A 141,187-nucleotide genomic window follows, 5' to 3' on the forward strand; every position below is an offset into this window, starting at 1 on the left:
GGGAAACCATAGGTCTGTTAATTCGATCTCAATTGTATGCAAGGTCTTGGAACAAATTTTGAAAGAGAAAGTAGTTAAGGACAGAGATAAATGGCAATTGGGATAAAATATAACATGGTTTTACAAAAGGTAGATTGCACCAGACCAACATGATCTCTTTCTTTGAGAAGATAACTGTTTCTTTTAGAGAAAGGAAATGCGGTAGATCTAATCTACTTTCATTTCAGTAAGGCATTTGATACAGTTCCACATGGGAAATTATTTGTTAAATTGGTGAAGATGGGGGATTAATATGAGAACTGAAAGGTGGATAAGAAACTGGTTAAAGGGGAGACTACAATGGGTCATACTAATAGGTGAACTCTCAGGCTAGAGGGAAGAGCACTTATCAGCTGGAAGCAATCTAGGAGAAGAAAGACCTGGGTGTATTGGTGGATCGCAGGATGACTATGAGCCACCAATGTTATGTGGCCATGGAAAAGGCTAACGTGATCCTACGATGCATCAGGCAAGGTATTTCCAGGAAAGAGAAGGAAGCATTAGTACTAAGGCACTGATGAGACCTTATCTGGAACGCTGTGTGCAGTTCTGGTCTCCCATGTTTAAGAAAGATGAATTTGAACTGGAGCAGGTGCAGAGAAGGTCTACTAGGATGATCCGAGGAATGGAAAACCTACCTTATAAGACAAGACTTAAAGAACTTGGCTTGGTTAGCCTAACCAAAAGAAGGCTGAGGGGAGATATGAATGCTCTCTATAAATACATCAGAGGAATAAATACCAGGGAGGCAGAAGACAAAGGTTACTAACCATTAGAGGAGTGAAGTTCTGGAATGGGAGACAGCTAAGGCCATGCCAGCTGAAGCAATGTCATGGACAAAGGCAGACTCTCGCATAGCTGTGAAGAGACAGGATTTCTGTTTGCCAGAAGCTGGGAATGGGTGACAGGGGATGGATCACTAGACGATTGTCTGTTCTGTTCATTCCCTCTGGGGCACCTGACATTAGGCACTGTCAGAAGACAGGATACTGGGCTAGATGGACCTTTGTTCTGACCCAGTATGGCTGTTCTTATGTTCTAATGATAAGAGTAATTAATCATTGGAACAATTTACCAAGGGTCGTAGTGGATTCTCCATCACTGACAATTTTTAAATCCAGATTGGATGTTTTTCTAAAAGCTCTGCTCTAGAAAGTATTTTGGGGCAGTTCTCTGGCCTGTGTTATACAGGAGGTCAGACTAGTCCAGTGGTTCTCAAAGCCGGTCCGCCGCTTGTTCAGGGAAAGCCCCTGGCAGGCCAGACCAGTTTGTTTACCTTCTGCGTCCACAGGTTCAGCCGATCGCAGCTCCCACTGGCCGCGGTTTGCTGCTCCAGGCCAATGGGGGCTGCGGGAAGTGGCACGGGCCAAGGGACGTGCTGGCCGCCCTTCCCGCAGCCCCCATTGGCCTGGAGTGGTGAACTGCAGCCAGTGGGAGCCGCGATCGGCCGAACCTGCAGACGCGGCAAGTAAACAAACCGGTCCGGCGCACCAGAGGCTTTCCCTGAACAAGCAGCGGACCGGCTTTGAGAACCACTGGACTAGATGATCACAATGGTCCCTCTGGCCTTGGAGTCTACGAATCTAAGAAAGTGTCCCATTCATCTCAATGGAATGTGCTCAGCTGAATGAGAACATCCCAAGATGATGAACACAGCCTGAAACAACAGCCCTGAGAAGTGTGAATTCAGCTCACTTCTCCTGATCCTAGTGCTGTGTGCCTGTCATGCCCCCAGCTTGCTTGTTTCCAGCCCCTGGCCCTGGTCTCAGCATATCGGCAATGCCGATTCTCAGTTCCTGGCACAGCCCCAGTCCATTGTGCCCAGAGCCTCTCATGGCCCAGAACCATGTCATCGTGGCTGAGACTTTTGCACTTGCCCCTCTGGTATCGTTTTCAACGTGGCAGCTAGTCCCTCCCATTTGAGCCCTGCCTCATACAACCCTTCAGACTTCATAGCCCGCTCACAGAACTGCCACCAAACTGTCCCAGGATGGGACATGGACAGAGAGGAACAAGGCATTTGGGATACACTTGTGGAGTGATGAACTTCCCCAAAATTGCTTTTCCGTAGCCAGTACTACCACACCTTGATTGTGTTTCACAACCACTTTCTGTTTAGCTTCAAGAAGGGAGTCCAGTGAGTCCTGGGCACCAGGTCAGTATGTGGGCTGTGGGACATACAGGCCATCAGGACTACCTGCACTTTCTTAACAAGCTTCCTCTAGCATTCTCCTGCTTCTTGGGCCAGGTTTTCCTGTGGCTCAGTCTCCATGATTTGAGCCTGGACATCCATCTTTTGTTCTCTGGCTTCTTCCAAACCTCTGGGCAGAGGGACGGCTTTGCTTCAACATGGCCCCACTCCTCTGCATGCTGGGAAGAGCTGTTCTCCTCTGCCAGGAGCTGCACAAACTGTTGCCTTTCCCAGACAGAGATCCCAGCTACTGATGATCTATACTCACTACCCAGTCAACCAACTCTGGCTGGGATGAGGCCCCAGTTGCCATCTCCCGTAGGTCTTGAGCCTCCCAAACATTGGTAAAGTTGATACACAGACCAATGGGCTGGGGATTGGGCCCATCTGTCGTTAACCCTTGTTCGTTCCCAGGCATGGTTTTAGTTCAAGAGGCACCAGAACAGCCCCTAGGTTTTGTGAGGCTCTATAGGAAGTAAGACATGTTTGGGCCCCAGGCAGACTGATGCGGGAAGGGCTTGTAACTGAACAGGGATCAGTCCCTGTGGGGAGGTAGGGGAGATTTCGGTGGATAGTTGGGGGCTTGAAGCCAGGGTGGGTCCATGGAGGGTTGGGTCCCCATGTCACGCTTCAGACTGGGCAGCAAGTCTAGGTGTGAGCAGGCAGGGGACAGACACATTTCACCCAGGTCTATCTCCTGCTTTCAAAGGCGCTTTCACCGGGACACCAGAGTCCCAGTGGCAGGGAAACTGGGGAGGAGGCACCCAGCAGGAACAGGCAGGTCAGATCTGCTGCACCTGTAGCTCTTTCATGTGCCTTTGAGCAAGAGAATGAGACAAACAGCACGCCCCTCCAATGCAAGCGGCCGCTAATGACCCCTGCTGCCCTCAGGGGCATGGCTGGGGATTGGTGAAGGGTTGGCCATTAGACGTACATTTCCCAGTCGCCAGCATAGCACAGAGGGGTGCGGAGCTAATCATCACTTCTATCAAGCTGCCTCACTGAAGTGTCCAGCCTAGGGCAACTGGAGCTGCATGAAAGATTAAACAAGACAGTGGGGGGCCTGCATGAATGTGCTGGAGCAGATCCAGGGCAGGCGGCCTATGGCCCAAACAAGCCATTTCTGCTGCAGCGGCCCCCCCTTAGATCTCTCAGCCGAACAAACCAGCGGGGCTCTCCTGAGACACAAAGCGCCTCCAGCTAAAATTCCATGATCTGACCTCAAAAATGATCCGGCTGCTTCCGCCAGCAGGAGAGCCGCAGGAGAGAGGCTGTTAAGAGGCAGGTACTCAGAAGTGTAAACCTCAGAGGATGAAGCCCCCCTCCCTCCCTCCCTCCTTCCTAAGTCATCCCATTCAGCAGGGCTTTGGAGCCCGCATGGCCAGCGAGCTGACCAAGAGGAACTCCAGGCTTCACATCTGCTCAGCTCTTCTCTCTGCTCTGGTTCCAAAGGTGTCACTGTGTCCCTGATTAGGAAGGAGGGGCTCAATTTTCCTCAGTGCTCCTCCGTCCCCCCCTTCCACCATTATGCTAAAAGCCTCTTGTAGCAAAGCCTGGCCTCACTGAAGTCAATAGCAAAATGTCCATTGATTTCCATGGGCCTCAGGCTTGGCCCATTATGAGACACCTTCCATCCAGGGAGCTTGAGGATTTGATTAATGAACAACTCTTTGCGGCCCCTCTGGGAGGTAGGATCCATTGAGCAGCTAAGAAAAGGGAATCACAGAGAGATGAAGAGACTTGCTTAAGGTCACACGCATAGCCAGTGGCCCAGCCAGAAGATGAACCCAGGAGTTCTGGCTTTCAGTTTTCTTTGGCAGCCATTATACACAATACATTTCAGAGCAAGGAACAGAACCTCAGAGTCTGAACTCCCAGTCTCACCTGGTCTGACCACTAGACCTCATGGTTTCCTTGTTGGCATTTTCAATAGCACCTAAGTGACTCGTGAGCCTAAATCCCATTTGCAGATGTAATTTAGTTACTTTTGAAAATGGGACTTACATTCCTGAGTCACTTAGGGGCTACTGAAAATTTTACCCTAGATCAACTTTATTCAAGTCTACCATTCCCATAGAAGAGATTTGTTACAGAAGCTGCCACTGCTGCTTTATGAACTATGCATTATGTAGTTTGCATCAGTGCATGGAAAATGTTATTCATTGACCAGGATTATCCCTTTATCAGGTCAGTTTCCTACTGCATTTCACCCTTCGCTGCACTGGTTCTTTATTCTTTTAACGAGGCTGGATCCATTTTTGAGTGTTAATTTAAGAGGGTCTCATAATTTTACGCTGAAATACATACACAGTTTCCTTTCTTTTTAAAAATACACTCTGGTTTCATTAGCAAGGAGCCTGAACCAGAACTCCAGATCCAAACAGCCTGGCAGTTACAGATCTTGGATCAACATCTGCTTCTGAATGTTGCTTTTGGACTCCTCTCTAATGTTCAGTTAGTCCTACTTTCACCAGGCACAGTGCAGGCTGGTGTAAGTTTTCTTTTATGCAGATCCTCTAATGCACTTTGTTCTTGATCCGCACCACTCCTTCTTTCCCAGGCCTGTTTCTTTTGAGCAGAGGCTGCCACCTTGATGGCTTTTGTGATGTGGTCAACTGTCCGCTCAAGACAAAGCTGATTCGAGCATTGCATAACGCAGAGCTATGGGATGCACAGCAAATGCATGCAAAGATTTCCTGGGTTCTCATCGCAGTAAGAGAATCAGGGGGTTGGTAATGGGATTCAGAACCAGCCCGGGTCTCCACCCAATTCCAAAAGCTGCCACCACAGCTGGTCCCAATGGACACTTTCATTGGGTGTCTCTAGAGAGGAAAAACACTGGCTGAGCCATGGCGTCTGAAGTACCCTTGGAGATGGTGCCTCCTGATCTGGGATGAGGCATGTTGGCAGGGGGTGGTCGTGTTGTAGGATGCTTGCACAGCTGCTGTCTGTGGTATCGGCAGAGGACTTCAGTTGCAAGGGAACTTCCATCAGAACTAAATTCATGGAAAACAAAAGCAATTGTGGCTTCTCTTATTATTATTATTATTATTATTATTTAACATTTATATTGCGCTAGCATCAGAATCTCAGCCAGTTCAGGGGCCCACATGATATACAAACATAGTAAGTGACAGGTTCTCTGTGTTCAGCATAAATGCTGAAAATCTGTAAATTACATGCAAAATAATAACAGACTATCCAATAAGCTAAAACAAAATAAAGTTACCATGGGGTTTATGACTGTGAACAGGAGCTGGTGAAAATATTTTCTTAAAAACAATTTTTTGGACAAAATGTCACCACTTTTCAGCAATGATTGATGTCCTAAAAATGTTCCACAAACCCAGTTTTTGGTTTTTGGGTCGTTTTTTTTATCCTGTATTTGTTTTTAATCTTCTTTCCTGAGTCCAGTTTCACTCTTCTCCTTAGTCCTAATTTGGAATGGTCAGTTTAGTCACATAGTCGGATCCTTTTACAACATAAACATTTCAAAAATTAAATAGATTTTGAAATTTTAAATGAGGGGATGAAACCAGAATGATGAACATGCTGACAAATGGAAAGTCAACCTATTTTGAAACACAGCAGAATGAAACTGTTTGACATTTTTGAAATTTGAACAAAATTATTTGCTCTTTAAAGTTGCTTTAATATGTGCTTTTAACATCTGACATATCCGTTATTAGAGAACTAAATACTGCCCTGGCCTTTTCCACAGGCCTTATCAATCACAAATTACTCACTTCCTGTAAACAGGATGGACCTGTGTTTAAAGGAGTGGTTGGAGACTCAGGAGTCTCTGGGTAGAACTACACCACCCCTGGTAGGATTCATACCCAGATTAGGTAGATGTAGACGTGCTAACTCTGCTCAAGATAGCTGCGTGGCTGCAGCAGCCTGGGCAGTAGCTGGGATGAACCATCTGAGGACGTACCTAGGATCTCAGATGAGGTTGCACTTGGGAAACTAGTCCAAGCTTCTGTCTGTGCCACTGTGGCTACCCTGTTACTTTTAGCATCCTGGCTGAAGCAGAGCTCCCACATGTACTGAGCTGTGAATCACATCTCCTAGCTGCAGCATGGACGTAGCCATTGGTTTGATTCCTCGCTCAGCCAAAGACTCCCTGGTGACCTTTGGCAAATCGCTTTTCAAAATTGCTTAGCACATGGGATGTTGAAAATCTGGCTCTTCTCTAGATGTTTAAATGGGTGCAAGTTCTCTTGAAATATCTCACCCTCATTGTGGGTGCCAAGCACATGAATAATCTGGTCCAAAGCTCTATATGGCTCCACAACCCCCGGTGCCTCAGCTCCCCAGGTGCATCCTTTGACTGCGGTGTCTCTCTCTTACTGTATACATAGAGAGCCCCTAGCCCAGTGGGGACATGATTTCACTGGGCCAGGGGTGCTCCTGTGATACAAAGAATGATAAGAGAAGTTCTAACTGATGGTTTTGCGGAAGCTATGAAGGTGCCTGGGTGCCTGTGAAGGTTAGCAAGACAAGAGCTGGGGTGCATCCTACTAGAAACAACTGACCACTTCTCTCCCTAATCCCTGGAGTTCATGGCATCTTTGTCTCCAAAGAAGAGGAATTCAGACCTTAGGAGAACAGCACATCACCTGCTTCAAGTACAAGGGCCAGATAGTGTCTCAGGTAGTGAATTTACAAACACCTCTGGGACATGATTCCTGGCCAAGCCTTAAATGCCAGGGACCTGTGAAGCAGGGTGATAAGTGCAGTGTAAATGGATAGATAGATAGATAGATTAGATAGATCGTGCTGGTGGGGGAGTGTTACTCTACGTGAAAGAAAGCTTAGAGTCAAATGAAGTAAAAAACTTAAATGAACCAAACTGTACCACAGAATCTTTCTGGATAGAAATTCCATGCTTGAATAATAAGCATATAGCAGTAGGGATATATTACCAACCACCTGACCAGGATGGTGATAGTGACTGTGAAAGGCTCAGGGAGATTAGAGAGGCTATAAAAATAATAAACTCAATAATAATGGGGGATTTCAACTATCCCTATATTGACTGCATATGTGTCACCTCAGGACGGGATGCAGAGATAAAGTTTCTGGACACCTTAAATGACCGCTTCTTGAAGCAGCTAGTCCTGGAATGCACCAAGAAGAGGCAATTCTTGATTTAGTCCTAAAAGGAGCTTAGGATCTGGTCCAGAGGTGAATATAGCTGGACTGCTTGGTAATAGTGACCATAACATAATAAAATTAAACATCCCTGTGGGGCGGGGGGGGAGGAATACCGCAGCAGAAAGGGGAACTACACAAAAAGGAGAAGGTTAGTTAAACAGAAATTAAGAGGTACAGTGTCAAAAGTGAAATCCCTGCAAGCTGCATGGAAACTTTTTAAAGACACTATAATAGAGGCTCAATTTAAATGTATACCCCAGACTAACAAACATAGTAATAGGACCAACAAAGTAAAAGAAGCAGTGAGAGGCAAAAAGGCATCCTTTAAAAAGTGGAAGTTAAATCCTATTGAGGAAAATGGAAAGGAGCATTAAACTCTGGCAAGCAAAGTGTAAAAATATAATTAGGAAGGCCAAAAAAGAATCTGAAGAACAGCTAGCCAGACTCAAAAAGTAACAGAATTTTTTTTCAATTACATCAGAAGCAGAAAGTCTGCTAAACAACCAGTGGGGCCACTGGACCATCGAGATGCTAAAGGAGCACTCAGGGAAGTTAAGTTCATTGCAGAGAAACCAAATTAATTCTTTGCATCAGTCTTCACAGCTGAGGTAGGCTATGAGGGAGATCCCCAGACCTGAGCCATTCCTTTTAGGTGACAAATCTGAGGAACTGGCTCAGATTGAGGTGTCAATAGGAGGAGGTTTTGGAACAAATTGATAAACAGTAATAAGTCGCCAGGACCAGATGGGATTCACACAAGAGTTCTGAAGGAACTCAAATGTGAAAACGCAGAACTACGAACTGTCGCCTGTAACCTGTCATTTAAATCAGCTTCTTTACCCAGTGACGGGAGGGTCACTAATGTGACACCTATTTTTTTAAAAGGGTCCAGATGTGATCCCGGCAGTTACAGGCCAGTAAGCCTGACTTCAGTACCAGGCAAATTGGTTGAAACTATAGAAAAGAACAGACTTATCAGACATATAGATGAACATGATTTGTTGGGGAAGAGTCAATATGGTTTTTGTAAAGGGAAATCATGCCTCACCAATCTACTAGAATTCTTTGAGGGAGTCAACAAGCATGTGGACAAGAGGGATCCAGTGGATATAGTGTCCTTGGATTTTCAGAAAGCCTTCAACAAGCTCCCTCACCAAAGGCATTAAGCAATGTAAGCTGTCATGAGATAAGAGGGAAGGTCCTCCCATAGATCAGTAACTGGTTAAAAAGATAGACAACAAAGGGTAGGAATAAAGGTCAGTTTTCAGAATGGAGAGAGGTAAATAGTGGTGTCCCCCAAGGGTCTGTACTGGGACCAGACCTATTCAACATATCCATAAATGATCTGGTAAAAGGGGTAAACAATGAGATGGCAAAATTTGCAAATGATACAAAACTATTCCAGTCCCAGGCAGACTGCGAAGAGCTACAAAGGGATCGCTCAAAACTGGGTGACTGGGCAACAAAATGGCAGATGAAATTCAATGTTGATAAATGCAAAGTAATGCACATTGGAAAACATAATCCCAACTATACATATAAAATGATGGGGTCTAAATTAGCCTTTACCACGCTAGAAAGAGATCTTGGCGTTATTGTGAATAGTTCTCTGAAAACATCCACTCAATGTGCAGCAGCAATCAAAAAAGTGAACAGAATGTTAGGGCATCATTAGGAAAGGGATAGATATTATAATAAGAAAGAAAATATCGTATTGCCTGTATATAAATCCATGGTACGCCCACAGCTTGAATACTGTGTGCAGATCTGGTTGCCCTATCTCAAAAAAGATATACTGGAACTGGAAAAGGTACAGAAAATGGCAACAAAAATTATTAGAGGTATGGAAAGGCTGCCATATGAGGAGAGATTAATAAGACTGGGACTTTTCAGCTAGGAAAAGAGATGACTAAGTTGGGATATGACAGAGGTCTATAAAATCATGACTGGTGTGGAGAGAGTAAATAGGGAAGTATTATTTAGTCCTTCTCATAACACAAGAACTAGGGGTCACCAAATGAAATCAATAGGCAGCAGGTTTTAAACAAACAAAAGGAAGTTTTTCTTCACACAACAGACAGTCAACCTGTGGAACTCTTTGTCAGAGGATGTTGTGAAGGCCAAGACTATAATAAGGTTAAAAAAAGAACTAGATAAGTTCATGAAGGATAGGTCCATCAATGGCTATTAGTCAGGATGCAGGAATGCAAAACTGTGCTCTGAAGTGTCCCTAGCCACTGTTTCCCAGAAGCTGGAAGTGAGTGACAGGGGATGGATCACTTGATGATTCCCTGTTCTGTTCATTCGCTCTGGAGCACCTGACATTGGTCATTGTCAGAAGACAGGGTTAGACGGAGAATTGGTCTGACCCAGTATGGCCATTCTTACGTCCTTATGTTTTATCCTACCATCATATGTATCACCGAGGGGCCCACAGATACTGCAATGAGCTGAGATATCATTAAACTGTTGAATGTTGTGGTGACACTACTGAAGACAATTTCAGTCCCCCACCCTCCCTTGAAAAGCTGGACATAACAGGGTTGCCTCTAGTGTGGCCCATAGGATCCTAAAACGTATCCTAGACTAACTGCAGGGTTGCAACAAATCTCACTAATGGCAGGTGATTATTGATGGTGAATTGTCAACAATTGGCCATTTCTATTAATTGATCAAGGAAGATGCTAGGGTAGGAACACGTTGCATGGTTTTGTCCAGCCTTTGCCGTTCTGGCGAGGTGCCAGCGTAGAATCAGTGACTCAGGGTCTGCTCTGACGCACTATGGTGTGAGTAGGATTTGCGGGGACTCGGTTAGGATAGGCATAAGGATGGCCCATCCCTGCTTCCCCATGTAACGTGCATGCATGGAGGGGCACATGTTCGATCTTCTCTGCAGATTCCACAGATGTCTGGACTCTGGCTGGAGGTCTCCTCTGTGCTCTAAAGCACAGACCTTCCATCAAGCCCCTGTGCAGCTCCCAGAACAGCAGCCGCTAGGACTCCCAAAATGCAAATCCTTCTAATTTACCCTTGCCCAGAGTCACAGGCAGAGCCACGGACCACATTCTGCTTCTGAGGTACCCATTCATTTCAGTGGGGATACCCGGATGGTATGAAGGTCAGAATTTTACTCCATCCTTGCTTTTGTCTTAAAACTAAGGGAGGTGGGCTGTTCCCATTACTACTAGTTTTCCATACATCTGCTCTACGCATCACTTCCTTTTTTAAAACCAGTTTTTACATGAATTTTGTGCTGGTTGCCAGGTTGACAGCCCTGGAGACTGAGGTCTATCAATCCTCACAGCAGAGCCAGCATAAGCCCCGCCACTCTGCCATCTAGGAGGGTGATGAAGCACTGGAATGGGTTACCTAGAGAGGTGGTGGAATCTCCATCCTTAGAGGTTTTTAAGGTCAGGCTTGACAAAGCCCTGGCTGGGATGATTTTGTTGGGGATTGGTCCTGCTTTGAGGAGGGGGTAGGACTAGATGACCTCCTGAGGTCCCTTCCAACCCTAATCTTCTATGATTCTATGATCTTGGGATGGGAATGGATCTATCTTTGTGCAATCTGGTGTGTATAGCAGATCACCATGCTATTTTAGGTGACTAAAATGACCATGGATTACCAGTCTGAAAAAAACTGCAATAAGAAGACCCTGCGGTTAGTTATACAGTTAGAATTTTCAAAATTCTTTCTCTTTATGTATCTGGATAAGGTTCAGCTATTGACCAAGACTGGGGCTGGAGCTCAATGCCTTTGAGAGTTCAGAAGAAGCCTTTTCCCCCTGCCTCCCCTTGCCATTCAGGGACATTTTAAATGCACATCTTTCCTTCCCAGCATGGTTCTCCAATTCATTTTGTCTGCTGCGTAGAACAAATCAGCCATAAATGCCATGCACCATTGCTTTAACCCCCTTCAAATCTGCTGAGTAACTGACTGGGAAGGTTGAAGAGCTCACTGATGCTCTACGCAGAAGGGCTTTTTTTAGCAGGCAGCCCTTGCAAAATACCCTTAAAACCATTGACCGGGCCCCTGCCCAAGCCGCTGAGCCTTAGCACTGCCCTGAGCACTGAAGTGAGCAGCTGAGCCTAATGTGTGGTCACTGATTACTGAGCCCTTGGCTGGTCAACAGCAGCATTAACGCAGGTCAAAGGTCTCTGCAAACATTTAACATTCATTAAAAGCTAACCCTTTGTGGGTGTATGTCTGGGCTTTGAGTTCTTGAATAGCTTCAGGCTGCACATAAGGCTCAAAGAATTTCTGAGTCTATTACACTGTCAGACATAAGGGCCTCTAGTCTGGCCTTTCTGGGCTCAGGAGCAGCATCCCTGAGCAGCGCTCTCCTCCCCTGGCCCTCTCACCTCCATGACTGAATGGCAGATGGACAAGGTCTGCCACCCCTGCCCCCATTTATATGTATCACACCAAGGTGGGAAATAGTTTTTCCCAGCCTGAGAGAATCGCCAAGATTTCAAAAAAAAAAAAAAATCCTGTCATGAACTGAGATAAAAAGTTAAAATCTCAAAAATGTTCATAAGCTGACCAAAAAAAAAAAAATTCAGACTGGGTCCATTAATTTTTTATTTTTGCTTTAACTGAAGTTTTTAAACAAGAAGTTGTTTTGAAATGAAAAATGAAATTTTTGTTTTTAAAATGTTAAATTTCAACCATTTCCAGATTCTTTTTTCAAAAAATTTCAAACTCAGGAAAGTCGTAGAAATTGACCCTTTCCCACAAACAGGCTTGGTTTCGATGAATCAGCATTTCCCAACAGAAAACCATTTTGTTGGAAAATTCCAAACCAGCTCCATGAGACCTGCTGGGCCCTGCTCTCCCGGCAGTGCCACTCCTGTGGTGCGTGTTGTTCTGCACCTGAGTGCATTGCCTGCCTCATTGTGCCTTACAGTCACGTTGGACGATTGCATGGTCCCCGTTTCTATCAATCATTTTAGTCTCCTCTCTATTTCGTTCAGCTTGGATCAAGTCTTTAAATCCTGGGCCCAAAAGCTCAAGGCCAGGTCCTGTGGCACCCCCAGTCTCCAGCAGTGTTCCCCATGTCCCTCTCCCACCCCTATTCTGACATTCTCATTTAATTATGTCTCACCCACTGTAGATTTCTTAAGTGGCTTCTGAAATCAGTGGGAGTTAGACACCTAAATGCCTTTGAGGATCTAAGCCTAAGTGTTTGGGCACATTTCTTAGGCCCTAACTCATTCTTTACTCAGGCCAAAATGTTCAAACCTGTGGGGCTAAAATTAAGCACCAAAATCTATACTTAGGCACCTAAATAAGTAACCTGATTTTCAAAGATGCTGAGCAACTGCAGTTCCCACTAACTTCACTGGGAGTTTTGCCTTTTTAAGGACTGAGTAAAATCTAAGCCAGAACCTCAGGAGTTGGCCATTAGAGAGCTCTGGTGTACACTCAAAGTCAGACCAGCAGAAATCAGCAGTCAGATTCCAGGGCCAACCCAGGCAGCCACGGCGTTAAACCAACCTCACAGACAAAGCAGAACCTCACTCAGTCTTTAATATACACTATCTCATGCTGTCCCAGGCAAAGCCTGATTATCTGCTTCCCAGACACTTGAGAATTTCCTTTGTCTATTTAATTTCATGCTTGTCATCAAACTAGTCATTAAATGGCTGAGTATTAAGGGAAAAATTCAAAGCTTTCTGCTCTGTCTTGTTTAATCTCTCAATTCTCCACCCCTGCTTTTCCATTCTAAAAACAGGCTGCAGAAAAAGAGACTGGGGCACCACTGAGGACACCTCAGTGAACCCTCTACTCAATGTGCTGCGGCAGTCAAAGCAGCTCACAAGATACAGGATGCTTAAGCAATGGGATGGAGACTAGCACAGAGACTATTCTAATGCCTTTATATAACGCAAAGGTGCAGTCTCATCTGGATGCTGTGTGCAGCACGGGTTACCCCATCTAAAAAAGGATATTGTCGGGTTTGAGGGGTTCAGAGAAGGCTGATGAGAAAGATCAAGGGCCTGGAAAAGTTCTCATATGAAGAGAGAGAGAATAGATTGGGATTGTTACCTAAGAGAGGAGACAAGTAAAAGGAGGCATGATAAAAATACATAAAGTAGTGAATGATCTTGAGCTTCTGGTTTCCCTGTCTCATAACTAAGGCTAAGATTTTGTCATGGATATTTTTAGTAAAAGTCACAGACAGATCATGGGCAATTACTAAAAATATCCATGACAAAATGGGGAGCTTAGCTGCAGGGTCCCCACACTGCCTGCAGTGGCTGGGCAGCTGCAGGGCCCTGTTCAGAGCTCTGGGGGCACCCAACACCTGTGGGGGCTGGGAGCTCAAGGGTCCCCCACCGCCTGCAGATTGGAGCTGTGGGGTTCCCTTGCCGCCACTCGGAGTTCCTGGGGCACCACAGCTCCCAGTCACCGCCCCCGGTGGGGGGACCCTGCAGCTCCCAGCCACCATGGGCTGAAGTCACGGAGGTTTCTGGAAATCACAGATTCTGCGACTTCTGCGACCTCTGTGATAAAATCGTAGCCTTACTCATAACACATGATAAAGGGGGTAATCAATTAATTTGAGAGGTGATAAATTCAAAACCAATAAAACACTTTTATACACTGTGTGAAATGAGACAGTGGAACTCACTACCACAGGATATTGTTGAGGCCAAGAATTTAGCAAGATTCAAAGAGAAATTGCACTTGGATATTGAGAACAATGAGAGTTAGAATAGTTAATTCTATCAAACATTTTGGAAGGGATATAAATCTTCGTGCTACAATCCCTAACCATTAAGGATTAGGGTGAGTCCTTCATAGCTACAGATTATCCCACATCTCCCTAGTATGGGGTTTCTTGCATCTTCCGCTAGGGCATCTTGTGCTGGCCAGAGTTGCAGACAAGATTCCTAGATTCCAAGGCCAGAAGGGACCATTATGATCACCTAGTCTGATCTCCTGTACAACACATGCCAGAGAACTGCCCCCAAAATAATTTAGAAAAACATCCAGTCTTGATATAAAAATTGCCAGTGGCAGAGACTCCACCACAACCCTTGGTAAATTGTACCCATGATTAACTACCCTCTCTGTTAAAAACTGATGTCTTATTTCCAGTGTGAATTTGCCTGTCTTCAACTTCCAGCCACTGGATCATGTTGTACCTTTCTCTACTAGACTGAACAGCCCATCACTTACAATTTGTTCCCCATGTAAGTATTTATACACTATACTCAGGTCACCCTTCAACCTTTTATTTGTTAAGCTAAATAGTTTGACCTCCTTGAGTCTACCACTGTAAGGCAGGTTTTCTAATCCTTTAATCATTCTTGTGGCTCTTTTCTGAACCGTCTCCAATTTATCAACATCCTTCTTGAATTGTGGACACCAGAACTGGACACAGGATTCCAGCAATGGTCACACTAGGGCCAAATACAGAGTGAAGATAATCTCTCTACTCCTACTCAAGATTCCCCTATTTATCGATCCCAGGATTGCATTAGTTCTTTTGGCCACAGAGTCACACTGGGAGCTCATGGTCAGCTGACTATCCACCATGACCCCCAAAACTTTTTCAAAGTCACTCCTTCCTAGGATATAGTCCCCCAATCTGTGTTTATTCCTAGACATATACATTTACATTTAGCCATATTAAAACACCTACTGTTTGCTTGTATCTAGTGTACCAAGTGATCCAGATCACTTGGAATCAGTGACATGTTCTCTTCATTATTTACCACTTCCCGGATTTTTGTGTCATCTTCAAATTTTACCAATAATGATTTTATGTTTTCTTTCAAGTCATTAATAAAATGTTAAATAGCACAGGGGCAAGAATCAATCTCCCCAGGAACCCACTAGTAACACACCAGTTCAATGACAATTCCCTATTTATAATTACATTTTGAGACCACCAGATCATTAATAAAAATGTAAACATCCCAGGACCAAGAAACCTACTATTTGATGATGATTCCCAGTTTATACTTATATGCTGAGATCTATCAGCTTGCCAGTTTATAATCTATTTAATGTGGGCCATGTTTATTTTATATCTTTCAAGTTTTGTGATCAAAATGTCATGTGCCCCCAAGTCAAATCTAAGTGTATTACATCGATATCATTATTACCCTTATCAAAATGTCAAACCAGTAACCTCATCAAAAAAGATCTAATATTAGTCTAACCGGATCTATTTTCTATAAACCCATGTTGATGGCCATTAATTATATTACCCTCCTTTAGTTCTTTCTTAATCAAGTCCCATATCAGCATTAATAGTCCAGTGAGCCCCTCAGTCAGCTGTTTTAAAACTACTGGATGCAAATTATCCATACCCGTTAATTTTAAAATGTCTAACTTTAGTAGTTGCTGTTTAACATCCTCCTGAGATACCAGTGGAATGGCAAGAGTGTTATCACCTGATCCAGCTACTTAATCTGTTTTCCCCAAACACATAACAGAAATATGTATTGAACGCTTCTGCATTATTCTTACTAATTCCACCATTGCCGTTGTTGGGATGCTTTTTGTTCCTAATATACTTTCAAAAACGCTTATTTGTAATGTCCTTAACTTTACTGGCCATAGATTGCTTCTTTGCTTCCTTTATCAATTTTATACAGTTCATAACCTCTGATTATATTCATTACTGTCAACTTCCCCTTTCTTCCATTTGTTATATTTTATATTTTTATTATTTTTATAGCTGCTTCAGTCTCTAAGCCAAGTTTGTTTTTAACCAATATGTCCTGCTTCCTTGATTGTTAGATTGTGGCTTTTGGGGGGATCTAGTGAAGTGTTCTTAAACAATTCCCATTTATCATTCACATTTTTATTATTAAAGTCTTCTTCCTAGCTGATTTGGCTCATTGTTGGTTTCAGCTTTGTGAAACTGGCTCATTTAAAGCATCAAGTATATTTATCACTGGTCTGGACTTCATTCTGTTGGCACATTATAAATGTGATCAAGTCATGATCACTTGTACTAAACTGCCATTAATTTTTAGATCTGTCATCATTTCCTCTTTATCTGTCAAGACGAGGTCTAATATAGAATTCTCTTGAGTTGAATGCAATGTTTTTTCAGTTAGGAAATGTTCATCTATAATATTTAGAAATTGCAAGGATGTTTTAGTACTGGCAGTATGACACCTCCAGCACATGTTACTCAAAGTGAAGTCACCCATGATCATGCCTTTGTTCCTACACATTATAGATAGGTATGTAAGGAGATGGTCATCCTGTTCCCTAGTATCATTTGGTGGTCTGAAGCAGACATTGACTAAGACGCCATCTTGTTCTTTGATCCATAAGCATTCAAGATTTTTTTCCAAGCTATCAGTGACTTGAAAACAGGTAATGCCATTTTTGAAATAGAGTGCCACTTCCCCTCCCCTTTTGACCATTTGATTCTTCCTAAATAGGTTATAACCATTGATTTTAACTAGGGCTATCAATTAATTGCAGTTAATTCATGTGATTAACTCGAAAAAATTAATCGTGATTTAAAAAATTAATCACAATTGATCAGTTTTAATCGCACTGTTAAATAATAGAATACCAACTGAAATGTATTAAATATTTTGGATGCTTTTTCTACATTTTCAAATATATTGATTTAAATTACAACACAGAATACAAAGTGTACAGTGCTCACTTTATATTATTATTTTGATTACAAATATTTGCACTGTAAAAGTGATAAACAAAATAGTATTTTTCAATTAATCTCATACAAGTACTGTAGTGCAATCTCTTTATCGTGAAAGTGCAATTTACAAACACAGTTTTTTTTGTTACATAAATGCACTCAAAGCCAAAAAAATATAAAACTTTAGAGCCTACAAGTCCACTCAGTCTTACCTCTTGTTCAGCCAATCACTGAGACAAACAAGTTTGTTTACATTTAAGGGAGATAATGCTGCCCACTTCTTATTTACAATGTCACCTGAAAGTGAGAACAGATGTTTGCATGCCACTTTTGTAACTGGCGTTGCAAGGTATTTACGTGCCAGATATGCTAAACATCTGTATGCCTCTTCATGCTTTGGCAACCATTACAGAGGACATGCTTCCATGCTGATGATGCTTGTTAAAAAATTAATGCATTAATTAAATTTGTGACTGAACTCCTTGGGATAGAATTATATGTCTCCTGTTCGGTGTTCTACCCACATTCTGCCATATATTTCATGTTATAGCAGACTTTGATGATGGCCCAGCACATGTTTGTTTTAAGAACACTTTCACCTCAGATTTGACAAAACGCAAAGAAGGTACCAGTGTGAGATTTCTAAAGATAACTAGAGCACTCAACCTAAGGTTTAAGAATCTGAAGTGCCTTCCAAAATCTGAGGTGTGGAACATGCTTTCAGAAGTCTTAAAAGAGCAACATTCCAATGTGGAAACTACAGAACCTGAACCACCAAAAAAGAAAATCAACCTTCTGCTGGCTGATTCAGATGATGAAAATGAACATGTGTCGGTCCACACTGCGTTGGATTGTTATCAAGCAAAAGCCGTCATCAGCAGAGACACATGTCCTTCAGAATGGTGTCGAAGCATGAAGGGACATATTAATCTTTACAACATCTGGCACATAAATATCTTGCAACGCTGGCTACAATGGTGCCATGCGAATGCCTGTTCTCACTTTCAGGTGACACTGTAAACAAGAAGCGGACAGCATTATCTCCTGTAAATGTAAAGAAACTTGTTTGTCTGAGCGATTGGCTGAACAAGAAGTAGGACTGAATGGATTTGTAGGCTCTAAAGTTTTACATTGTTTTATTTTTGAATGCAGTTATTTTTTGTACATAATTCTACATTTGTAAGTTCAACTTTCATGATAAAAAAGTACTACAGTACTTGTATTGGGTGAATTGAAAAATACTATTTAATTTGTTTCTTTTTTACAGTGCAAATATTTGTCATCAAAAATAAAGTGAGGACTGTACACTTTGTATTCTGTGTTGTAACTGAAATCAATATACTTGATAATGTGGAAAACATCCAAAAATATTTCAATAAATGGTATTCTATTACTGTTTAACAGTACGATTAATCACAATTTTTTAAATCGCTTGACGGCCCTAGTTTTAACATTCCAAGCATGTTAATCATCCCCCAGCATTCTGTAATGCCAACTAGATCGAATGTATGCTCAGAAATGAACAATTCCAACTCCCTTAGTTTCTTACCCAGCTCCTAGCATTGGTGTACCGGCAATTCAAGAATGTCTTCTCTTCATGTCCTTTGCTTCCTTGATGAATTTTGTTCTCAACCTCTCAATTTTGTACTGAGTGCTCAGATCTTACCACTTTTTGCCCTCCCCATTCGTTATTAGAGGACAACAGGGTTGGGATGCACTGGCAGAGCTGGGGGGGTACAGGGGGTTGAGGTGCAGGGTGATCGGGGTACATTGGCAGGGCTGAGACTGCAGGGCGGTTGAGCTGCAGGAAGCTTGGGACCCAGAGTGGTTGGGGTGCATTGGCAGAGCTGGGTGTGCAAGGCTTGTGGTGCTATGCAGTTCAGGCAGGCTGGGGCGCACTGGCATTGCTGGGGGATGCAGGAAAGTTGGGGTGCATGGGCAGAGCTGGGGGTGTAGGGCATTGGAGGGAAGGCTTCGGGTGCACAATCCCCTCTCCCCTCGCTGCAGCCCCACACCACTCTCCGCTCTATTTCTCTACTCCTCTGACTCCATACGGCTCTCTGCCCAGGAAACGTTCACATGCCTAATTCTGCCCCTCCCGCCACAAAGACTTAGTCATCAAAATCCTATTGCCACCCATGACTCACAAATTATAGCACCCTCCGGACACTTATTCCAAAACTCCTTTTGTCTAATGTGGGGGATTGTGATTGACGTATCCTTAGTTATGTTAACTGATGGGTGAGTTCACAATCACCTGCCTCAATGAGGTCTGTGATTCACCGAGACATTAGTACCTCTCGGTTTAACAGTACAGAAGGAAACAAGTTTTTGGGGGCAGCCTGTAACTCGGGGACCCCTAGGTCAAATGATCCCAAATTTAAAATTTGGATCACTAATGCTACTCTGCGCCCTCAGGAGGCCCACCAGATTTCCAAGCCATCAGACTAACCATTCCTATTTTAAAGCACTTACAAAAGTTGAGTTTTAAAAGTCATAAAATGGTGGGAGTGGAAACCCTCTAGCTGTTTTTCTGTAATGGTGCATACACAGTGTAAAAATGTATATTTTCTTAAATCGTGGACTCAGAGAATTGTAGGATTGGAATGGACCTAGAGTGGTCATCTAGTCCAGTCCCCTGCACTCATGGCAGGACTAAGTGTAATCTAAACCAACCCTGAGAGCTGTTTGCCTCTTAAAAATTTCCAATGATGGAGATTCCACAACCTCCATCTTACTGTTCTTAATTTGGACTCCCCAAAGATTTAGTGGGCCCCATGCACTATCTTGGGTAAAACTGGACAGATTCTATGATTCTAAGATTGCGACCATTCTGACCCATAGCTCATCAACAGCTTGATCTCTAACTCAGAGCAAAAAACCCCACCTAGAAACTTTTATTAAAATGGCTATATCTGGGGGCTTCCATCTCCAGAACCCCTGGCTCAAATCACTGCAAATGTGGGTCACTCTACTACCCTGCACTCTCCTGAGGCACACCAAATTTCAGAGAACCCTAAGTCAATTTTAAAAGACTTAGGGAAGATTGACATTTAAAGAGGTGTCATAACCTAACTATGATTTAGTTGGGGTTGGTCCTGCTTTGAGCAGGGGGTTGGACTAGATGACCTCCTGAGGTCTCTTCCAACCCTGATCTTCTCTGATTCTATGACACAGTGGTGCTTCCTTGCCACTGTCATCTAGAGGACCATAGATCAAACCTGTAACACTGAACAACTCTGAAAATCCTGTCCCAGTGAGAGTGCTGAGCACAATAGTGTTTGTACCTTCCTGGCCAGCCCCTGCACCTCAGGGAGCACTGCTGACCAGGACTCCTCTGAGATGGGAGTTAACAACGTGGATTCGACTGCAAATTCCCTGGACTTAGAAGGCCAAATAGTGAGGTCCACAGTGAATGTTTACTCAGTCCTTAGGCTTATCCTGGGCATTTGGCAGAGTAAACCATGAGCAAGGACGGGAGGATTTTGGTCCAGGGTGTCACCTGCCTTCGTGGGTCACGACTGAGAATACCAAATTCAGGTCAAACTGCTGAGAAATAGGGCAAACACACTCCAGAACTGGTGGTTATTCTCTATAAGATATACCGAACCAGCAACAAAAGTCAACTTCTGTTTCACCACACTGGCTAACAAGAAGTCAGAAAAGCAATTTCCTCAGGCATTCCAGATGTGGATTCAACACCCAGACACTAGACTTAAAGATGAGTGGTTCTGTAAAACCAGTTTAATCAAACAAAGGGTTCTTCTGATCCCAAAGAACCAGCCACAAACCCCAATCAATATACAACTCAGATGTTACCCCAAAATCACACTGTTGCCAATCCTTTAGTATCTAAAATCTAGAAGTTTATTGAAAGAAAAGAAAGAAAGAAAATTAAAATTGGTTAAAGAAATCAAATACATACAATAATTGCAAAGGTCTTGGATCAGTCTTGTAGCAGTGATGGAATAAACTGCTGGCTGAAGTCTCTGGTTGCTTCCAAATCACTGGAAGTGTCACAAAATGCTCCCATTAGTACAAGTCCATAGTCCAGAGGCTTGAGCAGGAAAGAGGCTGGAGCTTGAAAGAGACAAAATGGAGATGTTTTCAGCACCTTTTATAGCTTCTGCCATGTGGAGGGAAGGAAATCCATTGTCTCAAACAAAGCCCTCAGCATGGCTAGTGGAAAATTAGAGGTAAAAGATGGAGTTTGGAGTCACATGGGCAAGTCACATATCCCTGAGTGATTTCACTTAGTCACAGGAAAAGCCACTACCAATACCTGACAGAACATTCACAGATCCGTCCATTCAGTGTAGATGGGCGTCTTCCATTGTGAGTTAGGTGTCCTTTTTATGAGCCACTTAACTTGAATAGTTTCTTCACAATGTGCTGGCTAAACACCTTGTTGCTGTTTCCCAGAAGCAAACACATTAGAAATGCAGATATAGCGCCAATACTCATAACTTCAGATTCAAAAATGATATATGCGTGCAAATAGCATAACCATATTCAGCAAATCATTACCCTTCCATAGACACCTTACTTGACACAATTTATACAAGATTTGTTGCAATTATATAACAGTGGTAGCGAGAATCATCTACAACAGGGGTCTCAAACTCAAATGACCACGAGGGCCACATGAGGACTAGTACACTGGCCTGAGGGCCACATCACTGAAACCTTTTCATACAACGATACAAAAGTATAGTCAAAAATGAAAAAAATGAACAACTACAGCTAAATGAAACCTGTGGGGTCCTGCTGAACATATCATGGCTCGCCTGCCCCGTCAGCTACTCTGGAGGCACCAAGAGGGTTTTGATCTGAAAGGGAAAATGGAGAGCCTGGGCAAGACACTTGGTTCTCACCTCCTGAGTCCAGGATTTAAAGCCAAACTGATGTTACATGATATGAGTTTGCTGGTCTCAGCTTAGGCTCTGGTGGTCAAGTCTCTTGGGACTCCTGTCTGTTGATTTAAAGGTAGTCTAGGGCTCTGGGGCCAGAGGTATGGCAACATGTGCAGGATGCAGTCCTTGAGACTCCCCCAGCTCTGAGCACCTGGGCTGGGGTTAAAAGCGAAGAGGACACTAGCTTCCACAAGGTGATGTTCTGTTGTAACCATTCGTGTGGGGGAAGAGCCTCCTAGTTCATGTACACAAAAGAATGAAAATGCTGAAGGGGCAGGCAGCAGCCAGCTGCAGTTTGTAGGCAGGGAACATGTGCAGCGTGTGAGCATGTCTTATAACAGGAGGCAGGAGGTGCTGTCCTGATAGAGGATAGAGGCACATTGATCTGATTCAAGGAAACAAAACCATCCAAACCCCACCCTGAAGAGAACTTCCCACCCAAATCGCTCATCCCACAGCACTGCAAACCTTCCACCTTCGGCAGACAGCAGCCAAAGCAGAATGTCAAACCACCTCACTCAAATGACAAAACACGTCCCGTCCCTGCCCCTATTCCAACCCCTTCCCCAAATCCCCGCCCTGGCCCTGCCTCCTCCCCGAGCACGCCACGTTCCCGCAGCTCAAGGGGAGCTTGGCTGCTGGTGGATGCAGACCAACCACTAAATTTTCCCCGTGGGTGCTCCAGCCGCGGAGCACCGAGTTGGCGCCTATGGCGAACAGCAGGAAATAACTCCACGGGCTGCGTGTTTGAGACCCCTGATCTACAGGGTTATATTTTATTAGATAACATCACACAAGATTTTAGCAAAAGCTCCTCTATAACATTCTTCAGAAAACTCTCTCCGTCCCTGCCAAACAAACAATCCAGAGAAGGGATTTGCTCCCCTGAGGCCTGTTTGCAAAGGGGATCCAGGCAGGATGCTGCTCGCAGCAAGGCTTCTCTCTCTACCACCAAGTTCCAGACTGGGTTGACAGAAAAGCAGTCCCCGGGCCTCTCTGTGTCAGGAAGTTCTCACAAAAAACATGCCCCAGCCCCTGGAGTGCCCAGGCTAGCATGCAAAATGACAAGCTAAGGGAGCAGAGCAGGAGCTGTCTGGAATGGCGGAGACCGCCGAAGCAAGGAGAGGAAAATGAATGGTGACTTTAGTTTAAGTTGGTCCAATTAAAGATATTACCTCACAACCTTGTATTTAGTTTAATTTGACATTTTAGGTTGCAGTCAGGGATACTGTACCAAGAGTCCATTACTGGAGAGCAGTCTAGAGATAGGATGAGAACCTATCTCACTGACTCTCTGTGCGACTTTGGACAAGTCATTTCACTCTCTTTGTGCCTCAGTTTTCAAATTTGTAAAAAGATTACAAGACTTAATCTGTAATGTTTGCAGAATATTTCAAGATTCTAGGATTCAAGATGCCATGCAAGTGCAAAGGATAATGTGATCACTGATATACACAATATATTTACTATGTATATCTCAGATAGGGAGTTTCTCCCGATGCAGTCCTAGCAGTAGCCTCAACATTCAAATCACTCACTTGCATTCTCTTCCTTCAGGGTGCCTAAGATTTTCCAGAATGGTTTCTTCTGGTGCAACCACATTAGTGAAAGTTAAGACTGTGATGGGGAGCAGAAGTGAAAGTCATGAGTCCTGCAGCTGTACTGATTCACAACATAGGATCATAGAAGATTAGGGTTGGAAGAGACCTCAGGAGGTCATCTAGTCTAACCCCCTGCTCAAAGCAGGACCAAACCCAACTAAATCATCCCAGCCAGGGCTTTGTCAAGACGGACCTGAAAAGCCTCTAAGGATGGAGATTCCACCACCTCCCTAGGTAACCCATTCCAGAGCTTCACCACCCTCCTAGTGAAACAGTTTTCCTAATATCCAACCTAGACCTCCCCCAGTGCAACTTGAGACCATTGTTCCTTGTTCTGTCATCTGCCACCACTGAGAACAGCCGAGCTCCATCCTCTTTGGAACCCCCCTTCAGGTAGTTGAAGGCTGCAAACAGAGTAGCAAAAAGTTGGTGTAGTGGTTCTCAACCTGCGGACTGTGAACCGCTTGTGGCCCAGTCAGCAAATAGCTGCAGCCCATGTGACATCCTCAGGGCTATAAAGGTAGTGTATATATTGTGTGGATGTGGCCCATATAACACATAGAGAGCTGCATATGCAGCAAACAGTGCTAAACAGGTTGAGAACCACTGGGTTAGTGTGATGCGGGTAGATGTCTTTTCAACTCTCCTGTGGTTTTACCTTATATCTGAATCCTCCAATGAATAGGGATTATACCCTGTGTAGCCTGATCTATAGATTATGAATACAAATTCCCAGTAATCACTTTGAGGGTTCACAGGTTCTTGTCCCAAGATCAGGCCCAGTATTATTAAAATTATTATATAGTTGGGAACCCCGATGTGCACAGGTGCAACATTCACACTACAGGAACTCTTTTAGATTTACAAATAAATAATTTATTAATACATTTAGCGAAGTCTCACACACTCTAACTCAGTAAGGTAGATAGAGGTAATACAGAAAGTACATCTGAACATCCATACTCCCACCATCCCTTGCAAAACAACCTGAAACGTTAGCCATTATCTTCCTCATCACTGTTACCATCATTCTGGCCCCTCCCAAGGGCCACATCGCTTTCCCAACTGCCCTGGGATGCCACTTTTATAGTATGTTACGTTGACGTTACCATGTCTAATGCATATTCAAGAGGGGTTTCTCCCCTCTTCCTTATTTGTATTTCCCCCCCTTACCAATGTTAAGATGTCCTTTTTCTATAGGTTGGTGTATTTATGATTTCACCCCTGTATCATATATGTCAATTCATTGCCATGGCACTCTTGCAGTCAGATGTTCCATCTAAAACCTTCCAGAAGCTGGTGTCAGTTCATGTTCAGTGGATGGCTGATGTCATTATGGACAAAATTCCCTGCCCTACACTCTACTTCCAGTTCCCCAAAACTTATGAGTTACCTAAGTTTAATTATGCCAAAGTTCGCAGGCCTTAAGCCTCATGCTAACTGCTGAAGCCAGCGTCTTACAGGATACAAGCCTGTAGGTTTCCTTGCATTACTGCTGAATATAATAAAGTAGAATATAATGCAAAGCAGTGAATGTAATAGAGGTAAGCTGGCCCACTAGGCTACACTTGTTGGCATGATTTTCAAATCTGGTTCCTGTGTCAAGCAATAAAGCAGCTCTGTGTGATCTGGATTAGTTTGACAACACTTGTCCTAAAAAGCACTGTTTAGTGAGCTGAATGGGAGACCAGAAGAGCCGGGCCTATGACTTCCAAACGTAACTCCTTATTCAGTGTTTGGATTCCTAATTTTAGAAACTGCGGGGGGGGGGGGGGGGCTTTCAGAAAGTGCGGAGCACCCTCCCTCTGACAATCAGCTTCTTCAAGGTATCTCCAACTGAGTCCTCCAAAACACTCCTCAGTTCTGACCATGGAGGCCCTGGTTTCTAGTCCTCACTCTGTTATTGCTTTACTGTGTGACTGTGGGCAGCTCAGCCTCTCTCAGATCAGTTTCCTCCTCTGTGTCATGGGGATAATAGTATACACTTTTGCAGAGCAGCCTGAGGTCCCCAGATGAAAGGCACCAGGTTAGTGTGACATTGTTATTGGGACAAAAATTCCGCCTGAGGAACACATCAGCAAATCTGCTGGCAGAGCAGGGGTGGGCTGCTCATGAGAGGAACTAGTCAGGCTAATGGAAATGTGGGGCACATTTTCAAGTAGTGAGCGCTACAACTGAGAACAGATTTTCAGGAACCTTGGTCCCAGCAATTCCCATTGTGACACTTTTATTCAGACTGTTCTTTGGGGAATCTGACCACTTGTTCTACTGCCTACAAAGGTGCTGTGATGGGGTGTACCCTCCCCACAACAGGTGCTGAGCTGTTTTCAAAATCTAGCTCCAATTGTGGGTGCTGAGCATTTTGAAAATTCTGGCCTTTGGTGCAAACCAAGCCCAGACTAACCAGGTCTGATGCCAGCTTCACTGCAAAGAATCTCCAAAGCTCCTGAAATGCCTTTTGTCTGTTTGATCCACTCCTAGCTCTGCTGAGTAACACCACCATCATGGGGAGGGTTTGATGTGGAATTCCATCTCACAGCAGTAGGTCACAAAAGCTCATAACAAGAGCTGGATCCTGCCCAAATGGGAGCAAAGCGCTGCACTCACAGGCAGGGTTCAAGTCGCTTGCCCTGCTATCTCCATCTCTGGAGAGCAGCAGAACTGCCTAACAGCTCCCCTCCTCTGACTGGGGTGATGACTGTTGAGGCTACTTTAACCACTGCTTCTAAGGGCCAGGTGAGAAGTGATTAGTGGGACAGCCTGGACACAAGGTACCTCGATCCTGCATTACTGAGCACGGCTGCATGGCTGCCATATTACTCCGTGCTAGTGGCAGGAGGGAGGCTGAAGAGGGGAGCATGTAGCTAAACATCTTGTTGGCCTAAGAAGGATGGTGCATTAGCCCATGTCTCCTTAGACATACCAGTCCCCACCCATGCCCTGCCCCTTTGCTGTCTCTTGCACAATGGCAAACTGCCTACAAACTGGTGGGCATGACAGCCCTAGCTGGCAGCCAATCTTACTGCCACCTCCCAGACACATTACTGGGGGAAATGTGCTTCATTCAGAGAAGGGAGGTGGTGCCATGCACCTTTACAAAGGTCAGTGCTCAGGCAGGTTTGAGATCAGCATGCTGCCCAACATTTGAAGGATCTTGATGGATAAGCCTCTGACTTTCTTCTCATGTTTTCTTTTTCTGACTCCCTCCCTCCCCCAATGCTCCCAAAGTGCTGTGAGGCACTCTGTGAGGTCTGGCTTATGTAAAAGAGAGCCTGTCAAAGTTCGGACATGCAGGTCCCATAGCCTGGAGCTGGATTGAGTGATGAGTCTCTATCAAGCACTCATCTACATTTCTCGTTCCTTCAGCATGCCCTGAGGTTTGGCATTCCTTGCTTTCAAAGCTCCACAGTTATTAGTATTAAGGAGGCACGCTCATCTCCTAGAAACCTTGGGAACAGTGAGAGTGCAAGAGAGTGCCTGTGTGGGTGTGTGCATATACGTGTCTCGCTATCAGCATGCTGGGGACTGGGGTTAGAAAAACAGCCCTATTATTGGGGTCTGATCATAACAGAGTGACAAGGTCTTCTCTTCAGAAAGATTCCTATGGGGCGAGGCCGGGCAGGGCAAGAACAAGCCTCTTCTGCCCCTGCCATGCTCTGCTGACTGTGGACTTGGGTCACATCCTGAAATAGTAGCGAGACAAAGGTGACTTTGCCAAGAGTTGGATTTCCTTATGGGTGCCATTGTGACTTTAGCCACGGCTCTGAGTAGGGGGCAGTGCAGAGCTAAAGGAGAGTTTGAGCGGCTCTTCTCAAGGCACATTACGGCTGTTGGTTGCTCAACAATCAAAAAATCCCAACCTTTGGCCTTGGAGTTAACAAGACCTGTTAACACGAAATCCTTTTCCTCCACTAGGAGATAGCACAGGAATGACCTGGGGATGTATTAGACAGTGATAAGTGGTTCTTTCCATCCCCTTTTATCCTGTTTACAATACAGGGGCTTTCCTTGAACAAAACTCCTCTTTACCCTCCATGCACCTGGCTGTTGTCGCTAAATGAGCCAATTTGCTGACAGGCTCTCCCTGGAAGGACTCAACGTCTAGCCTCCAGAGACCTGAAAAAAAGCTTTGTGGAGCTCGAACGCTTGTCTCTTTGACCAACAGAAGTTGGGCCAATAAAGATATTAGCTCGCCTACCTTGTCTCTCAAAGTCTAACAAGCATACCAGCTTGCCTTCAGAAAAAACACTTTCTCCACAAAAGAAAGGCAGAAAAACATTACAGTGCTGCCAACATATCTGGCCATTTTCTTAAAGCCATAGCTTCTAGAGGCATGTGACTATGGGAGAATCTCAGGGTTGTTTTTAAGTGTTTTGGTTTGGGGGTGGGGTTTTGTTTTGTTTTTTGGTTGGTATGGGTTTTTTTTGTTTCTTTGGTTTTTTTAAGTGAGTTTCTAGCCCTTGTGGTTTTCAGAGAAAAGTTTTAAAATGTGACTTGAGTGTGACCGAAAGGCTCTGACACTGGAAGGCAAGTAAAAAGAACCCAACATATTTGTTCATTTTTTGTTTTGTTTGTCTCATGCATCTTGATTCTGGGAGGCTTGATTCCTGATTTTGGAACACTTGGGATTGGTTCTTTTCCAAAGAACTGCACCTGGCCTGTTGTGTTACTGTTCAGAATTTGATGGATCAGCTAGGAACAGAAAAGATGGATCCATGAGGAGACTGGATTTGATTTCAGCAGGTTTAACTTCACTTATTAGTGAAGCAGTTCAGGATAATGACCCTTTGTAAAATTGATCCACTTATTCCCTCCTTTGCAACTTCCAGGCCAAATTCTCTGTTTTAAAGCAAATCTGAGCTTTCTAACTCCTGCTACACTTACCTGAAATTCCAAAGTGAATCCTGCTTGCTTCTTACATCAATGTTTGCTATAAAAATCCCGGATTTAGCACTTAACTGACAGTTCTGTTGATGATACATGTCAGAGAATGAAACAGTTGGAACATTAGTAACTAAATGGATTCCGCACACTAGAACCAGCCCTTTATTTAGAGAAATGTCATTGCATTGAGTGTAGGGCCTCACTTCACTCAGCAGAAACATGGACTGTAAATCAGGACAGGCATAGGCGCCGACTCTGTGGGTGCTCTGGGGCTGGAGCACCCATGGAAAAAAAATAGTGGGGGCTCAGCACCCACCAGCGGGCCCCTCCTACTCCTTCCCCCCAGCACCACCCGCCCACCGAGGATCAGCTGTTCAGCGATATGCAGGAGGTGCTGGGGGGGAGAAGGGGGAGCGGGAGCAGGGAGAGGCGGAATGAGGACGGGGCTGGGCAATGCGTCGGGGGGGACGACTCCCCAGAGGCTGAGGAGTGGAAGGGATGGGGGGGCCAGAAGAGGAAGGGGTGGGACCAGCCCCTTCCAGCTGCTGGAACACTGCTGTGCAGTGTGGCGGCTGCCTGAGACAGCCTAGCTGTGGAGGAGGTGGATTCCTCTCCCTGCCCGAGCTTGGCTACCAGGGACCGCAGCTGAGCGAGCCAGAGCTCCCCCCTCCTCCCTGACACATTTCTGGTTCGCTCAACCACGATCCCTGGCAAGCTACTCTGGGTGGGGAGTGGGAGTCACCTCCTCCCCATCCAGGCACGCTCAGGCAACTGCTGGGCTGCAGAGCAGTGACGGGGGAGGGGCCAGCATTAGAAGTGACTTCCCCCCACCAGGGAGAGCGGTGGAGCATTTTGCGGGGGGGGGGCAGGCACAGCGGGAGGACAGAGTGCCTTCCCCTGCAGGTAATGTGGGGCGGGGAGAGCATGGTGGCCCTGGGCTGGGTGTGGGTACATGTGACCAGTCATGTGACCTCCCCTTTAGATTGTGGCCCCCCCCCAGTACGGGGAGGCATCAGTCCCCTATGGCAAGGCGTGCTCAAAGGAGGGGGCAGAACAGGACAGGAAGAGGTAACTAACAAGGAGCAGGGGTGGGAAGAGGTGGGGCAGAGGTGGGGCCTTAGGGGAAGGGATGGAGTGGTGGCAGGGCCTGGGATAGACCGATGGGTGGAGCACCCCTGGGAAATCAGAAAGTTGGCATCTGTGAGGACAGGTGATATCTCATTTATTTACTCTCATTATGTTTTGGCATCATTAACTTCAGCTGAGGCTTGGTGCTGTTTCTGAAAGCTTTGGGAACATCTGAGGAGGATGCAGACCAGACGGGGATGGATCTTCAGCTGGCATATGATGAGCTTAGCTCCCTTGTGGTCAGTCTAGCTGTGACAACATACACCGGCTGAGGAGCCAGCCTGCTAGCATTACAAAAGATCATTTAAGAAAATACGCAGCAATTTAACTTCAGTTGATTTTTAATGTAAAAAAGCCCATAAACTAATCAAACCACTAACTCTTTAAACCTTAACTTCACTGTGTGACACAGAGGCTCCTTGGCAAAGGGTTCCCTGTTCTTTGCAAATAACTCTCACCTCAGACTGACCAGCTCACCATTCCAAACACATCTTACCACAAAGAATAATAATGAAAGGCATCTACAGAAAGCTCGTAAATTTTCCCAATTCAAACCATTGCAAGATGTATGTATGGGTAATATTTAAGAAATAATGTAATTATATTAGGAATATGCTCTTAGTCACCAGGGGATAATATGTCTCAGTGAGGGCCGCCGGTTCAGGCAGGAGGGAGTTGTCACCCTGCCCAGTTTTGCCTTGCTCAGTATCAAGACATTCAGTAGAAAACCATCAGAGGCCAATGTAAACAGTCAAACCCATCTGAAGGTAAAGAAGGAACTTTACAACAGACAGGTTCTCCCTGTCTATGAATAGAAACAAAAGGCTTTTTTCAGTATAATGCAGAGGAGGAAGAAGCGCTGTGCATCCATTTCATTAGAATTTGGTATAAAAAGTCATTTGCTAAGCAAATTTAAGAGCTGCTAAAGGGAGTTTCAGAGGGATTAGCTGCCGACTGTGCGTGGAGGTAGCAGGACATGGTGAGCAGTGCAGTTTGGTTGACCGTTTGTACTCTGTGTATGGCCTCAGTAAGCAGGGTGCTTTGCTAAAGGCCAGGAGGCTCTAACTCTTGGAGTTCAGATCAGCCCAGCCATTTGAGTTTCTGAGTGGTTAATCGCTCCCTGCTGGTGAGTGGCAGAACTGAGCTGAGTGACACAGGGAAGAACTGGTATAAAAAGTCACTTGCTAGGCAAATTCCAAAGCTGCGAACAGAGGCAGCCAACAGCGGAGTTTTGGAGGGAGTTGAGAGAGGGAATGCAAGAGGCTTTCCTTCCAGATTCAGCACTGTGTGTGATATCAGGATGGCCAGTGATGGAACAGTGGTAATGAGCTGCAGTGGATGAACCATGTTCTTTTTCCTGCTTGAAGACATTTCATATGCATGAAGGATTTCATGTGCATGAAGTGCAAATTAATGGCTGTGCCAAAAGAGAAGATTCTTGGATTCAAGGGACAAGTAAAGACACTGCTGAGAAACAAAGAAGCTTTAGGAGTTCCTAGACAGACAGGTTCAGGAAACATCAGTACTCCAGGTTTGAGTAAGAATGGAACTGGCCACCAAGGAATCAGAGAGAGTGGAAATCAGAGAGGAGGCCTGATACTTCGTAATCACCAGAGGCAAGAGGTCACGACAGCATTCTGCATGACCGGAGACAGATGAGGATGGGCAGGCTGTGGGCAGCAGAGAGAAGAGGACTGGGAGGAATTCCACGCAGCTAGAAGTTTCCAGTCAATACCAGGTCCTCAATGTGGAAACTTTAGAAAATACCTGTCAATATCCAGCCAGTCCAAGGGAACAGAGAGATGTGTGGGAAACACACATGGATGGCAGTTCATCCCAACTTGTACGAAAATCAAGCTTCTCTGCAAAGAGTTCTCCAACTATCCTAGGAAAACAGACAATCCTTGTTGGGAGACTCAATACTCAAAAGAATTGAAAGAATATTCTACAAGGGCCAGACAAACAACAGTATGATGCGCTGGAGCTAAAACATGAGACATCACTCTATGACTGCATAAGCTTCTGAAGTCGACGGGCAAGGATCCATTGATGATGGTTCTTATCAGCCCTAAGGACACTGCAATGTGGGATACCCCACTGAAATTAGATGACTTCATGGAACTTGGAAACATACTGAAAAAAAATAGAATGTCCACGCAATCTTCTCTGAGATCCTTCCTGGACCATGAGCAAAGGAAAACAGAAGACAGACGATTCTGGAAGTGAACAGCTGGCTACATAAGTAATGTAGAGAGGAGGGTTTTGATTTTGTGGTTTTGTCTACCTTCTCTGGGGAGATGGTGCTGTATAGTTTGAATGGGGTCCACCATGGGAGAAGGGTGGCGACAATGGACAGGAGAGGATTAAACTAATTGCAAAATGGGAGGGTAAAAAGAGGGAAGATATGAGCACTCAGCACAAGATCAAGATGTTGAGAACAAAATTAAGCAAGGACCCAAAGGAGTTGATGAGAAGAAATTATTTAATTGACTGTACACCAATGCTAGGAGACTGGGTAACATACAAGAGGATTTGGAATTGCTCATGTATGAGCATAAATTTGATCTAGTTGATATTACTTGGTGGGATGATTTGCACGTCTGAAATTCTAAAAATGGATTATATTTAGAAATGACAGAATGGGCTAAAGGGGAGGGCAAGTAGCACTCTATGTCAAAAATGGCATTACCTGTTTCCAACTCACTGATAACTTGGAAGAATATGATCTTAAATGCTTATAGATCTAGGTTCTAACATATAAAGCACAGTATGGGGTATTAGTTGGTGTCTGCTACAGGCAACCACATCACACTAGGAATCAGGATGACTGGCTACTTATGCACCTACCTACGTGTAGGAAGAAATGCTGCATGAGCATGGGGGATTTCAATTTAAGTGACATATATTGGAGGTGTCATGCTGCCAATATTAAAACATCCTGAGAACTATCAGATATTATAGATGATAATTTCCTAACTCAAAATGCACTGAAGTCAACATGTGGGAATTCTTTATTAGAATAACAGGTAAAGAGAAAATGATCACAGAACTAAAACTTAATGGTAGCTTAGGTACAAGTGACCATGACTTGATCAAATTTATAATGTGCAAGAAAAACAAAGTCCAGACCTGTAATATATATACTTGGTGCTTTAATAGAGGCAATTTCATAAAGCTGAAACCAATTATGAACCAAATCAGCTGGGAGGAAGAATTTAGCCAGAAAAAAAGTGTGAATGGTAAGTGGGAATAATTTAAGAACACCTTACTAGATGCCTCAAAAGCCACAACACCACAGCTGAGGAAGAAGGTTGTGCTGGTTAAAAAAACTGACCTGGTTTAGAGGTGAAATGAAGGCAGCTATAAAAAATAAAAAGATATATACAATAAATGGAAGAAAGTGGAAGTTCATAGCAATGAATATAAATCAGAAGTTAGGAAATGTGGAAATTTGATAAAGGGAGACAAGGGACAAGTGAGCTGTAGCTCACGAAAGCTTATGCTCAAATAAATTTGTTAGTCTCTAAGGTGCCACAAGTCCTCCTTTTGTTTTTTTTTTAAAGAGAAATCTATGGCCAGCAGAGGTAAAGACAATTAAGAAGAATTTTTTAAATATATAAGGGACACAAAAAATCCGGACATGGTATTTGTACATTGCTAAATGGAAATGGTAGAATTATCAATAATAATGCAGAAAAGGCAGAAGCATTTAACAATATTGTTCTATACTTGGGGGGGGGGGGAAATGATGATATAGTCTCATTATATGGTAATGTTAATGGTTTCCATTCCACTAGTATCTCTGGAGGATGTTTGTGACAGGGGGTATCCCTGAATGCACTGAGATTTGTGACTTAAATTTTAATTCCCCACCTGCAGAGACTTAAGGAGGCCCACAAACGGAAGAGCCTCCCTTGCAAACAGTAAGGAAGTGGAGCCTATGTTGGAACCACCCAGTCTAGATAACCGGGTGTGATCAAGTTCTCCCACCGAGGACTCTGCTACAATGTTAAACAGAAGCTAGGAAAGTTAGACATTTTTAAATCAGCAGATCCAGATAACTTGCATCCAAGGATTTTAAAAGAGCAGGCTCAGGAGCTTGCTGGACCATGAATCATAGAAATGTAGGACTGGAAGGGACCTTGATAGGTCATCTGTTCCAGTCCCCCATACAAAGGCAGGACTAAGTATTATCTAGACCATCACTGTTAGGTGTTTGTCTAATCTGGGTGCTTAATTACCCTTGTGACAGAGCGCACTTGCCCCGCACTGGTACCATGAGGGTTAACTCTACTCTCTGGACCGAGGAGGCCATGCCCCTGCGGCCCTGCTGGGCATACTCTGGCTGGAGACTAGATATAAAAGGTAGCAGCTCGGTTCATTCAGGGCTGACCACTGAAGAGGGAGGACGCATGCAGAGAGCTCCAGGCCGGGAACCACGGAAGCCCCAGATGGCAGACTGACACTCTGGAGGACACCCAAGGAGTTTCAGAGCTGCTGGGAGCCGTACTGGCCGAGGAGCCCAGAGACCCCGGGGATGCCGCATCAGGAACATGGTAGGAAGTAGCTCATAGGGACCAGTTATTGAGCCACGTGGGGTCAGTGTGCTTCGGGCGGATTCCCTGACAGGGCCCTGAACTGGGACCCCATTGAGAAGAGAGGGCCTGGGTCCCCCTACCCAGCAGCCAACCCCCAGCCCCAGGCGGCGGCCCAATCCCCCAACCGGCTGCCAGGCCAAACAGCCCTACTGAAGAGGGCCATTATACTGACTCTGGCCGCTGGGCCACGCAGCCCTGAGAAAGGGCTGTTAGATTGACTCTGGCCAATAGGCCACACAGCCCTGCTGAACAGGACAGCCCTACTGGCTCTGACTGGTAGGCGAAACAGCCCTGAGAGAGGGCAGCCATATCAACTTTTACCCATAGGTAAGTCCCAAGACAAGTGATGGTTGTACAGACTCAATCAGGGGGCTCATCCGCGGTGGAGGAAGACATCCCCTGACCAGCTCCGTTCCAGACTACAGGCACTATAAAGGAGCCTCTACAGGGGCTGAAGGTGGAATGTAGGGACCTGGCTGTGAATGCAAACTAGGCCCTGCCCTCACTCTTTAAGAGGGAGGCTCAGGACACTTCCAGAGACCCAGTGTTTCCCCAGCCAAAAGAAACTCCAGGACCCTCCTCTGGAGGTTGGCCAGGGTACCTGGGGGCAGGCTAAGGTTGTTGAACCAATGCCAAAGCATAGACAGGACCAACTAGTTGATGACCAATGCCCTCCTCCAAACGGAAAGGCCCCACCCATGCCTGCAACTGGTCAATTACCATGGCCTCCAAGTTGGCCTAATTATACAGTGGGAGGGATTGATGGCAAACAGGTAGATACCCAGATAGAGCAGCAAACCCATAGCCAGTGGATACTGTGGAGAGCAGGTGGGAGGGAACCCACCTGCCACCCATCCCCGACCATCAGAGCTCTCGACCCAGCTGGGCAGAAGAGGCTGCTGAGTGGATTGTTTGGAAAGACTATGTGCAGCAGGTCTTCCGGGTCCTGGGCCATAAGGAGCACGTCATCAGCATACGTCAACAGGCCTATCCTCAAGGCCAAGTCACCAAGCATCTATCTCTTCAACTGATTGCAAAGATGACAAAGGAAGGACTTGATGGCAATGGCATATAACTGGTCAGACAGAAGGCAGCCCTGATACACTCCCTGACCAAAGCTGACCAGTCTAAACAGGTCCAGTTGAGCTTGACCATACACTCTGCAAAGGCTTCCAGTACCTGGAAGAACCCCACAAAATGGGGACTGAAGCCAAATGCCCACAGTGTAAGGCTTGTTTTTAGCTTTCACCATTTTGTTTTGTATAAGTGGCTGTTTGCCCTCCGTCTTTGACCCCCTTCTTGTTCATCAATTACCACCCTTTTTCTGTAAGAGCAGGAAAATTGTCATGTGACTTGGGAATAGCCTGCCTAGTAACAGGAGAGCATAAAAGCCCAGCACACCCTGTGAAGTGTGCTGTCCCTCCCAAAGGAAGCCCAGTGTCTGCAGAATAACATCAAGAAAGATCAACTCACCTGTTCCCAAGTGTGGTCCTGATCCTGTTCCTAATCCTCATCGTCCAGTCTGTTGTGTTCCTGGTTGTTGTCCTCTTCTGTTCTGGTTCCAGCTGTGGTCCTGATCCTGTTGTAGCATCCCTGTTCCCTTTCTGGTATCCCTGTGAAGTGGTGATATACAGTTTTACCTGTTTATCTTGTTAACCCACTTATAGTTCTGGGGTCCTGGCTTTATGCCAATTTGTGTGTTAACCAAGTTATTTGTAATAAATCTTATTGTTGTTTGCACCCCAGTAATTGCCTAGTACTCTTCCTCTGGCAGGAAGGTCTGGGGGTGAGGAAAGGGATTGCTACTGGTGATCAGAGTCAGACCAAGGGGTACCTGTAGTAAGGAGGAAGGGGGAACTATTTCCAGGCTTCTCTTCCAACCCATTGGGGGTTTAACAGCAGGATTCCCATGAGAGAACAGTGATCTACCTTGTCATATGCTTTTTCCTAATCAAGAGACAGGAAGGCAAGAGACAGACCAACTCTACATTCTATCCAGAGAAGGTTCCAGATCAGATAAAGGTTGTCAGAAAAAGTCCAGCCCAGAAGAGTGTATGCCTGGTCGGGGTGGATCATATCTGCCCAAATAGACTTCAGCTGCAGCAAGATGGCTTTAGCTACAACCTTATAACCTGTGCTGGAGAGTGATACTGGGTGCCAATTCCTCAAGTTGCAGAGGTCCCCCCTTTTTGGTAGCTGGTTGAACACAGCCTGCCTACATGACAGTAGAGACCAACTTCCAGGGACTCAGCCTAAACGGTAGCAAGGTCCAGGCCAGGGACCTCCCAGAACGTGCAGTAGAACTCCACAGTCAGCCTGTCGATGCCCAAGGTTTGTTAGTGGGCATCAGATGGAGGGCTTCTGAGAACTCAGCCAGAGTGAGAGGACACTCCAGCCAGTCCTAGTCACCCATGCTCACCATTGGGAGTTTACCTGGCAGGACCCCACAAGCACTGCCTTCGAATCCAGAGAGAAAAGGTCAGCATAGAAAGCCCTAGCCCTTTCTTGCATCTTCTCCAGATCTGTAAGAGAGGTACTGTCGTCTGTCAGAAGACAGGTATTATTTAGCACCCATCCTCTTCTCCAGGGCACAGAAGTGGGAGCTGTGATCCACCTCCTGAAGGAGTTGGACACACAACCAGACAAAAGTACCATGGGCCAAATGGCCGTCAATGGCCTGGAGCTTGTCCATGCTGAGGGAAAGGCATACCTCTTCCCTTGCCAAGTCAGCTAAAATTCCTACAAGGACTCCACAGAGCCCACATCCTCCAACAGGCTGTTATTAAAATGCCAATAAGCCAGCCCCAACCACTCAGGTATAAGAGCAACATTCACAAAAACTAAATGATAGTCTGAGTAGGGGGTCAGCCGAATGTCAGAGGAACAGGCCCATGTTAAAGCATGAAATGTAAATTCTGTCTAACTGTATTGGCGCAATTCCACCCAGACAAAGCTGAAGGAGGTGGCGTTGTCTGGGTGCCGGTTGTGCCAAACACCCACCAAGGCATGATGGTCAAGAATCCCTCTGAGGATGTTAGTGGTGGCCACTAGTCAGTCGACCCTCAGCCTGGGCTTGGCTGTAGTCTCTTCCAGCCCCCTGCCCCTTGGTCCTCTATATAACTCCTAGGCAAGCTCACTCTTCCTCACAGGCGTTGACTTCACTCCCAGGGTCCATCTGGGTCTAATTACCTCCAGTCCCCGGCACCGCTCCCCAGGTCCAGCTACTGGTCATTGATGGAGGGCATACGTCTAGAACCCTCCTCAGGGCTGCAGTGTCTGCAACACCACCATGCTAGGCTCAACAGAACTAACAGACCCTTCATTCTTGCCCCAAGTGCTGAGTTAAAGGGGCTCAGGGCTGGGAGCTGGTGCCACCTCAACAGGCTCAGAGCCCATGAATCCAGCGTCACCAATCCCCTTGGAAGGCCCTGGACCCTAGATCTTGAATGGGCTTGAGACTGAGCTGCTCCGCCTTAGAGGAGGACATCTCAGAATGCCTGGCACCTCACTGCTCGGTGCCAGCCAATGCTGCTACAACAACGGGCTCAACAGTTGAAAGGCCTGCACCATCATTTACTGGGCAGAGACCAGGGTTTGGGGGGGCGCCTCCAGGGCAGGGCAGGGTCAAGGGCAGGAGGAGGAAGAGAGGTGTCACCATAATAGCTTCAGCGCCCAGACTAGGGAGATGGTCATCCCCACATAGGTCAGCTAGACCCAGAGCCCTGATCGCTCCCAAACAGTCTGAGAGATCCCCACTCACAGAGTTTGCCCCACTGGTGAGGCAGAAATCTCAATCTTGGCCCCAACTGCGGGGACAGATGTTAAGGACACAGGCAGACTCCTCCACAATGGGCTCCTCTAGGGGAGGGACAGCACCAATAAACCCTGCCCCCACAAAAAAAACAAAAAAAAAAAACCCAAAACCCTGCTCCTCAGCCAGCTCCTCCCACTACTTTCCCCCGTGGGGGGAGGGGGGGGACAGTAAACAGGGCAGAGCAGCAGCACTGCCCCCCCCCCTCAAGAGGAAACCTGATCCAGAACTGAAGGGAAGCAGCTATGCTGCAGCCCGGTGCTTAGCTTTAGCTCTATGCCTGCCCCCGAGGCTATCTCCCAAGCAGCACCACCAGAGTCAGCCGCCGAGAGGGAATCTGCCAGCAGGGGCCACATCTCCCCCCACAAGCGGTCACTCTCCCTCTTCCGCTGTCATCTCCCCTGCCAAGGGCCCCACAGGCTGATGATCAGCAGGGTCATCCGACTATAACCGTTAAAAAAAGAACTAGACAAGTTCATGGAGGCCAGGTCCATCGATGGCTATTAGCCAGGGCGGGCAGGGAGGGTGCCCCGAGCCTCTGCTTGCCAGAGCTGGGAATGCGCGACGGGAGACGGGCCACTCGAGGACTCCCTGCCCCATTCATGCCCGCGGGGGCACCTGGCCCTGGCCGGACAGGACACTGGGCTGGATGGACCCTGGCTCTGACCCAGTCTGGCCCTTGTGACGGCCTGACGTTCACCCCGCGCCTAGGGGCAAGGGGGCGGGGAGGCCAGCCCAGGGGCTCTCGCTACAGGGCCCTTCGCGCCCTCCCTCCCGCCGCTGGGCGGGGGCAGCACCGTCCCACGGGCCGGGGCCGGGGCCGGCTGAACGCACTCGGCCTCACGCGGGCCTGCACCGCCACTGCCGCCTGGGGAGAGGCGGCGGCCGGGGGCAGCGGACGCCGCCAGCGCAGGCTGGGAAGGGGGGCCCCAGCTCGGCGGCCTTCACGCCGCTCGCTTAGCACGGGGCTGCCAGCACCCCACTGTCGCGGTGCCTCAGAGCAGGCCGCGGGGTGCCTCGGCCGGGCGCGCTGAGGGACCGGCTCCCGGCCGCCCACGCGCAGCCCCGCGGCGCCCCCCAGTGGCCCAGGACGCTCCTCGCGCGGCCGGGCCCCCGAAGGCCCCCGCCGGGCTGCCCTGCACCGCGCGCGCGCGCCACGCCCCGCCGTCAGGCAGCAGCCCGGGCAGCCTCTCCCGCCGGAAGGGAGCCGGGCCTCGCGCGAGCGGAAGCCGGAAGTGGCGGGCGCTGACGTGTCGCGCGGCGCCGGGAGGGAGTCGGGCCGGGCTGTGCGGCCGCGATGGAGGCTCTTTACCACCAGACCAACAAGTGAGAGAGGGGCCGGGCCGGGCCGGGCTGGGCTGGGCCGGGCCGTATCCCGCGGGGGAGCCTGGCGAGCCCGAGGCGGGATGGGGCCGGGGCCGGGGCCGGGCTCTCTCCTGCGTGCGGGAAGCCCCTCCCGCACCGCCCCGGGCAGCCCCCTCTGGCGCGGAGCGTGTCGCGGCTCAGCCGTGTCCCGCTGCGAGGAAAGAGGCTTTGTCCGATGTGAGCTGCTGAGGGGGTGGGCGTGGGAGCGGGCGAGGTACAATGGTCCAGACTGGAAGTTGGGGGGTGCCGAGCCATAGGAAGAACATGGAAAGTGCCCTGGGCTCTCTAGCGTCCGGAACCTCATTTTTCACTTTTTCTCCAAATTTCTATCTCCTGATTTGCAGCAAGGGACAGAATGAAATCGTGCAGGAAGCTTTAAAGGGATGTTAGGCTAGTTATTGTAGAGTGAACACATCGCCCACCACCACACTTCCAGGATGCAGCATTTCAGCTGACAAGTGCTGTGCTGATTCTTTGTAAGGGTTGGTGTTTATGGCATAAGTCAGTCGTTCTCATGCTTTCGTCCTGGTGACCCCTTTCACACAGCAAGCTTCTGAGTGTGACCTCCTTTATAAATTAACATTTCTTTTATATTGAATATTATTATAAATGCTAGAGGCGAAGCAAGGTTTGGAATGTAGGTTGAAGTCTTGTGGACCCCCCCATGTAATAATCTTGCAACCCCCTGAGGGGTCACAACCCCCAGTTTGAGAACCCCTGGCATAAGTGGTATCAGCACAATGACTCTGAAACACTAAAAAATGGTGTCCTATGAATAAGTGCCAACAAACAAATAGCTTGTCTTGGAATTGACATAACTAAGAAAGTTTAGAAGAAAGAGGACAACACAGGAATTACCTGAAGTCTGTGTAGTCTGGTATTCTGTCTCCAACAGAGACCAGCACCAGATGCTTCAGAGGAAGGTGCAAGAAACCTTGCAGTGGGCAGATGTGAGCTAATTTGCTGGCCATGGTACTGCGTTAGTGTTTTTAGTATCAATACTTTTGTTGCGATAATAATTTAACCAAAGTGTCACAATTTAAATAGTAGTTTTACAGTAGTGTTGTCTTTCTCTTTGTAAAATCCATGGCTTTCTTCTTCCGTTATTACATCCCTTTTGGAAATGGGAGCAAGGGTAGATAAGAAAGATTGGTTTTAATGTTGTGTACCCTCTTTCTGTATCAACAAGCATCAATGTCCTTGGAATACACAGGACTTGCTACGATATTTGCTGCTATTTATGTAGCACCACACTGTAAGCTCTTTTAAGGAAGGAACAGTGACTATGCATTTGTACAGCAAACACAAAGGAACCCCCTTCCCAACTGGGGCTTCTGGATGATACCATAATGTATAGAGTATAAGTATCTGTCTCAAGATTTTACTGTTGAAAAGCACTAGTGGATACAACACAGAACAGAGTGGAGTTATTACTAAAGCACTTTACAAAAACCAGGTGTCTGTTCGGAAGTATTTTGGAGGAGAGATAAGCTTGGTGAATGTAAATTGGAAGGAATGTGGATAAAAATTGGTTATTTTTATTAATCAAAACTTGGGTTTTTATTTAAATACAAAAAGAAAAGGAGTACTTGTGGCACCTTAGAGACTTAACCAATTTATTTGAGCATGAGCTTTCGTGAGCTACAGCTCACTTCATCCGATGTAGCTACAGCTCACTTCATAACCGGCTGTAGCTCACGAAAGCTCATGCTCAAATAAATTGGTTAGTCTCTAAGGTGCCACAAGTACTCCTTTTCTTTTTGCGAATACAGACTAACACAGCTGTTACTCTGAAACCTATTTAAATACAGGGTTTTTTTTAAAAAAAAAAAAAAATAGTTCAAGCCTGGCCATGCTGGCTTAGACCAGTTGTCCATCTAGACCAGTATCCTGTCTTCTGACAGTGACTGGTGCTAGGTACTTCAGAGGGAATGAACAGAACAGGGTGATTATCAAGAGATCCATCCCATCATCCAGTTCCAACTTTTGGCAGTCAGAGGTTTAGGGACATACAGAACATGTGTTTGCGTCCCTGGCCATCTTGGCTAATAGCCATTGATGGACTTATCCTCCATAAACGAATCTAATTCTTTTTGACCCAATTATACTTTTAGCCTTCACAACGTCCCCTGGCAATGAGTTCTACAGGTTGACTGCGCATTGTGTGAAGAAATACTTACTTATATTTGTTTTAAACCTGCTGGCTGTTAATTTCATTGGATGACCACTTGTTCTTGTGTTATGTGAAAGGGTAAATAACTTCCTTGTTCACTTTGTCCACACCACTCATGATTTTATAGACCTCTGTCATATCCCCTCTTAGTTGTCTCTTTTCTAAACTGAACAGTCCTAGTCTTTTTAATCTGTCCTCATATGGAATCTGTTCTATATCCCTAATCAATTCTGTTGCCCTTCTTTGTACTTTTTCCCATTCTAATATATCTGTTTTTAAATGGGGTGACCAGAACTGCATGTAGTATTCCAGGTGTGGGCATATCTTGGATTTATAAAAAGAAAAGGAGTACTTGTGGCACTTAGAGACTAACAAATTTATTTGAGCATAAGATTTATAGTGTCATTATGATATTTTCTGTCTTCTTATTGATCCCCCTCCTAATGGCTCAAAATACGCACTTGGCTTTTTTGACTGCTGCTGCACATTGAGCGGATGCTGTCAGGAAACTATCCACAGTGATGCCAAGATCTCTTTCTTGAGTGTAATCAGCTAATTTAGACACATCATTTTGTATGTATAGTTGGGATTATGTTTTCCAATGTGCGTTAATAGTAACGCACATTTATCAACGCTGAATTTCATCTCCCCTTTTGTTGCCCAGTCACCCGGTTTTGTAAGATCCCTTTGTAACTCTTTGCAGTCAGCTTTGGACTTAACTATCTTTCGTAATTTTGCATTGTCTGCAAATTTTGCAAAATTTCAAATTTAATTTTGAATAAATTTATGACAACCTATGTTAAGGCCTAAATTTACTATAACCTATTCAAATAAAATAAATAAAAAATGAAGTAATATGTTTGCTGATGAAGTTTTAAAGAAAGTAAAACCACTGAACTGCATGCAGAGTTTGTGCTAAAGAGGCTTTTGACATCCATTTGCCTCTTCTGCAGGTGCAAAGAGAGGATTCTTCATTTCACTTTTTTCAGTTCATTTCAATGACTAGTTTGTTCAAAATGGAGAAACCATTTGGGAGATGAAAAAAGCAGGAAAGCTAGTTTTTCTTTTCCAATCTATTAATAAAAATGAGGTATGAGAGGATGAGATCTGCTTCTAAAATCTGGAAGCACATGGCAGTCAAAAGCAATCAGTTCAGGTCACTAACTACTGATAATACTTTCTTTGTTTAATAAACCATTGGTTTTAAATGCAAAACATGTTATGATAAACTTACTTTTTTATGCATTTAGCACATTTAAGGTAGTTTTTATTTAACTAATAAAAACAATTATTCGGCCCTTTAGAACAAGATGTTTTAAAGAGGGACTTGAAGAAGCTCTGAGGTTGTGTAGAGTCTTAACTATCTTAGACCAGTTACTATGTCCAGTATCCCTTAGACATAAATGTTCCTATACTCTGAGGCCAGAAGGTGACAGCGTGATCATTTAGTCTGACCTGCATAGCACAGGCTGTAGAGCTTCCCCAGAATCATTCCTGATTGAGCTACAGCATATGTTTTAGGAAAACGTCCAATCTGTATTTAAAATAGCCAGTGATGGAGAATCCATCACAACTCTAGGTAAATTATTCCAATGATTGATTACCCTCGTTGTTAAATATGCCTTATTTCCAGTCTTAATTTGGCTAGCTTCAACTTCAATCCATTGGATTGTGTTATATCTTTCTTTGCTAGATTGAAGAGCCCGTGACAAAAGGTTTTGTTCCACATGTGGGTACTTGTACATTGTGATCAAGCCATCCCTTAACCTTCTGGTTTTTAAGCTCAATAGATAGGAGGGGCTGAATCACTATAAGGCATGCTTTCTAATCCTTTAATCATTCTCGTGGTTCTTCTCTGAACCCTCTCCAGTTGGATTGTGGACACCAGAACTGTACACAGTATTCCAGTCGCAGTTGCACCTATGGAATACAGAGGTAGTGTAATCTCCCTGCTCCATTTTACTGCTAATAAATGTCTAATCTGTCTATCTATGGAGGCTAGCTACTAAGACACACTGACCTTTGGCATCATATTAAATGTTCTTCCATATCCCTGAAATAGCTGAACCGTGATGCTCCTCACTGATTCCATAAGCAAGCTAGGACTTTGGACACTGTTACTGTGAGCAACGTTGGAATTTAGGGATGTAAAATAATGATCTATTAACTGGTAAGCATTAATCTTACTGGTTAACCCAGCCTAACCGTTAACCTGCAGTCCGCCGCAGCAGCCCCAACCCCGGGCCAGCTGGAGCAGCTCCAGCCCCAACCCCAGCCAACCCAAGACTACACGGGCTGTGCCAGCCAGCCGGCCGAAGCAGCAGCAGGCTCCACTGGCCCCCTGCTGGCCAGAGCAGCCCCAGCCCCTCTCTGTTTAATTGGTTAACTGATATTATTTTAATTGTTTAACCGGTTAACTTTTTAAACAATATGGCAGCCTTTGTTTGTCCAATGAGCTCGGATTTTAAAGTTCAAAATTTGAGACAATTCCCTATGAAAAAAGATTCATTAAAAAAAGAAAATGAAGTCTCTGTTTTATTAGATAATTGCAAACTCATAATCAGCTGATTTATTAAGAGTATTCTTAATGCACATCATAGTGGTACATTATAATGGCCTATGGACAGCCTTTTGATGTCCCATAAGAGACTTCCCTGAGAGTAATAGCATATCACCATCTGAATTCTTTAGCACGAGTCTTTTACATACATGGTGCTTGCAGCTTGTTGAGGCAGTGGTACAGGATGCTGAATTGGGTGTCTGGGACCTTCAGTGCTAAACGGGAAAAGAGCAAAGTTCTTCTCAAAACATCTGTTGGACCTAAATCAGGCTGAAAGACAATACAAAGAGTATGCAGTGTAGTTGTAGCCATGTCGGTCCCAGGATATTGGAGAGACAAGATAGATGAGGTAATATCTTTTATTGGACCAACTTCTGTGTGGCTCAGAAACTTTTCTTTCTCCCCAACAGAAGATATTACAAGATATTACCTCGCCTACCTTGTGTCTCTAATACAAATAGTAACTCAATAAGGAAGATTTCAGAGTAGCAGCCGTGTTAGTCTGTATCCGCAAAAAGAAAAGGAGGACTTGTGGCACCTTCGAGTCTAACAAATTTATTTGAGCATAAGCTTTCGTGAACTACAGCTCATTTCATTGGATGCATGCAGTGGAAAATACAGTGGGGAGCTTTTATATACACAGAACATGAAACAGTGGGTGTTACCATACACACTATAATAAGAGTGATAAAGTAAGGTGAGCTATTATCAGCAGGAGAGAAAAAATAAATATTTTGTAGTGATAATCAAGGTGGACCATTTCCAACATTTACCCTTAACCCACCCAGCAATATTGTTAATGTATCCAGCTATACTCTTAGCCCAGCAGAAGAATCTGTCATATCTCATGGCCTCTCCTTCTGCCCCTCCACCCCCATGAACATGGTACACTTCTGTGGTGACCTAGAATCCTATTTTCGACGTCTCCGGCTCAAGGAATATTTCCAACACACCTCTGAACAGCATACTAACCCACAGAGACCTTCCTACCAAGACTACAAAAAGGAGGATTCTGGGTGGACTCCTCCGGAAGGTCGAAACAGCAGACTGGACTTCTACATAGAATGCTTCCGCCGACGTGCACAGGCTGAAATTGTGGAAAAGCAGCATCACTTGCCCCATAACCTCAGCCGTGCAGAACTCAATGCCATCCACAGCCTCAGAAACAACTCTGACATCATAATCAAAAAGGCTGACAAAGGAGGTGCTATCATCCACATAAATAGGTCAGAATATGAACAAGAGGCTGCTAGGCAGCTTTCCAGCACCACATTCTACAAGCCATTACCCTCTGATCCCGCTGAGGGTTACCAAAAGAAAGTCCCTGAAAAAGCACAAGAACAAATCCTCACAGACACACCCCTAGAACCCCGACCTGGGGTATTCTGTTTGCTACCCAAGATCCATAAACCTGGAAATCCTGGATGCCCCATCATCTCAGGCATTGGCACCCTGACAGCAGGATTGTCTCGCTATGTAGACTCCCTCCTCAGGCCTATGCTACCAGCACTCCTAGCTATCTTTGAGACACCACTGTATTCCTGAGGAAACTACAATCCATCAGTGATCTTCCTGTAACACCATCCTAGCCACTATGGATGTAGAAGTTCTCTACACCAACATTCCACACTGACTACAAGCCGTCAGGAACAGTATCCCCAATAATGTCATGGCAAACCTGGTGGCTGAACTTTGTCCTCACCCATAACTATTTCACATTTGGGGACAATATATACCTTCAAATCAGTGACACTGCTAAGGGTACCCGCATGGCCCCACAGTATGCCAACATTTTTATGGCTGGCTGAGAACAACACTTCCTCAGCTCTTGTCCCCTAATGCCCCTACTCTACTTGCGCTACACTGATGACATCTTCATTATCTGGACCCATAGAAAAGAAACCCTTGAGGAACTCCACCATGATTTCAACAATTTCCATTCCACCATCAACCTCAGCCTGGACCGGTCCACACAAGAGATCCACTTCCTGGACACTATGGTGCTAATAAGCGATGGTCACATAAACACCACCCTATACCGGAAACCTACTGACCGCTATACTTACCTACATGCCTCCAGCTTTCATTCAGACCACACCACACGATCCATTGTCTACAGCCAAGCTCTATGATACAACCGCAATTGCTCCAACCCCTCAGACAGAGACAAACACCTACAAGATCTCTATCAAGCGTTCTTACAACTACAGTACCCACCTGCTGAAGTGAAGAAACAGATTGACAGAGCCAGAAAAGTACCCAGAAGTTACCTACTACAGGACAGGCCCAACAAAGAAAATAACAGAACGCCACTAACCATCACCTTCAGCCCCCAACTAAAACCTTTCCAACGCATCATCAAGGATCTACAACGTATCCTGAAGGACGACCCATCACTCTCACAGATCTTGGGAGACAGGCTAGTCCTTGCTTACAGACAGCCCCCCAATCTGAAGCAAATACTCACCAGCAACCACACACCACACAACAGAACCACTAACCCAGGAACCCATTCTTGCAACAAAGTCCGTTGCCAACTGTGTCCACATATCTATTCAGGGGACACCATCATAGAGCCTAATCACAGCCACACTATCAGAGTCTCAAATAAATTGGTTAGTCTCTAAGGTGCCACAAGTACTCCTTTTCTTTTTATCAGAGGCTCATTCACCTGCACATCTACCAACGTGATATATGCCATCATGTGCCAGCAATGCCCCTCTGCCATGTACCTTGGCCAAACTGGACAGTCTCTATGCAAAAGAATAAATGGACACAAATCAGACATCAAGAATTATAACATTCAAAAACCAGTGGGAGAACGCTTCAGTCTCTCTGGTCACTCGATTACAGACCTAAAAGTGGCAATTCTTCAACAAAAAAACTTCAAACACAACGAGAGACTGCTGAATTGGAATTAATTTGCAAACTGGACACCATTAAATTAGGCTTGAATAAAGACTGAGAGTGGCTCAATGAGGTTCAATAAGGATAAGTGCAGGGTCCTGCACTTAGGACGGAAGAACCCAATGCACAGCTACAGACTAGGGACCGAATGGCTAGGCAGCAGTTCTGCGGAAAAGGACCTAGGGGTGACAGTGGACGAGAAGCTGGATATGAGTCAGCAGTGTGCCCTTGTTGCCAAGAAGGCCAATGGCATTTTGGGATGTATAAGTAGGGGCATAGCGAGCAGATCGAGGGACGTGATCGTTCCCCTCTATTCGACATTGGTGAGGCCTCATCTGGAGTACTGTGTCCAGTTTTGGGCCCCACACTTCAAGAAGGATGTGGATAAATTGGAGAGAGTCCAGCGAAGGGCAACAAAAATGATTAGGGGACTGGAACACATGAGTTATGAGGAGAGGCTGAGGGAGCTGGGATTGTTTAGCCTGCAGAAGAGAAGAATGAGGGGGGATTTGATAGCTGCTTTCAACTACCTGAAAGGGGGTTCCAAAGAGGATGGCTCTAGACTGTTCTCAATGGTAGCAGATGACAGAACGAGGAGTAATGGTCTCAAGTTGCAGTGGGGGAGGTTTAGATTGGATATTAGGAAAAACTTTTTCACTAAGAGGGTGGTGAAACACTGGAATGCGTTACCTAGGGAGGTGGTAGAATCTCCTTCCTTAGAGGTTTTTAAGGTCAGGCTTGACAAAGCCCTGGCTGGGATGATTTAACTGGGAATTGGTCCTGCTTCGAGCAGGAGGTTGGACTAGATGACCTTCTGGGGTCCCTTCCAACCCTGATATTCTATGATTCTATGGTTGTGTCATTACAAGAAGAAAAAAAAGGAGTACTAGTGGCACTTGAGACTAACCAATTTATTTGAGCATAAGCTTTCATGAGCTACAGCTCACTTCATCGGATGCATTCAGTGGAAAAACATTACACAAAGTAAAACTATTTCCCCATGTTTATTTTCCCCCCTACTGTTCCTCACACATTCTTGTCAACTGCTGGAAATGGCCCACCTTGATTATCACTACAAAAGGTTTTGGTTTTTTTTCTCTCTCCTGCTGATAATAGCTCACCTTACCTGATCACTCTCATTACAGTGTGTATGGTAACACCCATTGTTTCATGTTCTCTGTGTATATAAAATCTCCCCTCTGTATTTTCCACTGCATGCATCCAATGAAATGAGCTGCAGCTCACGAAAGCTTATGCTCAAATAAATTTGTTTGTCTCTAAGGTGCCACAAGTACTCCTTTTCTTTTTTCAATAGGGAAGGGCTGGCTAGTCTATTATTCTACTAGTGCTTTAGAAAAATCAGTAATAATATTATTGATCGTAAGTAATGAAGGGGCTAGGCTTGTGTTGCTCCCATTCCCATGTCCACTTGCTGTATGGTCATGTCACCTGAGCTGGCTTTTGGCTGTAGATTTTTGTCAATTAGTTTGATTTCACAGGAACTCAGTATTCAAGATAATCTCTTGTTCCCCCAGATCCAGAGCATTCCCATGAAACCAATAACTGAACAAGGACTAGATCTACCAGTTCAATTCTCTGATTGTTTTAGAACACTTTTCAATGTCCATAAATCCATAATCAAGGAAGAAGGTCTTATTGGTTAAAAAAAGACCTGGTTGAGAGAGGAAGTGAAGGAAGCAATGAAAAGAATACATAACAAATGGAAGATAGGGAATGTTGTTAGTAACAAATATAAATCAAGATTGGATGTTTTTCTAAAACATCTCCTCTAGGAACTATTTTGAGGCAGTTCTCTGGCCTGTGTTATACAGGAGGTCAGATGGTCACAATGGGATACTTCCTTAGATTCATAGACTGACTTCCTGTATCACACAGGCCAGAAAACATCCAATCTTGATTTGAAAATTGTTTTCCTCTTGATGGGTACAATCTGGGCTCCATTATGTATGTTTTTCCCAGTGGTGCTGAAGGGCAGAGCAGCAGTTCTCTCCTTTGACAGCTAGAACTTCCCTGTTTTTGCCCTTTTTGACCCTCTGGCCTAATATTCTTAGTCTTTCCAAAACAGGTGGTCTTGTTGGCAGAGCTAGTGGTTCCCACCATACCACTCACATTGTTTGTTTTGTATGTGGTTCTTGACACATACAAGGTAACTGTGTTGGCTCACTTTATGGAATATATAAAATGAGTGGGGTCTCTTGTTACTCTATTAACTTTGAGGAAACGTTCGGAATAACCTTTGTCAATTCAATTGGATTTTTACTCTGGTCTTTACCCCTTAAATACTGCAGTGACAGATACATATTGAGAGGGAACTTTGATTTCTGGACACTTAAGGTCTTCTTTGTGCCCTCACACTCTTAGGAAAAGCTGTATGGTGTTTGCATTAGAATAATGGAAACCTAGTTCCCTTTCTGAATGGTTACTAGTTCTGAATGTTACGTTACACTATATATTTCTTAGTATTTCAAGTCTGCCACTTGTTTGTACTAAAAAAAATATCTTTCCAGATTTAATAGCTGTTGATTGACTCTAATTCCCATTTCTTCCTTCTCTTCCTTTGATAGGCAAGTCCATGAGGTTCAGTCTTACATGGGTCATCTGGAGATCTCCGACAAGCAGTCAGTGCACTGTAAGTTAACAACTAAATAAGGCAACTCAACTGTTGGTGTGATCTAATGCAGTGGTTCTCAAAGCTGGTCTGCCACTTGTTCAGGGAAAGCCCCTGGCACGCTGGACCGGTTTGTTTACCTGCCGCGTCTGCAGGTTTGGCCGATCGTGGCTCCAGGCCAATGGGGGCTGCGGGAAGGGCGGCCAGCACCTCCCTTGGCCCGCGCCGCTTCCCGCACCCCCCATTGGCCTGGAGCGGCGAACCACGGCCAGTGGGAGCCGCGATCGGCCGAACTGTGGATGCAGCAGGTAAACAAACCGGTCCGGCGTGCCAGTGGCTTTCCTGAACGAGCGGCAGACCGGATTTGAGAACCACTGATCTAATGCTCATGGGTTGGGTTTCCTATTAGCATTTAAACTCAGATACTTTAAGATTCCATTAGCTGTTCTTTGTGAAAGGAGTTCAGTCTTTGCCTCCTGGGAATGAAGCAATGGTCCACATCACAAAACTAAAATCTAATTACTCAGTTCAGTTTTATGTTGGATTTAAATAAGACCAAGGCTTTCTGAAGGATGTGTCAGAAAAAGACACGAATCCTAGTATTTTTTCAGTTAAGTTATCCTCCAAACAGCAGCTTTCCTATTATGAAAATCCTCATAATGGAGAGTTGATGTTTGGTATGGTTGTGCAGATCTGACGCTGCAAAAATCTGGAACTGAGGATGCCAGATATTTATGTGAATGTGATTGCGTCAAGTTTCAAATTGTTTACATTTTATATTGGATTGTTAATCCTTTGTAATATCTTTTTGAAGTAGTAAGATCTGACACAGGCTGACCCATTGTTCATCTAGTCCAGGAGTGCGGAACCTTTTTTTCTATTGGGGCCATTGACCCACAGAATAAATCAGTCACAGGCCACACACAGCCCCACAGGGCCATGGAAAGAACAGGAATCTTTGCACGGCCCTGAGTATCCTCAGAAGACTTGTAGCTCTCCCAGGTTTTATAGTATCCTATTGATTTTTATAGTTCCACCAGGCTTCCAAAAGGTCGAAGTCCTTATCTGCTGTGAGGCATTGCCTGCTTTCAGTTTTAAGTGGCTCTTGTTTCTGTAAAGAACATTTATAGTTCTTTTTGCTGCCCAGGTGCCTCTTTTTATTAATCTGTGATGTCAGTAGGGTTTCAGAAGTTTGTGTTCTTTTGCTGCCCCTGCTCTAGGTCAGTTGTGTTTTTTGTGTCCGACCCTTTATTAGATTCACAATTAACACTGTCTTTGATGGATGTCTGTCTGACATACGTGCTCCTTGGCCCCTGTCAGCTTTCCTCTGGCTGTTAGTTTAAACCTAAGTCAACACCTTTTTTATTTTATGTGCCACCGTCTGCTTCCATTTTGATTAAAGGAGGGGCCCCGTTCCAAAATGTATAATCTCCTCCTTTCCCCAAAAGCACCCTCTGCCTAAGAAATTGAAACCCCTTTTCTCTACACCATCGTCTCAATCATGCATTGAGATCTGAAGTTCCCTTTGCCTAGCTGAACCTGCATATGAAATTGGAAGCATTTCAGAGAGATCTACCACAGACCCCCTAGACCTAAGCCTTCTCCCTAGTAGTCTCAATTTAAGGAATTAATTCAGAGAAATCCTGTGGCCTGTGTTATACAAGAGGTCAGGTTAGATGATCACATATGTCCCTTCTGGCCTTACAAGCTATAAATTTAGCTGCCAAAACCTCTTCTCTTTTATATCTTCCTAAATCATTGGTACTCTGATGTTGGAGGTGAATTTTCTGACCATTACACTGGTGTTACAGATTTCAAAAATAAAGGTATAGAGTCAATTTCTGCCTCTGCAGGTGAGTGTGTGCAAACATACAAACTTGTACTTGAGAACTTGTTCTCGGGAGAAGTTAGGCAAATTCAGGTGTCTGCTTTTCAGAATTTAATCTGTGTCAGTTTAAAGTTTGTGAAAGAGGGGAAAAATCCAGGGTTTGTTGCTACTTTTTTAAATGATAGTATCATCATTATGCCAGTAATTACATAATTAAATTAGATTGATGTGGGGCCAGGATTTTTGTATTTGTAAAACAGTAAATACACTGCTCCATAAATCCAGTGAGGCATACAGCACACGTTCTTGTGAACTTGAGGAATTCATGAGGATAGTGCTGGTCTTTTGGCTGAAGAGCAGGTCTGGAAACTGAGAGATCTGGGTCTTATTCTCAGCTCTCTCTCTATACTCTTAGGCGAGCCTCCATTTCTGCTTTTGTAAAATGAGATGATAGGTTAATTAACCTATCTTGCAGGAATGATCTGAGTCTTTGAGATCTTTGGCTGGGAAGTGCCACAGAAGTACACATTTTATTGAATAATTGACCCAGGGTTCATTGAACCAAACATGCAGGTTCATTTTCTTTGTCTTAGTGTGCTCAGTCTGTGTTTAATTTCAGATGTTTTGAGGCTGTGGTATACAATAGAACAGATTTTTAGAAGTGTCTAGGTGTCTAACGCTCCTTGTTTTCGGTGGGAGTTAGGCACCTAAATATCTTTCCAAATCTGGACTAACGTGTCTCCAGTTCCTTAAGACAGTGCATTGTATATTTAGTCTCTTCCAACAACTTGTTTCCTTTTTTTTTCCTTACAGTGGTAGAAAATGAGATTCAGGCAAGAATAGACAGAATATTCAGCAACCTGGAACGCCTAGAGATCCTATCTAGCAAAGAACCTGCCAACAAACGACAGAATGCTAAACTGTAAGTGCGTGCTTTCCTTTCCAGAGGATCTCAACTTTGTAATATTGAGCCTTCTTATCTCTATCTTTTAGTTAGTTAGTAACCATTATGCCTCTAGCATTTAGGGCAGCAGTGAAGCTACTCCACTCCTGTCTGTTTCTGGCAAGCCTTTCAATGGTTCCCCAGCTGTGCCCCAGGTTTTTCAGCTCAGCTTCCACAGTTCTTCACCATTTTGTTTTCAAGCAGCCTCATTTTCGCTTGCCTTCAGGTGTCTCTCTTATTGCTGTTCTGGTGATGGAATCAGTTTCCATCCAACGTACATGGCCAATTTGTCTCCAATGCCTTCTGGTAATGATGGTGCTCATATCTACTTGGCTGCACTGTGTGAATAGGTATTGGTTTGAGATTGTTCTGACCCAAAAGATACGGAGGATTTTTCTGAGGCAGGTTGTATGGAATGAAGACAGTTTGGACATGTCATATTTTGTCATTCCCCATCATTCTGCACTATACAGTAGTGTTGAAAGTACGCAGCACTGATAAATCTTGAGTTCGGTTTTGGCGTTTTATTTTAATTATTTCCAGATTGCATTTAAGCTTCTAAAGATGTTCCTGGCTTTATTGATTCTGTTTCGGATGTCCTGGCTTGTTCCACCACCCTGGCTGCTGCTGCCCGAGTATGTGAATGTTTCTACATTGGGGAGAATGTGATCCTCTATTCGTACTAGCGATGGTGAGGCACGATTGATTTTTCAGTCTGATTTGCTGGCTGAATGTGTTGTCTAATAGTTTTTTTTCTTGTATGTGATGTTGGGTATGTGACAGGCTTTTGACAGCATTCACAGGACCAGCCAATAGTGCATTCTGCGGGCATATGGAAACCCTCTCCGTATAATCAATATTGTCAAAAGCTTCTATGCCAACTTTACACGCAGTGTTGATCACAGTGAGCTCAGTTTTGAAGTCAAAACAGGAGTACGTCAGGGGTGTGTCATGTCTGCAATCCTCTTCAACATTGCCATCAACTGGGTAATGTGGCGTACAACAGAAGATGTGTCAAGAGGCATCAGATGGACACCCTTCTCATCCCTTGAAGACCTGGATTTTGCAGATGATCTCTATCTTATAGGTGGTGGAAATTAGGTACAGAGGTGAAGCAACTTGCCCAAGGTCATACACCAAGTTTATATCAAAGATAGTGATAGAACCTAGGACTCCTGTCTCTGTTCTGTTCTGTACTCCACACTCCTGTCATGCTTAAAAAGAGCAGTGTTCTTCCATGAGAGATTTAGATGACCTTTGTGGGGTTGGGGAAGAGAATGACTTAATGCTTCGAATTCATATTACTTTATTGCCCAGTTTTCAAACTTAGGCACCAAAGTTTTTGGTCATATTGACATTTAGGTCCCAAACACCTGTTTTAGATACCGTAATACTGACTTATATGCTAGTTTGGCTGGCTGCCCCGTCTTAGGCAACCAAATTTGAAAAGTGTGCTATCCATATGTCTTAAAGTCTAGATGAGTTTATAAATGGTCAGGAACACTTGTGGGTTCTGCCTTTAGGTCTGTGATCTTATGAAAGAGAAACTTTTTTCCCCACTTAAATCTTTCTCCTCACTCCTTAAGAGTCATGCAACAAATGGTCTTAAGGGAGTCACCATCTTCAGAATGCTGCCCAAATGATATGTTTCAAAACAGGCTGGTTGTTACCTCCCTCTTACTGCTTTGGAATGTTACCCTGAGATCGGTATTTTTCTGAGAGACAACCTGAATGTGGAAGACTTCTGTGAGAGATTCTCCTCCAATTCAGAGGCCTCCTTTCTTACCCGGTTGATTAGGTGGCTTTGCTGTGATTTGTGGTCTCTCAGGTTTTTATTTGAAAGAGTAACTCTTGTTCTTAATTTTCTGCTCATATAATGGTAATGAGAAGCATATCTCCTGTCTGATTGTAGTCAGAACTTTACACCTTTCTTTCTGTTCTATGAACTTTGCCACACACTTCACTCCAGTGCTGCTCTTCAACCTGTAGGGAACTTTGAAAACCCTAGCCTTAGGGAAAGGGCTTTAATAAAAGTTAGGCATTTTCAGAACCCTGTTCCATTTCACTAATGGTGAAATGATGCATTTGGATTCATGGGCCAAGAAGTAAACAAGAAAAACTGTTCAATTCCTACCTTCAAAAATCTATCTGAAATTGGGTTTTAAATGCTCGTCTGGAAGCAGTGCGGTCTAGTCAGGGAGCATGCCTGAGACAGCTCAGGGGTGCGGGTCTGATTTGCCACTGACCATGTCTACATCACTTCTCTGTTTTGCTGCACAACTGAGGCCCAGCAGGTATTATAATTCTTGGGTGTTGAGACTTCATTAATTGTTCTGTAATGTGCTAGATAAGTACAAAATACTATTTTTAAACCTGATCATAATGAATTTTTAATACCTATTCACACATTGAAGACCAAGAAAGGTTTCCTGGTTGCCTCCTGTTGCATTATAGTCTCTAAGGTGCCACGAGTACTCCTTTTCTTTTTGTTCTGCTATAGTTAAGGTTGAGAACTCCTTTCTGTTTAAAGGTTGACTCCTAAGTGTTCTAAAATCCACATACTTACTCATAATGCTCTGAAATTTGGTGTGCCTCACTGAGGAGCAGAGTAGGATTAGTGATCCAAATTTGAGGTGGTTTGAGCAAGAGGTTCCCAAGATACAGCCCCAGGACAAAATAGCATGTCTTAAGGCTGACAGCAACTTCTACCTTTTTGTGTGTGTGTCTATGTGTGTGCAGCCATAGGGATCACACGACGGTTCTGATCGGGGCTGAAATGGTCTCGGTTGCTTGACATTTACACCTTACACCAGCTGGTATATGGCACCCACTCCAACTTTGAGCGGACAAAATTGAAAACCGCATTAAAAAGTTAAGCAGACAGAATACCCAAGAGATTTGCTAGCCAGCCAGGACTTATAGGACCTGGGTGTTGAAGGGGGCACGTTACAGCTGTTGAATCTTAGCAACATCCAGGCATGGTAATTTGAACCCACCCCTTGGCAGAAAGCAGAAAATGAAATGTAGCTACACATATGCTGACCTGTGGGAGCCACGGCAGATGTATGTGAAGCTGTGGTTGTCCATGATTTCCCCCAGGGTGAAGTGGCGGGGGTAGGCATGCTGGCCCTGAGGCCATGTAGGATGCTGAGGGTGTGTGTAGGGAGGCGCAGTGCTGCAATGCGACACGACTGCAATGGCATTCGAGCCCAAGGTTGTTGAACCTGGAGATCCATAAGAATGTGCAGCATCTGAGTTTGCTGATGGAGAAGCTCTGTTATGTTATGGTGTATCTCCCTCTCCTTTTCCTGAGCCTGTCTTCTGCCTGGTCTTTCCTTCTCTGTATGGCCTGCCATATTCACCCTCCAAGCCCTCTGTCAAGGTCTGATGCAGCACCGGCTGGAAGAGTCTTGCAGAACATGTCCTCCCACCATCCTCCTTTTTTCTCCTCCTTATCTGAGTCAGTCGTTCCACTTGTGTGAAGAGTCCCCTTCAAAGCTGAAGTGACCACAGCTAGATAAAACACACACAAGGTATAGTCAGGATAGTAGGAATGGAAGATGCAGAAATCCCCCCTTTTCTTGCTCCCCAAAAGTGTAAAACAAGATTAGAATATTGACACTTCTGCTTTGGATCCACTCTCAACTCAAGTTATGGTGAGTATGATCTGCCAGGGGTGTGGGAGCAGATGAGGAAATTGCTCGGTTGCATGAAACTATGAATGTAGGGCAATGGTACTGAATACTGGCACCGTGTTCCACAGGCGCTGGTGATTTTAGCTGATATCTCACTCCTGAGAGTATCCAAGGTAGAGACAGCACAGCTGCTGGTGGCATCCTGAAGCTGCCTAGGCTTGTATGCCGCTAGTTAATTTATAGCAATGGTGCCTGCTGAAGTTCTCGCCACCTGGCGTGAGAAATTGTCCTATCGCGGAAGAAGAAATAAGGTAGCCCTCCCTTGAAACCTTTTGGGAGAGGATTGTAGAGTACCTCCAGAGAAGTTTCATTGAGATCTCTCAGGAGGATTCAAGGGACATCCCCGTGTCCATAAACAAACTGTTCTGCATGGCCCCTGCTGCCAAACTCTGCAGGGGAATGAAAAGCAGTTAGCAACACTCCCTTCCTTTATTGTACCGCTACCTCTGCTGATGTGAGTAAATTAATGAAAAGTTGAAATCTCTGTCCTGTTAATTTGGGGGTAACCACCCTTGCAATGGAAATTTTATTTACAAACTTACCTGACGTTCCTTCCCCTGCACTGGGCTCTCCTGTGCTTGACTGGCTGGACTGCCATGGAGTCAAAAACCGGTCCTGGCTTGCTATACAGCTGGATCCCCTGGTCACCTGTTCCCCACACTCCTCCTCTTCCTTGTTCAGCTCCTTGCTGTTCCCAGCAGGGGCCTGTGACTTGAGCTCCTTGGAGAGATCCATGGTGGTGTGTGGGGTCGTGGTGGGGGTCTCTGCCAAGTATGGCATGCAGCATGTTGTAAAAGTGGCATGTCTATGGCTCTGCACCCAATTGATTGTTGGCCTCCCTGGCCTTCTGGTCTGCCTGCCGCAGCTCCTTGGCTTTCACATGGCGCTGCTGCTGCTCTCTGTCATACCCCTTCTCTGGCATCCCCCGAGCAATCTGCTTGTAGATGTTGACGTTTCTACGGCTGGTTTGGAGCTATACTTACTTGCACAGCCTCTTCTCCCTATAGGCCTAAGATGTCCAATATCTTTTGTCTACTCCAGGCAGGCACATGTCTGGATCATGTAGCTGGCATAGTCAGCTGGGCATTTGCACACAACAGTGGACTGCTGCTCAGCTGGACAATCAGGAAAAGGCATTTCAAAAATTCATAGGGGTTTTTAAGTGGAGTGAGGGTGGGGTATTCCAGTCTCTATGACCCCTGCTCACAATTGTGACCAGAGCAGTCAGTATCAGGCATTGTGGAATAGCTGCTGGAGGACTGTTAGGGTTCACATAAGTAACGCAGTGTCTACGCTTACACTGTGTCAACTTCCATACATCGACCATGGTTTTGCGCCACTCGGGGAGATGACGTTACTATGTTAGCGTAACGGGGCACTTACAGCAGTGGGAGACAGATTTCAGTGTAGACATGCATAACTAGATGCAAAACGTATTATGTCAACTTTGTAGTATAGACTAGCCCTCAGTTTTCCCATCTGTACAATGGGGATGATAATGTTTCCCTCCTTACAGTAAAGTTCTTTGAGAACTATAGTAGCATCTCAGCTGCAAACCTACATAACTGCCTCAGTGACCACTAACTTCTACCAACATTTCTCTTTCTGTTTAAAAAAAAAAAGAAAAAACTTGGAAATTCATTGACAAAATACTTGGATAACGCAAAGTTAAGATTGCCTGCTGGTTTCTCGTGCCCTTCCAGAATAAAATAAAGATCTTCTGTTCGATTTCTGCTGCATACAGGGAAGCAAGATTTGGTACGTTTCTCTAAATAAACACCTTGTATCAAAGGAAATACTTGACTCTAACATTGATTTCTCTTCCTAGCTGAAATAACCCACAGGACCCCAAGTTTTGACTAAGTGCTTAGGTTAGAAAGGGGTGACACAGACAACACATGAGGAAAAAAAGAAAGTAGTATCGTCTCTGTAGCGCAGACGGGGAACTAAAGCTCAGCGATTTGCTGACCAAAAAAATTAATGCAGATTTAAGGTTGCCTGGTGGTTTCTTGTGCCCTTCAAGACCAGAAAACATAAACTTTTGAAAATCAGGCAATGAAGAGCTAAGGTACATGCCCACACAACCTTAACTCTGCCCCACTGAAACTGGCAGTAGCCACTGGGAATTACCTGCATGTACTCCAGCTGCATTTGCTGTGTTAGGTGTAACTGTATTGAATGGGATTAGCTGGAGCAGCTTGGCGGAGCTCTGTTCCAGATATGAAGCAATCTGGAGGGGCGGTGCCCCTCTGGGTGTGTGTGAGCCCCTCTACCTGACCCCAGAGTGTGTGAGATCAAAGAAAAGTGGTGCATGTGTACCTTGAGAGATCATGAACACCTCATTACAGGACTGCATTGAGTATAAAATGTTGGGGTCTAAATTAGCTGTTACCACTCAAGAGAGAGATCTTGGAGTCATTGTGGATACTTCTCTGAAAACACCCACTCAATGTCCAGCAGCAGTCAAAAAATCTAACAATGTTGGGAATCATTAAGAAAGGGATAGATAATACTACAGAAAATATATTACCTCTGTATAAATCCATCGTATGCCCACATCTTGAATAATGCATGCAGATGTGGTCGCCCCAACTCAAAAGAGATATATTGGAATTGGAAAAGGTTCAGAAAAGGGCAACAAAAATGATTAGGGGTATGGAACAGCTTCTGTATGAAGAGAGGTGAATAAGATTGGGGCTTTTCAGCTTGGAAAAGAGACCACTAAGTGGGGATATAATAGAGGTCTATAAAATCATGACTGCTGTGCAGAAAGTAAATAAGGAAGTGTTATTTACTCCTCATAACACAAGAATTAGGGGTCACCAAATGAAATTAATATGCAGCAGGTTTAAAACAAACAAAAGGAAATATTTCTCCACACAATGCACAGTCAACTTGTGGAACTCTTTGCCAGAGGATGTTGTGAAGGCCAAGAGTATAACAGGGTTCAAAAAAGAACTAGATAAATTCATGGAGGATAGGTCTATCAATGGCTATTTGCAGGGATGGTGTCCTTAGCCTGTTTGCCAGAAGCTGGGAATGGGCGACAGGGGATGGATCACTTGGTGGTTGCCTGTTCTGTTCATTCGCTCTGGGGCACCTGGCATTGGGCACTGTCGGAAGACAGGATACTGGGCTAGATGGACCTTTGGTCTGACCCAGCATGGCCTTTCCTATGAGTGTCAGTAGCAGGGCATGGGATGGTCTTGCTGTGGAGATTGTCGGCAGTTAGATGGGAGATGAGTGCAGTCTGTAGTTTTAATGAAGGGTAAGTGAAAGTATCTTGTTAGATGGCATCAAGCACATAAAAATGAAGAGACTGTAAAGGGCTTGGAATTGTAAAATTTAGCAGTGTGGTGTTTGAGTGTAGAGCAGGTGTAGGCAGCTCCTGTTTAATACCGTGCAAAGGCAGAGTGCAAGTATGTGTTATGAGCATGTTGAAGCATTGCTCAAAGAGGGCAGAGTGTAGGTTGTGTGGGTGTGTTTGCTGAATTTGATATTCTGGAAGAGCATGAGATACCTCTGGGTAACCTTTACTCTGCATTAACAATGTGTTTTGTCAGTGAATTTTCCTTGAGTTATCATCTTTTTCTCATTGATCCTTTCTAGCCGAGTTGACCAGCTGAAATATGATGTCCAGCACCTGCAGTCAGCACTGAGGAACTTCCAGCATCGCCGTTACAATCGGGAGCAGCAGGAAAAACAGCGAGAGGAGCTCCTGGCACGCACTTTCACTGCTAATGTAAATATCCCTTGAGCTTCCTTTATATCAAAGTTTGGGGAGGAGATGGAGTGGAGGATACAGGATTAGACCATAAAGCAGGGGTGGGCAAACTACGGCCCACGGGCCGTTTTAATCTGGCCCTCAAGCTCCAGCTGGGGCGCGGGGTCTGGGGCTTGCCGCGCTCCAGCCGAGGAGCAGGGTCGGGGGCCGCTCCATGCTGCTCCTGGAAGCAGTGGCATGGCCCCCCTCTGGCTCCTACACGTAGGGGCAGCCAAGGGGCTCCGCTCTGCACGCTGCCCCTGGCCCAAGCGCCACCTCCGCAGCTCCCATTGCTCGGGAACCACAGCCAATGGGAGCTGCAGGGGCGGTGCCTGTGGACGGGGTAGTGTGTAGCAGAGCCCTCTGGCTGCACCTCCACGTAGGAGCCGCAGAAGGGACATGCCACTGCTTCTGGGAGCTGCTTGAGGTAAATGCCACTCAGAGCCTGCACCCCTGAGCCTCTCCCTTCACCCCTGCCCCAGCCCTGATCCCCTTCCCACCCTCTAAAAACCCCTCTATCCTGGAGCATCCTCCTGCACCCCAAACCCCTCATCCCCAGCCCCACCCCAAAGCCCACACCCCCAGCCAGAGCCCTCACACACACACACCCCCGCACCCCACTCCCCAGCCTGGGGCCCCCTCCTGCACCCTGAACTTCTTATTTCTGGCTCCTCCCTGGAGCCTGCACCCTCTCCTGCACCCCAAGCCCAATTTTGTGAGCATTCATGGCCCACCATACAATTTCTATTCCCAGATGTGGCCCTCAGGCCAAAAAGTTTGCCTCCCCCCTGCCATAAAGCATCTGCTGTGAGATGATGCAAATGTTTATGAAAGTAGAAAAAGAAAACACTGGATTTGGATGTAAGGCAACTTTTTAAAAGCAAAGTCAAAACTGTAAAATGGCAAGCACAAAAGAGAGAGAATTTCTCTAGAAAGAACCACCCCTGTTGTGCTTTTTGTAGTGATTCATAGATTCGGTGGCCAAAAGAGATCACTGTGATCTAACCTGACCTCTTGCATAACATGAGCCATAGAGCCTTCCCAAAATAATTCCTGTTTGAACTAGAGCAAATCGTTTAGAAAATCATCAAATCTTGATTTAAAAGTTTCCAGTGATGGAGAATCCACCATAAACCTTGGTAAATTGTTCCAATGATTAATTACCCTCACTGTTAAAAATGTAAAGGTTATTTCCAGTTCAGGAATATGAGAGTTTATGTAAGCACTCCACAACACAGATAGGCTTTGAAATGTCCTTTAAGAATAGCATTTGAGCTGCATTCTGGTTGGAAAGTGGTATCATTTAACAGTGTATTTTACTTACCTCAGTGCCAGTGACTGCCAGTTATTTCTCATCTGTCTGGGGTAAGATTGTGCAGTTGGAAGAGTGTTTCTGTGCAGAAGCTTTTCTGATTCAAACAAGAATTAGGTGGAAACAAGCTTAAGTTTGAATCTGGGGTCCCCTACCTCCCTCTGCCATAAGCATAACTTTCTTGCAAGATGGCAGCTGCCTTTTAGTCTCAAATGCTGCTTTTAAATGTTAAATACAGTTTAGTTCTTAGCTTCTACATGGTGAGAATCTACTACCATGTGAACACACAGAGAAATTCTGCTCTGAACAACAGAGTTAGGTCAAGCTGCCAGATTTCTGTTCCTTCGAGCCAGGACCAGTAACTTTTTTCAGACAAATAAAATACCATTGATTTTTCCTGTCCTCGTTCACTATTGTAAAGGGAGGTCAAGCAAAACAGAGGCCTGAGCTGTTAAATTTTCATGACAGTTGTGCCAAGGCCAAAGTAAATGCACCTCTCGAGGATTTAGCTTTTTGTTTGGCCACCCCAAAGTTATAGATGGTTGTCCCATTGAAGAATGCCAACTTGAAATGTAGTCTGTTTTTAAAAGTTACAGTTTTGGGTGCTATGACTTCCATTGAGTTCCCCTGCAAATTCTTATATCTTTACAATTGCATTTTCCTAACATTGATTTTTCTCTCCCTGGTTTTGTGAAAAATCCACAGAAGAGGAAACTGACAATAGAGTGACAGTAACACTACCTGTACAAAGGGCTGTCAGATGCAAAATGTGAACTGGAATATGGAGAGATTGTTTTTCTCTAAACTTTTTCAGTTACATGTTCAGTGAGACTTTTAACAACAAATTTTTAAAAAGAAAGTTCAGGCTATCGCTTTTAAAGCTCTAGCCTGTCCCTTTAATTCACAAATAGATAAAATTCTTGCTTCAGCTGCAGCACTTACCTTTTGGGACTCTAAAGTCCCTGAAAATTCGATAGTTTATGATCTACATAATTCTGCATTTTCCTGTTACACATAGTATTGTATTTTATGCGGTCGTGTTAAGCAAAACTGTGTGGGATAAGTATATAACCAAGCTGAATCAAGCTCTTTAGGATGGAAAATGGGACTCTTGAAAACTATAATATTGTTTGCGACCTTTTGTTTGATTTACAGATATTTAAATTTCATCTTTATCTTAAAGCTTCTACTGCACCATCCTGTAGAAATAACATGATTTTATCGTATTAGCATTATGCTGTTGTCCTAATTAAAGAAGAAAAAATTAGGCTTATGCCCTCTTCTTGATGATTTGTAATGTATAAAGGTGGCCTGAAAAATTTCTTGCATTGGAAATTAAGGTAGTTTTGCTCCGAAGCATAATGGACTCATGGGATAATGACAATCCATGAGACTGATCACTGAGCAATTTGCAGTTGGACTCTTTCTTCAAAGCCATGAACACTTAATTGAAGTCCAGTGCCTAATAAATGTTTGGTATAAGGGATGCCTTTGCTAGTCAACGGCCCTGCTCTTCAAATAATTTGAACTCCCAAACTCTCTCTCCATTGACTGAAGAGAACCTCAGCTGAAATTAAACCCCCTTTTTCTGGTTGTTGTTTCTTTATAGCCAGAAGAAAAGTGTGGTCAAATGATGAGCATGTTTAAAGCACCCTCAGCACAATATCAGTGTATCACTGTGATAATCATCAGAATCCGCTCTGGACAAGTGTGATGCCACAAGCCTACACAATAAAGCCACAGGGCATTCTCGGGGTCCATGTTATTATTTAGTTCTTACATGTTACACTTCCCATTAGAGTGAAAAGGGGTGATGCTGTTGCCATTCAGAGTACAAGGAAGCAGCTGGAACAGTCTTCCCATACCCACTTTTTACAGTGCCACAAGGGATGCTGTTTTTAAAACAGGATGGGAGTGCATGATCTCTGTCATGGCTCACTGTCTATTGGCTGGCTTGTTTTTAATCTGCCATATGTCCAGAGAAGATAGGATTCATAGATTTTTTTTTTTTTGTATTTTAATGTATTTTTTAGTGTCGGAGGGAACCGTTGTGATCACCTACTCTGACCTTTCCCACAACAGGCCCTAGAATTTCACCAAGTGATTCCTGTGTCAAACCCAGAACTTTATAAATTGGATGTTTCTTGCTAAAAGAGATGTTCTAGCTCACACTTAATCGATGAGTCCTAGAGCAGTGTGTTCCAATTATCGTTGCTGTTAAAAAATTTGCGCCTTTGTTCTAGACCAGGGGTGGGCAAACCTTTTGGCCTGAGGGCCACATCTGGGTACAGAAATTGTATGGCGGGCCATGAATGCTCATGAAATTGGGATCGGGGTGTGGGAGGGTGTGAGGGCTGTGTCTGGGGGTGCGGGCTCCAGGGTGGGACCAGAAATGAGGAGTTCAGAGCGCAGGAGGGGGCGCTAAGGAGTCTGGCTGGGGTGTAGGCTCGGGTGTGGGAGGGTGCTCCAGGCTGGGACCGAGGGTTTTGGAGGGCTGGAGGGAGATCAGGGCTGGGGCAGGGGGTTGGGGCACAAGGGGGTGGCTCTGGCGGCGCTTGCCTCAAGCAGCTCCCAGAAGCAGCAGCATGTCCCTCTTCCAGCTCCTACGAGGAGGCACGGCCAAGCGGCTTTGCTATGCGCTGCCCTGTCTACAGGCACCACCCCCGCAGCTCCCATTGGCTGTGGTTCCTGGCCAATGGGAGCTGTGGGGGCGGTGCTTGGGGCAAGGGCAGTGTGTGGAGCCCTGTGGCTGCCTCTATGCATAGGAGCCAGAGTGGGGACATGCTGCTGCTTCCGGGAGCCACTCTGAGCAGTTCCTGACCCTGTGCCGGGGCAGGGCAAGCCCCAGACTCCGCTCCCCAGCAGGAGCTCGAGGGCCAGATTAAAATGGCTGGCAGGCCAGATGCGGCCCACGGCCCGTAGTGTGCCCACCCCTGTTCTAGACTAAATGTCAGCGTCAGTTTTCAGCGATTACATCTTATGTCTCTCTTTTTTTTTTTTTTTTAAAGAGCCCTCTGCTATCAGAAATCTTTCCCCTGTGGATACTTACGGACCATGATAAAGTGACTCCCTTGTAAATCCCCTTTCTGCTGCTTAGTGACACATTCAGTGCTCCATATTGTAGTACTCTACTCTACATGGCCTTAAAGTGGAGGTTTCAAAAGCACCCAGCTTTAGCCTGATTCTGCTCCCTTTTTGGTCAGAGAGCAGAGTTAGACCAACTCTGATCTCTTTGGTCAACCTTTCCCTCAAGCATTGTCAGCTTAGGCTCATCTGAACCAGTTTCCTCGTGTTGATGCCATCCTATCTGTGTAGTTCATTCCCTTAAAAACAAAACAACTTGCCCCAAGATTTCCCCCCCACACCCTCCTCATTTTCTGTCTGTCCATTCTGGATCCAACAGTTGCCTAGGGGTTGGGGGAGGGGGAGTGCGACTCACCAAGCTGGAGAGGTAACCAAGACCCTGCATTTCCCCACAGGACTCTGACACCACCATACCGATCGACGAAACATTACAGTTTAATGAATCCCTCCAGAATGCCCATCGTGGCATGGATGATCTTATTGGCAGTGGGACCAGCATTCTGCATGGGCTGAGGGACCAGAGAATGACGCTAAAGGTGGGGCATCCCTTTTACCAAAAAGACCCCAAGTTTCTTCATTTATGGTGACCAGGCCTAATAGACACCCATTGGTTTGTTTAAACCCAGCACTTCAGGTTCAGAGTGCTGGGCAAGAACAGTCCTGCACTTCAACTGACCTGCAAGTTCAAACCCTCGAAACTTGTTTTAGGCAGTAACAGACAATAACTTGAAACAACTTTTTGAGATAGGATGCCTTAGCAGGACACTAGGAATCAGGGCCCCTGGATGCTATTCTGAAGCTGTGCTCTTGAATTGCTATGGGGCGTTGATCAAGTCACTTTCTCTTTTTATCTTGTCTACCCATCTCTAAAATGGGGAAATAATGCATACCTTATAGGTGGATTCTGAGACTAAGGCCTTGTCTTCACCAGAAAAGTTTTGCTGGTTAGGTACAGCAGTAAACCCTTCTAGTATAGATACAGCTTATTTGCCTGTGTAGCTTATACCAGTTCCCTGAGAGACATAAGCTATACCGGCAAAAACACTTTTATGCCAGTATAAGTGCGTCTACATTATAACTTATTCTGGCATAGCTATGTTTGGTGGTTTTTAAAAAAAAAAAAGACCCCATCCCCGCTAATCAACATAGCTATGCCGGTATATGTTTTAAGTGTAGACCAGGCCTTAATGTCTGGAAAGATCTTTCAGCTACTTATATTAAGGCTGCTGTAAATAATTGTCTTTTTTTTTTGAGATATGTGATAAAGATGCTGTCTCAAAGAGCCAGCACATGTGAACAGTCTATCCCTGTCTGAATTTCTGTATTGAAAGGGGCCATATCTCTTGATGTCCCTTGATCAGTAGGGCATTTTGCCCTTATTTTCAGGCTCTGTTCAAATGTGACAGTCAGCTGCTCAAAGATACAGAATTAACTCTTTCATGGGACATGAGAGAGAATGACCAAGGGAACCTGGACCGGTGCAGAGGATGGGGGAGGGGGTGCGGCGCGCTCAAATGCATCAGCATGATATTTATGGGTTAACATTTTAAGCTTTTACACTTACAAACTTGTTGTATCATGACAGCTTTCAAAAGTCCTAGCTAAACTTGGGGAGAATTGCTTAACTGCCTCCTTAAATGTTTTGACATTGCTTCCTTTTGGGGGACTGTGTGACTCAAGCTGTCTCCTGTATTACTGTTCACCTCTACATCACTGAGTCACATCCAGCCCAGGTCAGTAAGATCCTAAAATTGTTACTATCTGATGGCTGTGTGGTGCTCGTGGTCTATCCAATTTCCAGGAAACGAGTGTGCACATCACCAAAAACACCATCAGAGTTTGTCATGAATTGGCCCTCTTGCTGGCACTCTGCTCAGATCAACCAAGAACTGAAAGAGCCATGGTGGTAGAGCTCTTCTCACCCTTAGGGACATGTTCTCTCCAGGATTGAGGCATATTGACACAGAAACACTTTGGGAAAGCGTACATTGCTGCTGGGTATACTGGGCCTTTTGTCTGGCAGACCAGAGGACTCAAAGGGTGTCAGTACTAAACTTTTTTATTAGTCCTGAATTTTGCACTCTGCACTGTAAATAAGACTGGTTTCGTGGCCAAACCTTGAAAGTTCTCATCCTGGCTCTGAAGGAGTCTAGCCATAATGTGCTTACCAGCTGACGAAGTGCCACATCTCAAATTTGCAAAGGGTGAAAGTGCTTGGGAGCAGTTTACATAAATATCTAGTGTCTTTTCATTTGGTCTCAGCCCTTTTCCTCTCTGTGCTGCGGATGGTGGGAAGTGGGTTGGACTCATGAATAGGAGTGGCTCTGGGAACATGGTAGTCTCAGCTAGTGTACCTACAGCCTTTTCTGGTTGGTCTGACAAGAACGACCACTAATAGGCTCGTTTTTTCCAAGCAAGGCAAAGCTATATACTTCTTTGGGTTCTGCTCCTTCTGTTTTTTCTGATGCAGCAAGGATTCTTTGAAAGAGGCTGAAGTGTTATAGGCTGCTGCAGAGGCAGACAGAAGGTTGAATTTGAAGGTGCAGTGTTCCCAAATTTTAATGTGAGCCCCAAGGGATGGGGAGGAGGAATCTTAGCAGTGTCATCAGCTGGGGAGAAGAAACTAATTTCAACAAATAGGGCAAATACCAGTGCTTCTGTGTACACAAGTGATAACGTTGGTATCTGTTGCAATATGCAGTTCTGTTTGTTACACAGATGATGGGGAGTAGTAATGGTGGCCTGTTCAAACCTGGCTAGATTGGTTACTGTCAGATGGCTGTTTCAGTCTCAGTCCAGTTCAAATCCAAAGTTGCTATCACCATTGTCAGTAATTGTCACCCTTTATTCTCTTGTACACTTCCTCGCCCTTCAGTCCCGCCTAACATTGAGTGTCAGAGCATACTGCCACCATGCAATGGTGAAGATCCCCAGTGGGCCAGTTACTAATCCCCCCTGGTTCCAGGGCTCTCCAAGAGTTTAAATTGGTGGCTCCTTCACATAGCTGTGAATATGGGGGTGTGGCGGGTGCAGTTCAGATACCCCCATAGCCCCTTTAGAATCATAGAAGATATGGGTTGGAAGAGACCTCAGGAGGTCATCTAGTCCAACCCCCTTTAGCAGCAGGAGGGAGTCCGTGGGACATGCCAGGCGTGGTGCACCAGGTTGCAGGCCCTCTTCTGTCTCCTCCAGATCCTCTTATTGAGATTCTGGGTGCATTTCTCATACACCTTTTCATTTTTACACACCCTATCAATGGCCCCCACAAGCCTTGAGATGTTGTCAGCCTCCTAGCATTGGTCATCCATCAGTCTGGGAGGAAGAAGCTGGATTAGGGAGGTATGTCTGACTGTAAAATCTTGCATGTATTTGTTAGATCATATATCTGGTCTCCACCCAGAAGTTCTCGGACATGGTTCCCTTAACATCTTCTTGGAGCAGTGGACGTTGTCTGAGATCCTCAGTGTGGCGTCCCCTTCTGGATCCTTCATTCTGGACCTTTGATCTCACTCTTGTTCTTAATTTTTATGTGTTCTGTCCCAGTTAATTCCCAAGTGTCCTGTTCCCTCTTGAGTGGTGAGAATTGTTGGTCAGTGGGGAGCTCCATCCCCTATGTGGGGATCAAATAGGCAGCCATCTGTCTCCAGAGCTGAAATGTCCTTAACATGAGGTATGAAAAGTGCTGGGACACAAAACTAACGGGTTTGGTTTTTTTACTCCTGGTCACTCTCAGGGCACTCACAAGAAGATCCTAGATGTTGCCAACATGCTGGGCTTATCGAACACAGTGATGCGACTGATTGAGAAGCGGGCTTTCCAGGACAAATACTTCATGATCGGCGGAATGCTCTTGAGCTGCGTGGTCATGTTCCTTGTGGTGCAGTACCTGACGTGAGCTAGTAATTCGAGCCAGAGGAGAGACCCATTTGGATGACGACAGACTGCCCTCCCCAAATGTACTGCCTAGTTCATTGTGACCTTTGGGTTAGTCCTGCTCTGTAAACTGCAGTGTGTGCCAAGTGACACTCAGATGTAATCACATGTGGGCCATGCAGAGGAGAGCAAATGTGGCTGAGGATGCCATAACTGGAAATAGAAGCCCAGCCTTTAATGCGGTTAGCCTGTTGCCTGTATACTGCAGACTCTAGCTACACAGGAGCTAGGTGCAATGAATGTTTTTGATCAGCTCTCCTACTAGGAATGGTTGTGATAACCTTTGCTTTTTTATGGGGGAGCGGGGAGTGGAGAGGGGATGGAGGAGATAAGAACTGTAAGGAAAAATGTGATGTGCCTTCCCTGTGCTGGTGGTCGGTCTCTCGCTCGCTCTCTCTGTTATTTGCCACACGCAGAAGCCTTGTGAGGAAAGTAATAAACCCTACAGGGGCCTGCCCTGCAGAGCATATACTCATGGAGAGGGGTGCAGTGTGAGTTCTGTGGTTCCCGAATGGAAACGGACCCCTCTGCAGAGGTGGGGCGTAGCTCTCACAGGAAGGGCACGATCACCGCGGCCGCTGCCAAGTTCCTTTTTTAAGGTAACAACAGTTTTAACCCAGCGTGGCTCTTCCTGCCTCAGGCTCAGTGGCTGCTGCTGCTCCCGTGTTTCTGAGTCTGTTTCCACACCCCCTGCATGTCTTTGAAAGGCCTTTCGCTTTCCCACACTGACTTCCCAGTGAATGCTGAGTGCTGCAATCCAGAAGCAGAGAAATACTCTTCAGTAGAAAGCTTTTAAATGTCTAGTTTAACCTCCACTTTTCTTCCTCTTCCTACCACTTTTTAGGAACCGCTCTCTCATCCCCTTGCCTTCAGTTGGGGAGTAGGGATGTACCTCAGTAGATTTGTATCTGTAAAAGAAGTTCTGTGCTTCATCCATGTCATCTCTCTATCAAGTTCAACCTCCAACAACCACAAGACTTTGCTTGCTTGCACAGCCAGTCTGCCCTGGCAAGCTAGTTTCAGTCTCCCTCCCTGATGGATCTCTGGAAGGAAACCTTTGACAAGGTTTCTGGAAGGAAATTGAAATGCAGCCTGGCGAGTTCCTATGTGGGACTGGTGGGTTTTTAGCATTGGGATAAGAACGGCCAAACTGGTTCAGACCAAGGGTCCATCTAGCCCAGTGTCCTGACTTCCAACAGCGCCAGGTGCCCCAGAAGGAGTGAACAGAACAGGGAATCATCAAGTGATCCATCCCTATTGCCCATTCCCAGCTTCTGGCAAACAGAGGCTAGGGACACCATCCCTGCCCATCCTGGCTAATAACGTGCACCTCACACAACACATCAGAGAGATGGATGGAACTAGAGCAGCAAACCTCATACTTACAGCCACTGGGGTGGAGGGAAGGGGAAGAGTGCTGTTCCTAAAGCTTTCTGCCCAGAAATGAAAGGAAATTCCTGTCCCCCAGCCTTGGAGGAAGGGTTATCCTTATATATATATACCCCGGCTGCCTGTCAAAGAACTCTGAAAAGCATCTTTGCACCTGAAGGAGAGTTAGAGGAAACAGCTGGCTGAGACATGATGACGATTTAGCCACAGAACTTTACCCAATTTTAAATGTGTGTAGTAAGGAAAGCAGTGTCTCATTGTAACATCACCATTTTTTTCCCGCCAGTTGACAGGTTTCTGTCACAGAATAGTCATCTCCGGAACTTGGGAGGAGTCCACTTTAAACAACCTTCACTGGCGCTTCCCGGACTTCCAGGTCTCTGGTCGTCATGCTCTGAGCTGCCATAACGTACACATGTTTTGTGTCTTCCTGGGAACCCATTCAGTTTTCTGTACCAGATGCAACGGTACCTTGTTAAAAAAAACAAAACAAATCACTAATAAGCACGACGTTCCTCTCCCCCAATGCAATGGGTGTACTTCTGTTCATTGCATTCTGTACACTGCAGTGTTAGGTAGCCTGCTGAAAATTGGAAAAGAAGGATACATTTTTCATATCCACTTAAATGTCTAGTTATTGTGGGCAAGAAAACTGGCTTCAGCAATGAGTTAAAGACCTGAAGTAAAGTATGAGCTACCACAGTACTGGTACCTACAGTCTAGGCCAGAAGGAATCTGGTCTGACCTTTCACAGGCTGTTACATTTCATCCTGTATTGAGCTTAATGAGTTGACTAAATTATTTCAGTGGGGAGAGACTGAGCCATTGTGTGCCCCAGGCAGAAAACAGAAGAAACTGAGGTGCCACCACTGCCTGATACCCCTGCAGTGCAGGGGATCGATCAGGTGAGACCTACCCCGATGATCCCATTAGGCCAGGGGTTCTCAAACTGGGGGGTCAGGCCCCCTCAGGGGGTCGTGAGGTTATGATGTGGGGGTCATGAGCTATCAGCCTACACCCCAAACCCTGCTTTGCCTCCCGCATTTATAATAGTGTTAAATATATAAAAAAGTGTTTTTAATTTATATGGGGGGTTGCACGCAGAGGCTTGCTATGTGAAAGGGGTCACCAGGACAAAAGTTTGAGAATCACTGCATTAGGCTATCCATCCCGCAGAGTAAGGTGGAAAAAACCCAGAGTCCCTGAGCTGTGTATGTCAGAATGCTCCATGCTTCTCAAGCATTGTTTATGCTTGTGAGCACTCTAGCTTTCTAGTCCGCCCTTTCATCTGTTCTAGCAGATGACGTTGTGCTCGAAAGATGTTATCAAGTCAGGAAAACTTGAGAGCAGCTGAGAAAATGAAAAATTGGTTCAGCCCTTCCGTGTACCCTTGAGCCTTAGAGAAGAAAGGAGCAAGGAATAAGGGCCTGCAGCAGAACTACTTTGGCCAAATCTATAGAATCACAGGGGAGGCTTCTGCCATCGTATGAGCTGAAGTACTGTGGATCAGTGGGGCTCCTTGGATCTGACTGGTGGCAGAACTAGGTCTGTTGCTGAGAAGAAAGTGTCCGTAGAAAGAACTACAGCTTGAGTCTGCGTGGACTTTATGCTCATATGGGCACCATTTGGCCATGAAATTTGCAGTGCTGCACCTAAAATGGCAGCGTTCATCATATAATGAGGCAGGACTCCTTCCCCAGCAAGCTGCACATTTTGCTGTCATTTAGATCATTACTGTACATTCAGGCACACTGCCTTGCTCAGTTTTCTGTTTTTTAGTCCAACTGCATATACAACTGCCATCCAGCAGTCTGGGATGGAAGCTGAGAGTGGAGATGGGCAAGGATGCCATTTTTCCTTTAGTTTAAATCGCTTCTGTTCTATTTTGGGTTGAAGCAGCAGCTGTGGAAATAAAATCCTTTGGAACTGAAGTTCTTTGACCTCAAAATATGTGTGGTTAAGAGTCCTTCTGTTTTACTAAGGAGACCTTCCTTTTTTTTTGTGGAGGCAAGAATCCTTGCAATAAATCCTCATCGTGATCGGTGTGCTAATGCCCTTCTTCTAGGCACAACCTGGACTGTGCTCTCTGCAGATCAATAGGTGCTACTTCGAGCTCATCTAGGTAGCAGTTTATTTTAAAAATGAAATTAGACTCCAGGCTCCTCTTTCTGCCTACCTCCTTGTCAATCTCCTTTTTTCTCCCTGGGGTGGAGGGTGCAAATACTGTTCTGTATTTGTACCTCTTTCAGCAGTCACCTGTGGAACCTCCTGGCGCTTGTTTAAACAGTCACTAAAGGAGGAAGAGAATGATAGCTAAAGCTTTTTCTCTCCTGTATTGTGTTTGAAAAATTTTAAAGCCAGCTTTAGTAGTGATGGCTGCTCTAGAGCTGGCATTTTCAGTCCTGTTGGCCCTCTTACCAACCACCTCCTGTGCCCTTGTCAGATCATAAACCAGGATCGGCCTGAAACAGCGGTTATCGTACATGTGCTGTGTGTAAAATTCCCCTCCTTCTTGCCCAGGATTCAGTCTAATCAGCAGAAATGATGTCCTGCTTCTGAGCCAGTTCCATGGACTTGGTAATGTTCCAGTTGTTATGAAAGTTTTATTGCTTTTGAAGCAAGTCCTGCTGCCCCCATTTCTGACTAGCCCTACCTGCTTAGCAAAAGGAAAAGTAGCCATCCCACTTGTTCATGTGATTCGTGTGTGAATAATGTAGGTTTTGCAAAGCAATACAATGCAGAGGATTGGATACTTATTTTTAGGGCTGTAGATTAATCGCAACTAACTTAAAAAAATTAATCGCAGTTTTAATCACACTGCTAAACAATAGAATACCAACTGAAATTTCTTAAATATTTTTGGATGTTTTTCTACATTTTCAAATGTATTGATTTCAGTTACAACTCAGAATACAAAGTGTATACTGCTCAGTTTATATTATTTTTGGTTACAAATATTTGCACTGTAAAAATGATAAAAGAAATAGTATTTTTCAGTTCACCTCATACAAGTACAGGAGTGCAATCTCTTTATTGTGAAAGTGCAACTTACAAACTTAGATTTTTTTTTTTGTTATATAACTTCACTCAAAAACATAACAGTGTAAAGCTGTAGAGCCTACAAATCCACTCAGTCCTACGTCTTTTTCAGCCAACCACTAAGACAAACAGGTTTGTTTACATTTACAGGAGATAATGCTGCCTGCTTCTTATTTACAATGTCACCTGAAAGTGAGAACAGGCTTTTGCATGGGACTTTTGTAGCCGGCATTGCAAGGTAGTTATGTGAGATATGCTAAACGTTCGTATGCCCCTTAATGCTTCAGCCACCATTCCAGAGGACGTGCTTCCATACTGATAACGCTTGTTTAAAAAATGTTAATTAAATTTGTGACTCCTTGGGGGAGAATTGTGTGTCTCCAGCTCTGTTTTACCTGCATTCTGCCATATATTTCAGGTTATAGCAGTCTCGTATGATGACTCAGCACCTGTTCATTTTAAGAACACTTTCGCTGCGGATTTGACAAAAGGCAAAGAAGGTACCAGTGTGAGATTTCTCAAGATAGCTACAGCACTTGACCCAAGGTTTAGGAATCTAAAGTGCCTTCCAAAATCTGAGAGGGACGAGGTGTGGAGCATGCTCTCAGAAGTCTTAAAAGGGCAAAACTCCTATGTGGAAACTACAGAACCCAAACCACCAAAAAAAAAAAAATCAACCTTCTGCTGGTGGCATCTGACTCAGAAGATGAACGTGTGTCGATCTGCACTGCTTTGGATTGTTACTGAACAGAACCCATCATCGGCAAGGACACGTCCTCTGGAATGGTGGTTGAAGCATGAAGGGACATATGAATCTTTAGCGCATCTGGCATGTAAATATCTTGCAATGCCGGCCACAACAGTGCCAGGTGAACGCCTGTTCTCACTTTCAAGTGACAGTGTGAACAAGAAGCGGGCAGCATTATCTCCTGCAAATGTCAACAAACTTGTTTGGTTGAACAAGAAATAGGACTGACTGGACTTGTAGGCACTAAGTTTTACATTGTTTTATTTTGAATGCAGGCTTTTTTTACATAATTCTACATTTGAAAGATCAACTTTCATGATAAAGAGATTGCACTATGGTACTTGTATGAGATGAATTGAAAAATACTATTTTGTTTTTACAGTGCAAATCTTTGTAATAAAAAATAAATATCAAGTGAGCACTGTACACTTTGTATTCGGTGTTGTAATTGAAATAAATATATTTGAAAATGTGGAAAACATCCAACAATATTTAAATAAATGGTATTCTATTATTAACTGGTTAATCGTGATTAATTTTTTTAATCGCTTGACAGCCCTAGTTATTTTGTATGTTAGTAAATTGTAAGATGCCCAGGTCTGTAAGTCCTACTGGGTCTCCATGGTCCTGCCTCTGGCTCCTGAAGCTTGCCAAATGTTGCCTCTGCTGCATTGCCAGAGGGAAAATCTCAATAGCTGAAGATCCACTAGTGAAAAGGCCCTGCCATCAGCTAGGGAGGGTTTTTCATTTAAGGCAGTGGTTTTCAAACTGTCCCCCCCGATCCAATACTGGATCGTGGTGGCTCTGGTCAGCACCATTGACCGGGCCATTATAAGTCCCATTGGCAGGCTAGTTCCTACCTGTACTAACACTGTGCTGTGCCCCAGAAGCGGCCAGAAGCAGGTCCAGCTCCTAGGCAGGTGGGCTACAGGGCTCCGCACGCTGCCGCTGCCCCGAGCACTGGCTCTGCACTCCCATTGGCTGGGAACCTGGGAGTGGGGGCGGTGCCTGCAGGCGAGAACTGTGCAGGGCCACTTGCATGTCTCCACTTAGGAGCTGGACCTCCTGCTGGCCACTTCCAGAGCGCAGCGTGGTCCATGGTGCCAGAACAAGCAGGAAACCAGCCTTAGCACCCCCGCTGCGCTGCTGACCAGGAGCCGCCCAAGGTAAAACTGCACCCCGAACCCCAGCCCCATCCCTGAGCCCCCTCCACCCCTAATCTCTGGCCCCATCCCTGAGCCTGCACCCAGAGCCCTGACCCCCTCCTGCACCCCAACATCCTGCCCCAGCCTAGAGCCCCATCCCACACCCTGAACCCCTCATTCCTGGCTCCACCCTTCACTCCAACCCTCTGCCCCAGCCCTGAACCCCTTTCTCACCCCTAAACCCTCATCCCCAGCTCTATTAGGTCGCAGGCATCAACAATTTTCTTCAGCTGGGTCTCCAGAAAAAAAAGTTTGAAAACCATTGATTTAAGGCATCGTCCCATCAATTATGTTGTGACTTCTCCAGTGTGCAAGGCACAGCAAACTGAATGGCAAGCATCCCAATGCAAGGGGCTTGGTTGTGGGCTGCAAAACCACCCCGCCCTCTGTCACCAGCAGCCAGTGCCTGCCATGTTTTGTGCAGCTGCATGTGTAGTAGTGAATAGGTTAATGCACTACCCCAGGCAGTCGCAGAGGAAGGAAGTGGAACTGCACAGAACCTGGCAACTGTAGCTGGATAGGTGTTGAATGGGGGGTGGGGGATTGAAGGTGTCCAGAGATAGTGTTCTAGCTAACTACTCAGTAGGAACAACAGCAGCTTCAGGCGGCTATGAACTGCAATTGCAGCCACTCCTGCACTCAGCCAGATGTGTGGCATTCAGTCTGGGCAGTGGAGGTGCACATGGTTTTTAGATTTGGTTTTGGTGAGTAGTGAGGACCTCATAGAAGAAATAGTTGTAGGGGACAACCTTGGTTCAAGTGATCATGAGCTAATTCCATTCAAACTGAACGGAGGGATAAACAAAAATAAATCTGCGACTAGGGTTTTTGACTTCAAAAGGGCTGACTTTCAAAAATTAAGGAAATCAGGGAAGTGGATTGGACTGAAGAATTTATGGATGTAAAGGCAGAGGAGGCCTGGAATTACTTCAAGTCAAAGCTGCAGAAGCTATTGGAAGCCTGCATCCCAAGAAAGGGGAAAAAATTCATAGGCAGGAGTTGTAGACCAAGCTGGATGAGCAAGCATCTCAGAGAGGTGATTTAAAAAAAGCAGAAAGCCTACAGGGAGTGGAAGATGGGAGGGATAAGCAAGGAAAGCTACCTTATTGAGGTCAGAACATGTAGGGATAAAGTGAGAGAGGCTAAAAGTCAAGTAGACTTGGACCTTGCAAAGGGAATTAAAAGCAATAGTAAAAGGTTCTATAGCCATATAAATAAGAAGAAAACAAAGAAAGAAGTGGGACCGCTAAACACTGAGGATGGAGTGGAGGTCAAGGATAATCTAGGCATGGCCCAATATCTAAATAAATACTTTGCCTCAGTCTTTAATAAGGCTAATGAGGATCTTAGGGATAATGGTAGCATGACAAATGGGGATGAAGATATGGAGGTAGATATTACCATATCTGAGGTAGAAGCGAAACTCAGACAGCTTAATGGGACTAAATCGGGGGGCCCAGATAATCTTCATCCAAGAATATTAAAGGAATTGGCACATGAAATTGCAAGCCCATTAGCAAGAATTTTTAATGAATCTGTAAACTCGGGGGTTGTACCGTATGACTGGAGAATTGCTAGCATAGTTCCTATTTTTAAGAAAGGAAAAAAAAGTGATCCGGGTAACTATAGGCCTGTTAGTTTGACATCTGTAGTATGCAAGGTCTTGGAGAAAATTTTGAAGGAGAAAGTAGTTGAGGACATTGAGGTCAATGGTAAATGGGACAAAATACAACATGGTTTTACAAAAGGTAGATCTTGCCAAACCAACCTGATCTCCTTCTTTGAGAAAGTAACAGATTTTTTAGACAAAGTTAACGCAGTTGATCTAAATTACCTAGATTTCAGTAAGGTATTTGATACATGGTGCCACATGGGGAATTATTAGTTAAATTGGAAAAGATGGGGATCAATATCAAAATTGAAAGGTGGATAAGGAATTGGTTAAAAGGGAAACTACAGCGGGTCATACTGAAAGGTGAACTGTCAGGCTGGAGGGAGGTTATCAGTAGAGTTCCTCAGGGATCGGTTTTGGGACCAATCTTATTTAATCTTTTTATTACTGACCTCTGCACAAAAAGTGGGAGTGTGCTAATAAAGTTTGCGGACAATACAAAGCTGGGAGGTATTGCCAATTTAGAGAAGGACCGGGATATCATACAGGAGGATCTGGGTGACCTTGTTAACTAGAGTAATAGTAATAGGATGAAATTTAACAGTGAGAAGTGTAAGGTTATGCATTTAGGGATTAATAACAAGAATTTTAGTTATAAGCTGGGGATGCATCACTTGGAAGTAACAGAGGAGGAGAAGGACCTTGGAGTATAGGCTGATCATAGGATGACTATGAGTCGCCAATGTGATATGGCCGTGAAAAAAGCTAATGCGGTCTTGGGATGCATCAGGTGAGGTATTTCCAGGAGAGATAAGGAGGTTTTAGTACCGTTATACAAGGCACTGATGAGACCTCACCTGGAATACTGTGTGCAGTTCTGGTCTTCCATGTTTAAGAAGGATGAATTCAAACTGGAACAGGTACAGAGAAGGGCTACTAGGATGATGCGAGGAATGGAAAACCTGTCTTATGAAAGGAGACTCAAAGAGCTTGGCTTGTTTAGCCTAACCAAAAGAAGGCTGAGGGGAGATATGATTGCTCTCTGTAAATATATGAGAGGGATAAATACCGGAGAGGGAGAGGAATTATTTAAGCTCAGTACCAATGTGGACACAAGAACAAATCATAGAATCATAGAATCATAGAATATCAGGGTTGGAAGGGACCCCAGAAGGTCATCTAGTCCAACCCCCTGCTCAAAGCAGGACCAATTCCCAGTTAAATCATCCCAGCCAGGGCTTTGTCAAGCCTGACCTTAAAAACCTCTAAGGAAGGAGATTCTACCACCTCCCTAGGTAACGCATTCCAGTGTTTCACCACCCTCTTAGTGAAAAAGTTTTTCCTAATATCCAATCTAAACCTCCCCCACTGCAACTTGAGACCATTACTCCTCGTTCTGTCATCTGCTACCACTGAGAACAGTCTAGAGCCATCCTCTTTGGAACCCCCTTTCAGGTAGTTGAAAGCAGCTATCAAATCCCCCCTCATTCTTCTCTTCTGCAGGCTAAACAATCCCAGCTCCCTCAGCCTCTCCTCATAACTCATGTGTTCCAGTCCCCTAATCATTTTTGTTGCCCTTCGCTGGACTCTCTCCAATTTATCCACATCCTTCTTGAAGTGTGGGGCCCAAAACTGGACACAGTACTCCAGATGAGGCCTCACCAATGTCGAATAGAGGGGAACGATCACGTCCCTCGATCTGCTCGCTATGCCCCTACTTATATATCCCAAAATGCCATTGGCCTTCTTGGCAACAAGGGCACACTGCTGACTCATATCCAGCTTCTCGTCCACTGTCACCCCTAGGTCCTTTTCCGCAGAACTGCTGCCTAGCCATTCGGTCCCTAGTCTGTAGCTGTGCATTGGGTTCTTCCGTCCTAAGTGCAGGACCCTGCACTTATCCTTATTGAACCTCATCAGATTCCTTTTGGCCCAATCTTCCAATTGGTCTAGGTCCTTCTGTATCCTATCCCTCCCCTCCAGCGTATCTACCACTCCTCCCAGTTTAGTATCATCCGCAAATTTGCTGAGAGTGCAATCCACACCATCCTTCAGATCATTTATGAAGATATTGAATAAAACCGGCCCCAGGACCGACCCTTGGGGCACTCCACTTGATACCGGCTGCCAACTAGACATGGAGCCATTGATCGCTACCCGTTGAGCCCGACAATCTAGCCAGCTTTCTACCCACCTTATAGTGCATTCATCCAGCCCATACTTCCTTAACTTGCTGACAAGAATACTATGGGAGACCGTGTCAAAAGCTTTGCTAAAGTCAAGAAACAATACATCCACTGCTTTCCCTTCATCCACAGAACCAGTAATCTCATCATAAAAGGCGATTAGATTAGTCAGGCATGACCTTCCCTTGGTGAATCCATGCTGGCTGTTCCTGATCACTTTCCTCTCATGCAAGTGCTTCAGGATTGATTCTTTGAGGACCTGCTCCATGATTTTTCCAGGGACTGAGGTGAGGCTGACTGGCCTGTAGTTCCCAGGATCTTCCTTCTTCCCTTTTTTAAAGATTGGCACTACATTAGCCTTTTTCCAGTCATCCGGGACTTCCCCGGTTCGCCACGAGTTTTCAAAGATAATGGCCAGTGGCTCTGCAATCACAGCCGCCAATTCCTTCAGCACTCTCGGATGCAACTCGTCCGGCCCCATGGACTTGTGCACGTCCAGCTTTTCTAAATAGTCCCTAACCGCCTCTATCTCCACAGAGGGCTGGCCATCTCTTCCGCATTTTGTGATGCCCAGCGCAGCAGTCTGGGAGCTGACCTTGTTAGTGAAGACAGAGGCAAAAAAAGCATTGAGTACATTAGCTTTTTCCACATCCTCTGTCACTAGGTTGCCTCCCTCATTCAGTAAGGGGCCCACACATTCCTTGGCTTTCTTCTTGTTGGCAACATACCTGAAGAAACCCTTCTTGTTACTCTTGACATCTCTCGCTAGCTGCAGCTCCAGGTGCGATTTGGCCCTCCTGATAACATTCCTACATGCCCGAGCAATATTTTTATACTCTTCCCTGGTCATATGTCCAACCTTCCACTTCTTGTAAGCTTCTTTTTTATGTTTAAGATCCGCTTGGATTTCACCATTAAGCCAAGCTGGTCGCCTGCCATATTTACTATTCTTTCGACTCATCGGGATGGTTTGTCCCTGTAACCTCAACAGGGATTCCTTGAAATACAGCCAGCTCTCCTGGACTCCTTTCCCCTTCAAGTTAGTCCCCCAGGGGATCCTGGCCATCCGTTCCCTGAGGGAGTCGAAGTCTGCTTTCCTGAAGTCCAGGGTCCGTATCCTGCTGCTTACCTTTGTTCCCTGCGTCAGGATCCTGAACTCAACCAACTCATGGTCACTGCCTCCCAGATTCCCATCCACTTTTGCTTCCCCCACTAATTCTACCCGGTTTGTGAGCAGCAGGTCAAGAAAAGCGCCCCCCCTAGTTGGCTCCTCTAGCACTTGCGCCAGGAAATTGTCCCCTACGCTTTCTAAAAACTTCCTGGATTGTCTATGCACCGCTGTATTGCTCTCCCAGCAGATATCAGGAAAATTAAAGTCACCCATGAGAATCAGGGCATGCGATCTAGTAGCTTCCGTGAGCTGCCGGAAGAAAGCCTCATCCACCTCATCCCCCTGGTCCGGTGGTCTATAGCAGACTCCCACCACTACATCACTCTTGTTGCACACACTTCTAAACTTAATCCAGAGACACTCAGGTTTTTCTGCAGTTTCGTACCGGAGCTCTGAGCAGTCATACTGCTCCCTTACATACAGTGCTACTCCCCCACCTTTTCTGCCCTGCCTGTCCTTCCTGAACAGTTTATAACCATCCATGACAGTACTCCAGTCATGTGAGTTATCCCACCAAGTCTCTGTTATTCCGATCACGTCATAGTTCCTTGACATCACCAGGACCTCCAGTTCTCCCTGCTTGTTTCCAAGGCTTTGTGCATTTGTATATAAGCACTTGAGATAACCTGTTGATCGCCCCTCATTGCCAGTATGAGGCAGGAGCCCTCCCCTCACAGACATTCCTGCCTGTGCTTCCTCCCAGTATCCCGCTTTCCCACTTACCTCAGGGCTTTGGTCTCCTTCCCCTGGTGAACCTAGTTTAAAGCCCTCCTCACTAGGTTAGCCAGCCTGCTGGCAAAGATGCTCTTCCCTCTCTTCGTAAGATGGAGCCCGTCTCTGCCCAGCACTCCTCCTTCATGGAACACCATCCCATGGTCAAAGAAACCAAAGCCTTCTCTCCGACACCACCTGCGTAGCCATTCGTTGACTTCCACGATTCGACGCTCCCTACCTAGGCCTTTTCCTTCCACGGGGAGGATGGACGAGAACACCACTTGCGCCTCCAACTCCTTTATCCTCTTCCTAGAGCCACATAGTCCGCAGTGATCCGCTCAAGGTCATTCTTGGCAGTATCATTGGTGCCCACGTGGAGAAGCAGGAAGGGGTAGCGATCCGAGGGCTTGATGAGTCTCGGCAGTCTCTCCGTCACATCGCGAATCTTAGCCCCTGGCAAGCAGCAGACTTCTCGGTTTTCCCGGTCAGGGCGGCAGATAGATGACTCAGTCCCCCGGAGGAGAGAGTCCCCGACCACCACCACCCGCCTTCTCCTCTTGGGAGTGGTGGTCGTGGAACCCCCAACCTCAGGACAGCGCATCTCATGCCTTCCAACCAGCAGAGTCTCCTTCTGCTTTCTCGCCCCAGACATATCATCTGGTCCACTCTCTGCAACGATACCTGTGGAGAGAACATGAAAGCGGTTAGTTACCTGTGTCTGTGTTACTGGAACCCGGACATTCCGCTTACCTCTTCTGGAGGTCACATGTTGCCAAGCTTCTTCACTGGCCTCTTGGCTCCTCTGTGCAACCTGCTCTATATCTGTAGAGCTTTGTGCCCCTAGAAGCCTATCCTGAGTTTCGTCCAGGAAATCCTCAGTTTCCCGTATGCAACGCAGGGTCGTTATCTGTTGCTCCAGACCTTCAATCTTCTCTTCCAATATGGAGACCAGCTTGCACTTTGTACAGACAAAGTCGCTTCTGTCCTGTGGAAGAAAGACAAACATGGCACATCCAGTGCAGGTCACAACAGCTGAACCCCCCGCTTCCATATCACCTTCCTACTACGAGCTTCCTCAGAGCAGTTTGCAAGACGTAAGCCTCACTGGGCTCACTCCAGGCGAACTCCCAGGCAAACTCCTGCTGTGAGCTGCTCTACTGTCCCCGCTGCTCAGCTGGTTCTCCGCCGCTCAGCTGGTTCGCGAAGCTCTGGCTATTTTTAAACAGCCAGGCTTCCCTGTATATAAACTGGCCATCGGGAAGTTTAGACTTGAAATTAGATGAAGGTTTCTAACCATCAGAGGAGTGAAGTTCTGGAATAGCCTTCCAAGGGAAGCAGTGGGGGCAAAAGACCTATCTGGCTTCAAGATTAAACTCGCTAAGTTTATGGAAGAGATGGCACGATGGGATAACATGATTTTGGCAATTAATTGATCTTTAACTATTCATGGTAAATAGGCCCCATGGCCTGTGATGGGACGTTAGATGGGGTGGGATCTGAGTTACTACAGAGAATTCTTTTCTTTCCTGGGTATCTGGCTGGTGAATCTTACCCACATGCTCAGGGTTCAGCTGATTGCCATATTTGGGGTCGGGAAGGAATTTTCCTCCAGGGCAGATTGTAAGAGGCCCTGGGGTTTTTTTTCCTTCCTCTGTAGCATGGGGCACGGGTCACTTGCTGGAGGATTCTCTGCTCCTTGAAGTCCTTAAACCATGATTTGAGGACTTCAATAGCTCAGACACTGGTGAGAGGTTTATCGCAGGAGTGGGTGGGTGAGATTCTGTGGCCTGTGTTGTACAGGAGGTCAGACTAGATGATCATAATGGTCCCTTCTGACCTTAATATCTATGAATCCATGGTTCATGCAAGATGCCTGATGTGGCAGTTCTGGCAGCCCCAGCCCCATATTGTTACATCCAGACTGATGAAATGACATTGGGGGGCAGCCCTTTGGGCCTTCAGGATAAGCACGTCAGGGTAGTAGTGGGGCAGGCACAGCAGAGGATCTGCACTGTGCCTCAAGGGTGGCTTCTGTTCGATTGCTGCCTGTTCCTCTCACCAAGAGCAAGTGGAGATCATTCCCTGTGAGACCAATCGGTCGTCTGGGCGAGAGGGAGATCTGCCTCCCCCGGCTGACATTGTGGCTTACCAGATAGGATTGTATTGGAACTGTCCAGTAAGAAGCTCCTGTGAAGCACTGGATCACATAAAAATCCTGTTAAGTGTAAAGAGCCATATGCTGTGCTACAAGTTTGGATCATGAAAAAAATGGATGGGATTGAGTCCTAGAGTACACGGCCAGAAAGGACCACCAGGTCGTCTAGTCCAGCGGTGTCCAATAGAAATTCGATGCAAGCCACACCTGTGGTTTTGAATTTTTCTTTTTAGCCACATTATAAAAAAGCCGCATGCATTAGCCACAATTCAATAGCCTATTACCCACATGTGGCTAGTGGCGAATGTATTGGACACTGCTGGTCTAGTCCATCTGTATATCATAGGCTACCAACACCATCCAGTCCCTGCACACTAAACCCAACAGAGTAGTTAACTCCAGTCCCCTTCTCTAACCACTAGACTACTCTGCATTCCTGACATCTGAAAAACAAAATGAATAGATGGTAAAGAGTTGGTCTGCTGTATAGAGAAGGTGAAAATTAGCCTCGAGTTTGTAACCTTGGCCACAATTGGTTTGTTTGATGGTCCTTAAGAACGCTGTAGACGCTGGCTGAGCAGCTCACCTGAAGTAAAGATTAGAAAGAGAAGCAGCCTGGCCCGGAGGATTGAGCTGAGTGTTTAGGCTGGCACTGCTGCTCGGAGGCTGAGCGGAGTTGGAATAGGGCGTTTCACGTTTCTGGCCGTTTCAGTTTCCCCGTGGGCAAGCAGGGCCTGACGAAGGTGGTGTGGCGAGTGAGTCGCTGGGTGTGTAGTGCTTTGGAAATGTGAAGCGTTCCATGTATATTCACTGCCAGAAAACTCCGTTAACTTAGAGTGAAGGTTGCTCTTTCATGTGCTCTTTCAGGGCTATTTCATGCTCTTCCAGAACTTGGAGGCAGCTAAGCTTAGGCCTATCGAAACCAGCAATTACTGAGTTAAAGTGTACGTCTTACTTTGCCCTCTCTGAGTGACTCTACTCTCCGGCCCGGCTGACATCACAGACTCAACCCCCCAGAGGGTATGAAGCACTAGATCAGTGCTCTTCATTGTAAGGCCCGCAAACCAGTGGCGGCTCCCATCGACCCGAAGTGCGGCTCTCCTAAATTCCCTCTAAGCTGTGCAGCCGTGGAGCAGGCTATAAATAGCCATGCAGCAGGGACCTGGAGAGGAGAGTGGTAGGGGGTGGGCTGGAACTGGGGAGGGGCGCAAGTTGGGGTCTGCAGGGCTGCTGTGGGCCCCAGGCCCAGAGCTCCTGTGATGCCTGCCAGCAGGGGAGAGACAGGCCCCTTCCCTGGAGCTAGCTTCTGCCAGCAGGGAGAGGGATGGGGGAGTCCTCTGGCCCCAGACCCGGGGCAGCCTACCTGCACCCCAAACTCCTCATCGCCAGCCCCACCTCAGAGCCCTTTCTCCCCACCACCTCCCCCGCATCCCAAGACTGCTACCGGCCAGTGGCTAATCAGTTTGGCATCAACAAGTCAACTGCTGTGCTGTGGTGATGGAGGCTTGCAAAGCAATCATTGCTGTGAAAGATTGGAAATGTCTGTGAAATAATAGCAGGCTTTGAGGGAGTGGCTTCCTGAACTGTGCTGAGGCCGTCGGTTGCACATATCTCCTCTGAGCACACCTACTGGATCAGGCCCCACAGGTGAGATCTACAAGGGGACACCTAGTCTGGGAGCCTGCCAGGGCACAGACTTGAGCTAGACACCAGTTGTCAGGACTGAGGCAGTTTGCACGTGTTCCCCCAGTGGAAATTTAGGCACCAATAGAAATGTGCGTGCTTCGTGCCCTTCTAGAATGTCAAGTGTAGACACATGGAAATATTTATAACCCAGGAACTTGTTAACATACACGTACCGCGCCCCTCCCCCACAACCTGAACTTTCTCCTCTCCGAAGGACCCCACAATTTGCTGTGGCAGATGAGACCGCACTCTACCCTTCAGGGGATGTGGAGCACAATAGTGACCGATCAGGAGCACTGTAGGAGAAGTTCATAGAATCAGAGAAGATCAGGGTTGGAAGAGACTTCAGGAGGTCACCTAGTCCAACCCCCTGCTCCAAGGTGTTACACCTTGTCTTCACTGAAGCAAAAATCATATTTGGGTTGAGCTGAATGACACCAGCTGGCTACACCTGGCCACTTGGCCACTTCCCCCATGCCAACAAACTACCGCAGAGTGGTCAGGTGTTACTGGCCCCTGACCCTGGGCATAAGGATTCCCTCTGGGACATGTTCATCGCCCTCTGATGTCTGCTACCAGACGGCTAGAAATCCCCACTGCAAGAATCTACCATTGTGCTTCTCACACAGCCAAGTTAGTGCACAAATGAGGAATCCTGGATCCCTCTAGGTGCAGCTGCTTCTCTTTTCAGATGTCTGGCACCTGCACCATTCCAGAGAGGTCCCCCTAAGAGCGGAGGGCAGGAGGGAATGCAGGTGTGTGAGGCATTTGGGTTAGTCAGTCCTCATGTCTGTTCATTGTGGGGCAGCCCTAGCTGAACTAAACGTTTATTCTGAGTGGCCAGTGCCCGCTCCAGGGGTAGAGTTCAGGTTGCAGGGCAGAGACAGTGTGTAACAGAACTTTATAATCCCTGGTTTTCAGAGGTTTTAAATTTAGCCACAATCCACATTCTGGAAGGGCACGAGGCAGTGTTGGGCAGCATGAACTCTGCATTTATGTTATGTAGTTACCTGTGAATAGCCTTTGTATTAAGATGAGACTTGAGCTTTCTGTCAGCACAGAATTAAAGGTTTCAGAGTAACAGCCGTGTTAGTCTGTATTCGCAAAAAGAAAAGGAGTACTTGTGGCACCTTAGAGACTAACCAATTTACTTGAGCATGAGCTTTCGTGAGCTACAGCTCACCTCATCGTAGCTCACGAAAGCTCATGCTCAAATAAATTGGTTAGTCTCTAAGGTGCCACTAGTACTCCTTTTCTTTTCACAGAATTAAAGTGCCTCTTTTAAAGATTCACCAAGGGAAGGTCATGCCTGACTAATCTAATTGCCTTCTATGATGAGATTACTGGTTCTGTGGATGAAGGGAAAGCAGTGGATGTATTGTATCTTGACTTTAGCAAAGCTTTTGACACGGTCTCCCACAATATTCTTGTCAGCAAGTTAAAGAAGTACAGGCTGGATGAATGCACTATAAGGTGGGTAGAAAGTTGGCTAGGACCTAGGAGTGACAGTGGACGAGAAGCTGGATATGAGTCAGCAGTGTGCCCTTATTGCCAAGAAGGCCAATGGCATTTTGGGATGTATAAGTAGGGGCATAGCGAGCAGATCGAGGGACGTGATCGTCCCCCTCTATTCGACATTGGTGAGGCCTCATCTGGAGTACTGTGTCCAGTTTTGGGCCCCACACTACAAGAAGGATGTGGATAAATTGGAGAGAGTCCAGCGAAGGGCAACAAAAATGATTAGGGGTCTGGAACACATGACTTATGAGGAGAGGCTGAGGGAACTGGGAATGTTTAGTCTGCAGAAGAGAAGAATGAGGGGGGATTTGATAGCTGCTTTCAACTACCTGAGAGGTGGTTCCAGAGAGGATGGTTCTAGACTATTCTCAGTGGTAGAAGAGGACAGGACAAGGAGTAATGGTCTCAAGTTGCAGTGGGGGAGGTTTAGGTTGGATATTAGGAAAAACTTTTTCACTAGGAGGGTGGTGAAACACTGGAATGCGTTACCTAGGGAGGTGGTAGAATCTCCTTCCTTAGAGGTTTTTAAGGTCAGGCTTGACAAAGCCCTGGCTGGGATGATTTAATTGGGGATTGGTCCTGCTTTGAGCAGGGGGTTGGACTAGATGACTTCCTGAGGTCCCTTCCAACCCTGATATTCTATGATTCTATGAAAGGCAGACCCTGGCTTTTTAAGGCAGTAGCCCACCATGTTCTGTGTGATCTCACTCTGCTGTAGCTGCTTCAAGCCCCGGGGGTCATGTGTGGCTCTCAGGGCTTATTCTTTTATGCCTTTTATTTGCTTGATTCTGAATAAGTGCTGCTTCTCCTGCTGTGTTTAGAGTGATCAAATGTTGCAGTACATAGACCTTCTGTGAGTTTAAGTAGGCTACAACCCTGTAAATAGCCAGGGTAATCATTTTGCTAAATTATTGTAACTAGCCAGAATTTGAGTGGGTTAATCTCATTGCCATTATTTTCAATGGGCTCTTCAGTACTTTCCTTTCCCAGTGTTCAGGAGCTCTTTCTTGGCTCCCACATTTTCTTGCAACATCTACTGTGGACAGTCTCCCGTTCAGTGACATTGACCGCAGTGGTTTTTAACCTCTGCTTTTCATAGTTTGTTGCAGAAGGCCCTAGCTTGACTAGACTTCTGGGTGCTTCTAAACTGCATTGAACATTCAGATTGTTTGGTTGATAGGGTTGTGTGTGAATTTAGAACCGACACAGGTTCCAAACAGGCAGCCCAAACCCTGGGCTCAAACTGAGGGATTGGGTGTCAGGAATCCTGTGTGCTCCTCACAGTCTGGATTCTTCCTGCTCCAGCTGTTCCATGTCCAGCTGCACAAAGTTTCCACAATTTCTTCACACTGGGTGTGATTACTGGCCGGAATAGCTAGGCCTCAAATAGCCAAATTAGGAAGCGGGGGTGAGCTAGGGCTTAGATTTGTGGAGAGGTCATGCTTAAGGTTATAGATTGGGAAAGGGATACGCTTAGGGTTAGGGAGAGGGTCAGAGTTGGAGGTAGTTTGAGGCTCACTGCTATGTCTAGGGGTTGGATTAGGGTTACGTGAAGGGAGAGGGTTTAGGAATGGAGTTTGAGCGAAGGTTAAGGATGGTTCTACGGTTAGGGTTGGGGCTAGGCTTACATGGTACTGCTGGGACAAGGGTTAGTGCTGTCTAGATAGGCCTAGGATGGGGATAAGGTTAGGCTCAAAGAATAGGACAAGGTTAATCTGGAATAATTTTGTGTCATCTGCAAACCTCAGCACTTCACGGTTCACTCCCTTGTCCAGATCATTGAGTGTGTTGAACAGCACAGGTCCCAGTAAAGAGCTGGGGTAGAGAGAAGGAGAAGACTAGGGCTAAGGTTTGAGTTGTGTTGGAAGATAAATGTAGGGTTAGGGCCTGTGTTCCCTCTGAGCACGCGGCCGCCCAGGAGCGAATCAAGTGCCGCACACCGCAACGCAACGTGTGTTCAGGTGCCCATCCCCGTGCTGCTCTGCAGCTGCATTGCTCCTGCCCTCTGCCCTGGAGCCCCGGGCCAGCTGCTCCCGGCACCCTCCTGTTTGCTGTGCAGAGTGGGGGGCGGGGGGAGAAGGGGAGGTGCTGTTGTCAGGGTGTCCCCCTCCCCCTGCTTTCCCTCTGCCCATGTACCCAACCTCTGCAGAGCGGGGGAGAGGGGACAGGGCTCAGGAGCAGGAGAGCTGCTGGCAGCTGCTGCGGTCTGAGCCTTCTGGTGCGAGTGGCTTAAAGAGACAGTGCACGGTCTCTCATAGACTTCCCCAGCAGCCAACACACACACAATCTGTGTGTGTGTGAGTCTATCTCTCTCTCACACACACACATATTCTGTCTCTGTCTCACACATACACACACATTCTGTCTCACACTGTCTCTCTCACGCACACACACACACTGTCTCACACTTTTACATGCTGTGTCTCACACACATACACACTGTCTCTGTGTCTTTCACACACACACACTCAGACACTGTCTCTCACACACCTCATACTGTCTCTGTCACACACCACACACACACTTTGTCTCTTTCTCATTCACCTCCCAACACATTCTTGTGTTGGTGTTGTTACTTCTTGGTACTTCCTGCAGTGCACATATATTCTCTGTATTGTTATTCTTTTAATGTGCCATTATTTTAGTTTTTTGACTGGTCTATGCATTTCATAATTTTATTTCTCTCTTATGCTTAAATTTAATTCTTTGAGTAGTGAGTTCTAAAATGCCTGTCCTGTCCTGTCCTGTCCTGGCTGGAGTAATTATAACTTTTTAAAAATATATATTATATCTAGGTTTTTTGTTTCTACTGGTGGTGTACATCCACACTTTACCTTGATGTTGCTGCACATAACAAAATTCATTCTGCACAAGAATGGAAAAAATTAGAGGGAACATTGGTTAGGACTGAGGTTGGTGTTTGGGCTAGGGTTGGGGTTGGCTATGGAAAGGGTTAAGGTTTGTGGCTCTTCTAGGATTTGGGTGTAGGGTTATCATTAGGTTTCATTCTACACGTAGGGTTAGGATTAGATTAGGGTATGATATAGGTGCAGGTTTTCAGATGGTACAAAATATTCAAGATAATCCTAGTTCTATTCCTCTGTCCTCTGGTAGAACTGAAGTTAGAATCAGTGTTAGGGTTAAGATGAAAGCTAGAGATAGAGGTAAGTTAAGTACAGGATGAGGATCAGTGGCAGGGCAACTGGATGAGAATAGGGGCAGAGGCATCTGCCAGCCCCACATTCTCCCCTCCCACTTGAGTGCCCAAATTCGGGGGGCTTCTGCCCCTCCCAGCATCCTTCTTATAAACTGGGATATGGGGGGTGTCAGAACTCCTCTTGCGGCCCCCCATGTGTGTGCCAGGTCTGGGTGGCCCATGCCCATCTACACAGACCTCTTCCCCCCACTCCTTTCGCTTGAGCCATGTTCTGGGGGGCCTTGTCCTTTCAGGAGGGGCTGGTTGCTTGACAAAAAAATCTGTAATTTACTACAGTTGCTATTCTTAATCTTGGGGCAGGCTAATATGGTGTTTCCAAAGACACACAGTGCGGAGGTTTGGAACTGACAGCACAGGTACCTGGACTGCTGAGGGAAAATAAATGTGTGTGCTGCCAGGCTTTCCAACCTGTGGACTCTGGGTGATTCCTGGATCATGAGGTTGCAGAAGTTCATGGAAGAGCAAGGAGTGCACCACGCCATGGCTTCACACCCTGGGGCTGAGGGGCATCAGCAACTCCTGGGCTGTGAGCGGGGCAGGCAGCTTGAGACTGAGGTGCCAGGGGAATATTTCAATCTGTACTCTTTTTTTTTTTTTTTAAATGAATGCAGCTTCCCCTGCAGGGTCTCTCCCCAGGAACTATCATTTCTTCACAAAATGCTGAAGCTTTTAATTGGCAGGAGTGGAATAAAATGGCCACACGATGGCACCAGAACCTCAGGAATGAAAAGCCAAGTGATTTTGTTTAACTTGATTTTTATTTTTTTTATGTAAAATATAAGCATATAACAGAACAACAGGTATCTAAATACATCCCCAAGATGGAAATAGCAATATTAATGACAAGGTTCAACGTTTGTTATATGCAAAACATGAAAAAAAAGGGTTTCAGAGTAACAGCCGTGTTAGTCTGTATTCGCAAAAAGAAAAGGAGTACTTGTGGCACCTTAGAGACTAACCAATTTATTTGAGCATGAGCTTTCATGAGCTACAGCTCACTTCATCGGATGCATACTGTGGAAAGTACAGAAGATCTTTTTATACACACAAAGCATGAAAAAATGGGTGTTTACCAGTACAAAAGGCCCAACTTGATTATCATACACATTGTAAGGAGAGTGATCACTTCAGATAAGCTATTACCAGCAGGAGAGTGGGGTGGGGGGAGAGAAAACTTTTTGTAGTGGTAAACACCCATTTTTTCATGCTTTGTGTGTATAAAAAGATCTTCTGTACTTTCCACAGGATGCATCCGATGAAGTGAGCTGTAGCTCACGAAAGCTGATGCTCAAATAAATTGGTTAGTCGCTAAGGTGCCACAAGTCCTCCTTTTCTTTTTCTGAAAAAAAACCCAAACCCCAAATCCTGACCCAGTAAAGGTCATGCAGGGCTTTATGCAGTGTTGTGTAGCTGTGTCAGTCCCAGGAGATTAGAGAGACAAGATGCGGGAGGGAATATCTTTTATTGGACCAACATCTGTTGGTGAGAGAGACAAGTGTTTGAGCCACACAGGGCTCTTGTGCAGGGCACTGACACATGATTCTTCCGTGTGTATTGACACTGAAAGGGGATTTAGGTTGACTCACTTTGTTTCTGTGGCTGATTAGGGTTGCCAGGCATCCGGTTTTCGACCGGACTGCCCGGTCGAAAAGGGACCCTGGCGGCTTTGGTTGGCAGCGCCAACCAGGCCGGTAAAAGTCCGGTAGGTGCTGCAGCGGGGGCCCGGGGCTAAGGCAGGCACCAGGTCTCTGCGGCCCCTGGGCACATGGTCAGTCAGGGAGGCTCCATGCGCTGCCTCCGCCCTGAGTGCCGGCTCTGCAGTCCCATTGGCCGGGAACTGTGAACAATGGGAGCTGCGGGGGGCGGCACCTGCAGGCACAAGAGCAGGGTGCGGAGCCTTACTGGCCACCAATGTATCTAGGGGCCACCGGGACCTGGTGGCCGCTTCCTGGGAGCTGCGGTAAGTGCCTCTGGGACCCACCCAGAGTCCCCTCCTGCACCCTAACCCCCTGCCCCAGCCCGGAGCCCTCTCCTTCACCCTAAACCCCTAATTTCTGGCCCCACCTGGAGCCCACACCCTCAGCCCAGAGCCATTACCTCCCCTGCACCCCTGCCCCAGCCTGGAGCCCTCTCCCACACCCGAAACCCCTCACCCCCAGCCAGAGCCCTCACCCCCCTTCTGCACCCCTGCCCCAGCCTGGTGAAAGTGAGTGAGGGTGTGGGAGAGCGAGAGACGGAGGGAGGGGGATGGAGAGCAGGGGGCGGGGCCTTGAAGAACAGGCGGGGCAGGAGCAGGACCTCAGGGAAGAAGGAGGCAGGTGTGTTTGGTTTTGTGCAATTAGAAAGTTGGCAACTCTATGTCTGATAAAATATAAGGACAAAGCATTTACATTGATTGTGACACTGGAATTGAGGATGCTTTAATCTTATTAACGTATTATAATGATTTCATACCTGAATTATTAAAGGTGGCTTTCCAAAGGCAATTCAGATTTGTTCCTCCCAGAGATGGGTGATACTGGTGTGACAAAGCAGGGTACAATCCCGACTAATGAATAGCTGTGTCAACCCTGGCTGTTCCTAAGTGCTGTGGGGGGAGTTCCTGAGCAAATGCAGGGAAAGAAAGCAAGAGGGGAAAGGCGGAGATTGGGGAGGAGAGAAATACAGATAAGAGCATAAGAACGGCCATACTGGGACAGACCAATGGTCCATCTAGCCCAGTATCTGTCTTCCAACAGTGGACAGTGTCAGATGCTTCAGAGGAAATGAACAGAAAGGGCAATTACCAAGTGATCCATCCCCTGTCATCCAGTCCCAGCTTCTAGCAGTCAGAGGCTTAGGGACACCTGGAGCATGGGGTTGCATCCCTGACCATCTTGGCTAATCACCATTGTGGACCTATCCTCCAGGAACTTACGAAATTCTTTTTAAAACCCAGTTATAATTTTGGCCTTCACTACATCCCCTGGCAACAAGTTCCCCCAGTTGACTGTGCATTGAGTGAGGAAGTACTTCCTAATGTTTGTTTTAAACCTGCTGCCTGTTAATTTCATCAGGTGACCCCTGGTTCTTGTATTATGTGAAGGGGGATGTAAGCAGTGTCAGGGTGAGCTCCACCCTGACATCTGGTGGTGAGGTGTGGCAAGTTGTGGAAAAGAACTTCAGGGGCTGATCTCATTTGCATAGGCACACCCACCCCGCCTAGAATGAGGCCATAGCTGCCCAAATGGTCACTTTGGCTGCTGTGGGAGCCCCAGTGTCTCTGTTGTTGGGGCAGGAAGAATAAATTGTTATTACCCTGATTATGGGAACTGTGCTTGGAACTGTACTTGGCCTTTTGTTATGATGGAGGGACTCGCCATCAACTAAGTAGCACTCGCTAGGCAAGGGTCATGGGTTCCAAAACTCTGTGAACTGAGAGAGGCTGGGGACAAGTATTAATACTTGGTGGCATGGGCCCCTTGGTGAGGGCCTTACATGCTAATTGCACTTCCTCCTCTCTCCACTGTGGAATATCAGAGCTAATTTTGATTTCATTAGGAGTCTAGTTACAGACCACTGAGCTCACTTTGGGCTAATGGTGCACCAGCACTGAGGCTCCCCTACTGCAAGCTGAATTCGCCAAAGAGCTGAACGGACTAAGAGCTGAAATCCCTGAGTGTTGTGTTAAGTAGTGGGGGAGCCTGAAGATATGTTGTGGAGCAGTTTGCGGGTCGGCTGGAGCGCCTTGTGGACTGGCTAGTGGAGCAGTTCATAGGACAGCGGGAGCTGCTGGTGGGACGCGGAGCAGTTTGTGGGACGGTGGGAGCTGCTGGTGGGCTGCAGAGCAGAGTGGAGCTGAGCAAAGCAGTTCGTGGGGTGGCTGGCAGAGCGGAGAGAAGGCCTATGGAACTGTGGGGCGCTCAGCTTCAGATCATGTAAGGTGCCTCTTACCCCCGCCCCCATCTCCACCCAGGTTGGGAGGTAAAGCTCTGCAGATAAACTTTCGAACTCTGGGGCTGCCCTGACCAGGGACAGAGACTTTTGGGTCATTGGACTTTTGGGACTTTGGGTGATTTGGGGTTGCTGGACTCAAGAACCAAAGGGAAAGGGCATGCCCCAATTTGCTTGGGGTGGGTTTTTTTTTTTTTTTTGCTCATGGGTTGTGTTATGAATCCTGTTGGTGGTGTTTCGCCAACATAATGCCACATTGTTTCTCTCTGTTATTAAAAGGCTTTTTGCTACACTCAGACTATGTGCTTGCGAGAGGGGAAGTATTGCCTCTTGGAGGCGCCCAGCAGGGGTGGTATATATTTGTCCCAGGTCACTGGGTGGGGGCTCGAGCTGGTTTGCATTGTGTTATTGGAATGGATCCCCTAGATATTGAACACGGCCCTTGTTGCTGCCAACTCTGACAGGCAGAAGGGTTACAGGTAAATAAGGGTCCCTTGTTCACTTTCTCCACACCAGTCATGATTTATAGACCTCTATCACGTCTCCCCTCAATCATCTCTTTTGTAAACTGAATGGTCCCAGTCTTTTTACCTTTTTCAATTCTACTACATCTTTTCTGAGATGGGGTGACCAGAATTGCACACAATATTCCAGGTGTGGGCATAACATGGATTTACATAGAGGCATTATGATATTTTCTGTCTCATTAGCAATCCCTCTCCTAATGGTTCCTAACATTGTTAGCTTTTTTGATTGCTGCTGCATACTGAGTGGATGTTTTCAGAGAACTATCCACAATGACTCCAAGGTCTCTTTCTTGAGTGGTAACAGCCAATATAAATCCCATCATTTTGTATGTGTAGTTGGGATTATGTTTTCCAATGTGCATTCTTTGTACTTATCAACATTGAATTGCATCTGCCATTGTGTTGCCCAGTCACCCAGTTTTATGAGATCCTTTTGTAATTCTTCACAATCAGCTTTGGACTTATCTTGCATTATTTTGTATCATCTGCAAACTTTGCCATCTCACTGTACCCTTTCTTCCAGATCATTTATGAATATACTGAATAGCACTTGTCCCAGTATAGATCCTTGGGGACTCCACTATTTACTCTCTCCATTCTGAAAACTGACCATTTATTTCTACCCTTTGTTTCCTGTCTTTTAACAAGTTACTGATCCAGAAGAGGACCTCCCCTCTTGTCCCAAGACTGTTTACTTTGCTTAAGATTCTTTCTTTCTGAAAGTCCAGCTACACTGTATCCACTAGATCAGTCTTGTCCATATGTTTGTTGACCTAAAAGAATTCTAATAGATTAGTGAGGCATGATTTCCCTTTACAAAAGCCATGTTGACTCTTCCCCAACATATTATGTTAATCTATATGTCTGATAATCCTGTTCTTTACTATAGCTTCAACCAATTTGTCTGGTACTAAAGGTAGACTTGCCAGCCTGTAATTGCCAGGATCGCCTCTGAAGCCTTTTTAAAAAACTGATGTTACATTAGCTATTCTCCAGTCATTTGGTACAGAGGCAGATTTAAGTGATAGGTTAAATAATTTTGCAAGTTCATAATTGAGTTCCTTCAGAATTCTTGGGTGAATACCATCTAGTCCTGGTGACTTATTACTGTTTATCAAGTTGTTCCAAAGCCTGACACCTCAATCTAGGACAGTTCCTCAGATTTGTCACCTTTTTAGGTGACAAATGGCTCAGGTTTGGAAATCTTTCTATCCTCTGCAGTGAAGACTGATGCAAAGAATTCATTTAACTTCTTTGCAATGGCCTTGTCTTCCTTGAGTGCTCCTTTAGCACCTTGATTGACCGGTGGCCCCACTGACTGTTTGGCAGGCTTCCTGTTTCTGATGTACTTAAAAAAATTTTAGGAATTTCATTCTTGTAACTGTTTCCCTTAATTTCCATTTAACTAGCATCTTCATTTTTCTGTATTTCTCCTTTTTCAAGTTAAATGCTATTGTGCTTGGTTTCTTTGGTATTCCCCCCACCCAAAGATGTTATATTCAATTACATTATAGTTGCTATTACTGAGTGACTCAGCTATATTCAGAGTAGCAGCCCTGTTAGTCTGTATTCGCAAAAAGAAAAGGAGGACTTGTGGCCAATTAACCAATTTATTTGAGCATAAGCTTTCGTGAGCTACAGCTCACTTCATCGGATGCATAAAAGTGGAAAATGCAGTGAGGATATTTTTATACACACAGACCATGAAAAAATGGGTGTTTATCACTTCAAAAGGTTTTCTCTCCCCCCACCCCACTCTCCTGCTGGTAATAGCTTATCTAAAGTCATCACTCTCCTTACAATGTGTATGATAATCAAGGTGGGCCAATTCCAGCATCAATCCAGGGTTTAACAAGAACGTCTGAGGAACGGAGGGCGGGGGGGCGGAGGTAGGAAAAAACAAGGGGAAATAGGTTACCTTGCATATGACTTAGCCACTCCCAATCTCTATTCAAGCCTAAGTTAATTGTATCCAATTTGCAAATGAATTCCAATTCAGCAGTTTCTCGCTGGAGTCTGGTTTTGAAGTTTTTCTGTTGTAATATTGCAAATTTCATGTCTGTAATCGCGTGACCAGAGAGATTAAAGTGTTCTCCAACTGGTTTATGAATGTTATAATTCTTGACATCTGATTTGTGTCCATTTATTCTTTTACGTAGAGACTGTCCAGTTTGGCCAATGTACATGGCAGAGGGGCATTGCTGGCACATGATGGCATATATCACACTGGTAGATGTGCAGGTGAACGAGCCTCTGATAGTGTGGCTGATGTGATTAGGCCCTGTGATGGTGTCCCCTGAATAGATATGTGGGCACAGTTGGCAATGGGCTTTGTTCCAAGGTTCCTGGGTTAGTGGTTCTGTTGTGTGGTATGTAGTTGCTGGTGAGTATTTGCTTCAGGTTGGGGGGCTGTCTGTAGGCAAGGACTGGCCTGTCTCCCAAGATTTGTGAGAGTGATGAGTTGTCCTTCAGGATAGGTTGTAGATCCTTGATGATGCATTGGAGAGGTTTTAGTTGGGGGCTGAAGGTGACGGCTAGTGGCGTTCTGTTACTTTCTTTGTTGGGCCTGTCCTGGAGTAGGTGACTTCTGGGTACTCTTCTGGCTCTTCAATCTGTTTCTTCACTTCAGCAGGTGGGTACTGTAGTTGTAAGAATGCTTGATAGAGATCTTGTAGGTGTTTGTCTCTGTCTGAGGGGTTGGAGCAAATGCGGTTGTATCGCAGAGCTTGGCTGTAGACAATGGACCGTGTGGTGTGGTCTGGGTGAAAGCTGGAGGCATGTAGGTAGGAATAGCGGTCAGTAGGTTTCCGGTATAGGGTGATGTTTATGTGACCATCGCTTATTAGCACCGTAGTGTCCAGGAAGTGGATCTCTTGTGTGGACTGGTCCAGGCTGAGGTTGATGGTGGGATGGAAATTGTTGGAATCATGGTGGAATTCCTCAAGGGCTTCTTTTCTATGGGTCCAGATGATGAAGATGTCATCAATATAGCGCAAGTAGAGTAGGGGTATTAGGGGACGAGAGCTGAGGAAGCATTGTTCTCAGTCAGCCATAAAAATGTTGGCATACTGTGGGGCCATGCAGGTACCCATAGCAGTGCCGCTGATTTGAAGGTATACATTGTCCCCAAATGTAAAATAGTTATGGGTAAGGACAAAGTCACAAAGTTCAGCCACCAGATTAGCCGTGACATTATTAGGGATAGTGTTCCTGTCAGCTTATAATCCATTTTTGTGTGGAATGTTGATGTAGAGGGCTTCCACATCCATAGTGGCCAGGATGGTATTTTCAGGAAGATCACCGATAGATTGTAGTTTCCTTAGGAAATCAGTGGTGTCTCGAAGATAGCTGGGAGTACTATTACCAGCAGGAGAGTGGGGTGGGGGGAGAGAAAACCTGGATTTGTGTTGGAAATGGCCCACCTTGATTATCATACACATTGTAAAGAGAGTGATCACTTTAGATAAGCTATTACCAGCAGGAGAGTTGGGTGGGGGGAGAGAAAACCTTTTGTAGTGGTAAACACCCATTTTTTCATGCTTTGTGTGTATAAAAAGATCTTCTGTACTTTCCACAGTATGCATCCGATGAAGTGAGCTGTAGCTCACGAAAGTTTATGCTCAAATAAATTGGTTAGTCGCTAAGGTGCCACAAGTCCTCCTTTTCTTTCAGTTATATTCACAACTTGGACCAGATCCTGTGCGCCACTTAGGACTAAATGAAGAATTGCTGCTCCCCTGGTGGGTTCCAGGACTAACTGCTCCAAGAAGCAGTCATTCATGGTGTCTAGAAATTTTATCTCTGCCTCCTGACCTGAGGTGACATGTACCCAGTCAATATGGGGATAGTTTTAATCCCCTATTGAGGTTTCTATTTTTATAGCCTCTCTAATCTCCCTGACCATTTCACATTTACCATCACTATCCTGGTCAGGTGGTCGGTAGTGTATTCCTACCACTATATTCTTATTATTCAAGCATGGAATGTCTATCCATAGAGATTCTGTGGTACAGGTTGATTCATTTAAGATTTTTACTATATTTGACTCTATGCTTTCTTTCACACATAATGCCAGATAGGGAAAATAGAGAAAGAGACAGGGCACACACAGAGGGAATCAAAGTCTGAAACAAAAACTTGTCCCAACTCAGTCCTGGTCATCACGGGTGTTCAGAGGAAGGGCAGTAGCAGGTCCCATGGTATAATGGTCTCACTGTGGACTTTGAATCCAGTCATTTGAGTTCAAATGTCAGTGAGACCTCAACATGCTTATTTTATTTTTACTATTTATTAATTATTATTATTATTATTATTATTATCCAGCCTTGTTTGGCTTAACCTTGATCTTTTCTTTACCAAAGTATATTATAATTTTCATTTTATTTTTTCCATTTCCTTCCCTCTCCCTTTTGTTAATTTGATTGTTACTGTAACATAAAAGAAATGTGCAGCAGCAAAAACTGACACAAAACATTTATGCCGCCTCTCTACCCATCTCCTACAGCTGGGCATGGAACATTGAAGACTATGATGCAGAGATGGATGTTCCCACAGGTTGTTGTCTTTGTTAGATGACACAAGGGTGGCACCCAGAGCTCGCTGTATATTCCAGCCCTTTACAGCCTGCTGGGCTTTGGGATGTTTATTCACTCATTCTGTCCTTAGTGTGCGTATCACACAACATGCCAGAAATTAACCCAATTCCAGACAAAGACGACAGACTGCTGCATTGGCCGGAAATCACCACCCCAGCTTGGAATGGAGCTTTGCTCACCACTAAATTCCCAACGCACCTGCAACAAGCTGTGGGTGCCAGATCACTGAGCACACGGGGAAGGGAAGACTTAAAAAAATAACCAACAAAAAACAACATGCTTTGTTCTGTTGTTCACAAAGTTCTCTGGGTTATTGTACATGAACCGAACAAAGCGCAGAAACACACCCTGTGTGTTGAGAGCCAGGTTTGCTGTTCAGCTCTACTCTGGGAATGTCCATGTACAGTATTTCAGTTGGAAAACTCTATGTGGAGCAGACTCCAGAGACCCTCGTTAAAGACTGTTTGTTTCCTCAGAGGTAGCTGCATCTGCACTCCTGCCCCCTGCTGGCCACTTTGATGTCCTGCATTCACCATCATTACCTGGAGTCTCCTATAGCTGTTAATTCGTGGAGCCTTTGGGTAGAAAAAAGGTGTTTTTTTGCTGTTTCTGTGACAGATTTTCGTTACCAATCTGCCTGGGGTGTCAGTTGATAAGGTTGATGCCGCAGGATCTTTGGGGAGGAGGTACGGAACACGTCAAGTGTCTGCGTTTTAAAGTTTTATTGATAAAATAATAAAATAACAGCAGAGAGTGCTGGGAACGCTCCCACATCACTCAGGGGAAGAAAGAAAGTGTTAGTGCCCCAAGCCCTAACCCACTTTCATACTCACACATGCACGACCCGAGACTGGCCAGGCCTGGGTGTAACGTCAGAAAAAGAGGGGGGGAGGGTGGACAGGAGTGGTGTCCTGGGCCCAGGTCGTCCAAGGATCCACTCTTGATCTCCGAGTTGCTCCAGCTCTCAGGAGGGTTTTAAGTCCTGGGCTCCTTGTGGGGGTATTCCACTCAGCGACCTCTGCTTCTGGTGCCTTTTGTGCCAGTCCAAACCGGCTTGCTGTGGCCTCCTCAGTTTCCCAAAACATCCCGGCTCCCTTCCGTTGGCCTTCGCTGTCCCCTCTCATTTGATCTCACTGTTCTCGCTGCTATATCTGCAGCTCTGCTCAACTTAGTTCTCCTCTTCTCACGGCTGGGCAGCTGCTGATTTTTCGTTAAGCCCATGACCTTGGGCAGGGGCCAGCATCTTATCTTCAGATGGAGCTAGCTGAAGTGTTGAGTTAACCAGTTCTCTGCTCTTCTTCTTTCTCCCCCCTGGCCTTTCGTATTCTGCAAAGGAAACTTCCACTGTCCACTCACACACCTTTGACCCTCCCCAAAATGCTTTGCGATGCTTGCAACAGTGTTAGCCACATACAGTGCTGATCTGCCTTCCCCGGTGCCTCCCTGAGAGAGGGGGCCATTGGGGTGTGACATTTCTGTTCCACAGGATTTAAGTAGCATCCAAAGAAGATGGTTCAGGTAGAGTGAACTGCTTAGACATGCCATGAAATGGTTTACTTAAGAGAAATACCAAGGCAGATTCCTTCTCTCAATACTCAGTAAACCAAGTTTTCAGCAGTGGCAAGGTGGCATAGTGGTTTAAGCCACTAACCTCAAGCCTCTAGCTTCCTCTTTCTTGGGTCTTCTGGTCTCAGTAGGGAGGAGTGGGCTAAAGCTCCATTCCTGACAGAACCTCCCCCCTTTTGTTTTCCTTTGTGTGTATCAATATCTCTTTTCAAAATATTGGAATGGGATTGTCACAAGGCAGCAAGGATTTGTCACTCAGGAGTGTCCCTGGCCCCTGGCGCTTGTTCCTGGATCTGCACGGCTTGGACTGCGGGAGTTAAAGACTCTTAACTCATCTGTCACTGGTGTTGTTGGTGGGAAAATTTAGCTGCTGGCTACTCAGTGTGGGGAGAGCAACAGTATGGGGCATTCTGTAGAGTTTAGAGAGTTATCCTCTCTCTTCTGAAAAACTGAATTGAAAAGGAAACTCTGAATCAGGAAAGTCTTTTCAGGTTCCACCTCCACCCCGCCCCCCATCCCCTATGCTACAAACATCCATGGGAAGAAGGAACTCATTGGCTTATTGACTGAAGCCGTGTGAAACCCACCCTGGGTGGTGGATGACAGACAGAAGGTCCAGTCAGTTCTGCTGGCATCTCTATTGCTGTGTGTTTCAGTTTCTGGAGCTACAGAGTGAATTCTTCTGTGAGATGAGGAAGCTGGATCCTACCATTGGAATCAGTTATGCACAGCTCCAAATGAGCGGTGTAACCCCCTTGGAATTAGTGGCAGGGCAAAGAAAGTTCAAACATTTTCTTCACAGTCCTTAGGTCAAAGGCCCAGGTCTGACTGATTCTATGCAGAGATTGTATTTGCAGAGCCTGAATTGGGTGGCATATGGAAACACTTTAATTGGCAAGAACCCAATGCACAGCAGAAATAACAGGCCAGAGGAGGTTAAGCCTCCCCAAACCCAGGCTGTAGCCCCACCCACACTCTGTCCAGAGGCCCCACCCTCATTCCCCCTCTCTCCCAAAGCTGGCAGGGGCTCAGCTTGGGCTGGTGGCCTGGAGCTTGGGGCTTGGCCAGCAGCCAGGGCCAGCTGGTGGCCCAGGGCAGCCGGTGGCCTGGGATGGCTCAGGATGGCCAGCAGCCCAGGGGTCGGCCTGGTCTCAGGGCAGCTGCTGGCCTGGGACTTGGGGCAGCTGGAGTGGCTGGGGCAGGCCAACCAGGGACCCAGGGCTCAGGGTAGCTGGGGCAGGCAGCCCGGTGCTTGGGATGGGTCAGCTGGGGCTCCTCCGGCCACAGTGGTGGGGAGGACTCCGGTGGGTGAGGGGGAAAGTGGTGGGGTCTTGGGGGGGAGGGGCAGGGCCAGGGGGCTAGCCTCCCTGAAGGGGGGTGTCACATGCTGCCCATGGAGAACCCTGTGATTCATTCAAACCAAAAGGTTTCCAATCCCCACTGTATAATTACCAAGTGGTTCTTAGTGGGATGCAAACGCATCCCATTAATCAGAGGAGCTGAGGAGGTCCTAGACAGCCAGTGCTGGGAAACAGCAGGACCCCAAGTTCAAGGAAGGATGGAGCTGGCCTCCAAGGAATCTGAGAGAGGAAGTCAGAGAGGAGACCTGGCAGTTCATAACTAAGGTTAAGATTCAGTCATGGGTATTTTTAGGTAAAATATAAAACAGATATATTAACTACAGAAAGATAGATTAAGTGATTATAAACGATAGGCATAAACGTCAGATGTAGTTTCCTTAAGAAAATGGAAAATGCATGTTTATGCAGTCTAAATCCTAAACTTTTAGTCTAAGCAAGAGTTGAATCAAAAAATGTCTCATCCTGACAGATGGTACCAGCAGGTTACGGTTCCTCAATACACAGACTAGAACCACCTTTCCCAGTTCAAAGCCTTTGTCTTCCAGACATTCTTCCAGGTGTTGAGATGGCATGGGGGAGAGGACAAGTAATGATGTCACTGTCTCTCTTTTTATACCTTCTTCTAGCTTGCTAGAGAGATCCCTGCCAGGAAGTGATATGTGCTCTCTCGGAGAAGTCTCTGGGATGGCCAGTGGGAGAGCGAATTCCCTTTAATGGGCCATCAGCACGTGTCTGGCTGGTCCTTTGTTGTAACTGAAAGGTTGGCTGTGGCCATCTCCCAACCTCACAACATATTTCAGTAATGCACATGGCAAAACTTCACAACTTCCCATACAATGACAGCACGTCCAATCCAACAGGATATTAATGCTCAGGATCCTGACACAAGGAAGAAAGGAGAGCAGCAGAATACGAACCCTGGACGTCAGAAAAGCAGACTTTGACTCCCTCAGGGAACAGATGGGGAGGATCCCCTAGGAGGCTAAAATGCAGGAGAAAGGAGTCCAGGAGAGCTGGCTGTATTTTAAAGAAGGCTTTTGAGAGCACAGGAACAAACCATCCCGATGTGCAGAAAGAATAGCAAATATGGCAGCTGTCCAGCTTGGCTTAACAGTGAAATCTTCAGTGAGCTTAAACACAAAAAAGAAGCTTACAAGAAGTGGAAACTTGGACAGATGACAAGGGAGGAGTATAAAATATTGCTTGAGCATGCAGGGGTGTAATCAGGAAGGCCAAAGCACAATTGGAGTTGCAGCTAGCAAGAGATGTTAAGAGTAACAAGAAGGGTTTCTACAGGTATGTTAGCAACAAGAAGAAGTTCAGGGAAAGTGTAGGACCCTTACTGAATGCTGGAGGCAACTTAGTGACAGATGATGTGGAAAAAGCTGATGTACTCAATGCTTTTTTTGCCTCGATCTTTACAGACAAGGTCAGCTCCCAGACTGCTGCACTGGATAGAACAGTATGGGGAGGAGGTGAGCAGCCCACAGTAGTGAACGAACAGGTAAGGACTATTTAGAAAAGCTGGACATACACAAGTCCATGGGACCGGATGCAATGCATCCGAGGGTGCTGAGGGAGTGGGCTGATGTGATTGCAGAGCCATTGGCCATTATCTCTGGAAACTCATGGTGATCATGGGAGGTCCTGGATGACTGGAAAAAGGCAAATATCGTGCCCATCTTTAAAAAAGGGAAGAAGGAGAATCCAGGGAACTACAGGCCACACCTCCATCCCCAGAAAAATCATGGAGCAAGTCCTCAAGGAATCCATTTTGAAGCACTTGGAGGAGAGGAAGGTGATCAGGAACAGTCAATATGGATTCACCTAGGGCAAGGCATGCCTGACCAACCTGATTGCCTTCTATGATGAGATAACTGGCTCTGGATATGGGGAAAGCGGTGGACATGATATTGCTTGACTTTAGCAAAACTTTTGATACAGTGTCCCACAATATTCTTGCCAGCAAGTTAAAGAATTACAGATTGGATGAATGGACTATAAGGTAGTTAGAAAGCTGGCTAGATTGTTGGGCTCAATAGATAGTGATCATTGGCTCCATGTCTAGTTGGCAGCTGGTATCAAGCGGAGTGCCCAACTGGTCGGTCCTGGGGCCAGTTTTGTTCATCATCTTTATTAATGATTTGGATGATGGGATGGATTACACCCTCAGCAAGTTCGCGGATGACACTAAGATGGGGGGAGAGGTAGATACACTGGAGGGTAGGAATAGGGTCCAGAGTGACCCAGACAAACTTGAGGATTGGGCCAAAAGAAATCTGATGAGGTTCAACAAGGACAAGTGCAGAGTCCTGCACTTAGGAAGGAAGAATCCCATGCACCGCTACAGGCTGGGGACCGACTGGCTAAGCGAGAGTTCTGCAGAAAAGGACGTGGGGATTACAGTGGATGAGAAGCTGGATATGAGTCAACAGTGTGCCCTTATTGCCAAGAATACTAATGGCATATTGGGCTGCATTAGTAGGAGCATTGCCAGCAGATCAAGGGAAGTTATTATTCCCCTCTATTCAGCACGGGTGAGGCCACATGTGGAGTATTGCATCCAGTTTTGGTCCCCCCCACCCACAAATTGGAGAGAGTCAAGCGGAGGGCAATGAAAATGAACTGGGGCAATGGCTTATGAGGAGAGGCTGAGGGCACAGGGCTTATTTAGTCTGCAGAAGAGAAGAGTGAGGGGGGATTTGGTAGCAGCCTTCAACTACCTGAAAGGGGGTTCCAAAGAGGATGGATCTAGACTGTTCTCAGTGGTAGCAGATGACAGAACAAGGAGCAATGGTCTCAAGTTGCAGTGGGGGAGGTCTAGGTTGGATATTAGGAAACACTATTTCACTAGGAAGGTGGTGAAGAACTGGAATGGGTTTCCTAGTGAAGTGGTGGAATCTCCATCCTTAGAGGTTTTTAAGTTCAGGCTTGACAAAGCCCTGGCTGGGATGATTTAACTGGGAATTGGTCCTGCTTTGAGCAGGGGGTTGGACTAGATACCTCCTGAGGTCTCTTCTAACCCTAATCTTCTATGATCAAGACTTTTAAAATGATACCCTACAGGGTATACTTTATACAAAATGGATCATAATTATATGACAGCAGTGAATATGCGGGTTCCAGGGTGCTTACTTTGAGGCACACAGTGTCACAGAATCATTTCAGATACTGCAAACGCCAAAATCCCACCATTGAGGAAGAAGGCTGTGGTGGTTAAAAAAAAAAAAAATGACCTGGTTTAGAGGGAAAATGAAGGCTGCTTTAAAAAACTTTAAAAATATATATAACAAATGGAAGAAGGGGAAATTAATAGTAAATAATATAAATCAGAATTTAGGAAAGGTATAAAGTGGATAAGGGAAACAAAGAGACACAAGGAGAAATTTATGGCCAGCAATGTTGAGCACAATAAGAAGGATTTTAAAAATAAAATTAGAAGAAGAAGAATCCCCTGACAATGGTATTGGTCTATTACTGGATGGAGATGGTAGAATTATGAATAGTAATGCAGAAATGGCAGAAGTATTCAATAAATATTTCTGTTCTGTAGTTGGGGAACAAACAGATATAGTCTCATCATATGGTAATAACACTCTTTCCATTCTACCAGTATCTCTGGAGGACATTAAACAGAAACTACCGAAGTTAGACATTTTTATGGTTTATTTTTCAAAGGTCCAGATAACTTGTATCCAAGAGTTTTAAAAGGAGCTCACAGGACCATTAACATGGATTTTCAATAAGTCTTCCAGCACGGGGTAAGTCCCGGAAGACTAGAAGAAAGCTAACATTGTGCCAATTTTTAAAAAATAAACGAGATGACCCAGGTAATTACAGGCTTGTCAATTTAACGTCGATCCTGGGCAAGAAAATGGAGTGGCTGATCTTGGACTGAATTAATAACGAATTAAAGGAGGGTAATGTAACTAATGCAAATCAATATGGATTTATGGAAATAGATCCTGTCAGAATAACTTGGTATCTTTTTTTATGAGATTATAAGTTTGGTTGATAAAGGTAATAGCCTTGATGGAATACACTTAGACTTCTGAAAAGTGTTTGACTTGGTGCCGCTCAACATTTTCATTAAAAAACTAGAATAATATAGAATTAACAAGGCACACATTGAACGGATTGAAAATTGGCTGAGAGGTCTCACAATGTAACTGTAAACAAAGAATCATTGGCCAGTTTCTGTGGGGTCCTGCAGGGATTGGTTCTTGGCCTTAGGCCTATGCTATTTAACATTTTATCAATGACCTGGAAGAAAACATAAAACTTTCACTGGTAAAGTTTGCAGATGACAAAAAAATTGGAGGAGTGGTAAATAATGGGGAGGACAAGTCAGTGGTAGATGGGGGATTCTATCCCGGGAAGCAACGACTCTGAAAAAGATTTGGGGGTCATGGTGGACAATCCGCTGAACATGGGCTTCCAACATGATGCTGTGGCCAAAAGAGCTAATGTGATCCTGGGCGACATAAACAGGGGAATCTTGAGTGGGAGCAGAGAGGTTATTTAATCTCTGTATTTGGCAATGGTGCAATCACTGCTGGAATCCTGTGTCCAGGTCTGCTGCCCACAATTCAAGAAGGATGTTGATAAATTGGAGAGGGCTCAGAGAAGAACCACGAGAATGAATAAAGGATTAGAAAACCTGCCTTGTAGTGATAGACACAGAGAGCTCAATCTACTCAGGTGAACAAAGGTAAGGTCAAGGGGTGATTTGATCACAGTTTATAAGTATCTATATGGGGAACAAATACTGAATAATGGGCTCCTTGATGTAGCAGAGATCCAATGGCTGGAAGTTGAAGCTAGACAAATCCAGACCGGAATAAGGGGCACATTGCTAACAATTAGGGTGATTAACCATTGGAACAATTTACCAAGGATGGTGGTGAATTCTCTCTTGCTGGCCATTTTAAAATCAGTATTGGCTGTTTTTCTAACAGATCTCTAGGAATTATTTTGGGGAATTTCTCCAGCCTGTGCTCTGCAGGAGGGCAGATGATCACAGTGGCCCTTTCTGGCCCTAGGATCTAGGACTCTCTGCTTTGCTCGGAAAGAAACATTCTTCTGTTTCTCGCCTACAATCCGGCCGGAGCTGAGGGCAGCAGCTTCACTGTAGTTTATCCTTTCGCGGGCATTGATGGCCAGAGACAGAGACAGACACAGAGAAGCAGCAGCCGCCGCCGCCAAGCCAGCTTGGAACCGCTGCCCGCTCTCCGCTCTGTTCCTCCCCGCCGGGCTGCCTCGCAGGGACTTTCCCCCGCTGGAACCGGCCCCGCTGCCGGGCGAGACCCCCGAGGTCCCCCGCCCCGCCGAGCCGGGCTCCGGGTTCCTCTCTCGGGAGCTGGAGTCACCGAGCGTCACGAACCCCCCTGCGCGGGCCCCACCCGCCGCCGGGCCAATCCGGGGCGGAGCCGCCGCTCCCGCCCCCCCGCAGCCCTTTGTTCCGCCGGGGAGCCATGGCCGGGGCCGGGGGCCCAGCGCGGCGCCTGCTCCGGCCCCGCCGGTCGCGGGGCAGCGAGGTGGGCCGGGGCCGGGGCCGGGGCCGGGGCCGCGCGGCCGGGGCCAGATCCGGGGTCACGGGGGGCCTCTTGGGGGCAGATCCGGGGTCTCTTGGGGGGGCTCTGGGGGCAGACCCGGGGTCACGGGGGGGGGCTCTGGGGGCAGAACCGGGGTCTCTTGGGGGGGCTCTGGGGGCAGAACCGGGGTCGCCGGGGCAGATCCGGGGTTGCTGGGCGGCTCTGGGGGCAGATCTCCCCGCGCTCCCCGCAGCCGGGGAAGTAACGGGGTGTCCGGGGCCAGGGGACGGGACGGGGAACGAGCCAGACAAGCCCCGATGCCGGAACAGAGACCAGGGAGCGTCCACACCGGGAGCAGGGGGCGCGGACCCGGCTGGTGAATGGCTCTTAGCCAGGATAGTCCGGGACACACTCTCCTTCCCTCCCGCCCCCAACTGCGGGTGTCCCCAAACTCTGCCCGCAGTCGGGGCTGGACGCATCTGACACTTGCCACTGCCCGAGACACGAGACCGGGCTGGGGGGCCACTGGTCTGAGCCAGTGTGGCCCTTCTGATGGGATCGGGGGGCTGCTTGGAGCTGGGCTCTGGGGTGTGTCCGTGGAGGAGTCAGAGCCAGACTTTGGGATGTGTTGGTGTGAGGGGGCTGTAGATGGGGGGCAGGTTTAAAGCTGGGCCTGGGGGTGTACCAGTGTGTGTGCCGGGGTCAGAGCTGGGTGTTGGGGGGGGGGTGGTTTGGGGGTTATTTGGTTTGAGGGGGTCCATGTTCAGATCCGGCACTTTGGGTATGTTGGAGATGGAGCTGGGGAAGTTGGGGGAACGTCTGAAGTTAGTTGTTTGGGATGTGGGTGGGGCTGGGGAATGTTTGGGGCTGAGGTTTGGGCTGCACCTGGCACTTCACCAGGGTGTCCTGTGTCTTCCTTGGAAAACCTGGTTCTGCTCTCTCTGCCCCCGTGAGATCTTCCTCGCTGAGGCTGAACTGTATCTGGCAAGAAAGTCGGAGTCCCAGGGGCTCTGCACAGGCACGTACAGGGCAGGTTTGGGCCCTGAAATCTGGGAGCTGTGAGGCCCTTTGGAGCAGTTTGTAACATCCCCCTCCCCACTTCTTGCAGGAGGCACTGGGAGAGCATCTGGCCTGTCTACAAAAAGCCGAGGAGGAGCGGCAAAGCGTGGAGCTGCTGGTAGGTGCCCAGAGCCCCTTTCCCCTCAGGTTTGCCTGGGTCCAGAGTGCCCCGAGTGACAGCTGATGAGGTTCAACAAGGACAAGTACAGAGGCCTGCCCTTAGGATGGAAGAATCCCATGCACCGCTACAGGCTGGGGACTGACTGGCTAAGTGGCAGAAAAGGACCTGGGGATAACAGTGGACAAGAAGCTAGCTATGAGTCAGCAGTGTGCCCGTGTTGCCAAGAAGGCCAACGGCATATTGGGCTGCATTAGTAGGAGCACTGCCAGCAGATGGAGGGAAGTGATTATTCCCCTCTATTCAGCGAGGCCACATCTGGAGTATTGTGTTCAGATTTGGGCCCCCCACTACCAAAAGGATGTGGACAAATTGGAGAGAGTCCAGCGGAGGGCAATGGAAATTATTAGGGAGTTGGGGCACATGACTTATAAGGAGAGGCTGAGGGAACTGGGGTTATTTAGTCCGCAGAAGAGAAGAGTGAGGGGGGATTTGATAGCAGCCTTCAACTATCTGAAGGGGGGTTCCAAAGAGGATGGAGCTCGGCTGTTCTCAGTGGTGGCAGATGACAGAATGGTCTCAAGTTGCAGTGGGAGAGGGCTAGATTGGATATTAGGAAAAACTATTTCACTAGAGGGTGATGAAGCACTGGAATGTGTTACCTAGGGAGGTGGTGGAATCTCCATCCTTAAAGGTTTTTAAGACCCGGCTTGACAGAGCCCTGGCTGGAATGATTTAGTTGGGAATGGTCCTGCTTTGAGTAGAGGGTTTGACTAGATGACCTTGTGAGATCTCTTTGAACCCTAATCTTCTATGATTCTATGATACAGCAAACACAGGGCCCATCCAGCCAGCCTCAGGCAGGAGAACATCCCCACTGGATCCCAGAGAGAGGGCAGGGTCAGATGTGGGAGCAACATGATGTGTTTAGGGTCCAAGAGGCTGCTGTGCAGAAGAGTGTCAGTCTGTGGCCTGGAGAGACCTGCCCAAGGGCTGCTCAGATATTATAATGACCAGGGTTCCTTTCTAGAGCTTAGGGGACACGGGGGAAGGGAAATGTGGGTCGGCAGATGAAGAAGAGTTTGGTTGAGTGCAATTTGATGAGGTTTTGGGAGAAAAGCCCCTCCTGTTAGCCATGGACAGCTCACCCCGCCCTCCTTCCTCCACCCTTCCTGGCCTAACTGAACTCCCGTCATCTGCTGCATCAACCCTGTGTTCTGGTAAATAACTCCCCCATCTGCTGGGAGGCACAGTTCTGATTCTCCCCTCTTACCAAGCTGCCCTCTCCCTGGGTTGCAGAAACAGACTGAAGCCGAGCGGCAGAAGATCGTTGCGGAGTGGAAGGAGCTGCGAGGGTTTCTGGAGGAGCAGGAGCAGCTCCTGCTGTCCCAGCTGGAAGAGCTAGCCAGAGCCATTGTCAAGAGAAGGGATGAAGGTGTCTCCAGACTGTCTGGGGAGATTTCCCTTCTGGGAGGGAAGGGGCAGCAGCAGCCGAGGAGCCAATCCCCACAGGTCAGACTGGCTTATGGCAGTGGTAATACGCTGCTTCTCAGCCCTAGACCCCAATGCACCTCACAAGGTGGGGTCAGGAACATTATCCCTATTGTACAAAGGGGAAAGTGAGGCACAGGATGGAACACAGTTCTGCCCACAGTCACACAGTGAGTCTGTGTCAGAGTCAGGGATGGGACCTGGGAGTCCTGGGTCCTGTAACCCCAAGACTGCCTCTCCTGCCCTGTCTGTCTGCATTTGCACTTTGAGGGTGAACTTCCCAGCCCACCCTCTCCCCGCCAGGCCCAAGGTCCCATGTCGTCCCAGGTTAGTGGGTTCAGTGGTGTGAGGGGACTTGGGGGAGCTCTCAGCACTAGGGGGGATATTCTCTTCCTGTAAAGTGCCTGGGGAGAGACTTTCCCCAATGGTGACCTCCTAGCAGGGACTCCTGGGATTGCTGGGGGCAGATGTCCCAGCTGTGGGGAGGGAGATGTCAGCTGTTCTCTGAACGTGAACCCAAGTGTCTGAAATTCCCCAAATACCTGGGGTTCCAGTGGTGACTCCCCTGCAGAGCAGGAGGCCACGCCAGTCTGGGACCGGCCCATTGACAACCTCTTCTTTCTCCCCCTCTGCAGGGTGCGGGATGCACTGAGAGCAGGTACGTCCTGGGCTCCATTTCCCGCATTCGATTGGAAAGCGATGGTTTAGAATTGGAATTCCACTGCCGACGGCGCTTCCCCTGCTGTGACACACTGGCTGAATGCCTGAGATCACGTCTTTCCTTAGTGGCTGCCTCAGGACGGAGAAGAGCCTCTTACTATCTGACAGCTAATGAGGGCTGGCAAACATAGGGCGTGTGGGCCAGACCCAGCCTGGCTCGTGTATTTATGTGACTATGTCACGTGTTCACAGTGTGCAGAATCTCAGCTTCTGTCTTTTTAAAATCGGATTCTAGCCTTCATGGTTGCAAAGAAACCTTCCGAAATGCAAAGGGAGGCAATGCCGCCTTCCTGAGGGCTCGTCTACACTTGAAACGGTGGAGCTGCGCTGCTGCAGTGTTTCAGTGTAGACGCTCCCTATGGCGACGGGAGGGGTTGTCCCATTGGCATAGGTAATTCACCCCCCTGACAGGCAGTAGCTAGGTTGATGGGAGACTTCCTTGTTAGACTTAGCATTGTCTACTGGGGCACTCAAGTTGGCTTATCCGCACTGCTCAGAGGTGTGGATTTTTCGCACCCCTGAGCAATGTAGTTAAGACCACCTAATATTCGAGTGCAGACCAGGCCTGAGTCTGTGAAACAGCCTGAAACCCTGGCTCAGAGATTTGTGAACTCCCCTGGCCCATGTGAATCTCATTGGTGTGTCAGCTGTAATGATGTCACTTGAAGGTCAACGTTAAACATTCCACTGCTGATCTCTTGAGCGGAGGGGATGGGAGTGAAGCCCTTGAGAGGTAGGAATAGGGAGTTTCTCTAAGGAGGAAAGAACAGAGGAGAGACACACAGACAAGGATGAGAGAGGGAGGAGGATTGGGAAGGCAGGGAAACAAAGGGTAGCAATAGCAGAAGTGGCGGTTTTCCCATTGAGTGAAAAAAGTTGTGACAATGAAGTACTTTATAAAGAACAGTAATTAAAAGATTTCTACATAAGGGGCAGATTCCCCCCTTGATCTTTGTGCCTGGGTGTCCCCAGTTTATGACCTAGCTGAAGGACAATGATAAAAAGTGGGATACAGTGCTCTCCACCAATGGGGCTGACACCCCTGGGGTCACTGCTTTGGCTGAAGTTCTCAGGGCTTTTGGCATTAAATAGTCCAAGTTAAATCCCTGGGGAAGATCTGGGCTCTGTGGCCGCTGTGAGCACATGGGACACGCCCACTCTTTCGTCTCTCCTCTCCTCCCTTTCCACATATCCCAATGCTGGTGCCCCTTGTTACTGGAATAACCTAGGGTGGAGGTGGCTCAGCACCCCAGCGTGTTCCAGAGAGGGCACCAGAACCTGTCTCCATTCTGTGCCTCAGTGGCTTCCCACATCCCATGTCTCTGGGCCCATGGAGAGCACAGAGCTATGGGCGGGTGACATCACAGATGATAAAGCTCAGATGCAGGTTTCCCAGAGTTTGGGGGCTTCTGGGATTGGAGATCGGACCCATGTCTCACCCTTCCTGCTTTCCTCAACAGGGAGGATGGGCCGTTTCAGAAGCCAGAGCCGGGGTTTGCGGAGCTGGAGAAGAGACTCAGCGATTTCTCTCTGAAAAGTGCCATCCTGCAGGAGGTGCTGCTGGGATTCAAAGGTGAATTGGAGTTTGCAGCAGCGTCCCTTCTAGTTAGAGGGATCCTCGCCGTGGGGAGGAGTCAGGGCTATAGTGATGTCGCTGACCCTGGGCTCCGTCTCACAGCCCCAGCTCAGGGTGTTGCCCTTCCCCATGCGAGTAGCCCTGTGGGGCTGGCTCTGCCTGAGTTATCAGCCTCGCTCTGGGTCACCACCTCATAATGAAAAGCAGGCACGTTAGTAACCAATAGGAATATGCCCATGAACGCGAGGGCCTGGATTCTCACCTCTCCCATCCTCTCCTTCCCCAGAGACTCTGCGACTAGAGCTGGAGAACAACACAGGTACGTTTCTGTCTCTGATGGGGAGGTTTCAGACCAAGAACCATGTTAGCAGCAGGGGATTGCTGCCTCCATCCCGAGATAAACCTGAAAGCGGTGGAACAGTGACATCACTCCTGCGGTGATGTCTGGTGGGGGTCAGAGTGAATCCTGAGCTGACAGGCACAGTTCCCTTTGAGGAAAGGAACAAGAACCTGAGTGGTGTGAAATGGGGAGACAAGGCTGAAACATCCATACACGGGGCAGTCTGCCGTTTTAATGAGCGACTGAAAAAGGCCACAGGGCGGCCGCAGAGTCTCAGGAGTGAGGGACTGGAACCAAGCTATCCCTTGTCTATACTGATGCTGAATGAGACATGGGGCTGCTATACTGTGTACAGACTGGCTGTGGAAGGGAAGAGAGCACTGAGATGTATAGGGGCTTATCCTGAAAGAGGAGGGGGCTTCGCTAGTGGAGATCAGTGTTTCTCACACTTCACATTGGCGATTCTTTGTCCGAGGTAAGGAATTTTTGCAACTTTCTTGCATTTACTCTAAAAGTAAGAACAGACCTATGGAAGGGTGTTCACCCTTCATGGTATGTGTTTCAAGAGGCTGAGAGAGAATCCCTGACCTTGAGGGATAAGAGTGCGCAGGGGCAATGAGATTTTCTTTATTTCCTGGCCCTCATGACTGTCTTTCCTGAGCCACCTGGGGGCCATGCCCCATCAGATGAGAAACACTGGACCAGGTTTTATATCCCTATTGGCTATGAATAGGAAGAGAGCGCTACATTGTATATGGACCAAATCTGGGTGAGCAGCTAGCTACTATAGCACATGTGGACTGACCCTGGGAACTACTGATTCCAATAAAACCCACTGTTCATAATCTTTTCCTTACTTATGAAACCCGACTGAATTCAGGCAGGTTGCAGCTGTGCACAGTAACCCTTTCACTGCTGTGTCCCTATCACAGCCAGAGATCCTGAAACCAGCAGAATGGTTAGGAGAGATGGGGACGAGGCAGAAAGTTTGGAGCCAAAATGGCATTCGCTGCTGTTAGCATTTGCAGGAGAGTGAAGGAACCCAGGAATAGAGGGTGGCCCAGTCGTCCAGCCAGAGGGAGGGGAGAGGGCGAAGGAAATAGAAAGGGTGATAGGAGAGAGACGCTGAAGGAGAAACTAAATGGAAAAAAACATCATTAATGCAGAGGCCTGGTGACAGCACCTGCCCTTCCAGAATGCTGAGTTCAGCAAAACTGAAAAGTTCTGCAGCCCAGGAAATGGAGAGTTAAGGTGAATGTCCACACAACCCATCTCTTCCCCCCTGGAGCTGGCAGGTCCTTTGTTATTGTTGGCCTGTACTCCAGCTGCATTCATTGCATTAGGAGTAGCTGTTCTTGTGACCCGGTGTGCTTGGGGCAGCCCTCACTGAAAATGTCAAAGTCAGGGCAGGCTGCAAAAAGAAGAGCAGATTCCCCCAAAACTGGTGGTTCTCACTGAAGTTAGATTCACCAACCAGTCGCAAACTGCTCCTGATTCCCCACGCTGGTTACCAAGAAGCTAAAAAAGAAATCGCTCAGCCCCCTTTACTGCATTCCAGTCCTCTGGCTCCGCTCACTATGCAAAATGTTCTTCTGACCCCCAAAGGGCCAGCCACATTGCCATGTCAATATTAGTTTGGATCTTACCCAAAATACCATGCTGCCAGCCAATCCTTTAGTGTCTAAAACTAAAGGTTTATTGTAAAACAAGAAGAGAGCTGTTAAATGATAAAGCAGTCAGATACATACGAGACTTCAAAGTCCATATATCAGGTTCTGAGCAGTATTGGTAAGTTTTCCGGCTTGAAAGTCCCTCTGGAACAGATCCTCAGCTTGGATGGGTCATTCAGTCCTTTGTTCAGAGCTTCATTTGTAGAATAGTTACTCCAGAGGTAAGAAGCAGGAATGAAGACAAAATGGAGAAGATGTAGCCCCACCCTTTATATTCCTTTTGCCATGTGGCTGGTACTTCCTTTGTCCCAAACACAGACTTCACAATATATGGCATGGAAAAGCCTTAGAGTTCTCTGGCCATAGGCCTGCCCCTACATGTCTTGCTGACTCATAAGGTGTAGTCCCTGGCCTTTTTAATGGGTTCATTGTACAGCTGATGTCCCTTGATAGCCCATCAAGCAGGCTTAGTTCTGATGCCATTCTGTCTGAGGGTGTCACCCAGAAACACAACACAAATTTTGAAATACAGATGTACCATACAGATCTAGAACACAATACAAAGGTGATACAGACATATAAACAAGATGATTGTACTTTGCAAATCCCTGACACCTTACACAGCATATCTGGCACAATTCATTGCAACTTTAAAATATTGGTAATAACAGTATCAAGTGTCTCACAGTTCCATCCAGAGTGGCAGTACTGAGTGGTGGAGGTGTGTGTTGGAGGAGCTCGGCAGCACAGTCATTGTGTTATGAGGTGATCTGGGGAGCTGTGGCTCTCTGGGGGTGGGGGGGAAGGGGGATGAGCCCCTCTCCCTAACCTGTGGGATATGAGGAAAGAGGTCTGTGTGGACCTTGAGAGATCTAGCATGCCTGATTTTAGCACTGCATTGTCACTGGCAGGGCACAGGGGCCATCTTGCCATGGGGTGTGTCAGCAGTTAGGGGAGAGATGTGTGTGGTGTGGGTTTAATGAAGGGGAAGTCAATGGTAATTGTGCACACCGGGGCTCTAAAGGGGCTGAAGGAGTTGTATCACTGAGTAGGTATGGTGCTCTCCTGCGGGGCAGGCGAAGTGTAGGGAGCTCCTGGTCCATACAGGGCCAAGGCAGAATGCGTGATGGGTGCATGGGGCCGTCAATCAAAGAGTGCAGAGTTCGGCTGTGTGGGCAGGTACCATAACTCTATTTGTTGGTTTTCGTGAGTTGGACTTGGCTGAACTCGATGTTCTGGAAGGGGCCGGGCACTGGTAGGCTGGGGAGGGCAAGGTTTGGGGCAAAGAGCTCCTGGGAGCTGGGAGGACTGTGGGGATGGGGTTACTGTAGAGCAGGTGCTCTGGAGGTCCGAGGAGGGCTGGACAATGGGAGGCATTCAGGACAGGAGCTCTGAGGAGCTGGCAGGCTGGTGGTGCTGTGAGCAAAGGGAGGGCATGTACTGCAGGCAGTGGTGGTGCTGGTGGGGGGGAAGGGAATTTTTGTGGGGCATGAGCACGTGGGAGTGGGGAAGCCTGGAATAGTGGGAGGGTGGGGTGGAAAGCGGTGGAGGACCTGGAAGCGAAGGGGGTTGGGGCCAGGGGAGGAGAACACAAGGAGCAGGTGCTGTGGTCCCAGGATGTGAGGAGGGCTGGGGGCGGGGCGGGGAGTGTGGAGGAATAAGACTAATGGCCACCAGGGAGGGAGGGCAGGTTGGGAGGGATCTGGGGCTGGGGGAGTCCCAACCCATGAACACAGAATCCCTGCCCGAGCCCCGTTGCTTTGGAGCCTACCCTCCATTTTCTTTAGTCCACTTTCACTTTCTTTTACGTATTTTTTATATTGTCATAACTCTTGTCCTCCCCCTGCACCCCTCGTCCCTACCCACTGAAACCCTGGACACCATTCCTGCATTTCCTCCCTGCCATGGGACAACCCCTTCTCCGGCATAAAGGGGCACTTTCTTGGTGATGTCACAGGATGGTAGTGAGACTTCTGGGGACTCAGAGGATCTCGCTTCCCACTCCCCATCTGCAGCAGCCACAATCTCTCTTCCCTGCAGGCTCCTTGGATCTTTGAGCTGGTCTCTCCTTAGGTCATGTGGCCTGAGTTTTATTTCTTGCATTCTCCTTTTCCGGAATAATTACAGTTTGTTTCTCCCAAATTAGTGTCTAATTCCCCGGCCCTCTCCCCACCCTGGGGGATTTTCATACTCTCTCCCATTACACGTAACTCAGTAGAGTCCGTAATTCCCCAACATTCAATTTCTTGAAGTCTAATAACCCTGAGCTGCTGCATTTGATGTTGACGACATTCCTCACGCATGCGGACCCAGCCAGCCCAATGGTCCCCATCTCCTGAGGCCTCTCGTTGTCACTGGGCACCTCTGTTGGTGCAAAGCGCAGCCAGGGCCACTCCTCTGTCTGCAGTCTTCTCTTTCTGCGACATACAGTTGCCTTCTGTGTGTTTTAGGATCCCCTTGATGACAAGTGTCTGGCTGGGTGTGTTCCCAGCAGAGACGCAGGTGGTTAAATTCCCCCATTAGCAGTGTCCTGCAGCTTGGGGCACCTGGATTTCGCTGCTTTAAAATGAGCTTGGATTAAACGCACAACACATTGTTTGTGACAAATGTCCCACAAATTCACCTGCTCTCCCTTGTTTTCTTTTCCCCTGAGCAGGGTTTCCAGTTTCCAAACCTGATGATGTCTCCCAGCTGGAACAAGGGGAAGAGCCATGGGTCCAGGGCCTCCAGGACTCAGAGGAAAAAGAGATCCAGGGAGGTGCCTGCAGGGGTAGGAATCAGTTAAACTAACTCAAAACTTCTTGGTATCTGAAGAAAAGAGTGGGATTCCCTACAAAGCCCTTGTGAACTCTAATCAGGGTTGTCCACAGCATGTGATGCATCCTCATGAAGGAGGTCACAGCTTCCCACCCATCCTCACTGACACAGGGCAGTAGTTCCCTCCTGAGTCTCCCTTCCTCCTGAGTGTTTGCATGGGATGGGTCTCCTCTCTCTTCTCTGGGGAAAGATGGGAGGGGTTCAGCTCCTGGGTTGTTTATTTGCATCTCTCCAGCAATTACTGTAGTTTGTTTCCCCCTTTTCCCATCCCCTATCTGAGGTTTCCTTTCTGCCTAGCACCTGGAATAACTCATGCCTGGATTCTCTCTCTCTATCCCAGCAAGTGAAGGGACAGTAAGTAAGAACAAGCAGGAGAATCCTCAGCAGAAAGATCACGAGCAAGAGGAACCACCCGGGATGTTTTCAGAAAGATTTGAAGGGAATGTTCACTGGAGTTGTGAGCGGAGAAAAGGGCATGAGAGTCAGCACTGGCCAGAGAGGCAGCCGGGGGATTGTCGGGGAAGTGGCAAGGACCTCCAGGAAACCACAGCCCAGCAGAGAATCCCCACAGGAGAGAGAAAAAACACCTGCACTGAGTGTGGGAAAACCTTCAGTAGTCGCTCAAATCTTATTACACACTGGAGAATCCACACAGGGAACAGACCATATAAATGCTCAGAGTGTGGAAAAAGCTTCAATCAGCGTTCAAACCTTATTAAACATTGGAGAATCCACACGGGAAATAGACCCTTTAAATGCCATGACTGTGGGAAAAGCTTCACTGACAGCTCAAATCTTACTCAGCATCAGAGAACCCACGTGGGGGAGAGACCCTACAGATGCTCAGAGTGCGGGAAAAGCTTCACTCGGAGCTCAGACCTTATTAGACATGAGACAATCCACACGGGAGACAGACCCTTTAAATGCTCCAAGTGCGGGAAAAGTTTCAACGACCGCTCAAACCTTATTACGCATCAGAGAACCCACATGGGGGAGAGACCTTATAGGTGCTCAGAGTGCGGGAAAAGCTTCAGTGTGAGTTCCAGCCTTATTACACATTGGAGAATCCATACAGGAGAGCGACCCTATGAATGCTGTGAGTGTGGGAAAAGCTTTACTCGGAGCTCAGACCTTATTAGACATGAGACAATCCACACGGGAGACAGACCCTTTAAATGCTCCAAGTGTGGGAAAAGCTTCAATGACCGCTCAAACCTTATTAGACATCAGAGGATCCACAAAGGACAGTAGACCCACTGACTAAGGCTGGCCAAAGATACCCTTGCTAATTCCCACATAGAGACCTTTAAGGCTGTTTGCACCAGTTGTGTTACCGCAGTCTCTCAGCTGCCCCACTTTTGCCTTTTGCAGCTCACCCTTTGGGGTGAATCGCAGGGCCCCTTCTATCAGCTCTTTTGTCCTGGTAGTGGAGGGAATGGTATGCCTCACCTGCCAGGAATGTCCATCAGCCCCGGGTGGGGAGATAAGGGTGACCTCGACTATCTACACTGAGATATAATCTACTTAGGCCGTGTCTCCACTAGGATTTTCCATGGAGATAATTAGCTCAGGTTAACTATCCTGATGTAAAACATAACTATTCTTGCAGTGCAGCCATAGCCCACAGTGGCAAGCATTATCTAGCATGTTCCTCCTTGATCTGACTTAACCTCCATCACTTTTCCTAGCCTAGACAAACCCTGGGCATCACGGTCCCCCCACGGTCAGCAGAGTGATTGTCAGAGGCATTGAGTTCCCCCTTGGAGACAGATTGGTTATGTCTACACTCCAAAAACTCCTGCAGTAGCAAGTCTTAGAGCCTGCCTGGATCTACACGCGTGGGCGTAAGCTACAGATCTAAAAATAGCCAAGGAAACAGCTGAGGCTGGAGCTTGGGCTCTGAAGCCTGGGGACAGGGCTTTTAGCGCTGTAGCATGAACCGGAGTCGAGAGACCCAGGATCTGAGATTCGCTGCCACTTCTTTATTTAGCAGTGTAGACATATCCATAGAGTTTATCCTGCCTGCATTCTGCCCCTCCTCGCAGACCTGAAGCAGGAATTTGAATGAATCCCAAACACCAAGTAATTGTTCTGTGCTTTAATCTGTGTTTCCCTCAACTGGCAAAGCTGCTTCTGTGCTTTTTTCTGCTAAACTGGGATTGTTGCTGATGGGAAGTTTGGCTATTTTTCTCCATTACAATGATGCTAAAACTTCTGAAAATATCATGATTCAAAAATAATGAGATGGTGCTGAGTGAAGCACATTTGGGTGGATCAGAGGACAACAAAATGGGAGAATCTGTTGTCCTGATTTGAGTCATCAGGTATAGCCTGCTCTGGAATTTTAGTTTATATGAAACTAAAAGTGTCTTATACCCCTTGGTATTGTCAGTTTCTCTCTCTTTTCTGAAGACCATTTAATCACATAACTGGATGGCAGTTTTGTTAAACGGAACATAGCTCGGATTTAGTGGGGACTTTGAGACAAATGACCATTGGCTAAAATAGTCATTTCTTTCTTTTTGTTTTTTCCTTGCCCTTCCATGATGATGTGGCCCATGGGGGATGTTCACATGCAGTTCAGTCATCAGGAGAGGTCACGCTTCAACCTATTGGTCATGCTACCATGGAAACAGTAGTGTTTTAAAATCTCTACTCTGAGATGGTAAATAACAGTACACCCCAATCTGTGCAGCTAACTGAAGTAACTGACTACAATCGCACCCATGTTCCGCTGGTTAAGGCGGTATCATTTCCAATGGTCTGGGAAGAGAATTGCAGAGTAAGTGACTTGGAACTAGGAAAAATAACCGTATATTTGGTTCCCAAAGTTGTTGTGGCCCAGGCCCTTCACATTACTTTTGAAGATGTTTCCTTCCTAATCAGGTATGTTGCCTATGTTTTGGGAAACACTGTCCCCATCTGTGTGGATGTGGAGAAAATGGAAGTGGCATTTTTGCTGAACTTACCCTTTGTACAGGTTGCAAATGTGTATAAAATGAACTCCGTGTTGAATGTGAGGTAGTTGCGAAATAGTGATTTTTGAACAGATACCCCACTTCTGGTGGCTTGCAGGGATTCTGATGCAGTCCATAATTTAGACCTGTGCCATCAGATTAAAGAAACAAATTGGATATGTTTGGAGAAGTCTTTCCTCAGTAACACTACTGAGATTTTGGGTGGTTTGGTAAAGGATTCTGCTCCAGAGAAGTGTAAATTTACCCTGATCAAGGCCAAGGATTTGGCAAGCACTCAGTAATAGCAGGTACCACTGGTTGGTTTTCATCCCAGGGAAGGACTCTACGGTGGTCTATAGCCCAGGTAAAACTATGTTTAGAATACCTTTCCCTAGGTTAATGGCACTGAGTAAGGTCCCTGAGGATGCCATAGTTAAACTGGGAACAATTGGCCGTTACCATTTGGAGCCAAAGTTTCAAGAGGCAAAGAAAGAAGCCTTCAAAGGACATTCCTTCCTCATGGATCCCAGTCTGGCTCCCTCGGTGGACAACAAGGACTTTCATGCTGTGTAAGTGATGATAACCAATGAGGGAATAGATATGTCAGATTCCCAAGTGCAGACAGCCAGATACATAAATGTTGATTCTCTGCTTTTGTCTCTTAGTTTTGCCCGGGTGTTTTGTGCATCACTTCTCCTTCATGTCCTGCTAATTTGAAAGATTAGAAAGTGTGAAAATAGAGTAGAGGTGCTTGTTCTCATGATGCAGACCTTCCCACATAGTGTGAGGCCCCTTTTACCAACACTGATAGCAGAAGACCAAGAGATAAATGAATTCAAAGAAGTGGAAGACACCTATGTTGACACAGAATGCAATTTTACCTGGGATTCACTTGGTAGAACTGGAAATTAAGAGAAAACTAACACATATAAGATTTTGTAATCTTTGAATATGTTATTGTTACCAATGAAAATGAAATTAAACATGAAGTTAATTATTGGTTAAAGAGTAAGACACTGATTTTGTGATAACCCAAATTATACTGGAACACTGCAATTTTACATTAGTTCCCTTTTAGTATAGGAAAGGGTGACTAATCTTTTAAAGTATATTTGATGTAAGATACATCCTTTGGACTAATGAGTTTTGAAGAAAAACCTCACTTCAAAGGTTGGAGTGGAGGAATACGAGAGAGAAATAGTGTGTATGAGAGTACAGACCCAGTGTTTTACTTCAAATGGAATTTATGTCGATGCTCTAAAGCAAATTTTCTGTTAAGTGGAAAATTGCTTAAGAAGACAAGTAGTGTAATCTTTTACCCAGTTAGTCTGTAGGGGTCATTGAGTTCCCCACTTCTCTTGTTCGCAAAGCAAAGGCATGACATCTGTCATGAGATGTGATGCTTTCTCAGGGTGTCCAGAACTGTAAGTCACCCCTCTGCATCTGCTGGTGCTAACCAAAGTGACAACTCCTTGCCACTCCAGTTTGTTAGCCAGCCCCATAGATTCCACAGGATGCCACCAGTCCTAATTTTGCCTGGCAGGTTAACCCTTATTGTACTTCAGTCCCCAAACTCTCCAGAAGCATCTCCCTGTAGCCTCTAACCCTGGTCATTGTCGCAATTACCAAGTTCGCTGTCTCTAGAGAGATGTACTACCATTTTGCGTTATTTAACCAGGAATTCATAGATTCATAGATATTAAGGTCAGAAGGGACCATTATGATCATCTAGTCTGACCTCCTGCAGGCCACAGAATCTCACCCACCCACTCCTGCGATAAACCTCTCACCTATGTCTGAGCTATTGAAGTCCTCAAATCATGGTTTAAAGACTTCAAGGAGCACAGAATCCTCCAGCAAGTGACCCGTGCCCCATGCTACAGAGGAAGGCGAAAAACCTCCAGGGCCTCTTCCAATCTGCCTGGAGGAAAATTCCTTCCCAATCCCAAATATGGCATCAGCTGAACCCTGAGCATATGGGCAAGATTCACCAGCCAGATACCCAGGAAAGAATTCTCTATAGTAACTCCGATCCCACCCAATCTAACATCCCATCACAGGCCATTGGGCCTATTTACCATGAATATTTAAAGATCAATTAATTGCCAAAATCGTATTATCCCATCATACCATCTCTTCCATAAACTCATCGAGTTTAATCTTAAAGCCAGATATGTCTTTTGCCCCCACTGTTTCCCTTGGAAGGCTATTCCAAAACTTCACTCCTCTGATGGTTAGAAACCTTCATCTAATTTCAAGTCTAAACTTCCCGATGATCAGTTTATATCCATTTGTTCTTGTGTCCACATTGGTACTGAGCTTAAATAATTCCTCTCCCTCTCCGGTATTTATTCCTCTGATATATTTATAGAGAGCAATCATCTCTCCCCCCAACCTTCTTTTGGTTAGGCTAAACAAGCCAAGCTCCTTGAGTCTCCTTTCATAAGACAGATTTTCCATTCCTCAGATCATCCTATAATAGCACTGTCGTGCTTATGATACAAAAATAAGATTATTAACCAAGGACAGAAATTTAAGGGATATTAAGAACAATAGAGACAGAAATGGTTACAAATCAAACAAGCATAACATGCTTCTAAGTGACTAAAACTTAACAAGCTAAAATCCTTGACTAAAATAAGTTTCTAACTAAAGAAACCTTTTAGCATTACCCACTGTGGTGGAATACACCCCTGCACGCTATTGTAATAATCTTTGTACAAGGTGAACATTCATAATTTGTTGCCTAGTAATATCATGGTAGAGTGCATATAGTACCATTATATGTAAAGTTATGAACATAAAAATCGTGTCTGCCGTGCATTTCCCAGGTGAGTTTGGGGAGTGGTTAAATCAGTTTCTCAAAGATAAAGGGCAAGCGAGGCGTCAACAAAGCTGACGGACAATCACCTACCAAGTGACCAATCTTTGGCAGGAACAAAGAAGTCCGCATTTTAGCAAAGAAACAGCCTAGAGTCTCCTTTCTCCAGCAGACTGCCTGTCTACTTGTTCTTAGATGGAAATGCTTTACAAAAAGAGACTAAAAAAACTATAAAAAAGAGAGGATGACACCCCCAAGACACTCTGCTCTCTCTCCTTGCCCACCTCATTCTCTGCACCTTAGAAGACAAAGGAAACCGCCTTTGGGCTTTACAGGAGGGGTCCTGACCTGAAGAGTTTGGTCAGTAATGCTGCTAGAAATGTGGTAAGAAACTCTGCTTGAATCTAATATTCAGGTAGTTTGGTAAGCTAGGCACAAGACAACATTTTATCTTTATTTTTCTTGTAACCACTTATGTATTTTATGCCTCATTACTTGTATTCATTTAATCTGTTTGTTTGTAGTTAATAAACTTGTTTTATCTAATCCAGTGTGTTTTTAAAAAGTGTGTGGGTAACTATTTAAGGTAATAAACTGTTGTGTATTTATTCCCTTAAAGGACTAACAGACTTAATATATTTGGACTGTCCAGGAGAGGACTGGGCAGCACAAGACTACATTTCATGGGGGGAAATTTGGACTGTTAGTGTGTTGGGGGTCTCCCTGCGGTATAACCAAGGCTGGTAAAAGACGGAGTTTAGTCCAAGTGCAACAAACAGTGTGCAGTTACACAAACACATCTGGAAATGATCCGCAGGCTGTTTGTGGGCAGACTAGGTTGGACACTACAGCAGCAAGGCCCCCCAGGTTACGGGGCAGGGGTGACACAGCCCTGCATTGGTCTGGATTGTACTCTAGTTTGTCAAACCCACCCACATGGCAGGGTATCCACCATACAAAGAGCACTGGCCTCTTTGTGATAACACGATGCCCTTTTGCTTTTCCTTGTATTTCCCAAAGTTCATTGTCTTTGGCTCAAGAGTCAGGCTGGCCCCCTGGGGTTCAGACTCTGGTGTGCTAATGCCAGACTGTTTCCTCATCCTCCTGCTAATTTCTGTTGTTTACCTCAGAAGCAAATGACCTGCCCATTGTCTCTGGTATCAGCCTGCTTGGTTTCCATGTGAGACTTAGGCAAACAAGCAAATCAACATTCCTCTGTCTAGGGCAAATTTGTTTATTGCTTCTGCCATCAAAATGTTTTAGAACGTATTTCCTGCACACACACGTAACTCTTCATGCACCGTCCACGCACACATCACACAATGATACAAATGACCTGTGTGTCGCCAGCTGTCATTTGACAGCAGTGTGCTCGGTGCAGTTAGTGTGTCAGGCCTGACGAGTTGCTGACAGAGCAGTGAACCACCAGTGGGAGTCCGTGTCACCACAATCCACGTTTATTTTTAAGGATGCTGATAGATGCATGATACAGGGAAATTTTTCTGTTAAAAAGTGTTGCCACCAGTTCTTTTGTTGCGTGCTGAGCCAATTGGAGGCCTGGGATAAAATGTCCCCCCACCATGGCCCTGGGGCTGGAGGAGCTCTCGCTCCCACCCCCCACAGCCCCCGGGCTGCGGGAGGGGCACAGAGCTTTTCTGGTCTTGGGGCTGCAGTGGGGGGAGGCGGGGGGGAAAGAATCAAGCAGGGGGTTGCATCTTGTGGGCAAGAGGTAGTGGGGGAGGAATGGGGATGGGGCCATAGGGGAAGGGGTGGAATGGGGTGAGGCCATGTGCGGGGGAAGGGGCGGAAAGGGGTGGGGCCCTGGGCAGGGCTGCAGGTGAAGGGGGCAGAATGGGGGAGGAGCTCCAGGCTCTGCCGCTGCGGCCTCCAGTCTTGGGGGAGGGGCCAAGCTCTCTGTCCCCCGCCCCCCCAGCCAGAGCCAGGTGGAGGGGTGGGGGGCTGAAAGCAGCGAGCAGGGGTGGGGCCTCTGCCAGAAGAGACAGGGCAGGGGGCTAGCTTCCCCAAGGGGAAGCTTCACCCGCCACCCATGTCAGTCTCCTTTTCTAAACATGCCGAGTTTTTTAACCTTTCCTCAGACGTCAGGTTTTCTAAGCCCTAATCATTTTTGTTGCTCTCCTCTGAATTCTCTCCAATTTATCCACATCTTCCCCAAAGTGTGGCACCCAGAACTGGACTTAGTACTCCAGCTGAGGCCTCCCCAGGGCCAAGTAGAGTGGGACAATTATCTCTCATGTCTTACATTCAAAGCTCCTGTTAATACGAATCAGAAATTAGCCTTTTATGCAACTGCATCACAACGTTGACTCATTCAGTTGCTGAAAAGCTAGCCAATTATTCCCTATTTTGTACCTGTGCATTTGATTTTTCCTTCCTAAGTGAAGTACTTTCAGAGATTCCAGGCCCAGAAGAGACCGTTGCGATCATCTAGTCTGACCTCCTGTATCACACAGGCCAGAATACTTCCCCACAATATTTCCTAGAGCAGATTTATTAGAAAAACATCCACTCTTGATTTAAAAATTGTCCGTGATAGAGAATCCATCATGCCCTTGGAAATTGTTCCAATGGTTAAACTATCCTCACTGTCAAAAATGTATGCATTATTTCCAGTTTGAATTTGTCTAGCTTCAACATCCAGCCATTCAATCATATTATGTCCTACTCTGCTAGATTGAAAAGCCCATTATTAAATATTTGTTCCCCATGTAGATACTTATAGACTGTGATCAAGTCACCTTTTAACCTTTAAGCTACATAGATTGATGTCACAACTGGGACATAGACAGTCTGACCTGTTGGTCAAAGCAGGAGTTGGGGAAAAGGCCAGGTGAGAGGCAGGAGACAAACTTAAGAGCGGAATCACAGATCAATAACCAGAGTCAATCAACAGGAAGAGGCAGTGCAAAGTCAGAACAGGATGGATCCCAGTTGCATGAACATCTTCCTATTCCTATGCTCAGCTTAAATAGGGGCTGTGGACCAATCAGGGCCCCCAGTGTTCTGCCAATCAGCTCCCAGGACTGAGGCCTTCCTTCTGCGTTCAGATCCTATTCTGACAGTAGCTAGGAGGTTCTGGGGTAGCAGGTTAAACCCTGCTCATGCCAAAGAGCCTTGAGGATGATGACTCAAGATCCATAGTCCCTGACCACTGAACTCTTTAAGTCTACTACTAGGAGGCATGTTTTCTAATCCTTTAATCATTCTTGTGCTCCTCTCTGAACCCTCTCCAATTTATCAGCATCCTTGAATTTTGGGCACCAGAGCTGGACACAGGATTCCAGCAGCAGTCGCACCAGCGCCAAATACAGAAATAAAATCATCTCTCTATTTCTACTCAAGATTCCCCTATTTATACATCCCGGGATTGCATTATCTCTTTTGGCCACAGCATCACACTAGGAGCTTGTGTTCATCTGATTGTCCCCCATGACCCCCAACTGTTTTTCAGAGTTGCTGCTTAGAATCATAGAATCATAGAATATCAGGGTTGGAAGGGACCTCAGGAGGTCATCTAGTCCAACCCCCTGCTCAAAGCAGGACCAATCCCCAATTAAATCATCCCAGCCAGAGCTTTCTTAAGCCTGACCTTAAAAACTTCTAAGGAAGGAGATTCCACCACCTACCTAGGCAACGCATTCCAGTGTTTCACCACCCTCCTAGTGAAAAAGTTTTTCCTAATATCCAACCTAAACCTCCCCCACTGCAACTTGAGACCATTACTCCTCGTCCTGTCATCTTCTACCACTGAGAATAGTCTAGAACCATCCTCTCTGGAACCACCTCTCAGGTAGTTGAAAGCAGCTATCAAATCCCCCCTCATTCTTCTCTTCCATAGACTAAACAATCCCAGTTCCCTCAGCCTCTCCTCATAAGTCATGTGTTCCAGACCCCTAATCATTTTTGTTGCCCTTCGCTGGACTCTCTCCAATTTATCCACATCCTTCTTGTAGTGTGGGGCCCAAAACTGGACACAGTACTCCAGATGAGGCCTCACCAGTGTCAAATAGAGGGGAACGATCACGTCCCTCGATCTGCTGGCTATGCCTCTACTTATACATCCCAAAATGCCATTGGCCTTCTTGGCAACAAGGGCACACTGTTGACTCATATCCAGCTTCTCGTCCACTGTCACCCCTAGGTCCTTTTCCGCAGAACTGCTGCGTAGCCATTCGGTCTCTAGTCTGTAGCGGTGCATTGGATTCTTCCGTCCTAAGTGCAGGACCCTGCACTTATCCTTGTTGAACCTCATCAGATTTCTATTGGCCCAATCCTCCAATTTGTCTAGGTCTCTCTGTATCCTATCCCTGCCCTCCAGCGTATCTACCACTCCTCCCAGTTTAGTATCATCCGCAAATTTGCTGAGAGTGCAATCCACACCATCCTCCAGATCATTTATGAAGATACTGAATAAAACCGGCCCCAGGACCGACCCTTGGGGTACTCCACTTGATACCGGCTGCCAACTAGACATGGAGCCATTGATCACTACCCGTTGAGCCCGACAATCTAGACAACTTTCTACCCACCTTATAGTGCATTCATCCAGCCCATACTTCTTTAACTTGCTGACAAGAATACTGTGGGAGACCGTGTCGAAAGCTTTGCTAAAGTCAAGAATCTTAGGATTCTTAGGATAGAGAATTCTTAGGATAGTGTTCCCCATCCTGTAAATATGGCCGACAGCCTTTGTTCCTAGATGTGTACGTTCACATTTAGCCGTATTAAAACACATATTGTTTTCTTGCACGCAGTTTACCAAGCGATCCAAATCACAGAATCTGTGACATGTCCTCTTCATTATTTACCACTCCCCGAATTTTTGTATCATCTGCAAACTTTATTGGTGATGATTTTCCAGGTCACTGATAAAAATATTAAATAGTGTAGGGCCAAGAACTGATCCCTGTGGGACACCGCTGGCAACATCCATTTGATGACGAGTTTCCATTTACAATTACATTTTGATACCTAGCAGTTAGTCAGTGTTTAATCCATTTATTGTTTACCATGTTAATTTTATATCATTCTAGTTTTTTAATCAAAATGTCATGCAGTACCAAGGCAAACACCTTAAAGTACTCCAAGTATAGTACCTCAACACTATTACCTTTATCAACCAAATTTGTAATCTAATCAATAAAGATACCAAGTTGATTTGACAGGATCTATTTACTATAAATCCAACCAAAATTGATTTGGATTAAATTACACTCCTTTAATTCTTTATTAATTGTGTCTTGTATCAGCCATTCCATTATCTTGCCTGGAATCAATGTCAGGCTGACAGACCTGTAATTATCCAGGTCATCCCGTTTATCCTTTTTAAAATTGGCACATTAGCTTTCTTCCAGTCTTCTGGAACTTCTCCATTGCCCCAAGATTTATTGAAAATCAGTGTTAACAGTCCAGTGAGCTCTTCAGCCAGCAATTTTAAAACTCTTCAATGCAAGTTATCTGGACCTGCTGATTTAAAAACGTCTACAAAGAAAGGAACATAAAAATGGCTGCATTAGATCAGACCGATGGTCTATCTAGCCACTATTCTGTCTTTGGACAGTGGACAGTGCCAATGCTACCAACTTCAAGGCATCCGTTTAACATTCTTCAGAGATACTAGTGGAATGGAAAGAGTATTATCACCCCTAGAGGATGAAACTACATCATCTGTTTTTTCGCCAAGTACAGAAGAGAAATATTTATTGATCACTTTTGCCTTTTCTGCCTTATTATTGACAATTCTGCCATTGCCATTGAGTAATGGACCAATATCATTGTCAAGACTCTTTTTGTTCCTAATATATTTAAAAATTCTTTCCCCTTGTATTTATTGAATTTCATCTTGTTGATATCCAGGTCATTTTGTAGAGTTGTGATATGGACAGTTTGGAGGAGAGAGGGGGCAGTCTAGGGATGTGTCCAAGGTGGTGCTTGTGATGGGTTGTCACCCGCAGGGTGCAGTGGGAACCGCTGTGCCCCTCTACGACACACAGCTGGGTTGGAGACACAGCCAGCCTCACCGGCCCTGTTATCACCCAACATGAGAGCAGATGGCGCCAGTCACCCAGACTGAGCTACCTGAGTGCAAACAGCAGGGACTAGCCAACTTCCCAGCCCCCCAGGCATGCACCTCCCTCTGGAGTATAAACCCAAAATTATACCGTCTTGCTCTGCACAGGGATCTGTACAATGTAAGCTCGTAAATAGTCCCCCCTCCCTCAATGTGTGGAGGAATACGCAACAAGCCTGTGGTACCAAGCTGGATTTTCCCCCAGACACTTCGCTTAAAGGCACACTGGTTTAGATAAAGCAAAAAAAGGTTGATTAACTACAGAAATATAGATTTTAAGTGATTATAAGTGAAAGCAAAAAGATCAAAGCAGATTCCCTGGCAAATAAACAAAACCGCAAACTAAGCTTAACATACTCGAAGGTTAGAATTTGAATGAACAGTTTCCCACCCTGACTGCTGATACAGGCTCCCCACTAGTTTCCACACCCAGGCTAGAAATCCCTTTAGCCTGGGACCATCAGGGGGGCAAGGTGGGGGATGGGAGAGCCATTATTGGACCCTGGATGGGGCCTGGCCTGGGGTCCCAAGCAATCCAGGGTGAGGTCACACGGGGCCTGGTGGCAACAGGTCTCTTGCAGCCAATGTGGGACCTGGGGTGGTGGCATGGGTGGGGGGGGAGGGGCTCTGTGGCATCCTTGGGGGTCCACGCCTCCAGGGTCAGGGGGGCTGGAACAATGTGTATTGGGGGGGTGCCGAGAGCCATTGGACCAAACTGTAAACACTGACTGAAACTCTCAGGAGCTGTGGCCATGGGGGTGCGATGGGGGGACACGTGTGAGCCTCTAGCGCGGGGGGTGAGGGGCCAGGGCCTGGGGCACGCTCCGCTGTGGTGTGGGGGAGGGGCGCCCTCCCATGACTGGGCACCAAGGGCCATTTTCGCGCCGCATTTCAAACCCGGTGGGCGGGGCTTCGGGGCGGGGCGTTTGAGGGGGCCGGGCTTTAGAAGGGGTGTGGCCGTAAGGAGTGAGCGGCAGAGGGCGGGGCAGGCTGAGGGAAGACATTAAAGGAGGCGGGGCTGGGAGGGGGAAAGCGCTGAAGGAGGCGGGGCTGGCGGGAGGCGAAGAGGAGAGGCAGGGCAAGGCAAGGGCGCGCGCGCGCGAAGCGGTGACGCATGCGCAGAGGGGGGTGGTGTGGCGTGGCGTGGCCTGGCCGCGCGGGAAGCGGAGGGAGGCGCGAGCGGGGTGAGGGGCCCTCTCCCGGCCTGGGCCCCGGGGCCGCGCTTGGGGGCGGCTGCGGACGCTGAGCCCCGCGGAGGCTGCGCGCCGGGTGCCAGCGACCCGCTCAGGGAGAGGAGCCGCCCGCAGCGATGGCGCAGAAGAGGCGCAGTAAGGGGCCGGGCCCCGCCCAGGTACGGAGCGGGCCTTGGGGACACTCCGGGGCTGGCGGGGCACGGCCCGCGCCCGCTGCCTCAGCGCTCCCCTGGCCGGTTTCTGCTCTGACGCGCCTCCCGCCCCGCGCAGGGGGAAGACGCGGCCGCGGACTCTGCGCCGACCCAGGGCGCCAGCCAGGTGCAGCGGAGCTTGGAGAGACTCTCGCCGGCTCAAGTGGATCAGAAGGTGGGGGCGGCCTCCGAGACACGGCGGGGCGGGCTGCCAGTTATCCCGGAATTAAAGATTAATTTTGAATGGAAGATTGTGTCCTAGGATGCAGCCTCCAGGAGTACATCAAAACTGGCAGCCCTACGTGGGGGGCCTGTTCCTCCCCCATGGGAGCCCCCCTCCCTGTGGGTAATGCACCTTGTTCTCCACCTGCAGGTGAGCGAATTGGTGCAATACCTGCTGGTCAAGGATCAGAAGAAAATCCCCATCAAACGGGCAGGTAAGAGGCCTGCTAGATGATCATGGACTCTAGAGTGGAGGGTCTGCGGCCCCCCTCAAATTACCAGAGGGGCTCCCTGAGGCCGCTTCTATTCCCCACTCAGTCTGAATCCAGATCTCTGAGGCAGCAGAGCCAGGACTCAGCCATTTGGCCACAGTGACTCCCCCTCCCCTCCCCCTTAAAACTAGTGATAGGACCCTGGAGTTCTGACTCTGCTCTGACCCATTAGACCCCACTCCCTTCCCAGAGCCAGGGATGGAAACCAGGAGTCCTGGCTTCCAGCTGTCCCTGCTCTAACCACTGGACCTGACTCCCCTCGCAGAGGTGGGGCCAGAACCCAGGAGTCCTCGTTTCACAGTCCCCTTCATATGGGCCACCAATAATGTTGGAAACTTTCAGAGAATCAAATTAGATCCCCATGATGCAGGTTGTGGGATCCCCGGGAGGGGGTATCTGATGAGGAGGGGAATGTAGCTGAAACAGTCATTAAAAATTTACAACTCCAGACCAGTGGTTCTGCTACTGGCCCTGCTGGGTTAGAGGGTTACCACTGCATGGGCCCTGTCTTGCCAGCAGGGGGTTCTAGGAGCAATGGGAATAGCTGTAACATGTTTCCCTCTCTTCCCCTGTGTAGATATCCTGAAGAATGTCATCAAAGACTACAAAAGCGTCTATTCTGAGATCATTAAGAGAGCCGGCAGGAACCTCCAGCAGGTCACCATGCTGTGGGGAGCGGAACGGGGGGGCTTGGCTGAGGACACTATCCCCTGGGAGGCTCAGCAGAGGTTGCTCTCCCTTGCCAATCAGTGCTGGGCACTAGGGGTGCTGTGCTGCGGGGGCTTGGCAGGGGGCACTCTCCCCTGCCAGTCGGTGCCGGGCGCTAAGGGGTGCTGTGCTGCATGAGGGACTATCTTTCAGCTGAGTGATCCTTACAAATCTTTTAAAGCTGTTGTTTACCTTGGGCTTTGTCTGCACTATGACTTTTGTCGGTCAGGGGTGTGAAAAAACACACCCCTGACCGACCTAAGTTTCACTCCCACCAGCATAGAGTGGCTACAGAGGATACAGGCTACATGCTGGCAAAGAGCAGCTGCATTATGTCCGTAGTGTAGACATAGCCTTAATGTTCTGGGTCGATATTATCTTGGCTACTTGCAGCCCTTTCCTCTTGCCACTCACCTCCCAGTGTCAGGGATAGAACTCGGGAATCCTGGCTCCTCCCATCATGCCCTGCTCTAACTACAAGACCCTACTCCCCATCCCCTGCCTCTGAAATTAACCTCACCTTCCCCCCCCCGCCAGGTTTTTGGGTTGCAGCTGGTGGAGATAGATGCCAAGAATCACATCTACATCCTGGTCAGCAACCTGCCACGCCTGGAAGGGGAGAACTTGAAACAGTAAGAGAGGGAGGGGACTGGCTGGCTGGGGTGGGGGCAGCATGACAGAGGCTTCCAAGCCTTTTAAGAGCTAATCCTTGTCATTAGGGTCCACCCACCCACCAAACCCCACCCCACATAAAACTGCCATGGCTGATCCCTGCATGCCCCCATCCTGGCATTGTGTTCCTCTGCCCCCTAGTGACCAGAAGGCTGCCTTGCAGTGTCCATGTGGCTGAAGGTCTGCTGGGAGGTCTATTGGCTGTCCTTGGCTCTAGTGGGTAGAATGGGGGAGGCTGGGAGCCAGGATGCCAGGGTTCTTTTTCCAGCTCTGGAAGGTTTGAGGGGGATCTTTGTTCTGCCATTAAACCCTCTACTTCCTTGTCCAGTTCCCAGTCCTCCGCAGAGTTCCCTGGGTGAGTGACACCCCTCTTGTGTGTGTTGCAGGGATGATTGCACAGCAAAGCTGGGCCTCCTCACTGTCATCCTCAGCTTCCTCTTCATGAAGGGCAATGCTGCCAAAGAATGTAAGCCTTGCCCCTTCCCTGTGGGCCTTGCCACTTCCCTGTAGGCTCTACCTCCTGACTGACATTCTTGTTTTGCCCTTTCAGCTGCGGTGTGGGAGATGTTGCGGAGACTGCGAGTTGACCCTGGGTATGTGCGGGGTCTGGGATACCAGGGGTTCACGCTGTCCCCTGCCAGCTGCAGGCTCCTCCCTCTCTGGGCACCAGCTAATCAATGAAGGGGCTTGCAGAGTGGGGGTGGAGCAGCGTGGGCCTGTGCCCAAAGGCCATGCCCTTTTAACACGTTCCTATCCACAACCCCTCCAGAGTGAGACACGAGGTTTTTGGGGATGTCAAGAAGTTGGTGACTGAGGAATTTGTCCGCCAAAAGTAAGTTTGGGCTTGTCAGGATGCCTCAGTTCCAAGTCTGGGAGGGGTTGGGAGTGGGGTCTAATGCTTAGAGCAGGGTGGGCTGGGAGCCAGGACTCCTGGGTTCTGTGCCTGGCTCTGGGGGGGGAGTGAGGTCTGTGATGGGATCGCTGGGGTGCAGCCTGGGGACTGTGGGACTGCTGTGCCTCCTTAACTCTCCAGCCTGGGCTAAGTGTCTCAATGTTTTGCTAGTGACAAGCAGCAACCCCCTCTAGGCGCTGTGATCACTCAGCACAACCACATGTGGAGCCCCACACCCAGCTAGATTGCATGAATGATCCTAGAGCCACTGCTGGATCTCACAGAGAAAGGCACCAGAGCCAAATCCCTCCCTCCCCCTCCCCCCCCAAGTCTTGTACTTCAGGAATATACCAATTTATTAATTGGTTCACCACTTCATGAATGGAAAGTGGATATACACCAGCTTTTGCAAACCTGAGCAGATTTACAACACGCTTCAGGCAAACTCACTGGTAAAGATAAACAGTAAAAGAAGTTTATTGAACACAAAAAGATAAATTTTAAATGATAGGCAAAAAGTCAGTTACCAAAAGATAATATAAACACTCGGTCTAAACTCTCAACTCTGTTAGACTGGGCAACATCTAGGTAAAGCAGTTTTTCTCACCCCACTGGATATTGCAGTCCTTAATATACAGGTTTGTCCTTTAAACCTGAGCCAGCCGCCTCTGTTGGAGTCTTCAGTCTTCTGAATGTCTTTGTTGCTTGCAGCATAGGTGGGATCAGGAGAAAGGCCCAGCATGTGGCTGTGGTGTTCTGTTTTATACTCTTAGTCCATATGCTTGGAGAACACAAGTCCAGACATGTCTGGGCATTGCTGATTCACAAGGTGAAGCGGTACCCCAGTGTGTCTCAGTAAGTCATTGAATTGTAATTCCCTTGGTGGACAATGGCTGTTAATAGTTGTTTGACAGCCTCCTGGGCGTTGGTTGCTTTCCTTGGCATTGTCTCTGGAGAGCTAGTATCTGGTCGCTTCCAAACCCTCAGCATATTTTAGTGACAACCATACAACACAGTAATGCATATGAAGTTAAGAAAAATCATATACATATTTAGATCAGTGACATTCAGATGATCAAAACCTTTCCCCAATATCTCACATGGCCTGTTTTATATGTAATATCACAATTACATACATATTCCCCATTCATTATTTTTTAATTTATATTAAAAATATAATTTTAATATAAATTAAAAAAGAATGAATGGGGAATATGTTATATGTCACATTTATAATATAAAAAATGTCACATGGTCTAGTGGGATAGGGGAGGTGAAGAGCTAGCGCTCAGCCCCCTGCTCTAACCAGTAGGCCCCATTCCCCTCCCAGAGCCAGGCACAGAACCCAGGAGTCTTTCTGTCACTCATCGTCCTTGCACATTAGTGGATTTGGGTCTTGTCCAGGGTGCCACAGTGGCCCAGCAGGTTGGATGGCTGCTCTCTCTGCGAGCCTGGGGGCAGGCAGTTCAAATCCCACGTGGTCGGCGTGCACAGAGCAGCCATGGCGGAGCCCATAGCCTTGCTGTTTATACCACGCCGCAGATTATCTTGTTGCCCCCTCATGCAGTCAGCCGGGAGGCTGGCTCCCTGTGCCGGAGGGCATCGGACACGCACACAGGCTGGGCTAGCCCTTTGCCCTTCTCTGTGGGCTGGGGACATCCAGCAACCCATTTTCTCTTGGGCAACAGGAAGGAGGACTGGCCTCAGGGGCTTTGGAGAATGGAGGGCCCCAAGGCCTTTGTGAAGGGGAGGGGCATGGAGTTGCAGTCGGGAGTGGAGCCTACACCCAAAGGGGCTGTGAGCACAGGAGTAACAGGCCAGCTAGAGCCCAGGTGTCCTGAGCCTACTGCTCTACCTATTTGGCCATGCTGGGAGCAGGTTATTGGGGTCATATAGCTGTTCTTCAGGAGGAAGTGGGCTGGGAGGTGGAGGGAGGGGGGGAAAAGCAGGGATTGATGTGGGCTCAATGACAGTAGAGGTGGGTGGTGTTTTGATGGGTTGGGGAAGGGGTCATGGTCGCTGATTGCTATGCCCTTCCCCCATCAGGTACCTGGAATACAACCGCATACCCCACACAGATCCACCCGAGTTTGAGTTCCAGTGGGGGGCACGGGCTGCCAGGGAGACCTCCAAGATGCAGATCCTGCGCTTTGTCGCCAAGGTACCTGCCTGCTGGGACTTAAGGAAGGGGAGGGCTCGGATTTAGGGGGAGCAGTGCTTGAGCCCCCAAGGGGACTAAGGCTTGGGTGCCTGGAGGTTGAGGGGTCACTAATAGGGGACTGTGGAGAAGTGAAGACTAAAACCCTAGGGGGCAGGTCTTGGGGAAATGGGGGGACAGTCCCCAGGCAACCAAGGGGACTGAGGTTTGGGGGTATCTCAGGGTCCCTGGGCAGGGGAGTCCTTCACAGGGGCAGTAGACATATGCTCCCTAAGGGCTGCTGCTGTCCATGCAGGCCCCAGGGGAGATCACAGCCCAGCTCTCTCAATCCCCTCTTCCTATCTCTTTTCATCAGATCCAGAGCAAGGACCCCAAGGCCTGGAGCACCCAGTACAATGAGGCGGCAGCTGAGGAGGCAGCTGTGGGTGGCCTGTCCCAAGATACTAGCACCCCTGAAGATACTGGTGGGGCCAGCCAGGGGGCACGGAGGAGGAACTGGTGAATCTTATCCACTTCATCCACAGGTGGTCTGCCTTGTGAACCAGCAGACCCTAGGAGCAGGGGAGCTGTGGCCTCTGTCCATGCTGAGCCTAGCATCAAGCACCCAAGGGTCCACTGTGGCAGCTGCCTCTGCCCTCCTGATCTCAGCCCACCTGCCTCATTTAGGCATGGCCTATGGACAAATGGGTTGTACAGTGCAGTTTGATTGTTGTATATTGATTAGCTCAGCTGCAGAGACCCCTCCTCACCTTTCTGGAGAGGGGCATGCTCAGCTTGTGGGAACCCCTCCCTTCGGAGTTGCCATGGAGTGGGTTTCCTCCACACACACAAGCTGGGTCAGAGCTGGGCACTGACATGACCTCTGACCCTTGTGATCCACCCATGACGCTTTCAAATAAAGTCCCCTTAGGGCAGTATGCAATTCTCTGCAGTTGGATTTTAACTACAGGGGATGAGTTTCTGGAGGCCAAAAGCACACTAAGCTCTTGCCTGCTGCCCATGTGAAAGGGTGCTTGTTTGTGGGAGGGGGCCTAGATGAGTGTCCCCAGGAAGAAGCTCCAGGCACACCTCCAGACACACCTTGTAAGAGGGTTGGAGTACAGCAAACAGTGTGCTGTAGCAGCCCCCCTAAGCAGTGCTGGTTCTGGTGGCTGGTGATGGTCCTGGGTATGTTACCTGACAGCCAGGGCTGTGTCTGCAGCTGCTGCATTCCTCCCTGCCTGCAGCTCCCCCCAGTGACAATCATGTTGCCTTGCTGCGCAGTTACACTTGGGACAGCTCTCCCTGTGTCGCTGAGTGATCACCTCAGGCAGCGTTGTGTACGCTCAGGACGTATCACCCCCTTGCCAAGTGATCAGCTCAGGCTCTCTGCAGACCTAGGCAGCATCACTCATGCTCAGGGCAGCTCCCCCCCTCACTGAACGATTGGCTCAGGCTTGCTGCAGGCTAGAAACTGAAAGGTAAACTCATGCAGCAATCTGACTTCAGGAGCCAGGGCTTGAGGCCCCAGTCTAGCTTCACAATCCCTGTGAGGAGAACAGCACTGACCCTGCAGCCACAGTGAAGGAGAGAGCCTGCTTTAAAGGGCTTCTTTGACATTCTGCAACAAGACCCAGGAGGCACAGGGTTACACCCACCTCATTGGCCAGAGCTGTGCCCAATCCCATGGCTTTGAGGGGGGGTGTCCCTTTTGTGCCTCAGTTTCCTCTCCCCACCTAGCAGACCATGTTTTCTAGGGTAGGGACTGTCTTTCATTAGGGCTGTGTGACACCAAGCATGCCAGGAGTCCTGGTCTCAGGGATGGGGTGTCTGATGGCCCCTTGATCTCAGGTGGGGTGTCAGGTGCACCCCCAGTTTATAATCTAAGGTTCCCATGGATGTTAATGGGGTTAGCACAGATGCCACACAAAGTTTTATGGCAGTGCAGTGAGGGTGTTTAACTGCTGGCAGGAAGGAGCATAGCTTGGATAAGCAGGGGTTGGGGGGCGGGGGGGAAATGTCTTTACCTGCACCCCAAGCTGTGAGGAAGGTGCCAGGCCAAGATCTAAGTGGGGCCATTTGGTGGACTCCTGGATAGCCAGAGGGTAAGTCCGGTAGCAAGATCGTTTGAAAGACAAAGAACCATCATTGAACTGGGAGGTTTGGTCCTAACTGGATGAACTGCTGAAAGTTTGGGGGTGAGAGATACCTTTGTCTTTCAAATCTTATTTAGCTTGGTAACACTTTTGTAACCAGTTCACTTATTACTTGTCACTTAACAGCTATTGTTCTTGGTAACACTTTTGTAACCAGTTCACTTATTACTTGTCACTTAACAGCTATTGTTCTCTGGTTAATAAACTTGTTTTAGTGGTTTCATTAAACCAGTGTGATTTGACTGAAGTGTTCAAGGATTTCTTCTCAGATTAATGAAGGCTGGGGCATGTTACCCTTTGATGGACTCAAGTCAGCGGCACTGCTATGGGTACCCGCATGGCCCCACAGTATGCCAACATTTTTATGGCTGACTTAGAACAACGCTTCCTCAGCTCTTGTCCTCTAATGCCCCTACTCTGCTTGCGCTACATTGATGACATCATCATCTGGACCCATGGAAAAGAAGCCCTTGAGAAATTCCACCATGATTTCAACAATTTCCATCCCACCATCAACCTCCGCCTGGACCAGTCCACACAAGAGATCCACTTCCTGGACACTGCAGCGCTAATAAGCGATGGTCACATAAACACCACCCTATACCGGAAACCTACTGACCGCTATACTTACCTATATGCCTCCAGCTTTCATCGAGACCACATCACACGATCCATTGTCTACTGCCAAGCTCTATGATACAACCGCATTTGCTCCAATCCCTCAGACAGAGACAAATACCTACAGGATCTCTATCAAGCATTCTTACAACTACAATACCCACTTGAGGAAGGGAAGAAACAGATTGAAGAGCCAGAAGAGTACCCAGAAGTCACCTACTCCAGGACAGGCCCAACAAAGAAAGTAACAGAACGCCACTAGCTGTCACCTTCAGCCCCCAACTAAAACCTCTTTAGTGCATCATCAAGGATCTATAACCTATCCTGAAGGACAGTCCCTCACTGAGTAAAGTTACATGAACGCTTTCCCTGGCATTCCTGAACAGATACAGAACCCATCTCGTAGCCCTCAGCCCCAGCTTTGCAACTCAGAAATGCACATCTTATGCTGCTCAGGACACACGCGCGTGTGCACACACCCCCCCCTCGAACAGGGTAAACTCATTAAAAGTCTAAAAAAACCAAAGAGCACTTGCGGCACCTTATAGACTAACAGACCTATTGGAGCATAAGCTTTTGTGGGCTATGAGGTGGGTTCTGTATCTGTTCAGGAATGCCAGGGAAAGCATTCATGTAACTTTGCTGAGTGTGTCTGCACATGCTCATGGCTATGTGAGCAGAGCTTGGAGAGGCTGGGCTCACTTCATCAGGGGAAGTTTGAGTCACAAGACTTGAGGTCCCCAGCTCCAGACTGAGTCACCCAGACACTGGACTATGACTAAGGCTACATTTTAGTGACGGCTGTTTTTAGTAAAAAGTTATGGACAGGTCATGTGCAGTAAAAAATTCACAGCCTGTGACCTGTCCATAACTTGTACTATATACCCCTGACTAACTCTTGGGTACGGGGGGCAGCGGGACTGTGCTGTGGGTGCTCAGGGGGGAGGGTGGCTGTGGAGCCCATGGGCTGCCCGCCAGCCCTTCCCTCCCCAGAGCTGGGACTGGCGCAGGCTCCCTACCTGACTCCGTGGAGCCCCCACCCCCTCCCTTACCTCAGCCCTCTCCTACACCCAAACTCCTGCTGCTGCTGGGGGGAGGGGCATGGTTGTCCGAGACTGCCCCAGCAACGGCAGGTGCAGTTGGCTTGGGGGCCACCCAAGCTGCAGAAGTCATGGAGGTCCTAGAAAGTCACAGACTGAGCAAACTATTTTCTATTTGCTTAATACTTTATTTGCTTGAAATTCGTAATTTCAAAATAAATGAAGGTATTGTTTTCTTTTACTAGGTAAACATATGGGCTGTCAATTAATCACAGTTAACTCGTGATTTAACAAAAAAATTAATTGTGATTAATTGCACTGTTAAACAATCGAATACCAATTGAAATGTATTAAATATTTTGGATGTTTTTCTACATTTTTCAAATATATTGCTTTCAATTACAACACAGTGTACAGTGTTCACTTCATATTTTTATTACAAATATTTGCACTGTAAAATCATGAAAGAAATAGTATTTTTCAGATCATCACATACAAGTACCGTAGTGCAATCATTTTATCATGAAAATGCAACTTATAAATGTAGATTTATTTATTTTTTGGTTAGGTAACTGCACTCAAAAACAAAACAATGCAAAACTGTAGGGCCTACAAGTCCACTCAGTCCTACTTCTTGTTCAGCTAATTGCTAAGGCAAACAAGTTTTACATTTACAGGCGATAATGTTGCCTACTTCTTATTTACAATGTCATCAGAGAGTGATGCATGGGACTTTGGTAGCCAGCATGGCAAAGTATTTACGTGCCAGATATGCTAAACATTCGTGTGCCCCTTCATGCTTTGGCAACCATTCCAAAGGACATGCTTCCATGCTGATGACACTCGTTACAAAAAAATGCATTAATTAAATTTGGGACTGAACTCCTTGGTGGATAATTGCATGTCTCTGGCTCTGTTTTACCCGCATTCTGCCATACGTTTCATGTTATAGCAGTCTTGGATGATGACTCAGCACCCATTGTTCATTTTAAAAACACTCACTGAAGATCCGACGAAATGCAAAGAAGGTGCCAATGTGAAATTTTTAAAGATAGCTACAGCACTCGACCCAAGGTTTAAGAATCTGAAGTGCCTTCCAAAATCTGAGCGGGACGAGGTGTGAAGCATGCTTTCAGATGTCTTAAAAGAGCAACACTCTGAAGCGGAAGCTATGGAACCTGAACCATCAAAAAAGAAAATCAACCTTCTGCTGGTGTCATCTGACTCAGATGATGAAAATTAACGTGTCAGTTTGCACTGCTTTGGATTGTTACCAAGCAGAACCTATCATCAGAATGGACACATGTTGTCTGGAATGGTGGATAAAGCATGGAGGGACATATGAATCTTTAGCACATCTGGCACGTAAATATCTTGTGACGCTGGCTGCAACAGTGCCATTTGAATGCCTGTTCTTGCTTTCTGGTGATGTTGTGAAGCAGGCAGCATTATCTCCTGCAAATGTAAAGAAACTTTTGTCTGAGCGATTGGCTGAACAAGAAATAGGACTAATATTGTATTAGTACTTGTACAGTAACTCCTCACTTAATGTTGTAGTTATGTGCTTGAAAAATGCTACTTAAGTGAAACGATGTTAAGCAAAGCTAATTTCCCCATAAGAATTAATGGGAGGGGGGTTAGGTTCTAGAGAAATTTTTTTTTGCCAGACAAAAGACTATTTTTCACACGTACGTGTGTACACACACACGTATAAGTTTTAAACAAACAATTTAATACTGTATGCAGTGTGACGTTGCAAGGCCAGCTGGCTATAGAAAAGTAGTGGGAGATAGATATATTAGCTCCAGGCTAAACAAATCTCTGGTACCAGGATAAGTGAAATGGCTCAGTAGACTGTGACCCTTGTCTCTAGAGAGAGAAGGGTTACGGGGAGAGTCACAGTGAGCCTCTGAGGCTAGTGAAATCCGCCAGGAAACGCGGGACCCACGGAGGCAAGGACAGAGTTTTGTCACAGCAGCAAAATGGAGGTGGGGGGACCACATGGCAGAGAACGAGAGTCACACACGGTGTGTGAGCGAGAGGAGGGAGGGAGAGATGCGCATTGCCCCTTTAAGTATGCTGACTTCGCTCTAAGTACATTGCCTTTAAGTACATCAGCAAGTTCCCTCCATCCTGAGCCCTGTTGTGTCCCCCCACTGCTCTGTGGAGATGGGGTAAAGGAGCAGTGGGGAGGAGGGGGACACCCTGACACTAGCACCCCTCTTCCCCCCCAAACCCCTCCAAGCAAGCAGGAGGCTCCCAGGAGCAGCTCCAAGGCACAGGGCAGGAGCAGCACATGGCAGTGGGGGGAGGGACACCTGAACTGCCTGGCCATTGCCAGCCTACTGGGTGGCTGACACACAGGGAACTTTACAGGAGCTGACAGGGGGGGCTGCTGGCCCACCCTGGTTCCAGGCGCCCACCAGCTCCAAGGGGCTGCTCTTCCTGCAAGCAGCGGACAAAGCAGGTGGCTGCCAAACAATGTTGTAAGGGAGCATTGTGCAACTTTAAACGAGCACATTCTCTAATTGATCAACAACGTTAACCAGGATGACATTAAGGGAGGAGTAACTGTATTAGGTGAATTGAAAAATGTTATTTTTCTTTGGGTTTTTAGAGTGCAAATATTTGTAATTGAAAATAACAATAAAGTGAGCACTGTGCACTCTGTGTTCTGTTTCAGAGTAGCAGCCGTGTTAGTCTGTATTCGCAAAAAGAAAAGGAGGACTTGTGGCACCTTAGAGACTAACCAATTTATTTGAGCATAAGCTTTCGTGAGCTACAGCTCACTTCATCGGATGCATACTGTGGAAACTGCAGAAGACATTCTATACACAGGGACCATGAAACAATACCTCCTCCCACCCTACTCTCCTGCTGGTAATAGCTTATCTAAAGTGATTACTCTCATTACAATGTGTATGATAATCAAGTTGGGCCATTTCCAGCACAAATCCAGGTTTTCTCACCCCCCTTCCCCCCAAACTCAGTCTCCTGCTGGTAATAGCCCATGTCACTTTAGATAAGCTATTACCAGCAGGAGAGTGGGGTGGGAGGAGGTATTGTTTCATGGTCTCTGTGTATATAATGTCTTCTGCAGTTTCCACAGTATGCAT

General features: G+C 46.8%; 3 protein-coding genes and 1 long non-coding RNA gene across 7 annotated transcripts; 3 read left to right on the forward strand and 1 right to left on the reverse strand.

The window, feature by feature from the left end:
- Positions 1 to 4,517: 4,517 nt before the first annotated feature.
- Positions 4,518 to 38,937, reverse strand: LOC311513698. Its single transcript, XR_014709770.1, has 3 exons — positions 35,628 to 38,937; positions 20,956 to 21,110; positions 4,518 to 5,226 (listed from the first exon to the last, which is right to left on the reverse strand). It is a non-coding gene; the product is annotated as an uncharacterized lncRNA (long non-coding RNA).
- A 212-nt stretch (positions 38,938 to 39,149) lies between these two features.
- Positions 39,150 to 68,636, forward strand: GOSR2 (golgi SNAP receptor complex member 2). 2 transcript variants are annotated; one of them, XM_084615689.1, is made up of 6 exons: positions 39,155 to 39,291; positions 49,556 to 49,620; positions 52,241 to 52,349; positions 59,675 to 59,807; positions 64,620 to 64,760; positions 67,958 to 68,636. In XM_084615689.1, the coding sequence occupies exons 1-6, from the start codon at positions 39,263 to 39,265 to the stop codon at positions 68,117 to 68,119; spliced, it is 639 nt and encodes a 212-aa protein (XP_084471815.1). In that variant the 5' UTR covers positions 39,155 to 39,262; the 3' UTR covers positions 68,120 to 68,636. The 2 variants fall into 2 exon arrangements, with proteins under 2 accessions (XP_084471816.1, XP_084471815.1); XM_084615690.1 differs by lacking the exon at positions 64,620 to 64,760 and having other exon boundaries at positions 39,150 to 39,291.
- Positions 68,637 to 106,169: 37,533 nt separating this feature from the next.
- Positions 106,170 to 120,061, forward strand: LOC311513614 (uncharacterized protein). Its single transcript, XM_084615561.1, has 8 exons — positions 106,170 to 106,316; positions 107,422 to 107,490; positions 108,790 to 109,002; positions 109,617 to 109,639; positions 111,162 to 111,274; positions 111,564 to 111,596; positions 115,944 to 116,057; positions 116,445 to 120,061. The coding sequence occupies exons 1-8, from the start codon at positions 106,254 to 106,256 to the stop codon at positions 117,353 to 117,355; spliced, it is 1,539 nt and encodes a 512-aa protein (XP_084471687.1). The 5' UTR covers positions 106,170 to 106,253; the 3' UTR covers positions 117,356 to 120,061.
- A 9,036-nt stretch (positions 120,062 to 129,097) lies between these two features.
- On the forward strand, positions 129,098 to 136,641 carry LOC311513656 (non-structural maintenance of chromosomes element 3 homolog). 3 transcript variants are annotated; one of them, XM_084615625.1, is made up of 10 exons: positions 129,098 to 129,321; positions 129,434 to 129,529; positions 129,728 to 129,791; positions 130,426 to 130,505; positions 131,094 to 131,188; positions 131,615 to 131,694; positions 131,779 to 131,821; positions 131,998 to 132,060; positions 134,167 to 134,281; positions 134,634 to 136,641. In XM_084615625.1, the coding sequence occupies exons 1-10, from the start codon at positions 129,280 to 129,282 to the stop codon at positions 134,778 to 134,780; spliced, it is 825 nt and encodes a 274-aa protein (XP_084471751.1). In that variant the 5' UTR covers positions 129,098 to 129,279; the 3' UTR covers positions 134,781 to 136,641. The 3 variants fall into 3 exon arrangements, with proteins under 3 accessions (XP_084471751.1, XP_084471752.1, XP_084471753.1); XM_084615626.1 differs by lacking the exon at positions 131,998 to 132,060; XM_084615627.1 differs by lacking the exon at positions 129,434 to 129,529.
- Positions 136,642 to 141,187: the final 4,546 nt, after the last annotated feature.

The sequence above is a fragment of the Lepidochelys olivacea genome (assembly GCF_965140295.1).
Source record: "Lepidochelys olivacea isolate rLepOli2 genome assembly, chromosome: 27".
NCBI classification, from domain to species: domain Eukaryota; kingdom Metazoa; phylum Chordata; order Testudines; family Cheloniidae; genus Lepidochelys; species Lepidochelys olivacea.

What these genes read in the sequence shown, in the direction of transcription:
- GOSR2 (XM_084615689.1), top strand. Translation starts at nt 39,263, where the DNA reads ATGGAGGCTCTTTACCACCAGACCAACAA. An exon ending in CTTTACCACCAGACCAACAA is followed by an intron (nt 39,292 to 49,555) that starts GTGAGAGAGGGG and finishes TTCCTTTGATAG; the next exon opens with GCAAGTCCATGAGGTTCAGT. An exon ending in ACCAGAGAATGACGCTAAAG is followed by an intron (nt 64,761 to 67,957) that starts GTGGGGCATCCC and finishes GGTCACTCTCAG; the next exon opens with GGCACTCACAAGAAGATCCT.
- LOC311513614 (XM_084615561.1), top strand. Translation starts at nt 106,254, where the DNA reads ATGGCCGGGGCCGGGGGCCCAGCGCGGCGCCTGCTCCGGCCCCGCCGG. An exon ending in GGCAAAGCGTGGAGCTGCTG is followed by an intron (nt 107,491 to 108,789) that starts GTAGGTGCCCAG and finishes CCTGGGTTGCAG; the next exon opens with AAACAGACTGAAGCCGAGCG. An exon ending in GCGGGATGCACTGAGAGCAG is followed by an intron (nt 109,640 to 111,161) that starts GTACGTCCTGGG and finishes TTTCCTCAACAG; the next exon opens with GGAGGATGGGCCGTTTCAGA.
- LOC311513656 (XM_084615625.1), top strand. Translation starts at nt 129,280, where the DNA reads ATGGCGCAGAAGAGGCGCAGTAAGGGGCCGGGCCCCGCCCAG. An exon ending in GGGCAATGCTGCCAAAGAAT is followed by an intron (nt 131,695 to 131,778) that starts GTAAGCCTTGCC and finishes TTGCCCTTTCAG; the next exon opens with CTGCGGTGTGGGAGATGTTG. An exon ending in TCCTGCGCTTTGTCGCCAAG is followed by an intron (nt 134,282 to 134,633) that starts GTACCTGCCTGC and finishes TCTTTTCATCAG; the next exon opens with ATCCAGAGCAAGGACCCCAA.